The following is a 144,179-nucleotide window of genomic DNA, read 5'->3' as shown; positions in this document are numbered from 1 at the left end:
TTAAAAATTATTTCTATTAAATTTTTATTTATCATATGTAAAAGGAAAATGTATGATCAGAGAGCTCAAAGGCCAGGGTAACAGAAATAGAACTACACTGTTGTATACTATACTATACTATAGTATACTATACTATACCTTATCATACCATACCATGCCATACCATACCATACACAAAGTAGTACAATTCTACTGGAAGGCAAGCTGTAATAATTTAAATATGTACACTATAAACCCTAAAGTAACCATTAAAAGAACACAACAAAGGATTATGCTGGTAAATGAACATCAACAACAATAATAGCAAAATATTACAAAAGTGTGCCACTAAATCAAAGAAGGACAAAACGGAGTGCAAAGGGAATAACAAAGAGCGAATGACAAAGAGTGAATAACAAAGAGCAGGAAACTAGAGAGAGTAGATATAAGTTCAACCACATCAATAATTGTATGAAAAATAAATGGTTTGACTACCCCAACCAAGTTGCAGAATTTGTCAGATTGGATACGAAAACATGGCTTAACTACATGCTGTTGACAATAAACCCACTTTAATCATAAAGGAACAAATAGTTTAAAAGGAAAAGGATAGAAAAAAAAAAGAAACCACTAAATAAAATATATGTTAAAATAAAGCTGGAGTGGCTAGTTTAATAGTAGATAAAGTAGATTTCAGTGCAAAGGACATTACAAAAGATAAAGAGTCATTTAGTAATGATATAGAGATCAGTTTCTCAAGAGAAAATAATAAATCTAAACACATATGCATGTGATAACAAAACTTCAAAAACAATGAAGTAAAAACTAACAAATGTTAAGAGAAATAGACAAATCAGAGTAGATGATTTCATCTGACATCCCTCAAAAATTAATAGAATAAGAAGATTTCAGTAGCATATAAGGGACTTAATATTTTCAAACAACTTGCCAAATCAAGACTTATGAACTACTCCACTAATCACAACAGTATATATATTCTTTTCAAATGTACATTGATTGTTTACCAATGCAGTCCACATCCTGGGGCATAAGAAAAATCTCAAGTAATTTGAAGGAATTAAATCACACCAAGTATGTTGTCTGATCTCAACATAATTAAATTAAAAATCAATAACAGAAAAATTATTTGGAATGTATTCAACCATTTGAGAACTAAAAAACATACTTATACATGAACCATGGGCCTTAGAAGAACTCCAAAGAGGAATTAAAAAGTTTTATGAAATGAATGAAAATGAAAATCTAACATCTCAAAACTTCCTGAAGCAGCTAAAGCAACATTTAATGCAGATTTCATAGTATTTAACACATGCACTAGAAAGAAGAGAGGTCTTTCAACAAGGAACTCAGATTCTATATTAAGATACTACAAATGGAAGAGGAAGTGACACCTAAAGCAAGCGGAAGAAATGAAATAAAAAAGATCAGGGTGGAACAATGCAATAGAGAACAGAAAAATAGTAAAGGAAAGTCAATGAAACAAAAGCTAGTTCCATCAGAAGCTCTATAAAATTAATAACCCCATAATTAGAATGATCAGGAAAAATGTATGGACTAAACTATTGATACAACAACAGAAATGATCTTGAAAAAATTAACCTGGGTGAAAGAAGTCAGACCTAAAAGTGTGTGGATTGTTTGATTCTGTTTACAAAATTTTAGAATATGCAAACTAGTATGCAGTTAGAAAAACATGGATTGGGGAATATGAGCCAGTGGTGGAGATGCTTACAATGGGCCAAGAAAATATCGGGGGGGGGGGGGATGATGGATGCTGTTATCTTGTTTTTTATGATGACTCTATGTGAGGTAAACATGTGCAGTGTGTTGAATGCTAATTATATCTCAGTGAACCTGTTAATATGGAATATATCCCTCCAACTGCCTTGAATCATGATACAGTTTTCTATGGGGATGGGGAAGAGAAACAGAAGGCCACATCTGGATGCCAGGAATCTATGGATAGGCCCGTGTATCACTGCCACCACATTTCATTCCCCAGGTGGGATCTCCCTGCACAGAAGTGAATCTTAGCAGAAGGGCAACTTGGCTCACAGTCACTGATTTCAGGAAGGTGTGCTTACATTTCCTGTTCACCTGAAAGCCTTCTCTAACCACTGTGAAGCCTGTTATTATCAACCTAATCTCAGCTTCTCTAATTTCCACTGACACCAATTCCCCTTCTAGACAGTCATTTCTCCTTGTCCCACCTTGTGTTAGTTATGGAGCATAATTTATTGTTAGTATCTGCTATTTTTTTCTGCTGTTTCCCTGGCTTCTTTTTCTTCTAATTCTCTCTGGCTCCTTTCTTGACTTAAATTTCTCCTTTCCCTTTCCCATGCAATATCCCTATGTAGCCGATTATTTATCATAAATTGGCTATAGCTTTAGTTTTATTGCTAGGTCCTCAATAAGCTTCCCTCAAAAATAATATTTGGAAACACTGGCTTTTCATTCTTAGTGTGTGTTCTTGTCTGTATTTTTTCACATCAGTGCTCTCACCTTAATCTATGCCAATTAGTAGTACTTTTTTTAAAATTTTACACTCTGTTGAAAAAGAGGTGCCTGGGTGGCTCTGTGGGTTAAAGCCTCTGTCTTTGGCTCAGGTCATGATCCCAGGGTCCTGGGATCGAGCCCCACACTGGGCTCTCTGCTCAGCAGGGAGCCTGCTTCACTCTCTCTCTCTTTCAGCCTGCCTCTCTGCCCACTTGTGATCTCTGTCTGTCAAATAAATAAATAAAATCTTTAAAAAAATAAAAAGAAAAATATTATCTCTGCTTAAAAAATAGACTTTTAATCATGTTAATGGTACATACATAACTACTTGTCAAATAGAGACAAGTATGCCATCACCAGGTGTTTCCTTTTTTGGTCAAATATGCTGTGTTTTTGGACAGATGATTTATTTCGAAATCTCTCTGACATAATCATTTAAATTATAAGTGACATCACACCAAGCATCCTCTATCTTCTTTGTTGATGTATAGAATTGCAATACGTCTTTGGTCATCTCCAACCTCTTACTATATATGTGCATATATTAAATTTTGAGTTATTCCTGCAAGTTTAGCTAATACTACTGTTTATCCCAGATAATTTTTCTAAAATGAATAATAAACAAATTCGTTCTTACAGCTTGAATCATATTGTATTATGGTTATCCAGAGAAACAGAATGGATAGTTAAGAAGGAAATTTACTTTTAGGTATTGGATTGTGTGACTATGGAGGCTGAGGTCCCATGATCTGCCATCTGCAACTTGGAGGCCCAAGAAAAACACTAATGTAGTTCAAAGATCTAGGAGCTAGAAAGCCAATGTATAGATTTCAGTCTGAGTCTGAAGGCCTGAGGACAAGGAAAGGCACAGGCAGAAGACAGATGTCCCAGAGCAACAGTTGGACATATAACAAATTTAATCTGCCTCCCCATGTTTATTCTATGGAAGATCTCTACAGGCTGGGTGAGGACAATCCACTCTACCCAGTCTGCCAATTCAAATGCTTCTTTCTTTCAGAAACACTGTGAGAGACACAACCAGAAATACATTTAACCAACTGTCTCATCTAGGTATCTTGTGATCCAGTCTAGTTGACTAATAATTAACTATTACACATATCACTTATGCTTTGTGTACAGATTACTGCAAAAATGAATGCCTCCATGAGTTATCACTGCAAATTTTATCACTAATATTTTCAGAAAGGAAGTCCAGCATGAATTTTTGCTGCCTTAGTCTTTAAGTTGATCTTGGTGATGCATCAGTTTTGACTGGTCTGATGATCTGTTTGTTATTTTATTTCCTCACATATTATTTATATTCTCTTCCTTAAAATCAGAGGTCATTAATGGAACCAGTTATACAAAGCGTAAATCTTGAATATTTCATTAAACCATTGGTCCTCTGTGAACAAATTTTTTGATGGGTCCTCAGAAACTTATTTCCATTCTTGTGACTAGAGATATTTTCCATTATGTTTAAGAATGGTGACATCTCCAGATATTATTTTTATGAAATTTAGACACTCTAAATTTCCAGAATGGTGACATCTCCAGATATTATTTTTCTTGAAATTTAGACACTATGGTGATCTGGTATCTCTTCAGAAATGAGAAGGTCCATATTTATCCTCATTTTTTAAAATTTTTAATATTTTTTTAAATTTTTTATAAACATATATTTTTATCCCCCAGGGTACAGGTATGTGAATCACCAGGTTTACACACTTCACAGCACTCACCATAGCACATACCCTCCCCAATATCCATAACCCCACCCCCTTCCCCCAACCCCCCTCCCCCCAGCAACCTTCAGTTATCTTTGCAAAAGTTAAAATAGTCTCAGGAGGAAAGATTTACCCTGTAAATGGGAACCCCAAGCCAGGCACATTTGAAAATGTCTGGAAGAATAAAATGGAAGAAGAGATAATTTCTAGCCAATGTATATTAAAAAGAAAGAAACTGCAGATTTGAAAATCAGTTAAAATTCAGTGTCTACATTCATAAAATATCACCAAGATTCATCAGACACTGATTAGGTTGCCTCAGTAAAAGATGACTGTGAAGGTTCATTCTGTCTCTGCAGGAATGGAAGATACCAAGGTACTACTGGAAGAGCAGAGCTACAGTTATCAATCACGCCAGGCAGCAACATTTTTGGTCTTTGATAACTAAGAAACATTGCTCTATTGAAGATTTGGGTCAGAGGTGGGAGCAGATGTACAAATAGGCAACAAATTATTTAATTTGTAATCATCTCTTCTAATATAGAAACCTCTAAGCTGTGGGTGATGATAGCATGTTGCAAAGTCTCCTCTCTGCTTCCTGTGTGAGTTTGAGCAAGTATTTTAAAATTAATTCTCCTATCTACAAAATGGTGTGTGTGCCTGTGTGTGTGTGTGTGTGTGTGTGTGTGTGTTTCAATCAGATTACAGAAAACCACCATAGACTGAAAAAATTTGAACTCTTGTAGAAACGGAGATGTTCAAGAGGGTTTTAGCAGCTTAGTTTAAAATTTCTCTCCTTTGAATCTTTTTTTAGAGAACTCACTCACTTATTAAAAAAAAAAATCTTGAATTGCCTACAGTGGGCCTGGTCATTTGGACATTGCTGTAAACATCACTTTCTTCATGGATTTCACATGTACTTTCTTTGTTGTCCTTGCTGTAGGGCATGGGCTTGCAGATATGAAGACCTGGAACTATCCTCCTCATTTCTGGCATCCCTTTTCCTAGCATGATACAATACACTGAACAAGGTTATGTGAGTGCACTATTAATGAACAGCATTAGTAGTGCATAGTGAGAGCAACACAGCATCCCCCTTCCTCCACTTGTCTTAACTCCTAAAGACTTTCAACCAATGTGAGGCTCTCTTTGCCCTTCACTACATCTGCTCTTCCATTTTCTGTTAGGCTTTCTGAACAGGCATACTTATATGTATGTATATGTATGTATATGTTGTAGGAGTGTCTGTTGCTTTAAGAAATGGGAATAAAGATTTTTTCCCAATAGTTGTTGTGTAGCCCTTTAACTGTCAGTGATTCTTATTTCCCTAGTCACCAATAGTAATTTGGTCTTTCCATGGTTTTTAATATATTTTTCCATCTCCCTGGAGCACTATGAGAATTACCTTCTTTTATGTCCGATTCTGTAAAAGACACCTTCAAGGTCCAAGGAGGAAAGGTGCTATACATAATACAGGTAATCTCGTAACAATGCATCATAGGCATACTGCAAGGAATAATTGAATGCTATCTGTAAAATATGGTGAGCTCCTCAGAAGACAGGTGCAACTGCAATTTTCTTCTTTGTAACTAAACTTCTGGCTCATAAACAAGGAGTGTATATCTCCTTTTATACATCCTTTTTTTTTTTTTTTTTTTTTTTTTTTTTTTGCCGGTATTTTGTCTTTGGTCTTTTAAAAATGGCTGAAATAAGGATGAAAATATAGAAACTTTAATTTAAAGGGTAGTTAAATAAATGTTATTGTGAGTTGTATACAGAAAGTGCACCCAAGTGGACATTAGGAGGCATGGGCTTTAGTCTCCTTCCTGTTCCTGGATTACTGCATACCTTTAAGAAAAGGGCAGGTCTATATGAACTTGAAGAACCTCTGGTATGAAGCCAAAGATGGAGACAGTAAACTTCAGGGTCCCTTCCCATATTTTTTGATTATTATTTCCACCAGTTTAAGGTTCCTTGGGGGCAGAAACAATGCATTTTTTTCCATTTCTTTTTTTTTTTAAGATTTTATTTATTTATTTGACAGAGATCACAAGTAGGCAGAGAGGCAGACAGCGAGAGAGGAAGGTAAGCAGCTCCCCGCTGAGCGGAGAGCCCGATGTGGGGCTCAATCCCAGGACCCTGGGATCATGACCTGAGCTGAAGGCAGAGGCCTTAACCCACTGAGCCACCCAGGTGCCCCCATTTTTTCCATTTCTTTACCGCTATTCATAAACATGACATCAGGCAGATGGTAGACCCTTAATAAATATTTGTTGAATGAATGTCTTAGGAAATGTAATTGGTAATAGACACTGTGTAACACTATTCATATCCAGAAATTCCAAAGCTGAACTTTAGAGATGGCACTTATCTGTTCAAAAGACAACCAAGAAGTTGACATCATTAAGAGATTCTCTTGGAAAAGCAATAAAAAGCTGTCAGACTATGTCATATGGACCAGTTCTGAACAGATGCTGTGCTGAGGATCTGGGAAAGAGCCCCATGAATTACATTCTAAAATTAACTGTGTGAAATTGTATGCATTCCTGGCTGTCAAGTAGAAATGGGTTTGTATGGTTGGGTCCTGCTGCTGTGTTTGGCTGAACCCAGATGGAAGGTTTCAGAGTCATCAGCATGCAGGAGGTTGAAGGCTATGGTGAGCTTGCTACAATCCCATTCAGCAGTGAGTTAGACCAGAGTACCATTTAAAAATCATCTACAAAAGGTTGCTTCATCTTGAAAACAGAAAGAAGCATGTACCATTATGTTTTGAGATCCCTAAAGAGGAAAATGTCTGCATTCATTATGGTTAAATTTAGGGCCTAGAGTATGAAATATGTTTTAGTCTTCTGAGTACAAAATATGAGTAAGAAAGAGAAAACAACAGCAAGCAAAAATGTGGGCACATCTCACAGCTGAGAGTCTATTTGCCTTTATTTTCAATTATATCCTTTATTTCTAAATTTTCCTTATTTCTAAAGGTGTCTAAGGAAAATAAAAGTCACAATTGGAAGAAAGATTTATCTTGAGTTTATTTATAAGAATTCCAAAAGGACTTGGTTTTTAAGAAATCTAAGATAGACTATTCTATACATGGAGCAAAGCATTGATAACAAAATTTGTAGAATAAGATAAAGAATAGTATCTGCTTAACAAACTTTTTTTTTTTTTTTTTTTTTAAGGAAGGGTAAGTTTGGATATCCTCAAGGAAAGACTGATAGACTGATTTAGTATCACCTAGAGGAGTATGTTCTGAAGCATATATTCCTAGATTCCACTGTGGAAAGTTTTATATCAGAAAATCTGGATTTTGTTTGTTTGCTTCTCTATAGAAATTTTCCTATATAAGCAGCTACCATGCCCATGGAATGTTTGCTAAAAACCTGTGAGAAACCTCTCAGGTGTAGAAAAACATACTTGGTTTAAATACTACAAGCAGCTTGACCTAAGCCTACTACTGTCTGGATCGTTGCCTTGGTAAGAGGTGTGAATAAATAGAATGTATGCTGGTCACAGCTAATTTGTGTGCTTCAATTTAGCTTATTATTTCTGGTCCATTTCATAAATCCTGGCCTCCATTATAACTAATTTCTTTCTCTCTTTCTCAAATTCCCTAATTGTGAAGGTAGATTATTCTGAATATTCATTTTATTTTAAAATAGCCATGTCAGGGACGCCTGGGTGGCTCAGTTGGTTGAGCAGCTGCCTTCGGCTCAGGTCATGATCCCAGCATCCTGGGAGTGACGCATCGGGCTCCTTGCTCAGGAGGGAGTCTGCTTCTCCCTCTGCCTCTGCCTGCCATTCTATCTGCCTGTGCTCACGCTCTCTCTCTCCGACAAATAAATAAAAATGTTAAAAAAAAAAAGAAAAAGAAAATAGCCATGTCAGGTGATAATTTTAGAGTAAATCTTACTATAGTCTGAGAGATGATTTTTTTTCCTTTGTTAGACAGCATGCAGATACCTTAATTTGTTTATGAAGGTAGAATGATCTAAACCAGAAAACTTAGGAATCATAAACATGTATTCCATGCATGCTAAGTATTTTAATGCAGTTAAAATTTATTCACCAGATAAATGATTCTAATGAGTTAAGAGAGATGCATCAAAATATCAGTTTTTGATGTTGGGCAAATGAGTGCAGTTTCGGCGATAATCGCTGACTCTGGTTGATCTTGAGTGTTGCGAGAGAATGATGACTTCAGCCCCTGGTTTGTCTTTAACACACTTCAGAAGAGTGCCTGTACATCAGTGGAGGCTACAGTATAATACAGCTGCATAAAACTGAAGCTAGCGCCAAGATGCTAAAGAGAATCATTTGTTTTCCTAATAGCTCCCTTTCAGCAGTCCATGGCCTTACCAAGAAATGCCCCGTTAGCAAAGCTGTCATTCCTCGATGATCTCTGGATGAGGGAACGATGAGAGAGCGCAGACCTCTGCGTTTGTGGTAGAATAGCATTTTCCTTTATTTTTGAAAGAATTCATAATTTGTATTCCATTTTCTGTTGGCTATAATGGACTGAGGTTTGATTCAAGGTAAAAACTCATCCAAGGAGGGAATTATACACTAGAGAAATATTTACAAGATGCACTGTAATTTTTCCAGCTAGAGTACATTAGATTTTCTTCTCATATCCAGGCACTTGAAATTGATGCACTGAATATTTTCTTTTCCCCAGGTCACAGTATAGGAATAATATCATTTAGTTTACAAATTATACCTTGGGAGTCAAAGTGTATGTGTTATAAAACTAAAGATGAGTTGATACTGTTTTGGCAATTTACAGATCAAACATCTTCAACCTCCTTGGACCTGCAGGAATAACAAGGAGGGTATGGTTAAGCAGCAGTCCCCTGCTTGAAACTCATCCATGTCTTCCCATCATCTTGGATTGAATTCAAATCCTCACCACATCCTACATGGCCTTACTGGATCCCCGCCTAAACTTTCTCCTGGATTTCGTCTTATATCAGGTTTCCTTATCATTACTGTCCAGGTACACTTGCCTTCTTCATGTCCTTCACACACATTAACCTCATTCCTCCTTCAGTGAATTTGCCCTCCTATGTCTCCCGCTGAAATGTTTTTTGCACAGTGTATGTATTTGGTTTGACTTTTTTTTTTTTTTATAGGTAGGCATCAGTTTAAACAACTTCTCCTTTAAGAGGCTGTAGGATCACCCACTCCGAGGTGGTTTCTGAGATACTCAATTATCTTGGCCAGCTTTTTTAAAAGAATAAAAATTTTAACTAATTTTATATTTGTGGATTGTTTCTCACCTCTTCACTAGAATGTAAGTTCCATGAGATCAGGTTCCCTTCCGTTGCATTGCTAGACCTGAGGCAGTACCTGGTGATAACTGGCACTTACTTTTTGTTGAATGAAGCAAAGAATGAATAAATTAAGTGGAATTTCAACCTACGGACAAAAAAAAAAAAAAAAAAAAAAAAAGAAGAAGAAGAAGAAGAAGCAGCAGTAGCAAGCAGAAGGCAGTCCTAGGTCTTTTTCTCTGGCTCTCTCTCTTTCTCTTAATGCACTCATGCTTTAACTTCACATTTAAATTTCATGAAAGGCAATATCAAAGGGTAGATTCAATTTGATTCACATAAAAATTTAAGATAAAGAAGCAGAATGTGTTTTGTTGTTGTCATCATTGTTGTTTATCTCCCCAGAGCCAACACTTAAGGACTTGGGCCTCTTTGCAGCAAGGATTGATTAAGTTTCCAAAAGTTTGGCATTTAACAGGAGCTTCCAGTTTGGTTCTATAAATCTCTTGTCCTAGAGAGGTCTTTCAAATTTCTAATGGACGCTTCTGGACTAGTGTGATGTCAAAGAGTTGAAATAAATATAAGTTATCCAAGGATCCTGATGCAATATGGTGTCAAAGGAAGTTGATGTCATAACGTTTTTGTTCTTAACTTTTTCCTGGTTTCTTTGAGATCCAAACTTTTTCAAATTCTTCCAGTTTGTATGGCTGCTCTAACTGGTAACCGATGGCAACCAGACCCTATCATAGAATAGTTCATTAGGGGGAAATAGAACAATAAGAATAATCAAAGATGCTGATGGAAAAGATCTTTCAATATACTAGGGTATGCTATTTCTACTCTACAGTTTTCTCTCTGGCCATACTTAGTTGCTGTTTCAGTATTAGATTTATAGTTAGGAGATTTTATTCTACTTTTGATGAAAACTGGGACATTTGCGTGTGGTTAAAACACAGACACACACACACACACACACACACACACACACACACACACACATATCCCTCCAGCACATCTGTCTCACCTGAAAGACTTTCCTATATCTGTCATAATCACTTATGATTAACACTTTCCAGTCTTCTGAGATGATGCATAATGACAGAACTGGAGGATATCAGGAACTCAGGATATAATTTTCCTGGGAGAAATGAAATATCTAAGATGTAGATTTGTATTTACCAAGAGGCTGATATTATGTTTGAAATGCATAATTTTTGTTTAAAACTTAGGGAAAGATAATACAGAGCTGGGATTTGGGAGAAACGGGTTGTAAGAAAAGCTCTGATACTCTAGAACCTTGCAAAAATTACATACTTCCTACCTGTATTGTTCCTCCTAAATGTAATATGAGGTATTGACCAAAAAATCTTGCTAAGATATATATATTCTTAAATCCAGGATTGCTATTATGGTATAATGACTTGTGCTGCATGTATTTTTACATATTTTCAGAATTTGCCATATTCTGGAAATATGGGTAGGAGAAAGACAGATTTTATATATAGAAACACATTTTAGAGACTTTATCTCCACCTACATGGTGGCCCAAATAGTCTTAAAAATTTTGACTAGAAACTCCAACAAATGCTAAATAAATTATTCAATAAATAAGCAAATAAAGAAAACCCATTCAAATTGGATTTATAGAATGGTTGAGTTTGGGAGAAAGTGAATTGTCAGGCTTACATACTTCACAGCACTCACCATAGCACATACCCTCCCCAATGTCCATAACCTAACCACCCTCACCCTCTCCCGCCCAGCAACCTCAGTTTGTTTTGTGACATTAATTAGTCTCTTATGGTTTGTCTCCCTCCTGATCCCATCTTGTTTCATTTTTTTCTTCCCTGCCCCCAAAGTCCCCCACTTTGTCTATCAAATTCCTCATATCAGGGAGATGATATGATAATTGTCTTTCTCTGATTGAGAAAGACAGCTCAGCATAATACCCTCTAGTTCCACCCATATCATTGCAAATGGCAAGATTTCATTTCTTTTGATGGCTGCATAGTATTCCATTGTATATATATACCACCTCTTCTTTGTTCATTCATCTGTTGATGGACATCTAGGTTCTTTTGATAGTTTGGCTATTGTGGACATTGCTGCTATAAACATTCTGGTGCATGTGCTCCTTCAGATCACTATATTTGTATCTTTAGGGTAAACACCCTGAAGTGCAATTCTGGGTCATAGGGGAGCTCTATTTTCCTTTTCAAGGAAGCTGCATGTGTTTTCCAGAATGGATGCACCAGCTTGCATTCCCATCAACAGTGTAGGAGGGTTCCCCTTTTTCCACATCCTCGCCAGAATCTGTCATTTCCTGGCTTTTTAATTTTAGCCATTCTGCCTGGTATGAGGTGGTATCTCATCGAAGTTTTGATTTGTATTTCCCTGATGCCGAGTGATGTGGAGCACTTTTCCATGTGTCTGTTGGCTATCTGGATGTCTTCTTTGCAGAAATGTCTGTTCATGTCCTCTGCCCATTTTTTGATTGGATTATTTGTTCTTTGGGTGTTGAGTTTGATAAGTTTTTTTATAGATTTTGGTTACTAGCCCTTTATCTGATATGTTGCCAGAAAACATATTATTTTAAAAAATCTCAAACCACAAGAAAATCAGATTTATGATTTAGAAACATCAATAACAAAAATCAGTAGGACAAAAACAACAAATGTGGATTTGGAATTACTGACTATGGAACATAGATTATGAAATAAGTTAATGTATACTTAAAGAATGAAAGCATGGGGGGTGCCTGGGTGGCTCAGTGGGTTAAAGCCTCTGCCTTCAGCTCAGGTCATGATCTCAGGGTCCTGGGATCAAGCCCCGCATTAGGCTCTCTGCTCAGTGGGGAGCCTGCTTCCTCCTCTCTCTCTCTGCCTGCCTCTCTGCCTACTTGTGATCTCTGTCTGTCAAATAAATAAAATAAAATCTTAAAAAAAAAAAGAATGAATGCATGGGCTAAATAAATATAAGAACAGGATGTCAGATAGTTAGAAAAAAAAAAAAGTACCAGGCAGATCTGAAACAAGCAAATCAACAAATATAACATCTAGGGTAAAATAAAACTTCCTTGGCAAATTAATCAGGAATAGCTGAACAAGGTACTAGTGAATTAAAAGATATTTTAAAATGACACAGTAAGAGGCATATGTAGAGAAATAGATGGAACACATACAAGGGAAGAGAAGACATGGAGGACTGAATGTAAACAACTGACATGCTTCTAGTTGAAGATCTATTAAGGGAAGATAGAAAGAATTAGAAATGATAATAGTTGAAGAGAAAATTGCTATTAAGGCCAGTGATACCTGTCCTCAACTTCAGGATTCACAATGAATCCCAAATAGCATAAATTAAAAAGGTATATTTATCTAGGTATATCAGATACATAATCAAGACCAAAAAAATATCTAAACGTTAGACAGAAAGAAAACACCAATTTCCTACAAAGTAATGGCAATTAGACAGATACCTAACTTCTCAATATCAAAAGCAGAAGTCAGAAGAGAGCATAAAGTTGTCTTCCAAGTGCTGAGATAACTATCCATCTAAAATTACATATCACATAACACTGTTTCCATTTGGGAATGAGATGAATACATTTTAGATAAACCATGGAGTAAACAAATTTACCCCTATGGATCCTTGCTAATGTTGCTTTTAAATGACGTGCTTTAGGAATATGATCCTCAATGAATAGTATTAGATGAAAGCCTGATAATTATTTAAAAGTCTAAAATCATACTCACAAATGAGCTGGTGGTATAAAAAAATAACTATGTCTAATATGTGAGGTTTCAAATAATGAGATTGAATTAAAATACATCATGATGGAAAAGTAATCCAAAATGATATAATTTGGATTTGAATTGTGTTAAGATTTTGATATTTTTTTGGAGGAGGATAAAATTACTTATTACCAATAACATTTACATTTCAACTGTATGTTAATACTAAACAGAATGTGTAGTCTTAACATCCACTAAAGAAGAAATCTAGTGCGTACCTTCTAAATTATTGAAGAGCAACAGCAACAAAAATAACAAAAAGTTGAGAAAAAATAAGCTACTTATAAAGAGGTAAGAAATAAAAATAGCAAATAGAAAAAAATGAAAAAAAAACTGCAAAGCATGAAATAAGATGGTAGAAATAAATCTAAACACAAAAGTAATCACAACAAATGTAAAAACACCAAATTTCTAGTTGAAAGACAAAGTTTTACTGATAGATCAAAACATCAACGTGATTATTAAAAATTACATTTATTGGCTGTTAATACATTATGGCCATTTGGAAAATATGGGTATACAAAAAAATCTGGAAACAAAACTGGAAAAGTATTTACTGGGTAAATATTACCCAAGAAGATGTTACTGTAGAAAATTAATATAAGACCGAAAAGCAAAACAGTGAAAATTATCCCTAGAGACCAAGACAGTTTAAGTTGAATAACCCCAAACTTGAATCAATAAGGACATTGCTTCATAATATAGAAAGCAGAAATAGAAGGAATTGCAAATAGAAATGTTTTAATCCATATCACAATGGGAGAGTTTATTTATTTATTTAATTTTTAAAAAGTGGCTCCACCCTTTTTTTTTAAGATTGTATCTATTTATTTGACAGACAGAGATCATAAGCAGGCAGAGCAGCAGGTAGGTGGTGGGGGGAGCAGGCTCCCCACTGAGCAGAGAGCCCACTGAGGGGCTTGATCTCAGTATTAGTCTCAGAACTAATACTTAGTAAGTATTAGTATTTTGAAAATGTGATTCAATAGACATATATAGAAATAAAATCTAACTGGAGTAGTGCAAGTTGAATTTTTTTTTTTAAATCGATCATTTGCAGGCTATATATCAAGTCCTAACAAATTTTAAATATTTGGTATAATACATACTATGTTCTGAGTAACATGCATTTAAGTTGGAAATCAGTATGCAAAAAAAAAAAAAAAACTATTCACTTGAAGATAACCATAAAACATGCATACTTCCAAATCACTTTGGTTCAGAGAAGAAACCAATAGGAAATACTAGGAAATGAATACATATTTTTATCAAAATTGTGGGATGCAGCTAAAGAAAAACCTATAGAAGATTTAGCTCATAGGAGAAAAGAAAATAGGTCAAAATGAAGACAATATGTGCCCAAGGTAAGAGTCAGAAAGTAGATAATCAAATTCATCCAAAGGAAATGAGATGAAATATTAAGGTTAGAAGATAAGTTAGTTAAACTGAAAGCAAACTTATTATATAAAAGCTGTGTTTTTTTAAAGCAATATTAATATAATTAGCATAACTTGGTAAGATTTCAAATAGAAAAAAATAGAAAGGCTCAAATAGAAAATATGGAAATAAAATTGGGCACCCATAAACACAGATATACTAGAACCAGAAAATAATTAGAAGACAAAATGTTTATGACAGCAAGTTTGAAAATTTGGGCAAAATAGAAAATTTTAAGAAAAACAAAAATGTTTTACCATGTTTTACTTAAAATGCTTCTGAGATCTCCTGCAGTACTGAAGTATTTAACTTAATTAGGAGCACTCCACTCAAAGTTCCTTCTTCTGAAAAACTGAGGTCTTTCTTCATATTACCTTGTTCACCTTCCAGAGGGGATTCAGGATGTGGTCCAGAGCATCGGCTATGTGATTTGTTTGGGGTGACTCACAAAGGGCCCTTTCCCCAGACATCAATGTGATATCACAAGAACTGAATTATCATTTACAAAATCCACTTATGGGAGTTTGTAAATCTATGAGAATGTAAACATCCAAATGAAAATGCCCTGGGCTTGAAGATTTTCTGTTAATGATGTATTGTAAGCTAGTGAAAAACTAACAAACAAAGTGAGACAGAGGGGCACCTGGGCCGCTCACTTGGTTAAGCATCCAACACTTGATTTCTGCTCAAGTCATGATCTCAGGGTTGTGGGACTGAGTCCTGCATCAGGCTCTGTGCTCTATGGGGAGTCTGCTTGGGATTCTATCTCTTCCTCTCCTTCTTCCCCTCCCCCTGCTCTCTCTCTCTCTCAAATAAATAAATAAGTCTTTAAAAAGGGAAGGGGCACCTGGGTGGCTCAGTCATTAAGCATCTGCCTTTAGCTCTGGTCATGATCTCAGGGTCCTGTGATGGAGCCCCACATCGGGCTCCTGGCTTGGCAGGAAGCCTACTTCTTCCTCTTCCACTCCCCCTCCCTCTGTTGCCTCTCTTGCTGTGTCTCTGTCAAATAAATAAATAAAATCTTAAAAAAGAAAAAAAGTGAGACAGAAATACAAACAGAATAGCAGAGAAAGACAGGTGATTTCCAGATTTTATCTAGGGTCAAATATGATAGAGTATGTTTTACTAGAAGAAGAATCAGAATAGAAGTTCAATAGATCTGAATGTTTTTGACTCACCATAGGATCTGCATAAGACACTTGGCCTCTCTGTAAAATAAAGATGTTGTTTATACAGGAAGCCCCAGGATCCCTTCTTGTTCTAACATTCTGTTTTTATGCATTTTAAAGTCACTCACCCAGCCATACATAAAGCTTCTGATTTCTAGTTATCTGTCTTCCAACACAAAGGCTGCTCATTTCCAGATATCTGTGTGTACTATTCCATTGGTTCAGAAGTTACACAAACCTCTATCCTTAAACCAGGGAGCTAAAGAATGTCAACTCATCACCATTTTTACTGCTAGGCTGCCTTTTTGAGTTCTTAGTTAGCATTTCTGTATTATCATAAGTGCTTTAAAGTCAACAATTAATCCTCAAAGCAGCTCTTTCATGAGGGCCCTCAAAAGATTTTACAAATACTAATGAAATTCATTGCATGCCTCCTTAGGAAAATATGCAAATGATTTCCCTGTTTTATGACTATGATTCTGTATCAAATTTCAACTTCATAAATCGAGAACAGTCAATAGCACAAGTACTAATTAGGCTTCTGTTCCTTAGGTTTATTGTGACGTGTAATTGTTTATTAACCCCAATAAGATGCATTGTCAGGATGAGAACTGTCAACTTTGTAAAATTTAGTGATGGAGGCTTAGACCTGGATGAGAACAGTGAGAGTAGACAAGAGCTGATGGCTATTTGTGAAATGCAAGCACAGGCTCACTCACTTTTATCCACTAATGGAGGTAGCACATTCACTAGAATTGTGTACACAGACAGGCCTATCACCTGATGGTAATGGTAAGACATGACCTGGATGGATGAAAAGGTCAATCCGCTGAAATTCCATCTTTTTTTTTTTCTTTATTTCATTTCACTTTTTTTTTCAGTGTTCCAAAATTCATTGTTTATGGAACAAACCCAGTGCTCCATCCAATCTGTACCCTCCTTAATACCCACCACCAGGCTCGCCCAACTCCCCATCTCTCTCCCCTGGAAAACCCTCAGTTTGTTTCTCAAAGTCCACAGTCTCTCATGGTTCATCTCCCCCTCCAATTTCCCCTAACTCACTACGCCCCATCTCCCAATGTCCTCAGTGCTATTCCTTATGCTTCACAACTAAATAAAACCAATGATAATTGACTCTCTCTGTTTGACTTATTTCACTCAGCATAATCTCCTCTAGTCCCCTCCCTGTTGATATGAAAGTTGGGTATTCATCCTTTCTGATGGAGGCATCATACTCCATTGTATATATGGAGCATATCTTCTTTATCCATTTGTCTGTTGAAGGACATCTTGGCTCTTTCCACAATTTGGCGACTGTGGCCATTGCTGCTATGGACATTGGGGTACAGATAGCCCTTCTTTTCACTACATCTGTACCTTTGGGGTAAATACCCTGTAGTGCAATTGCAGGGTCAGAGGGTAGCCCTGTTGTTAATTTCTTAGGGAATCTTTACACTGTTTTCTAAAGTGGTTGCACCAACCTGCATTCCCACCAACAGTATAAGATGCTTTCCCTTTCTCCACATCCTCTCCAACACTTGTTGTTTACTGTCTTGTTGATTTTGGTCATTCTAACTGGTGTAAGGTCATATCTCAGTATGGTTTTGATTTGAATCTCTCTGATGGCTAATGATGATGAACATTTCTTCATGTGTCTGTTAGTCATCTGTATGTCTTCTTTGGAGAAGTGTCTGTCCATGTCTTCTGTCCATTTTTTAATGTGATTGTGTGTGTTGTTGAGTCTGAGGAGTTCTTTATAGATCTTGGATATCAGCCTTTTCTCTGTAGTGTCATTTGCAAATATCTTCTCCCATACTGTGGGTTGCCTCTTTGTTTTGTTGACTGTTTCCTTTGCTGTACAGAAACTTTTTGGAACTTCATCCAGAAATTCAATCCTTCACATGGTGAGATATTACCTTAACCTAGATCCCAGTAAGCATTTGCACATTAGCTCACTTCCTAGAGACTTGTTAACCCACTCACACCACACTGTTTCTAGAGGTCTCCCACAAAGATATTGCAAAATTACAAATCATTTCTCATTAGAGATATTTTCTGTTAATGGACATCTATTTATTTATTTATTTATTTAGATCTTATTTACTTATTTATTTATTTTTAAGTAATCTCTACACCCAATGTGGGACTCAAACTTAGATCAACAGTCCCATGCTTTGGATGCCTGGATGGCTCACTCAGTTAAGTGGCCCACTCTTGATTTCTGCTCTGGTCATGATCTCAGGGTCCAGAGACTGAGCACTCAGCAGGGAATCTGCTTCAAGATTCTCCCTCTCCCCCCACTTGTCCCTCATCCTTCCATCTCTCTCTCCCTCTCTCTCAAATAAATAAATAAATCTTAAAAAAAAAAAATTACATGCTCTACAGACTGAGCCAGCCAGGCACCGGGCACACCTTTAAAATCTGATTTTACTCTGTCCCTCATACCGACATTTTTCTCTTAGAGGACCCTATAGAGCAGCAGAAATCTCTGGTTAGTGAGCTGTGAAGAAGCCATAGGTCAGGAAATGAAAAGAAGGAACAAAGACAAATTGTGTCCACTTCTCAATTTTCACTCTGGCTCTGTTAACACTGCAACATTGCTGTGGCCTAGATGAAGGTGCTTAGCTGTGTATGGCCTTCACCTTGAATTTTTTTCTTAGCCTGAGCTACTAACAAAAGTAAGAGTAGCTCTCTTCTGGGATGTCTTAGCCCACTTGGGCTGCTATAAGAAAACACTATAGTTTGAGCGGTCGATAAACAGCAGTAATTCAATTCTTACAGTTCTAGGGGCTGGAAGTCCAAGATCTAGGTACCAATAGGTTTGGTGTTTGATGAGAGCCCCTCCCGCACAGGAGGCCTTCTCACTCTAACTTTAAGCAGCAGAAGATGTGGGGAGCTCTGTGAGGTGCCCTCTTACAAGGGTACAAATTGCGTTCACAAAGGCTCCACCCTCTGACCTAACTTCTCTCAAAGACCTCACCTCCAAATGCCACCACATTTTGGATTAGGTTTCAACAGATTGTTTTCAGGGGGACAGTAACATTCAGTCTGTAACATTAGGTCAGTGTAAGAATCCAGGATAATGCACAGAGAGGTATATTATCAAACTGTAAGATGCTCCCTACAAAGTGTTTATTATGCCTTGTTGAAAATGACCACATCTCAAGAAGTGGTATTAACATTTACTGGAAATTCAGATATTGCTGAATTTGAACTGTATAGTCCAATTGTTAAGAAAATTTTGGGGTAGTTGAATAGTTTTTATACTTGCTACCTTTATTTATTTATGTATTTATTAAATTTGTTTTTTAAAAGATTTTATTTATTTGAGACAGAGAGAGTACATGCAAGTGCATAAGCATGGGAGATGGTAAGGAGAGGGAAAAGCAGAGTCCCTGCCAAGCAGGGATCCTGAAGTGGGGCTCGATTTTAGCACCCTGAGATCATGACCTGAGCCGAAGGCAGATGTTTAACCAACTGATCCACCCAGGAACCCTGATATTTGACCATACTTTATGACCATACCTGACTCTACACACATACTCACACACGTACAGACCTAACTCTCTCTAATATACTACAGTAGATTCCATGATCCACTACAAATGAAGTGGTCTATTGATAGATGTTGGGTGTCAAGGACAGGAGATAGAAGAAAATAAAGGTTTCTTAGATGGGCCAGCTGACACTGGCTGTGGCCTAAATGATTCAGACTTATGTGGATCATCATGGGCCTGGCTGTGTAATGTATTAAATTTCAGTGTTGGATCCCTAAACCTGGAGCACACCAAGAAGCCAGCATTTTGCTTTCCATCCTGAGAGCAGATCAGACAATACTAGGATAGGTAAAAGAAACCCGTTTGACTTAGAACTAAACACATCTTTATGCAGTCCCTTAATTGTTGATACTCTGGACCAAAAAATTACCCTTCCTTACCCCTCACCAGATGAACTGCCTAGCACTGAGATAATTATTATTTAAAAAAAAATAAAAAAGATTATTTAAAAGAACAGATTGTGCTCCTTAGGGCCTTCAGATAATGAAATCTCTCTTTTATGCACTTTAGTTCACCTCCTTCAGCGGGCGGTATTTTTTTCCCCAAATGAGTTCACAAAGAAATACATCATCAAGATTAGGATTTCATTCAAATCAACACGGAAATGATTAAAAGCAAAAGATAATTTCAAAAGTCTGCAGACATAGTAAGTATTACGGAATTCTGTGCCAGTAAGACACGTGGCATCCTAAATATCAGGGAAAACTCACATTGCAGAAGGAAGTTTGGATAAAGCGAGTCTAACTTCTTCAGGGGGTTATAATATAAGTCATATATTTCAATAGATGTCTGGAAGATTGTGTAACTATGTCCATAGAACTGTCTGTGACTCAAATTTAAGGAGAAGGACCCATGTTCATATGAATCTGTAGGTACTAGAAGATTTCATTCTGGGCAGTGAAAGTTCCTTTATGTCTTATATTGTCAACAAAAGTTCTTGTGGTTTATTATATATCATCACAGAAAAACATCTTTTTCCAGATTGTTTTGTGTTCAAATAGCAATATTTCTCACCCTCTAGGAATGACATGTTGTTTGGATTACTGAGCTCCAGAGAAGCCTCTGGACTTGGATAGAAGATTAAGATTTACTAGGCAATATATTTGCCAGCCTTTTTAAAAACTGAGATGTCATTTTTTGAACTTTATCAGAGAGTCTGTTGGATCCTTGAGATGGACCTCATAAAATTAATGAGCATACGGTTATACATCGTTTGTTTCTCACTAAACTAGAAGTCTAGTGAACCAAATTAAGAAAATACTACTGATTACAGATTTTTGTTTTGCTTAGTGGCATTATTCACATAGGTAATAATGTAATATTTACTAGGTAAAATATTTAACCTGCTGAATAGTCACATTAACTCCCTCACACACACACACACACGCACACTGGTTCTACTCTTCTGTCCAAGAATGAAAAATACAAGTACAGATACAGAATTTGATGTGCTTTTGTTACCATAGAAATGCTCATGCCTATCAAGAAACTTTACCTTGATTAAAGTTACTAGAGGCCCTAGACAATGAAAAGGAAGCTGGGTTTGATTTTGTAATTCAGGGGTCTTACATTTTATAGTGTGCATCTATCTCGTGATTATACAGTGTTTGAATCTGTTGTGTACAGACATTGGCTAGAGTGCTGCGTTAACAAAATCACTGATCTCTTTTCACGCGGAGCAATTAGCTTCATTCTGTTCAAAGGCCACAGACTGTACGTAGGGTCATCATCACTTATCTTGTAAATGCTTGTCATGTGTCACAGGAAGACGCTGGAGACAGGAGAAGGCTGGGTCAGCATGATTTGGCATGGGAAATATAACTCAAAGACTGGTAGTAGGTCAGAAGACTTAGGAGTGTGAAAGCCAGGGGGATCTTAGAGATTGTCTCCTCCAGCCCTCTCAGAGACATCATCTTTGAGAGAGAAGAATGGCCTGTAATGGGTAGAGCACGTAAAATGCAGAAGCAATGCTATGATACTTACATAATAGATCTGATGTCTGTAAGTCGATACACTACTCTCCATACAGATATGAACATTTGGTTCAGGGTGACAACCTCAAGTTAGCTTAACTGTAGGAAAATTGGGGATGCATGTCAAGTGTCCTATTTTAGAGGGAACAGTGAAACTTAAATATATTACTCTATTTGTGATTTGATGGGTCTATGAGCCTAATATAAATCTATTTCTTGTAAAGCCATAATAACACATAATCTGTGTGATTATTATGAATCATAATAGCTGCATAATATAAATCTTTTGAATATCAATGTTAAAATACAGATTCATAAAGTATTTGCAGCTTCTTATTTTCAGTGAAAAAATCATTAGTACCAAGTAGAGTAATAAAGTAAAACATCTTTAGAAAATACATACGTATTAAATGCTGCAAAATCTTATGATTTTATTTTTTTCTGAGTAGGCATCTCTGTATTTTGAACAATTTTTTATCACTTCTCTCATTTTCTCTGATAGCTATAGTGGTATCTTTCCTAGAATTATATAAAATAAATTCAGTTATGCCAAAGTGTTGCACATAGCAAGGCCTACTCCAAGCAAAGTAAGTGAAAGAACTTGCAAAAAGTGGCTTTGCAGATGTAATTAAAGATCTTGAGATGAGATCCTCCCACATTTCTTGGTGGGTCCTAAATCCAACAGCAAGCGTCCTCATAAGAGAGGGGAGAGAAGACAGACACCAAGGATCTTATGACCCTGAGATAATAAGGACCCGAGCCAAAACCAACAGTTGGATACTCAACTGACTGGACCACCTGGGAGCCCCATATTTTAATTTTAATTGAGCTTTTTGACAAGTAAAAGCCTTTAAGATTCAAAGGTGATGGACCATCTAGTAGTAAAGTTTCAGAGTTTACACTGTGGTTCTGTTTATGATCCCTAGACATGGATGTACCTGTTGTTTTCACCTGCTGGCACAATCCCCCTTGCTGATCGGTTGCACACTGAGAACCATCTCCTCTAGGGTCCTCCCTGATCCTGTGGATCATCACATGATCATGATAAAAGTAATGTATTATTACTTAGGGAACTCCTTGTACAAACTAGATATTATTCTTAAACCTCATAATAACCTTATGAAGTAGTAGCTATTATTTTTGAAGATGAGGAGACTGGGGGATAGAAAGGTTAAGTAATTTTCTCAGGGCCAATAACTAGAGCATGAAAGAGCCTTACTCATGGGGACCACTCTATGCTCCCTTGGATTACTTTTCTGAAGGAAAAAAAAATTCCTCTGGTGTGATTTTATCTTCTTCCTTTGTACTTGCTCACTCTTCTCTAAAAATGCTCAAATCTTTCTCTAAGACACAATAAAAAACAGCACCCCAGCCCCAAAACTCCCACTTGTTAACATCACCCTATGGTAACACTTTTTCAATAAATAATGTGTATCTAATAGATCCATAACTAATTGACTCCTTATTAAGTTGAATTGGAAGAAATTGCTGACCATTGGCCGATTTTGATACACAAAATGGCAATTGGTCCACTCTGGTGTTTTTCAACCACCAAAAGCCAGCATTCTATTCCCACTCCCAGTGTACCCTTGTAAGATGCACTGGTTAACACCCTAACTCCAACATGGGATAGTTTCCTCTCCGTCTTTATATATATACATAGTAGTTACAATTAATAATAGCAGGTAACTTTGGTGAGGGCTTTCTATGCAGTCAGCACAGGGTAGAGCGTTTCAGCCCTTGAGAAGAGACAAGTGCTTTTCCCCAATTAAAAGAAGACGGATTGGAATCTTAGAAAGTTTGTGTAAGTTGCTCTTCTACCCAACAAAGCTGGGATGATTAGTCAGGTTCATTTCACTATGAAACTTGAGATAGCCACGACAGAAATCTTCCAAGCCTTTGATACAATTAAGCACTCCCTTCCTGAACACTCTTTATCTCCTGACATCCCTGACATCTGTGGGACAACCTCCCCACCCCCCACAGCCTTCTTCAGGTCTCCTTTCCCTCTGGTCACTATTCACTTTCTCTTTCTGACTCATTTCTCTGCCTAACTTGTAAGGGTCACTTTTCCCCAAGATTTCATCCTTAGCTTCTGGTCTTGCTGCCTCTTCTCACCTTTTTTTTTTTTTTTTTTTAAACCATATTTACTTGTCCTTTGGATCCAATTATCACTCAGAAGGTGATGACTTTCAAACCTCCACCTCAAATTTCCTCCTGAGATTCAGATGTAATTCAGGGTGGGTACTGACCCTGGACCATAGACTCCTCCACTCATATACACATCTGTTCATGCCGCAAACTCCCCCACAACTTTGTTTCATTAGTTCCTACCTCAACTGAAATACTCCTGCTGAACAATCACGCACGCTGAGATTAATTCACAGAAATTACTTGAGTTTCTCCCCCTTCTGCCGCTTTTTCCTCTGTTTGATCAGAAACAGTAATCATGAAGCTGGATAACCGCTGGCTCTATAATAAAGCTCAACTCTATCCCCCTCTCCCTGTCTGCAGTTAAAGTGCTTTTGTATGGGCCCCAGCAGGTGCTGCATGGACCCCTGCAGTAGTCCTTCAGCTGCTCTTCCTGCTGCCACTGTGCCATTTGGGTGACCTCCCCTGACATATGTGGCCCTCCCCAGAGAGCTCCACTGTAGGTGGCTGTAGGTGGGACATCCTCTACCTCGTCCCAGGCTGTTGGTTCTACAATGTTTTATGGCTTCCAATATCGGTGCTGGCCAGTCATAGTTGTTGATCAAGAACATGAACCCACAGGTTCTTTGTCCATTGACAAAGCTCTTCTAATCATGTAAAACCTTTGGGTCATTATCACAATATTTGGAGGAGGTAGGCACATAAACAATCCATTTTCCACCTAGGGAAATAAAGGTTCAGGATGTCTAAGGGGTTTGACTGGTCATGCAGTGAATTGCAGAAAAGGGATGAAACCTGGGTTTTCCTGATCTATAGTCAGGGTCTCTCCCCCCTGTAGCTCCAGCTCCATGGAGAGAACCTGTGTGTTTCTGTGTTCTACATTCCTAGAAGCAACCTGTTCCCCACCTTAGCCAGTTGATGTCTATTAAGGAAGTAACAAAGGCCACCTCATGTGCTGCTGGTATTAATTTGGCATCACCTCAGAGAGTTTAGCTCCTCCCACTACTCCTATTAGGCTTCTAAAGCCCTGGGGCATTCCGTGCCCAGTCTCCCTATCCTAGAGTTTACTGTCCACAATGAGCTAGAATGTCAGTTTAGTCTCTAGAAGTATCCCCAATTAAGGCTCTTTGTTAATATTCACATTGATTTGTCAGTGACTGAATTACATATCCATTTGGCATTACTGCGGAAGAACTTCATAAATATTATCTATAATAATATATTTTTTAAAGATTTTATTTATTTATTTGACAGACAGGAATCACAAGCAGGCAGAGAGGCAGAGAGAGAGACAGGAAGGGAAAGCAGGCTCCCCATTGAGCAGAGAGCCTGATGTGGGGCTCGATCCCAGGACCTTGAGATCATGACCTGAGCCGAAGGCAGAGGCTTTAACCCACTGAGCCACCCCGGCGCCCCTATTTATAATAATATTAAACATTAAGTAAATCAAATAGAAAATGCAGAAAGTTAAAGTACATCATAGTGCGCACATTTCTGACTACTAAGAATGAGTAAGAAGTAATTTATATTAATATGAAGGCATCATAGACTTTGAGGCAGGACAGCATTGTGATTCTGTCCATTTAAAGAATTCATGACTCTGTACTTAAGTCTCCATGCCTTCCTTCCTTTATTATTAGAAGTAATCATGCTTTTGGTGAAAAATTACTTATTTTTTTCATTAGAACTATCTCACAGGACTGTGGTAAGTACAATTAATCAATTTAAAGCCCCTAGCTTAGTTCCTGGCAGATGCAAGACATAACTATTACTATGTTCACAGGAGAGTAATAGTAATGTGAAAAGTTCAGAAACTATGATAACTAAAATAACAGATATAAAGACATTGAAAATATGGCTACACTTCTAATTGGTAAAGTTGTCAGACAATGGAAGCGCTTTTCATAAAATAATGGGTAGCCAACTGCTGGAAGAGTTCAAGTAGGGGCTGTGTTGTGTTTGTAGGGAGGGGCAAGCTGGAAATAAAATTCTTTTAATTAGGTGAAAAAATGAGCAAGATGAACTTTGAAGGCCCTTTCAAATCTATTATTATTTGATAATAAAATTGAGATACCCATTACCTGGTGTAGTATTTAACTCTATTGGTCACTGACATCATTCTAAGATTTAATTTCATGCCTCTTAGAGTTGCAATGAAGAACAGGTTCGTCCAGGAGCTAATGGAGAGCTCAGTGGAGTTGGGGGAAGGACTCAGGAGAGTAACCAGAATGAAGGGCATAGGTCAGAAGGGAGTCCTTCGTTCCTTGGAGGGGTTTTAAGGCTAAAGTGGCTAAAGTGACTTTGTCCATTTTAAGTTGCTTGGATGATATATTAAGTATCTAATGACAGTTATATATTTATATTTAAGTATCTAGTTATATTTAAGTATCTAATTAATGATGGTCTTTGAGAAATCTCAGCTTTCATTTTGTTTATTTTATTTTATTTATTTCTTTTCAGTATTCCAAAATCTCATTGAATCTCAGCTTTTGAATACAATTGGCAGGTAAACATTGTCCCTAGGGCCTATTTCTTATCTCCCAGTAGACCTATATGTAATATGTTATATCATATATCATCATATGTATGTATGTGTGTGTGTGTATATAAAATTTATTCTGCTGGGGGATAATTTATTGCTTTAGCAGTTCGGTGATATCATAAAATTTGAGAATGTTCTAGAACCTCTGGCATCTGTCATTTAGATTTAGAGGGTGCAAGGGTATTAGAAGGCTAAGTTTTCTCACATTGAAAGTAAGTTCCCTTTGCACTTACTCTAAGATAAGACTTGTTTGTAGAGCCCTGATTAGACTTTGTTCAAAGAAAGCCACCCAATTCCATCAGGACTCCAGCGAAGGCTCTTCTTTAAGATCTGTGAAACTAGGATCCATCCAGAATATTCCCCACCTCATGAGAAGCAGGCTGTGAACAAGGTGACGTGATTCAAGACACCCCTGACCGCTCTACAAGTGATTACACTGAAAATGATTTATATATTGCCATAGCCTCTGAAGTCCTGCATATTAGAAAATTTTCTCTGCCTTTAAGACATCTTGTGCAAATTTAAAATGCATATAAAACCTTAGGAGTGTGTGGTTATTAGGCATTCACACATACAATATAAATTTGCTAATTCAAATTGCTTTCTTTCTCAACTAGCCTGACCCATAGATGGACATAAAGAACAGTTTATTTTATTTTATTTTATTTTTTTAGAAGAAGTAAGAAGGCAAGGGAAAGGAATATTTGTAAAATAGGAGGAAAACATCAGCTTGTCACATGGCCAGGGAAGGGAGGGTAAGAAAAGGCAGGTGTTCGGATTCCTCAGTGAATGGGGAGTCTGATTCGGGACTCGATCCCAGGACCCTGGGTTCATGACCTGAGCAGAAGGCAGACGCTTATGCAACTGAGCCCCCCAGGTACTCTACCATCTGAACCATTTTTAAGTGTACAGTTCAGTAGTGTTAAGTATGTTCACATTGCTGTACAGCAACATCCACAACTTTTGTTCATTTTCAAAATGAATATTCCATATGCATTAAACAGTAACACCCAACTTTCCACGCCCCCTCCACCCCTTGACCACCACTATTTTACATTCTGTCCTTATGAATTTGACTACTCTGTGTACCGCATATAAGTAGAATCATACAGTATTTGTCCCTTTGTATTTCACTTAGAGTAAGGTCCTTAAGGTTCATCCACATACGACAGGTGTCAGAATTTGTTTTGTTTTTAAAAGCTGAATAATATTTCATTATGTGTATCAATCAGATTTGGTTTGTTCATTCATTTATTGGTGAAGATTTAGGTTGCCTTCACACTTTGCTATTGTGAATAATGGTTCTGTGAACATGAGTGTGCAAACATCTCTTCACGACTCTGCTTTCAAATTCTTTTGGATATATACCCAGAAGGGGAATTGCTGGAGAAAATCCTGTCTTGTCACAAGATCTAAAATGAGTATGGGAGACGTGCTGGTGCTTCCAGAAGGTAGCAAGCGGGAGGGAGAAACGGGCTATGACTCAGGATGGTCTCAGGCTCAAGGTGGCATGAAAAAACCTCTTGTGCACGTTCATCAGAGGAGCTTACTAAAAATACCACGGGCAGGCAATCTCTGCAAGATGTCTCATTTAATTCAATCCCCACAGCAGCCCTAAGAGTTAGTGTATTAGAGTCTCATGAGAGGGAGGGGTGTGTGTGTGTGTGTGTGTGTGTGTGTGTGTGTGTGTAGAGAGAGAGATTAACTGGATCTTGAGTTACATTGCCTGGATTTCTATCTCCGACCTGTTACTTAGCATCTGCATGACCTTAGGAAAATTACTTAACTTCTGTGTCTCAGTGTTCTCATGAGGATAATTGTTTTCAGTTGTATTCAGCTAATACATGTAAAGATTTTAGAACAGTGCCTGTACCAAACAATCAATACTCATTATAGTTATGAACTTCCTTCTGTCTTGTCTCTCTCATCCTCTTTGCCTCCTTTTTCTTGCTCTCTCCCTCTCTCCTTTTCTCTCTCCCCCTCTCCTTGCTTTCTTCCTTCCCTCCTGCCAGCCTGCCTTCCCGCTTCCCTTTTCACTTCCAATATAAATAAATAACTTGAAGTTTGAATAAGTGACAGAACCAGGATTTGAAGCAAGCTGTTTAGGAGTCCAGAGAAAAAGCTCTTCCCAGAATTCCGTTGCTCCTTCTCCTTGTTAATAAATAGCGAATCTCACTTTGAAATCCAGATCATTGTGTGTGGACTTAATTAACTAACATTTGATTTGTAAATGTTTACTGAGTATCTATTGTGTGTCAAACAAAGACTCTGCTCAGACTAGAGGATGCTGTGGTAGCCTAAGGAAGACAAGGTACTCTATTAAATAATAGGATGTAGGAAAGAAAAGCAAATCAAATAAGAATCAACTTTAGAAACAAGAGACTGGGAAGAGAGCAGAGCACCCTATCACTGGGGGAGCCTGAGACTTTGAGGTTCCCACAGTTCTTAGAGCTGCTTTTCCCTGCATCACTAAGACATCGGCGTATTTTGATCTGGTTTCTATCCCTACCGCCTCCCCCCTTGATTCAACACCACTTCGATGTTTGGAAGAAAATAATTTGCACAATCATCGCTTCTGTTGCTCAGAGCGTTGTCTCATGGTGAGAGGTGATAAGTGGAGAACAGTGAGTAGGAAAACAGCTCCTTCCTCCACTTTGCTCCTTGCCTTAACCCTTCCAAGGCAAAACACTGCTTAATTAACCAACCAGCACTTACTACACTAACTCAGGCGTCCCAGGCACCCCCCCCAGAAGCCCCCCACTTTATTTGTATTTTCTTTACTAAGCAACCAGCTTGTCAGCCCGAGATGTCTGTGTGATATGTAAATGATGCCCTGACCGCTTTATATTCCGCTCACACGGGGAGAGCAGTTTCAGAGCTGTCATCTCTGCTGAAAGATATCAAACCTCAGATGTCAAGGAAGATTCTCAATTTAATTCAAAAAAGCTGGGTATTTTCTTCCTGGCTCTCCTGATTTACATCAGTTTGTTTTGTGTATCTTCCATGATGTAAAGGCAGTTGTTGTAATTTTCACCTCGTGGCACCTGAGGTGAATTAGTCACGAAGTTCAGGGGCATTGAAGATGTTGTTCAGACGGTAGATGCAGCTGTGGTGCTCAGACGCACAGGGTGCTCCCATAGGGGACGTGTGCAAAGAGGGCTGGTGGGGACACCCTGGGAAGAGGAGGGAGTTGTTGCTTCATCCCTCTTCCTTCTTGAGAGCAGAGCAGGACCTGCTGGGTTGGAAGGGGCCCCATCTTGTGAAGAATGAAATCCGAGTGTGACCCTAGACATCTCCTTGTACCGTGGCTCCTGTGGCTGCCTCGGGCTGGTTCGCACGCCCAGGCCCCACTCAGGCGGACTGCCCTCTATGACCATGGAGGCCTGCGTTCTTCTGGAAGGTGAGCTTGGGGAGGCGGGGCCCTCCAAACTGGACCCGCAGCAGGAAGGCCTGAAATGCCTTTCGCGTGACAGATGGCCTTGTGCAATGCTGAGACCTTAGTGTCTGTTTTACCGTCGCTTGTTAAAAAGATTTTATTTAGTTATTTACAGGAGAGAAAGAGCGGGCGGGGAGCAGAGAGAGAGAATTTCAAGCAGACTCTCCGCCGAGCGGGGAGCCAGATGCGGGGCTCAATCCCACCACCCCAACATCATCACCTGAGACGACTGAGGGCCGGCTGCTTACCCCATGGGGCCACCCAGGCATCCCTGTTATGCCATCACTTTTATATGCTTAGGTAATCTCTCCAGCCAGACATGAAATTCATAAGGAGAAACTGGGTTATGGAGTTGCTTTCCCAAAGTGTGGGCACAAGGTAGACCCCCAGTGAACTCTGGATCCCTGGGGAAGGAGACGCAGCCTATTGGTAACTTCTCCCTTCGGTCAGCATGTTCGCCTCTGCATTTGCACCAGCCTCTGAGGGCTTGCAAAGGTGGTCACCAAAACCATCCCAGGGTTCTTGAAAGGCTTCCTGAAGAGTTCCCTTGAGGCGGTGTGACAGGCTTTTCTATTTAAAGATTTTATTTATTGATTTGAGAGAGAGATAGAGAACATCAACAAGGGGTAGGGTAGAGGAAGAGAGAGAGAAGCAGACTCCCCGCGGAGCAGGAAGCCTGAAGCTGGGCTCGATCCCAGGACCTGGAGATCACGACCTGAGCTGAAGGCAGATGCTTCACAGAGAGCTAGCTGCCCAGGCATCCGGTGACAGTTCTTTTTAGCAACACAAATGTCTTATGGAGAATGCAGGTGCTGTCTGACTGCCATTCAGCCGTGAGAGGCCTAACAGGGAAAGAATCCGAACCTGCTAGAATTCACAGTGGTGTCCTTCTCTGGTGATGCTGAGAGCCTTGCATGGGGAAGGGAAAATGTGATGGTGTGCCATAAAGGAGACAAGATATCTGTGTGTTTTTCTCCCACAGAAAGGTCTCTAATAGCTGAAAGTTTAACACCTGGGAATCCGGGGTAGTCTCTGCTTCCCTCTAATTGTGTGAGGGCATGTGCTGAAATCTTCGCTCGGCGCTGTTGGCCATGTTGCAAACCTGCTTGGGGATAGTGCTACCATGCCTTTCACCAGGGCGACTGCTTCCAGCAGTGGGCTTGGACACGGACGAAGAGAGGCAGGAGATCTCAGGGAAAATATGCTCCACCAATTATCTCCAACAATTAGGATGGGTTATTTCCATCTCTACTGTGTGACTACAGGAGGACACTAGGCATGTGTCTGCACAATAATTAAATATACTGTCCCTTTTGAATTTCAGAATGTTCTTGTAATAAAAATGAGCAGGATTAATGTTATTTTTTTTTTTAAATCGATGCCTTTCAGAAATTTGGGCAATTGAACAATTCTTGGCCAAACATCTTCTACCTTCTTCACAACGGAGAGCAATGGTCCCGGTAACACTGTTGAGGGGTATTGGCAAGGGAAACATGCTTATTGTCCTGCTGGAGGGTCGGAAGTTAAGACTTAGATTTGTGGGTGGGATGTTTTGGGGGGAGTGTCTTAAAGTCAGGAGCAAATGGTAGATGCAAGTGTAGTTTAACTAAATTTTAATGTACGCAGACGTGTTATAGAATTCATTATGATCGCTGTGTACATTTGCATGGGTGCATCTGGACATACAAAAATGCAGTCCTTCTCGTCCACCTAGAAAAAAGGATGTTTGCGGCTGTAGTTGCTTCTGGAAGGCCTGGCTATTTGAGAGCTTAGCCCAAAATGCAGTCACTCGACAGAATGTTCGGCTGCATTGTGGTCTGTGGCACTTCCAGCCAGATGGTCCTGGTTGTTGCTTCCAATAACTCAGCAGCGATGCTGTTGTGCGACTGTACTTTTGGAAATCAGGAGTTACTTCTCTTCTCTTCCTGCTGATGCCTAGTGGGGCCTCTGGACAGTGGAGGCTGGTTGCACTGAAAACAGTGTCCTAGAACTCAATATGGCTGGGCTGGGTTTGGTCATCATAGTGACTTAGTGCCATGTGTAGGCAGCATCAGGGAATCCCAAAGTCGTCGTGGCCCTTACTTATAAAGGTTTATTGTCTGTTGTTTAATGAAATTTTATAGATAATATTTTCCTGTAGATATGTTTCAGTTTGAGCATGCCTATTATAAATTCTAAAGACCAGGTAGGATTATGGACAAGGGGGGGGGGTATGTGCTATGGTGAGTGCTGTGAAATGTGTAAGCCTGATGATTCACAGACCTGTACCCCTGGGGCAAATAATACATTATATGTTAATAAAAATAATTAAAAAAATTATCAAGACCAAAATCAGACTGGTAATTTTATCAGGTTTCTGGCCAATGACCAAAACTTCTTTTCATAGCAATACTTTGGATATTGCAGCCAGGTCTCATATTTGCCTTAAAATTAACTGTACCATTGGGATGCCTGGCTGGCTCAGTTGTTAAGCATCTGCTGTTGGGTCAGGTCATGATCCCAGGGTCCTGGGATACAGCCTTACGTCAGGCTCCCTGCTCACTGGGGAGTCTGCTTCTCCCTCTCCCTCTGCTGTACCTTTCCCCCCAACTCATGGTCTCTCTCTCAAATAAACAAAATCTTTAAAGTAAATAACTGTAGCCTATTACTGATTCATGTCAGCCTGGGATTCCTTATGACTCGTCTTACAAACTATACCTGCACTTTTACTTTATACCTGGGAATCTCTGAGATAGCTACTCGTTGCTCGATGAACACTTGAATAGGCCTTTTGGCTATGCCTAGTCTAGATGGGAAAGGTTGAGATAAAGTTTGCGTATCATTTGCAGGGAATGTTTTCATCCTTTCAAAATTACAAAATATACGAACATATAGAAAAACACACAAAATGTAAATAAATCTACAGCCAGGTCTAGGAACAGAGCACCATCCTGTTAATGCCAGAATTACCCACTATCTCTTGCACATAACCCTCTCCTTTCACTCAAGACTTTACCATTGTCCTACATTTTTCCTGCTGTAGAGTGAACCACCACAGGAATATACCTATATTTATCATTCTATTGAAAATCAACATTTGGGTAGTATTCACTTTTTATAGATTTTTTTCTTTTTATTAACATATAATGTGCTGTTTGTTTCAGGGGTACAGGTCTGTGAATCATCAGTCTTACACACTTCACAGCACTCACTGTAGCACATACCTTCCCCAATGTCCATCATGCAGCCATACTATCCCTCCGCTCCCAAATCCAGCAACCTGGGTAGAATTCCCCCTTTTTTTTTTTTTTGGCTTTTGCTTTTAGCTTTTATTCACAATATAGACACAAGCATACTGGTGTATGTACCCTGATACATAAGTGAATAAATTTCACTAGTGTATATTGGCTGGGACATTTTTGGGCCACAGGGTAAATTTATCTACTTTTGGTAGATAGTGCCAAATTTTGTTTCCAAAGTGGACATACCAGTTTATATCCCTTTTGTGTGGAGTAAGGGGTTCTAGTTATTCCCCACCCTTGTCTTGGTATTATCAGACATTTTAATTTTTTCCCTTTGGTTACATGTGCAATTAACTAAGATTGATAGATGAAATACAGGATACACAACTAAATTTTAATTTTCACTAGAAAAAGAATAATTATGTAGTATAACTATGTCCCACATATTTCATGACATGCCTGTATTAAAATTATCTATTGTTCATCTGAAATTCAAATTTAATAGGGCATCCTGTATTTTTCTTTGCTAACATGGCAACCCTATATGTAATTTTCTTATTGTGCTGGAAATTTGTATTTCTCTAGTTTCTATGAAGGTCGAGAGCCACTTCAAATATTTATTGGCTATTTAGATTTATTATCTGTGAAATCTTTCTAGGAGAATTACTTTCCCATTTTCCATTGTTGTTTTTGGTTTCCTATCAGAAGCACTCTAAAAAACTCCTATAATAATATATATTCTGTGTGTGTATGTGTGTATCAGCTTTGTGCTGTTTATATGAATTTCATGTGTCCATATATCCTCTTCCATTCTTTGGCTTATTTTTTCATCCTTCTTACATTGTTTTAATTAAATAATTTATTCATTTTAATGCTGTTGTATTTTATTAATCTTTTCCTCCACAATGAACATTTTTTATGCCTTTAATGTACCCTAAGGTCTTAAGTTCTCCTATGTAATTTCATAAAGCTTTATGTGTATATCACCTACCAGCAGTTGATTTTTATGTGTGCTGTGAGCTAAGAGTTCAGACTTTTGTATTTTTCATGAATAAACAATTACCTCTGTGCTATATATTGAAAAAATATATTTCTTTTCTCACCTCAGTTTTTCCAATGTTTAGACTTTCAGATTTCTACTGGAAAACTGAGAAGGAAGAAAACATTGACACAACAGTGGATTGGGTATATGCCTCTACCCTAGTGGCAAATTGCTATTGGAGGAGCCAAAGAGCAACAGGCCAGAGTCCACTTGTAAGCGGCTTCTCATCATTTCCATAATGTGACCCCAAAGCCAATAGCAAAAATTTGGTCAAGCACCATAGTTAAGTGTGAGATTCATGATACCTACTTCTCAAGGCAAGGAAAAGCATTTCTTAGAATAAAAAGGTATCAAAAGGAGCTAGAGAAACAGCTTATGCCAAAAAGGCTGGGGGTCATGAGAGGGAGCAGGAGTTTCGAGTGAGCAATGATAGAGAAGACCGGGGTCCTCAAAAAACCCGGCTCTGTTCAAGTCACCTTTGTGAATCTCCAGAAACTTTCTAAAAGTTTAGAACAGAATTTATTATGACCAAACTGGAATGTGGCTTGAATAATTGTATTTGAGCATTAAAGAGAAGCCTAGAACCAGAAATCTGGAGATTATGTTGTGGATATTTGGGTTACAAAAATCAGAGGCAATGTGTCTGGGATGGGATCCTGGCTGCTCACTAGCTTTCTCTTAAGATTATGGGGCCAGGGGCATGCGAGGGATGGGGTGGCTGGGTGATGGACACTGGGAAGGGTATATGCTTATGGTGAGAAAAATAGTAATAAATTAAAGAAAAACAAAACAAAATGAACCAAAAAAAAAAAAAAAGATTATTGGGCCAGGAATTGGAAGGAAAGAGAAGAAATACTTCATGGCATGGAAGGTGCTAGAAAACTCAAATGCCGACAGAGGGCAGTAGGTAATATAAGTGAATAAACTGAGTCCGGTATAAGAAAGGCAGAAAGGCGACAACAGAAGCTTGGTGACAAATGGCTGCTGGCTGCTGCTTTGGGGAAGGGTTGGGGGAGAGCTGAGGAATATGGTGGCTGCATCCGGCACTTGGAGCCCCCTCTCGAGGGGCAACTGATGCTTTTCTCACGCAGTGGTCCCATTGCGGAATGGAAGCCTGTGTGGCAGATAATGAACACGTTTCAAGAGGAACCAAAAATCTAGATTTTTATGTGAACTCTGTCAATTATTAGTTGTTGGTACCTGGTTCGATTCTAAAATACACACAAAACTGAGCAAAAAAAGAAAGAATTCTAAGAAAACACCCCAGGGGCGGAAGAAACACTTCTCTATACTGGACGACTGACTCTTCGATGACTTGGGTTTGTGTGCTCTGGTCCAGAGCAGCCCACTTTGTAATCACACAGACCCAGGTAAGGTTGAGTGAGAGGGGCTAGAAAGCCAAAAATGGCAAGAGTGACTGGGGGTTGAAGGAGGATGGGTAGGCATTGACACCGAACGTCGTCCCTCCACAACTTTGCTTTAAACTTGCTGTTTCAGTCGAGCCTGAATGCTTACAGATTATTGTAGAAATAAACTAAATAGGCCAAGAAAGTAAATTATTTCTAACCACCTACAGAGCCACTTAGATAAATGCTCGGGGAGAAAACAAATACTGACCTGAAAGTAGGGTCAGTGATCACTTGCTGGATAGGAGCACCTTCGTAGAATTCCCTTTATCAGAGCAGGTGTCCAGCAATAAACAGACTGCTTCTCTAGCAAGAGTTCAACACAGTGTCAGGTTGGCTGTCCATTATCAATCAAATTATTTCTCCCTAAACAGCATCCAGGGATACCTTTAGGTTTCACTTGTCAACCTGTGTCTTATTTTTCTCTCCTGCTCTGGCTGCCCTCATATCAAACAGGAAATTTGAACTAGATCAGCCACACGCTTTATCAGCGGGAAGAAAACTCTTTCATTAGAGGCGAAAATCACTCTGCACAGAAACACACATGCACACACTCATGCTTACACAGATTCCTCCAAGCAAAGCTGCCTTATGTAATTAAAGGTAATGTGTATCGAGCGTTAATTACAAAATTACTGTGCTCTTCTGAGTAGTGAACAATTATCAGGCAAGCAGCACAAATATCGTCATGCCACAAGGCTGCCCTTCCTTTCCATGAGCTTTAACAATTTATTTGCAGACCTTCAGTTGTCTATTAATTATGCACGCCTCTCTATACATTCACCACATGCCTGAATGAGTAGGGACGCGCCATATCGTGGAGGATATGTAAGCAAGGACGGGAAAGTCAAAGATACCCGGTCCCAAGCTTTCCTCAGAGCCATCCCCTTGCTCATTGCACCTGTACTGGTAAAGACAACATTGCAGCAAAAGGCCTGGGCTCCAGTCAAGAACAAATAACTCTACTTCTCTATGTGTTTTTATCCTGGGTGGTAAAGAACGGTCTATGGCACATGGGTTTTATAATTTTAGATTCTGAAACAAATCAGACCACTGGGAAGAAAAAACAAGTATATAATTAAAATTACAAAGAAAAAAAAAACATGATTCTTTGAACCAATTTTTTATTTTCCTTTATTTATTTATTTATTTATTTATTTATTTATTTATTTTTACTGTCACATGCTTTGGCACTGTCAATTTCAGGTGTTAGAATGGGTGACATTCTGACAGCCTGAAAAAAATATTGGTAAGCTGAGAGGCATTCGGAGTCCTTCTCCACTGAGGAGGGACCTGAAGCTGCAGTTTCAAGCCCAGACAGCTGTATCTTCCTGGCCTATCCCTACCCTTTCAGGGATGCTTCAAAATGCATAATTAGTAAATGAGTAATATGTTTAGCATAACTGATTAAGTGACTTCAAAGAAAACTATTATTTTAGTATTTAGGAAAGAATAATAGCAGAAATTGACAAATACTACTTTAAAAACATTTTTTAAAAAGATTTTATGTATTTATTTGACAGAGAAAGAGATCACAAGTAGGCAGAGAGGAAGGCAGAGAGAGAGGGAGAAGCAGGCTCCCTGAAGAGCAGAGAGCCCGATTCGGGGCTCGATCCCAGGACCCTGGGATCATGACCCGAGCTGAAGGCAGAGGCTTGACTCACTGAGGGGTCCCCAGAACTACTACTTATTAAAAAAAAAAACACAATAATATTTGAATTTTTAAATAGTTCTCCGAGATTTATCATATGACAAAAGCTTATACATAATTATTGATTTTTAGGGGTTTGCTGCAACCCACTTGCTGCATCAGATTTTGTATGTGCAAAACATCTGTGTAGGAAGGTATAAGGGGGTAAAGCCCAAGGCTCTTGTACAGATATATCCCTTCAGTAGCTTTCAAACTTTAGGATGCATTAGAATCAACTGGGAGGCTTGTTAAGTCACAGCAGATCTTGATGCTTCACGTGGACAGTTTCTGATTCCCTAGTTCTGGGGTGGAGACAGAAATTTACATTTTTTAAAGATTTTATTTATTTATTTGAGAGACAGAGCAAGAGGGAGAGCAGGAGCGGGGAGGGGCAGAGGGAGAGGGAGAAGCAGGCTCCCCACTAAGCAGGGAGCCCATAGTGGGGCTGGATCCCAGGACTTGAGCTGAAGGCAGGTGCTTAACTGACTGAGCCACCCAGGCACCCAGGAATCTATATTTTTCACTTGGTCCTTGGTGCTGCTGATGCTGCTGGTCCAGAGACCACACTTGGGAGAATCAGATAAGCTCCATCTAATCAGGAGTAAAATCTGTTGTTTCTATCAGTATCATTGTTGGTGCTCAAGAAGCAGGTAATAAATGAGCAGCACTGCTGAAAGCCGTCAAAATCCTGCACACTTGTATTATGAAGAAATTTTAACAGATCACTTTAAAGAGAAAATCATCTATACTGTTGGGTACAAAAAGTATTCCAATAACTCAGAGGCTTCCATTAAAGCAAAATACTGGTTCTCCTTGGTTAACAAAATGTATTGCCACTAGATCTTTTTATTATTATAATTTCAGCATTTTTATGAATTTTGCCACATTTGACTTTAGCTCTTCATTTAACGTATATTTCAGAGAATCTACTTTTCCTGTTCCAACCGGGGGAGGGACATTCAGATTCATTGCAGAAATAACTGAAGCTCAGGTTCTTACTATTTCTTTCTTCTTTTCTTCTCATTAGAACCTCTGACTCCTCTTGCAGGACTGTCCCTGGCCACCACAAACAGCTTATTTCTGGTAGCATGTGAAATACAAACGACTTTATATCCCTAGAATAAGTTTCATGTGTGATTGGCAGAGGCTGGTGTAATTCTATAAATCTCCATTTATTTCTTACAATGAACTTTTTGAAAAATTTTTTCTATTTTTTAAAAATTTTATTCATTTATTTGAAAAAGAGAGGGAATGAGAGAGAGCGCAAGCATGGCGGGGAGGGAGATCAGAGAAGAAGCAGACCCCTTGCTGAGCAGGGAGCTGGATGCGGGACTCTATCCTGGGACTCCAGGATCAGGACCTGAGCCAAAGGCAGCCACTCAACCAATTGAGCCACCCCGGCGCCCCTCTTACAATCAACTTTTAATGAGAACTGTTAGTTCAAAGTTGCTTTCTGTCTAATAAGAAACTTTGCCATCCAGCCGTTTATGGACAGAGGGAAAAGTAGATACAGGAGTGCTAGATCTACTCTCTTAGTCTGGTAATTTTACAGATGAGAACACTGAAGTTATTTTGTTTTCTCTGATCATAAACGTGGGTGCCTGGGGTGTTGGGGGAAGCCAGACATGATGGATGGGCATTAGAAGAAGAACTGGTAAAAGTCAGTGAGTTGAGTTGGATTTAGAATCTGCAACTTCTTCCTAACACAGAACTTGGTTATATTCCCTCAGCTGCCTCATCTAATCTGTTCAAAGTTGTGGTTTTTATTCATTCCCTACAGACGAAAGCCACACTCTTGATAGTAAAGTCAGGTAATTCTGTAAAGATCCTGGTGGAAGTAGAGAAATGGGAGTGGGACCAAGCCCACAGTGATGATATGTCCTCAGCCCTGCTGCCCCAGGCCAGAGCACAGCAGAGGCTGGAGCTCTCCGAACCAGGTGTGAAACCTGCACATCAGTTCAAGACATGCTTTCCAGGCAAATCACTGGATAGACTTGGCTTGACCTCTCTTCCTCTACCTCCCCCGCCCTCTGGCCAGGCTGTGCTATTGCAGAGGCTATCACAAGCCTCGGGCTAAACTGTGGGGTTGAGAAGGATTTAAAAAACAACGCCTTGGGAGGTCTATGTGAGGAAGGGCTTTTTTTTTTTTTTTTTTTTTCTAGCAAGGGGAGGTGCGCTAGGCAAAATACTACCGGTGACCTCCTAAAATTGTCATCCCTCCTTCTTCCACCAGATGCTAATCTAGGCACCACTGGGAAGAAACTTTAAAGGTGGCATGAAGGTTTTAGAACAAACACTTAGGTATGCGTGTATCTATTCATGTTAGATTAAACCTGCTTTAGATTCAAAACGAGCAGATTCATGTGACCCTGAAAACCAGAAAACTGTGGCTCGCTGAAGGGAGATGAAAAGGACAGAGAGAGTGGGGCCCCCTGGGTGGCTCAGCTGGCTAAGCATCGGACTCTTGATTTTGGCGCAGGTCACGATCTCAGGGTTGCAAGATCAAGCTGGGTGTTGGGGTCACACTCAGCGTGGAGTCTGCTGGAGATTCTCTCTCTCCCTCTCCCTCAGCCCCTCCTTCCATTGGCTCTCGCTGGCTCTCTCTCTCCAATAATAAATTAATAAATCTTTAACAAAAGAAATAAAAGAGGAAGGACAGATGTGGCAGAAGGGGAAATCGCTGGAGAAGCAAGAGGGCCACAAGTCAAGGAATGCAGTGGTTCTAGAAACTGAGAGCGACACCAGCCAACACGCAGCAAACAGACAGGAACCTCGTCCCTTTAACTGCTGGGAATTGAACTGGGTCAGTAACTTGGAGTTTGAATGCACAGTCTTCACGCACCTCTCAGAAAGAACCCAAGCAGCTGGCAACTTGACTTTGATCTTGTGAATCTGAGACCAGAGAAACCAGCTGAGCCAAGCGGAACTTCCAACCAACAGAAATAGGAGCTGATCCACGAGTTACTCCGTGTGGGACGATCGGTCTGCAGCGTCGACGGCTAAGACAGGAGGAACGAGTGTGACCGGGGACAGCGTCAGGCCTGTCTTCTCCCACTGCTCACACAGATCCTGCAAACCCCTTCTGTCTGAGCACAGTCAGGACAGGGGAAGAATCACATTTTGTCCATCTGTGTATCTCTGGTGCCTGGTTCCGCCTTTGGCACAGGGTACTGACATGCTAGATTCATCTTAATGCAAATTAAGACAGCATTTAATTTTTGCTACTGAATATATACTAACCCTGGATGTTACTATAAACATAGATTCGCAGTCTGGATTTCACAGCATCCTCTTTGTGATAGGCATTATTACCCACAGGAGAGAACTGAGGCCAGGGCAGTTACTCACGCTTTCAGTGTCCATCGCTAGTAAGTGGCAGAAGCAAGGTTCGAGCTCAGGCAGGCCAGCTGCGCCGCCCATGGTCAAAGCCCTGTGCTCTGTCGCTATTTGCGAAGTGACTACACGGACCCTGGTGAGCATTGGAATTTTTGGCATGGGCCGCTGCTGAAGCTTCCCCCCACCGTTTTGCAGAGTTACTCTCAGTGGCCAGCCATGGGATACCTCCAAAATGTGGCTCTAGAATCCGCTACAAATGTTCAGCAAACACTGTATACCGTCACTGGGCAGACGCATCTTTGCAATGTGAACTGCGCAATTATGTTAAGTCTCTCCGATGTGTTCCAGAGCCATCTTTTCCTATCTTCCCCGTGATCTGCCTCACAGAGAGGGTTTCAGAAGAGTCAGCTGGCACAGGCGGGTGTGGGGAGACCTGCACTTACTTCATAGAGCACCGATGACAGGGGCCGATGCCTTCAGGGAGGGGAATGACTTCCCTCACCGATAATCGATAATCGGGAAATTAATGTTGCTTGCGACTGGGTAGCACTTGCGGTATATTTTCTTGCCCCAAAGTGTTTTTCTTTCTGCCATCGGAGCCACTTTTCTGCCATCACTTCTTAGGAGGGAGTATTCGCAAAGGGAAGAAAACAAACAAACAAAAAACAGCAAGGGGTGGGGCTGGGGGGGGGAGGTTTCCTGGGAAAAGTTACTGATACTGTTATTCCAAGGCCTTATGCGCTATCAGGAAGAATTTAAGACAGAGGAAACAAGAGGATAAGCCTATGTTTGTTTTCTTTCTCTACTTGAGTATTTGTAGACTTTTTTCATACTTTTAATTAAAAAAAAAAATATCAAGCCTGATCAGGAGAAGGCATTGCTTTTTACTGATTTTGTCTCACGTAGGGTTTCAAATATGTTCTGCTTAGTTGGTCCTTTTCCAAATTGAGGAAATTTCCAGTTATGGCTTTGATGATGGCTTCATTTAATTATTTTCTTTTGTTTTAGGAAGAATTTTTCTAAACGTGAGGTTCAACCTGTTTTCCTTCTTACTTTTATCTGAAGGGATATTCATATTTTACTAAATAATCTATGTGAGTTTTTGTGTAATGTCTGTGTGGTTGTAGATACTTGTGGTGAATCAAACTGGATTAGTGATTTTTATTTCTAATCCGTGGATAGTAGTAGCATGTCAAGTCTGTATCTCCAGGTCTGTGTGCTTGACCTTTCCAAAACAGACTTCACGGTTTCTCTTATTTCCCAACATTTCTTTGCCTGGTCTGTTCACTTGATTTCTCAAAAATGAAATTTATCCTTGATTCCTGTCTTCCCTTTATATCTCACATCAAACCCTCAGAAGATCCTTGTTTTATTAGAAAAACATGCCCCCAGAATCCACTCACTTTTCTTGTCCTGACCAAAGAGGCTTCCTGCTACAGGACCCACACTGTGGACGGGGATGAAAAGGCGAGCGGGATGCAGAGACTTTTATACTGAGATCACCATGTTGCCAACATTGTCCTTGGGAGCTGGAGGCCAAACCAAAGGGAGCTGGACCAAAAGTGGGGCACTTGCCCATCTTGCCTGTCTCCTTCATTCCTTTTTTTTTTCTTTTGGTTCTATTCTCCCTCTTTTCTCTTTCCAACTTTCCCATTTTCTCTAATCGCTTCAAATTAGCCCCCACCTTTACATTGTCTTTTAGTTTATTCCTTGCAATTTTATAAAACACTATCTAAATCACAGAATTCTACATTTTTCTGACTCTCAGAACCAACATTCAGAGTCTAAATGACTACATTATCCTGTGCGTGGTCTGAGAAGCCTGTATCTGGCAAGTAGATTGCTCCCCCTTTACATTCATTGCTTCCAAAAATATTTTCCCCAAACTTAGGTAAAAAGAGTGAAAAAGGACCCCCTCAGGAAGCAGTAGACTGTCAAATACAGACTCCCCTACTGACATTTTCTTTTCCTTTTCTTGGGGTAGGATATAACACAGGTATGAAAAGTTACCATTGCCAAAGTGAACTAATGAGTATATTAATATTTATAAGGTGATCATTAAAGCATTAACTCTAATTTGAATGATAATGCTGTGGGCAGACTTGCCAGGGTACTCATTTCCATGCTCAGACTGGATCCCTGTGAAAAACATTGCCCAAACCAACTCCCTCTTCAACTGAACATGATGAACAAAGAAGGTTGCTAATCACTGCTAGAGCATGATCTTGAATTGATTGCACTGTGGGAAGACAGTCTTGCTTTTAGATATTGCCATTGTTTGCTTAATACCTAGGACATTAAAGAGAGAGAGCCAGAAAGAAAGAGAGAGAAATATACACTGCACTTTCACTACAACATGTTTATTGGAAATCCCCATCTTGGAAAATGGTTCAAATAATGAAAAAAAGTGAGGCTTTGATGACATAAACCAATTCATTGTAGAAATACATGACAGAACTGTTAAAATAACTTGAAGTGTTATTTAATTATTGGTTCACTTAAGTTATGTATTACAATAATAGCTGTTGCATGTGGCATCGTTATTTTAAATTACTAGTGGTATAAACACATTTTTATGGGCCCATAAAAAAGTAAATTCCTTGTACCAGGGGTTATTAAAACTAGTACTATTCTGTACTTCTTATATATTTTTGAACTGCATTGGAAAACAATTGCAATTGAGTGTATTTATTCAAAGTAATATTTCCAGTTTTTGTGGTATTTGATAATAAACTCTTGCTCAGCCAGTTATTTTTATAAGAATACTGTGCATGTGAGATCCAAGTTTACTGTCCTCAGTGCAATTGCTCATCATTAAAATCAAGATGGTGATTTCTCACTTGCTGTTGTGAAAATTAAATGCCTACAAATACATAAAGTGTCTAACAGTGCTTGGAACATAAATGTTACTAGCCAATCTTGCCCATCACCATCATGATCATTATTATAACTGTTAGTTGTCATTCTATATTAATTCCATATTGATGTTTATTTCAGACCTCAACTTTTAATGTCTTCTTTATCTTGGCTGCAACTACATTTCAACTCAAAGCTACTTGAAAGCAGAAATCATCTCTTCTGCCATCGTCCGTGGCACTCAGGACTCTGTCGAGCACACCAAACATGGTCAATTTAATTTAGCTCATCAGACATTCATATTAGATTTGACCATGGTATGTTAAAAAGAAAGCCTAAGCTTCCTATGGGAGCCCCACACTACACAGTGACCTCCCTTCTGTTTTGCTGATGTGATCTGCAGAGGAAGGCGGGCACAGTTAGAAGCACGGATAAAGCCACTTTGGTCGTGACCCTGCTCTCATCTTTTACTCCCTCCGACTTAACGTTTCTTTCGCTTTGACTATCTCACAGCCCCGTGCTCTGTTCCGGACCCTTTCTTTTCTCCGTTCCTCTTCCCAGGCTGCAATAAATTTCTGAAAATATGCTGATATTCATACTTTCTAAGTTAAATTGAGTTTTACTCTATCTCAGTGGCTGTAATAATAACAAAATGGCAGAAAGAGTTTCTTCTCATCACCCTTTCCCTTCGGGGTCTAGGAAATGATGAGGTATCAGAGAAATACAGATAGAGAGCCACAAGAATATTAATGTAAGCTATGTGAATGTTGTGCAGTGTGGGTGTTACAATGATGGCGATAATAATGTCTATTAATTATTGATCATTTGCCAGGCATTTTGAGATATAAAATGCGTATTAGCTAGTTCATTTTCATAATAACACCTTGTAAGATGGATATTATTATTCAGTTCAGAAAGGTTAAATCACTTGGCCAAAGTCATATGACTAATTAGAAGACAAGGTTGGGAGTTAGAGTACAAGCCATTTTAATTTCAAAGCTCAATTTCCTCCTACTCTACCGTCTTGCCCATCTGTTTGGGGTTGTTATTTGTTTTGATACTTTTACACTTTTGTATGTCTTTAATTGTATAACTTCAATTGTATTTCCAATCACATACTTGGCTGATTCTAACTTTTTATTTTGTTTTATTTTAAATTAAGACTTTATATTTTTAGATCAGTTTAAGTAAGGTTCACTGCAAAATTGAAGAGAAGGTACAGAGATTTCTTGAATACCTCCCACCCCCACACATACGCAGCCTGTCCCACCATCAACCTCCCCCACGAGCGGCAGGCATGTCTGTGACCACTGAGGAATCAACAGTGACACACAAAGTCCATCATTCATATGAACTTCCATTTCTTTTGAAATTCAGAAGACTGAATTGTGACATTCTTCTCTTACTGTCTACCTCTTCCATTTACAATCATCATCTATCATCACACATCTATAATTTCCTTTATGTTGTCTTGGAAAAATGAACACCCTCCCTCATTTCTTTAATGACTCTTTCTCACACCTCCACCCTGAGTATGGAGGTGTGAATGGCCCCACCCGAGTGCTGTCCTCGATTTTTTCACCTAGGTTTGGTCAATCTTTTGAAATTCAATGGTATCTGAAAAATCCTCCATCCACATCTTAGGCTCCAAACTCTGTTTCTTATTTTCTGGAAGGCATCTCCAGCCAACTGTCTCTGATTCAATGCATGTTATTTCCTTCCTTTCCTAAATCAGGTAAAACCACTCTTCCCCGGAACTTTTGAGTCCTCTTGCCCAGTCTTTCTTCCCCAGAAGCACTATTTGATCTGCCAACAAACCTGGATAATTTAGCTTTTATTTGTTATTTTTTTAAGGATTTATTTATCTATTTGAGAGAGAGAGATTGAGAGAGAGAGAGAGAGAATGCAGGGGGCAAAGGCAGAGGGAGAGAGAGAGAGAAACCCAAGCCATCTCCAAGCAGATCATAGAGCCTGTCTCTATCTTCCTCTTAATTTCCATGATAATTTACCCAATTCAGGATTTTATCATAACTTTGTAAAATCCTTTTAACAATCTTCCAGCTGATATCTCTTCTTTCTGTGCCACAGACAAGATTTACTCCTTCTCTGCTGACCTCTAGCTCTAACTTCTTGTTCTCATTTTATCCCCTGACTTTCTCCAGATCCCCCACCTACCTTACACTTTCTATTCTGTATTTTGCTTAGAAGATATTTGGTCCCTTTAAACTCAAATTTTTCTTTTCTGTGTGATGTTCATCTTTCTTCTATGTCTGTGGAAACTATCAGCCCTTCTTCAACATTTGTGTCAAATATTGCCTCAGTAAATTATTTACTGATCTGCCAAGCAGAACTCAAATTTCTCTCCACCGTGATTCTGCAGTAATTTGCACACAGATTCCAATATCACAGCAACATTTTGTTACATTTTGATTTGCAAACTTAGAATGTAAGTCTAAAAATAAGAAAAGTCTTCTCATTTTCTTTGCCAAGAAGATAAACACAGGTTGAATCATCTACTTGATACTTAATAATTGTCAGTAATTTCAACTACTGGCCCTGGGAATCAATCATCTTGTACATAATATTTTACAGTACAAAACATCTCTATAGTGACATTTACTCACTGCCCACTCTTGCTCCCTTTTTACTCCAGGGTACACATAGTAGAAATCACAGGCTTTATGTGCATTTCAATTCCACTTGCATAATTTAACAGCTGGTGATATTGGGTGAAATTATTCAATTCCCTGGAGTGATGATGTCTTCACCCAATAGCTGGAAATTTGGTTGTTCTCGGGATTAATGAGATGACATATGTGACCTGTCTTAAAAGACATGACATGTCTGTCATATTACAGAATCATACCTTTCCTTCCTTTTGGCCTCGCCTATTCATTCAGTTCCATATCACTATTAAATACTGAAGCTTTCCTAACTTCCTCCCAGTCAGAAATTCTGATTTTCTGTCTTTATTTTCTAGTGTTTTATATTTGGCAGTTTGATTCTTGTTCCCTAGAAGCATACTCCATGAATTACTCTTAAATTTTCTTTTTTTTAATATAAAAGGTTTATTTATTTATTTACTTATTTGAGAAAGAGAGAAAGAAAGTGAGAACAAGTGGGGGGAGGGGAAGAGGGAGAGAGAGGATCTCAAGCAGACTCCCTGCTGAGCATGGGGCCTGACATGGGGCTCAGTCTCGTAACACTGAGATCATGACTTGAGCCGAAATCAAGAGTCGGATGCTTAATCAACCGAGCTATCCAGGCATCCCACCATTTTCATGCTTGATCAGCATTACTGGATGATGACCATGTGTTGGCTTCCTCTGGGCAGAGTAGAAGCAAGTCCATCATACAAGGCCTGAGTCTCTATTTTTTTTTTTTTTTTGCAATGTATACACTACCCTAATCCCCAAAGTTTGTACTTTGATACTAGAGCTCAGTTTAGAGAAATAGTGAAGGAAGCAATAGACCTAGGAAAATAACATATACTTAAATATTTTATCCCATTAACAACATATAGTGAGCACATATTTTTAGAAAATTAATTGAAAAGAGATATTTTCTCTTTATTTTTAAAAAGATATTTATTTCATTCTGAAATATGTATATCATTCCTAAATTCAAACAGAAAATCAGGCTTGTATTATCAAGTATCCTTAATGAGAATAAGTGAATACACCCTCAAAATAATAGTAACAATCAATTTTTGTTTTTCTACTTACATTGGTTGAAGAAATAAACTTCCACTTATAAGAGGAATATGTTCTGAGGATCTACATACAGCATGTTAACTATACTTAATAATACTGTACTATATACTTGAAAGTTGCTAAAAGAGTAGATTTTAAATATTCTTACCAAATCAATAGTAACAAAATGTAATTAAATGAGGTGATGGATGTGTCAACCTTATTTGTAATCATTTTGCAAAGTATACATGTATCAAATCATCACACTGCAAACTTTAAACTTATACAATATTGTACGTCAATTATGTCTCAAGCTGAAAAACTTTAAAAAAAAGCACAAATAAGAAAAAAAAGGAGCAAATCTGAGACAAGTATCATAGTAAGTCACTTGTATTAAAAATGTGTAAGTTTGAAGGTAAAACCAAAATGATAGACCACTGTGACCACTGTGATTTCTGACTTAACTAGAAGACAGATTCCTAAGTTTTATCTTTCGAGATGATAACTATAGTTTATTAAGTAAAAGTACTCAGGGGGTATTTTAATTCACTTCCTCATTTCATCCTAATAAAAACCTAATAAAAATCCTATCAGGTGGGTGGTGTCATTATCTCCTTTTATGGAGAAGGCACAGTCAGTGTAAATAACTTGCCCAAGGTCACAGAGATATTAAGTTATGATGCAGGATCTTGAGCTTGGGTTGACCTCAATGCCATGCACATGCCAGCACTATGCTCTTCTCACTCTGACTTACATTTGAGTCTCCCCAAGAGGGCTTAGCAGCCTTCTGACCTTCCTCTCCATACCTCACTCACCCTACTTTAACATCATAAGAGGCAACTTAAGAAACAGATGGTAGTAAGTACCAAATGTCTAAACTGGCTCCATCATCAAAGTGAAGTCAACTAGAGTTTCACAGAATGAATCTTGAAACAAACAGGTTGGAGATGATGGTTATGCTCTCGGTTTACTCCATCATCTGATTCATAATGCAGTAGAAGTGTCGCCACAGACCGTTGAGGCTGAAAGGGCTGTGGATATCATATAGCTCAGCCCCTTAATTTTATAGAAGAGGAAATTGAGGCCCACAAAGGTTAAATGACTTGCCTAAATGACTTTCAATGAACAATAGTAAGAAAAATTACGATTGCAAACATGTAGTATTTCAGGTTTATGATGGGTTTTTGTGGGCTTGCCTGGGAATATGGCTATTGTTTATATCACTGCTTTTGCAGGGAAGCATGTGGTAAGAAGTTCAAAATACCCACTACAACCTCATGCACTAAGGGAATGAAATAAATGCTGAGGGGTTGAGGCAGGATGAGAAGTCTATACAAAAAAGAAACAGGCAGGTTCAGAGATGGATGTTTACAATGAATGACTAATATGCTATATCTAGTCATAAGCACACTGTTTTTTTCAGTCACTAAGTGAAGTCTAGAAAAAAAAAAAAAGGTCTGAACTCGACAAAGTTCTTGAGGAAACAATAGACCAAAACAAAAAATACATTTTTCAAAGATGGAGTTCCTATGAACATCCTAGACTTCTTGAAACAGGACAGACTATAAATCTAATTAGTTTATTTACTCATATTTAAAATTAACTTACAGTGAGTATTTATTACTGGGTACAAGGTATACATGTATTTGGATGTACGTCATGTCACATACTCCATTTTTTATCTGTTTCATACATAACTTATTGATATAAAAACCCATTTGTAATTTCATATATATTTCCCCTTAAATAAGTCTATTTTTAGCTAAGGAACAAGGAGATTAATTGTTCAAGCACTTGCTACTCTTGGCACTTACAGCATTAATGGGAGGAAGGAAAGAACCACAGAAGAACAAAACCACCAGAGCACATCCAGGATGGTATGTTGATGTGGTGAGTGCTCCTAGTCCCGAAAAGGATGTGAATGGCCCAAAGGAGACTGCGCCCTGACCTCTCCTCCTACAAAGCCTTAAGCCGGAAATGGTCTGTTACTTCCTCTGTGGGATTGGTAATGGTTCCTTTGTCTGCCTCCTCTGCTGCAGGTAATGGCTCACCCGGGCAATTACCTTCTTTTGTCTTCTCTGAGTTCAAGATAAATTATTTCCACCTCTTTGCAGGGGGTGTTTGAAGCTGAAGTTACTTTTAGGGAGAAATAAATTTTTTTCACGTAAGATGCAGAAGTTGTTGCTCCTCAGGCAGCTGAGAGAAAATGAAAGGCACTTCAAGTCTTTTTAAAAGGCAGATTCTGATGTTTAGCTTGAGATCAAAGAGGAACTCCAGAAAGGAGGGGAAATAGAGGGTAGACCAGAATATACGGCACTGAAGCCTTTGAAGGCACTGCCATTACATTCCTGATCTTTGAACTTGGCAACTTATGTCAGGAAGATGAGTTGAATCCTTTGCAATTGTGGAGCTAATAACCAGGGAGCTGGAGTGCTGTGTACGAACATTCAGAACAAGAAGGCTATGTGCTTGAACATGATTAATGCAGACACACTTTTGCTTATGCCTACAAACACACTGAAACCAATAAAACACTATCTGGTATTGATGGAGTCAAAAGTCATGACTCTTGAGGGGTAGTATTTTGTAGTTCTTCCTGTCCTCACCATGACTTCTTGGTATAGGATTATATTAAACACTCAACTTTGGACTCCATTTACTTAGATTTGACTTCTGGTATCTCTCCTTCTTAACTGTGAAAGCTTAGGCAACTTATTTAACTTCTCTTTCCTGAAATTTACTCATGGATTTAAAAAAAAAAAAAAAGGTTAATAGGATTAGGGTTGGTTTTGAAAGGTGGTTGTGAGGATAAATGAGATAAGTGGCTGCCATGTTGTAAGTTCTCAATAAATATCAGGTATTATAATTCATTATATTCTGCAGCAAGATGATTTTCTTTCTGAATGCCTTTATTTTTCAATAGTGTTACAGATAAAGCTGTTCAGCACATTTCATTACCCAAACATACTCCGCTGAATGTAGAGTTTAAACTATAATTCCATACCACATTAACTTACAAGTGGTGGTTTATGTCTAACAGAGATCCTGGTTTCTAAGAGTGTTGACACCATGGATGCCTCTTGTTACTGAGAGGAAATTGATTCCTCCCCTCTCTGTGCTTCTCTAATCTGAAGTGCAGAGGAAAAAAACAGAGAAGCTTTGGCATAGAGGCAGGTTCCTTGTGGGCTCTTCCTTATTCGCCATCAGTCAGTGAGATCACTGTAGTTTCTCAGCACCTGGTATTGATCTCAATTACATCCCGATTGTTTCCTAAATTTATCCTACCTGAAGCGACAGAGACTGGAAATCCATCACATTTTATTGCCTTGACTATGGAGACACCCACAAGATACAATTTCAAAGCAATGTGCACGATGTCAGATATTCCATAGTGCAATTTTATTCCATGGGAAAAGAAATGACTGAGAACAGCACATATTTTAATCCCTCCCATCTCCGGTTTCACCTCTGTTTGGTCCAGACGTATTTATCATCTGCTAGTATGTTAATGTGTCATTTTTTTCTTCTGTATTTTCTCTTTAAGTGGCTCTGTCAGTACAACTGATAACTGATGAGATTCTTAAAATTCATAGTAAATATTTTTTTAAGAAAAGGAAGGATTTGGGACTCTGATATTAACCAAGGGCTTAGAAGAAAAAAATGATTTTTTTTCGTTGTGTTTTTAAGTACTCAAAACAATTTTGATTGAAACCTATAATTTTGGGGTGATGGTATGATTTGTCCAGTTTGTGTGTAATCTGTTAAACATGGACTCTAGGACTCTGATTTGGATACAAGTTTAAACTTGATGTATCATTATAGTATTGTGCTTTGAAAAGTCTCAAAATATATCAATTCAAATAATATTGTCTATAAAATAATCCTCATAGATATTCTATGATAAATTTTGACCTATGCCTTTTAAGTTTTATACTAGATAAATGTTTTTATGAGCTATGTGAAAATTATTATTTTCAAGCAAATTTTAATTTGACTAAAATTTATTCTATTCCTTTAGATCCTTTATTTCTGCAGCTTACCTTTGACTTTGGTTATTTATAATCACATTCAGTCTCAGTGGATGAAGATTTTCTACCATTGTCAATACACAAAATAATGTGCTGTAGAGTCTGAAAGCAATTCCAAGAGAGTCAGTCCAGTAATTTTTTGGTCAATGGTGACATTACTGAAATAACGGAATTGCTTTTGAAGGTGACTATTGTGTTAAAGGGGGGAAAAGTCACTCGAGCATATACATTCAGGAAGAGTTGTTAAAAATATCAGTGTCAGTGCACCTAGACCTCTCAAGCTCCCTTTAAAACATAATAATCTGTTTCTAAAATGGGATAGACCTCTGAGTTCCAACAAAAAATAAAATTATTATTCTTCAGGCACTAAATTGCTACTGAAAACAGTACTTCCACTAATAGTCCAAGATGTTAAATTTTTTTTTTTAGTTTTTAGTGACAAACAGAAAAAATATTTGCTGAGTGACAAAAATATCAAGGACACTATTTTAGGCACTATTTCAGGGCAGAAGAGACATTAATTCTTTTGGGAAAACAACTTTGATTTTCCAAATATATATATATATATATATATATATATATATATATTTTCTCCCACCTTCAATCCTAATTGCAGCCTGTACAAACTTCTGCTTTGTCACTTTTCTCAAAGTATTTATTTGTTTAGATTTCTGCCTATCCCACTTGACTTGGGGTCTTCCAGAACATGGATGATACTGTGGTATTGGCAGGATATTGCACAATGTCAAGCCTATAGTAGATCCTTCATAGATATTTGATAAATGAATGAATAAATGGTTCACTGAAAGCAAACTATTTGAGCCAATCTGTGTTTACTTTCAAAGAATGTAATAAAAATCTATCACAGAAGAAATATGGAAAATAGAATTCTAATACTTTCTTTGTTGTAAATTCATAGTCACTACGTTCTTCGAAATTAAATGATCCACATTTGTGATAAGAAGTGGCCTGTCCTTGAGGTGAATTTGCCCTCTAGCCCACAGGAACTTTGAGAGAGAAAATGAACTAAAATATATGAACATCTTGAGGGCTTTCTGATCCCAGTTTTGACACATTAAGAGTTTGGCAGTCATCACTCTTATCCTTAAAATGAGTAAAATTAAATAAAATGAAAAGAAATGGCTTCTCTTATTCTTTCAGAGAACTGAGTTCCCAGGCAAGACAGCACCTTACAATCTGGAGAGAGAAGTGAAAGCAGAAAGTCAAAGTCCAGATCTGCCTCCCTGATGCAGAAGTTGCTGGAGCCATGAACTGGTGGGAAGACCGAAACAGCAATTTTGACAAAAGCTGCTGGAAGCTGAGTGTAGGCCTCAAGCAGGGAACTGACGTCGGGGTGCTCACCAGTTTCATGGATTTGCCTCTTGGACCTCCCCTAGGTTCTAATGGTGATGATCACAGTCAACTCCCCTCCTTGACCTGGTGGAGGAGTGGAAAGGAAACCGTTGTAAAATGCATGAAAGGCCTGCTTTCTGGAAGCCTTATCCCAGCTGGGAAGGATATTGTTCCCACTCTGAGCTCCTCTAGATCTCCTGCCTCACAGGAGAAAGAGCTCTACCACTGGAGAATCACGTGTGACAAGTCTGAGGCAGAGGCCTACTGAAAACTGAAATTAAATCCTAACATAACAGAAATCCTCTGTTCTCTCACACATAGCTGTCAAACAAACGAGGCTCAAGTTTGGTAAGTGTGCACTACAGCAAGATGCAGACCGTCTCAGAGGAGGGGTGCCAAGGGAAACCCAGAGTCAAGGAGGAGAGAAAGAAGATGACACTAGAGGAATCTGAGACTTCTGACCCTTACAGGTACAGCTGACATTCAACACTGCCCAGTTCTTAGCCAGACCGATGTAGATCCTTACCCCAAAGATCTATTTACTCAGTTCTTATTACTCAATATAAAATGACCAACTTTCAATGAAAATATTACAAATTATGCTGGAAGGCAAGGAAAAAATACATACTCTCAAGAGAGAAAATAAATCTCAGAACCAGACTCAGGACATAGGTATCAGAATTATCAAAAAATTTAAAATAACTCTGATTGGTATGTTAAGGGCTGTACTGGGAAAAGTATGTAACAAGAAGAGATGTATAATATAAGCAGAGGGATGGAAACTCTCAGAGTCAAGAAGAAATGCTACAAATAAAACATACTGCAACACAGAATGCCTTCAGTGGGTACACCAGTAAACTCAGTATAACCGAGGAAAAGAATCAGCGAGCTTAAAAGTATATAAATAGAAATGTCCCACTTGAAATACAAAGAGAAAAGTAAGTAAAGAAAAACAGAATAGAATATCCAGAAACTGTGGGGCACATTTCAAAAGGTGTAACATATGTTTAGTTAAAATACCAGTAAAATGAGAAAAAAATAGAATAGAGAAGAAAAAATATTTAAAGTAATAATGGCTGAGATTATTCTGAAATTAATGACAGACATCAAGCAAGATATTCAGGAAGTTCAGAGAACACCAAGCAAATGAATACCAACAATTATACCTAGGAATCATATCCAAGCTGCATAAAACCAAAGACAAAGAGAGTCTCTTGAAAGAAGCCAGTAAAGAAAGAGTAATAAACACCAATATATAATTATATATAGTGAGATTATCTGTCCAAAGTCAAAGAAAAATAAAGACTTGTCCATAAAACAATCTGAGGGAATTCATCATCAGCAGACCTGTTGTACAAAAAGTGTTAAAAGAAATTTTTCAGGGACAAGGAACATGATAGAGGCAGAAACTCAGATGTATATATATAAAAAAAAGACAAAAACAAAGAAGGGATAAATGAGAGTGTAAATTAAAACTGACATATTTTATTTTTATTCTTAATTGATGTAAAGAATAACCATTTGAACTAATAAAAACAACAACATATTGGGTGATAAAAGCATCTGGATAAGTGAAATGAATGACAGAGATATCTTAAGGAATAGGAGGGAAATATCAGGAACACCTTGTTATAGGGACCTGCACTGTGCTCGAAGTGGCATAGCATTACTTGAAAGTAGAGATATATTAGTTAATGTATATTGGAAATTCCAACGTGACAACTACAACATTTTTTAAGTATAGGTGATATGCCAAAAGGGCTGTTAAAATAAAAGCAGATACACTCAGAAGTAATGATAGGAATCATGTTTTATCACCTATCTGGGCATCCTTTACCTGGTCAGGTTGACACATACGATTAACCATCACGATCCACAGCTCCTGGAGGCCTGGACATCAGGAGCAGAGACCTGATCAGGAGCAGAGGAACCCAGGAACTAAGCAAAAAAATACAAAGCGAAGTCCGTCTTTTCTAGGAGTTGAAATGGTAGTCCTAGACCTGTTGTCCCTGCATCTTTGTGAAAACTATGAATGAACATTTTGTACAATATGTGAGTAGAATATTTCACACATCTATGTATTTTTCTCAGTGTGTAGAGGGGGCTGAAATGAATTCAGCCCACACTCATGCAGAAGAGTTACTGAATTTACCTTATCATCACATATTTTCTCAACATGTATTAAAACTGTGATTACCAACATGATGGAGATCCCCCAAAGTTTAGCCATTCTCAAAAATACTAGGTCCAGAGCATAACGCATAGAATGAGAAATATATAAACATCATAAAGCCAATAGGCTATATCATCAGTCACTATAATAACACCAACATGTTTGAGAAGAAGTAAAGAAGTACGAGGTATTGTGTTATGCAGTGGGTTTTGAATTTTTTTTTTTAACTGTACAACCATTTATCCAATAACAATAAAATAATTTGAAATGTTTGGGCTGAAAACCTTTTCTGGATGCCCATACCTTGGTTTACTAGCCTTATATACTAGGTGAACCCTTAATCCATCCTATCAGTGTCCCCCTTAGTTAGATGGGATAATATCACTTTCCTTACATTAATTACTATCATATAGATATTAGGAGTTATATAGATACTAGGGGTGTCATACATTCATATGAATTTTTGGCTAACTTGTTTTAACTGATATAATTTTAATTCTTTTTTGCTTTTAAAGATTATTTTTATTTATCTGAGAGAGACATTGAGAGATAGAGAGAGAGAGAGCACAACAAGGCAGAGAGGCAGGTAGAGGGAGAGGGAGAAGCAGAATCCCTGCTGAGCAGAGAGCCCCATGCGGAGCTTGATCCCAGGACCTGTGATCATGACCTGAGCTGAAGGAAGGCAGTTGCTTAACCAACTGAGCCACCCAGGTGACCCACTTTTTATCCTTCTATTATAAACATTTTAAAAATGATTTTTGGATGTGTATTATAATAAAATATAATTCAGGCACGATGTAGCTAAAAAAAACATCACAATTAACAGGAAAAGAGAGAAGATAAAGAATGAGGAAGATGAGGAAAACCTGAATTGGGTTAGGCATCATTTGCTATCTCAATTTTCATTCTCCAGGTCTCCAAGGTTCATGCCACTCCACCTAGAAAAGGATTTTCTTTTTTCTTCATGGCTTGGGGAATGTAGTAAGAATAAACTACAAGGATTGCTTACTTAGAATCTAGGGGCTAATAAAATTGAATTATGCCCACCAGTTTAATAAAAGCTTCTATTCTATTCCTCAACAATTCTTTATTAAATCCATACTATGTATCAAGCTTTGGAGACACCAGTGGACTAAATAGGTAGATAGTTGCCTACATGGAGGTTACATTTTACTAGGAGAAGAGAGACAATAAAGAAGTAAACTAAAAAGTGTGTAGCCAAATGATGCCGTAAAGGAAAATTAAGTGGGATAATGAATAGAAAATAATGGGGTAGGGGAGAGACAGTATTTAAAATAGGATAGTCAGAAAGGCATTTTCTAGGTGTTCTCCACTTGAAAGGAGACCAGAGGGCGAGGGAAGTGGCCTCATCTAGGGAGAAGTAATCAGGTAGCTGAAACAAGGAGTTCAGAGGTCCTTGGTGAACACTAGCTTTTGCGTCTGAGGAACAGCAAGAAGGCCCGTGAGGCTGGAGAAGATTGAACAGCACGGCAGATTTATTTCAAGTGAAATAAATGGAGTTTCCAGGGACAGGATCATGTATGCATGCATCTTTAAAATCATAGTAGCCATTTATTCCTGCTGAGATGGGAAGTCATCAGGGATGTGAGCAAAAGTGTAGTGTAATCTTTTAATTCTGGTTGCTGTGTGGAGTGTAGGCTGTGGGGAGGAGGGCTAGCAAGAGTGAAAAAAGGGAAACTCATTAGAAAGTTATTGCAACTTGGGCAGGACATGATGGCTATTTGGGCTACACTGTTTGTAGTGGAGGCAGTAGCAAGTGGTTCTGTCCTGATGTATTCTGAAGGTGAGGGTAGCAATGTTTGCTGATGGATAAGAAACAGGAGATATATATATATATATATATATATATATATATATATATATATATATATATATTTTTTTTTTTTTTTAAGAGGTCAAGAATCACTTGGGGATTTTGCATATGTTTTGATGTGAATTTGAATATATATGACTTTTTATACATATCAGTAAATCTGAACATTTAATCTAATACAGCAGTGATAAATACACAGAAGAGTGTACATCCTGGAAGGTTGTAGATCACTTGATGCTTCGGGAAGTGGGAATGAATCTGTGGTGTCCACCACTGCAACCCCACGTCTTAGAACACTGCCCAGGATATAGTCAGGGTTAGAGAAACTGGTTAAAAAATTAATGGGAATCAGTGATAAGAATATTAATGTCTGGGTTGAACAACACATAACTTCCAAATTAAAAGAGGCTGATTTGAAGTTTGTAGACATTCTGTGAGAAACAATTTACTAATGAGAAGCACTCCCAATCTCTGAATAATTACCCTGCATTTATGAAGGTGGGCAACAGTGTAGCTGGCTCACTTTTCAACTGCTAGTGACTTTAACAAATGTGATACCAGAACATGCTGTATGTGTGAAACAAGCATGAGTTAATTTTAGTTTACAACTTTAGTTTTGGAGACTTGCTTTCTTCAGCGGGCTTCAACCAGCATAATTAATATGACATTAACTTTTCATCAGCAGAGAATTCAGTTTTATATTATTCTGACCCTAGCCTTCAAATCCCACTACATGTTCCATCTGCCTTTTTTTTTTTTTTTTTTAAGCAATGACCTTTTGGGGCTGTCTGTTATCTATCTACCCATCTTCTCTCACTTCATTCATTCAGTTTCCCATTTACATTTCCTATGTGTTTTTCACTCCCCTTAATATATATGTCTAAATATCAAGTATTGTTTTACAGTTGCCTTTTTTGTTCCTCAAATTGTTATCCACCTGTCATTTTCCCTACATTAAGTGCTGAAACCCTTACTTGGCTCACTTGTTAGGACTCTCCAATTTCATCCTACAAATAACTTCAGATGGTAATAGATGGGATATATATGTATTTTCTAATTTTTTCTTCTCCCTCAATCCATGCATTATTGCTTTTATGTTGATGTTTCATATGAAACTGAGTTACTAATCCCAAGAACATAAAGAGAAAGATTCATTCTGTCTGTATAGCTCAGGGTAGTAGAGGCACGATGACCATGAGGATGAGCTGGCCAGAGTTCTGACTGCAGGGAGTGTAAGAGACAGAGCTGTGGCATTGGTAAGTTGCATGAAGGCTTTCCTCTAAAGACCAGGGTCCACAGTAAGACAGGCAGTTACTGGGTTTGACACTCTCCCCACCCAAGTAAATGAGAACAGGTGGAAGCACTTAACTACCGGAAGCCAGGAGGCCATAGCTGCCTGGCAAACAGGAGGGAAGCCAGGGAGTTTGACCTGCATGGAGTTGTAGAGGGATTTCATTGATCATGATGGCATCTTCAGGAATAAGAGAGACAGACAGGGAATCATGGAGAGTGTTGCTTCTTATTTATAAAACAAACAAACAAAAATCAAGAGTGGAATGGCAGCAGAGTAAGTCTAATCACCCCAATTTAAAAAATTAAAATTCTTTTTCATCCTTAGATCCAAATCAATATTCAGATTCAGAATCCATGGCCAGAGGAAGTAACTGAGTCTCTAGGAGAAAGAACTTTCATGACCATAGCAAGTGAGGATTCTCCCACTTGCTACAAAGTCCCCACAACCATTTACTCAGTGGAGAAAGGGTATATCTGGGGAATTTTGTTGACTACTGGTTACAAAATCTGGTAATAAGATTTGGGACCTGGAGTCCCAAAGTATCATCTTGAACCCCCTTCTATTAAAATGGGGTCCTATGAATACATGACTAAAGTCCATTGAGAGTTGGTCCCAGTATGTCCACACATTAATTATCCTTTTCTCCAGTCTCTGACAATATAAATGGAATTGGTATGCTTGGCATTTGGTGAATCCACCGTATTGGTTCTCTTTCCTGTCAGATAAGCATTATTAGAATGGACAGGACAAGTGGAGCATAACCCCCTCACTTCCAAACTCTCACCCAGCCAAAATAATAAATTAAAACAAGCAAAAACAAACTACATTGTATCCATGGAGGATAGCCACCACACACACATAAATGATGCTAGGGTGTTAGTTCCTATTATATTTTCATTTGGTAGCCACAGAAACTGAATGAATCCTGAAGAATAACTATAAGCTACTGCAGACTTAACCAAGCATAAGGCCTGTTCAAGCTGCTTTGCCAGATGCAGTATCATTACTAGAGAAGATTAAAGAGGCCTCAGATACAGTATGTGGCCATTGATTTGGTGAACATCCAAAGGCACCGAGTCTCATAGAGCGCTAAAATGGCCTTATAATGGCTCAGCTAAAACACTAACTCAAAAGCAACACTTTGATAGAATAGGTGTCAGCCTTCAGGATGCAGTTTATATATCAAATTCAAGATTTCAACATGGGACAATGTTCTCAACAGAATCCAGGGACCATGAGGTGGATGGAAGCAGAAGTAGCCAACCAACCATGACTCTACATTATGCTCTGAGGGATTTTTTGCAACTTGGAATTCTGCAGGATTGTGGGTCCTGGCCTCTGAAAGCGGTACACTCTTACTATGTTAGTTTTCTTGGGCTGCCATAACAAAATACCAGGTACTGGGCAGCTTAAACAAGAGAAATCTATTTTCTCTCAGCTCTGGAGCATAGACGTCTAAGATCAAAGTGCCATCAGGATTGCTTTCTGTTGAAAATTATCTTCTTGGTTATAGGCATCTGTCTTCTGTGTCTTGACATGGTCCCTCCTTGTATGATAGAGGGAGACACAGCTCACTCTCTGGTGTTTCTTTCTCTTCTTAAAAAGATATTCGTCCTATTAGATCAAGGTCCTATCTTAAGACCTCATTTAGCCTTCGTTACCTCCTTAGAGTCCCTCTCTCCAAATACAGTCACATTGAAGGTTAAAGCTTCAACCTATGGGTTTGGGGGGAGCACAATTCTGTCCATAACACCTGCCATAGGAGACATCAAAGTTCTCCCCCGCCCCAAGGATTTTATTTAACACACACACACACACACACACACACACACACACACAGAGAGAGAGAGAGAGAGAGAGAGAGAGAGAGAACAAGCAGGAGCAGCAGCAAGCAGAGGGAAAGAGAGAAGCAGACTCCCTGCTGATCAGGGAACACGATGTGGGACTCGATCCCAGGACCCTGGGACCATGACCTGAGCTGAAGGCAGGTGCATCACCAACTGAACCATCCAGATGCCTGGAGACATCTAAGTTCTAACTGAACTATAAATTATGGTTGTTCCCAGAGCTCTTTAGACTCACTGTATCTAGATGCCCACAGGCAAGAAGGAGTCACCCAACTGATTTGAGTAATTGATCCCAATCATCAAGAGGAGAAAAGACTTTTAATCAATGTTAGAGTTGAAAACACAAGTTAAATCCTGGTGATTCATTCCTTGGGTCCTACAATATGCCTTGCCTCATGATGACTACAAATAGACCCCAGATGAAAAAAGGAGTGCTTATGAGGACTCTCCCTTGAGAAGAAAAATATCAGTTGTTACACCTGTGCGTACAAAGTAGCATCCTCAAATGTACAAGAATGTGCACTGCAGCATGATTTTTGGAGATAAGGAGTTGGAAACGACTTGGGATTACATCCTTGCTAAGAGAAGAGAGGGAAACATGTGTTAAATGTACACCAGCGATCAGTATGCAGCACCTAGATTCAGCAGAGGATTATGTGAACACAAGAAAATTGGACAGACCTTAAAAATGTAATGTTTATTGAAAAAAGTAAAGAAACAAATAAGATAGTCAATGTAACAATAATAATTTAATAGTGAAGAGTAATAGTAATAGTAAAAACCAAAGACATTTGCCCTCCAAAGATAATGCACATTTTGGAAGAACACAAATACACAGACACACAGACACACACAAGAAATTAGCATGGTGGCCTGTATTTTGTGTGTTTGGGAGGGGAACAAGGTTGTGCTTAGGAATAAAAGGAAGAAAGAAAGAAGTTGAGGGACAGGAAAACTGAAACATTCATGCCTATTGACTACATTCCAGCAATCGCATCTTTATGTATCCAACACCTCCATCTACTCCAATAAGTGCTGCTACTAAAGCATCCTTTATTCCAATACTTGCAACATTTAAGTTCATGGTGGATTGAGCTGCCTGGCAGTGCTAGACATCTCAACACATTTTCCAGATGAATAACTGGATTTAGGCAATGACTCTCTACATCCTGCTTCACCAACTGCTTATCACCCACTTCACACACTTTTGTACAGACTGTTGACCTGTCACTTGACTTTGGTTTTGTACTCACAACTCTTTCACTCCCTATAATTCTTTCCCTATAAGTTTTCCAATCTTGTCTATTGTATAGAATATATAATTTGTATGTGAGGCTAAAAGAAACATGCCATTTTTTAAAAAAGAGCTTTCTGATAGCTTTCACCGGTCACTTGTTGCCAGAGAATTTGTAACAAGGATTTAAGCTATAAGTGCTGAAAAGAAAAATAATTTTAAACTCATATTGTTATTCTGCAAAAAATATCACATGAGCATTGTCACCAAATTATGAACTTCATCAAAATATGTACATCCTAGACTCCATGGTAAACACTCCAGAGGACCCAGGAATTTTGCACTAGGATTCTATCATAAGGCAATGAGAGTTTTGTCACCGTGACCTACGGATACCATTTAAGCATTGGTCAATTAAACAAAATAGGACCTCACGAGAATGCATCCTTAAGGATAAGCCATCAAGTTCAATTCTCAGTTGTTGTTGTTTTAAGATTTTATTTATTTGACAGAGACACAGTGTGAGAGGGAACACAAGCAGGAGATGTGGAAGAGGGAAAAGCGGGCTTCCTGCAGAGTGGGGAGCTTGATGTGGGACTCGATCCCAGGACCCTGGTATCATGACCTGAACTGAAGGCAGACACTTAACAACTGAGCCACCCAGGCACCCCAATTCTCAGTTGTTAACTAATTTACAATGCTCCAAGAGGTTTAACTAGACCACATTTTCCCTCTTTTTTTTCAATGAACATAAGACTTATTATTCTGCTCTGAATCAAAGGTCTGCATTTGATACATTTAATAATAAAGAGACTCAAGGAATCACATAATTTGGATCAGCTTAGAAGAAGAAAAAGAGTCCAAGTGAATAAAGCAAAGGGCTGTACTAGCAGGAAAAATAAAAATGGGAAAAATTAATAACCTGACAGGAAATACTACCTCAAAATTAAATATATTAACCAGGAGAGTCAAATAGTTCTTTTCCCTAAACTCAAGCAACTTTTTTTCAGTAAGGTGAATTTAGCTGTGCTCAGTGTTTTCTAACAAAAACAAAAAGTTTATTTGGACTTGGTGATATAAAAAGTCAGGGTTATGTGAAAATCTCAAAGGAACTGACCCCCTTTTCTCCTGAGATTATTTTTTTTTAACTAGGTTTTTATTGGACCCCACTCTCTCAAAGTTGCCCATTTTTTACAGGGTATTTATTATTTTCAGTCTATAATGAAGTTAATTCAAGAGTTAGAAAATAATGAAAAAGAATTTTTCCTCATCTTCATTTGAAACGGCTTCACAGCAGACAGAACAGCAGGGATGATGAACAATGGATTAGCCATCAGGGGCTTTTCCTTGTGAACTCAACTTTGCCCGAAATTAACAATATGTGAACTTGGGCAAGCTCCAGCTCCCTGAGCCTCAGTTCCCACATCTAGGTAATCATGTTGGACTTGGTAAGAGATTCTTAAGTGGGAGCCACAGACCCCAAGTTACCTGCCTGTGAACAGGCGTTGGAGGTTGGCAAGAGAATGTGGTCTCAGGCAGAAAACTGGAACCACTGGATTTTAATGAACTTCCAGCTGAAATTGAGCATTTCTTTTAGTATTGAATATAGACACTAAACCAAAGAGGTATTAGCAGTACCTGCAATTTGAGTAACAATAGAAATCACAGATTTTTTCACATCAAGATAGTTTAGATCTTTTAAAAACATCAGGTTAAGTTCATCCCTATTTCAAAAGGTCCAATGGTTATCAGACTTACTGATATACCTTGTCATTTATGCATTATTACAGATAAATTACAATTTATTTCAACATATTTTTTAAATAATTCCACATATTTTGTTATGCATTTATAAACATTATTCTGTAAAGACGTTCATAGACTTCATACTGCAAAAAGAGATCCATGGTAGAAATAGCTGGAAATCCCTGCCAGCTGGTGAAAACGGTCCCTTTGACCTCTAGCATCACATGGCCTTTTAAGTTCCATAAAAGGATACTTTGTTTCTCCAAAGATTGAGAGGAAAACAACTAGAAATAATTACTGTTCTATATTTTACAGATTTTTTATGTGACGTCTACAGGGTCAGGTGACTAATTCTTTTGAACCAGTCCTCCTTTCTGCTCTTTTTACCAATAGAGTATACATAAAAATTGGCAGTTAAATGAAAATCAAATTGTTGTCATTAGGTGAATGCCTCAGTTAAAGACACATCTACATCCAAAACAAGTCTCTCCTATAAACCTTTAATCAAAGACAGTGTCTTCCCACCATACTGATCATTCAAAGAACAGAGATGGTGGCATCTTTGTGCTTACCATACCAGAGTCAGCAGAACTCTTCCCTTGAGCTCAGGAAGTAAAAAATAAGATCAGGTACCTGTTTGTACCTTAATAGAGTCAAATGTTATTTTTGCCCCAATGGTTAACATTGAAGCACAATGACCATGCCCACTGGTAATACAGCCAAATAGCAATCATTAAGTGTTCTCCTATTGAGTATTTGCTATGGGCTTGGAAGTTCCAAGTAGTTTGCCTCTATTGACTCATGAAATTCTCACAACGGACCTATGAGGGGAGTACAAGGCTGAACCTTCTCTGCTGTAAAGAAAACTGAGCTAAAAAGAGATGTTAGATGAATTATTCAAGTTCACAAAAGAGTGAGAAGCAGAATTGGAGGTTGAACTTAGGTCTGCTCTGGGCCTGTGAATCTAACTCATGTACCCCATGACCTCACCAATCAGACTCCCTGCTCCTACTCCCCTAGAGTGAAGACAAAGGGGTCAGAAAAGTGGAAATGCACTTCCCCAAATTCATCCAAGTTATTTTAAATGCTTCTACCATTGTCTTTGGTGGGGATGGCTAAAGTGTGGGCTGAAGGTTTTTCACTTCAAATGAACAAAAAAGATGACCCTCACTGATCACATACCTTAATATAAAACACAAACATAAAACTCCTAGAATAGATACAGCAAACAATGTAGATGACACTGAGTGTGGTGATGCCTTTTTAGATATAACACCAAAGCACGATCAGTAAAACAAATAGTTGACAAGGTAGACTTCAATAATACCTCTCTTTTGCAAAAGACAATGTCAAGAGAATTAAGAGATAAGCCAACAGACTGGGAGAAAATAACCGCAAAAGACATCTGATAAAGGCCTGTTATCCAAAATATATAAAGAACTCCAAAACTCAACAATAAGAAAGAAAACAATCCAATAAAATTGGGTCAAAGACTTAATAGATATTTTTCCCAAAGAAGATTTATAGATGGCAAATAAGCATATGAAATGATGTTCTACACCATATGTCCTCGGGGAAATGCAAATTAAAACAATTAGATACTACTACACACTTATTAGAATGGCCCAAATTCAGAACTTTGGCAACATCAAATGTTATCGAGGATGTAGAGCCACAGGAATTCTCATTCATTGCTGGTGGGAATGCAAAATGGTACAACCACTTTGGAAGGCAGTTTGGCAGTTTCTGGCAAAATTAAACGTACTCATACCAAGTGATCCAGCAATAATGCTCCTTGGCAGGAATTTACATAAAGAAGTTGAAAACTCGTGACCACACAAAAACCTGCACAGAGATATTAAGCAGCTTTATTCATAATTGCCAAACCTTGGAAGCAACCAAGATGTCCTTTAGTAGGTGAATAGATAAACTACAGTATGTCCAGACAATGGTATATTATCCAGTGTAAAAAGAAATGAATCACAAAAGAGATAGAGGAATCTCACATGCCGTATTACTAAGTGAGAGAAGCCAAAGTGAAAAGTCTACTTACTGTATGATTCCAGCTCTATGACATTCCAAAAAAGGCAAAACTAAGGAGAGAGTAAAAAGATCAGTTACTGGCAGGTGTATGTATGGGGAGAGATTAATATGAGCAGCACAAAGGAATTTTAGGGTAGGTAAAATACTCTGTATGATTCTACAATGATGGGTATATGTCATTATACATTTGTCCAAGCCCACAGAATGTGCAACACCAAGAGTAAACCCTAAGGTAGAAGTATGGACTTTGGTGATAATGATGTATCAGTGTAGGTTCATTCCTGGTATGTGGGGCGGGGTGGGGGAATAGAGCATTAGTCTGGTGATGATGTTGTTAATTGGGGAGGCTCTGCATTTGTGAAGGCAAGAGTATATGGGAAATCTGTACCTTCCTCTCTCAGTTTTGTTGTAAACTGAAAGCTGCCAAACTAAAAAAATAAAACAGACAGAAATGTTAACTCTTCCTTCTCACCCCACACAATTAGGGAAAAAATTTTATAGCAGGATACCCAAGGAATTCTATTACTAAGTACTTTCCATACAAAGCAGACATGTGAAAGCATTATGATATTTTAGACAATGATACTTATTTTGCCAATATTTGCATTATCTGTATTATTAGTTTAAAAAATAAGTATAGAGTTGTCATTAAGCACGTATTTGTTGGGGTCGGATGAATCCCCACTTTAGCAATATCTCTGAGTCTCAGTGTCTTTACTTGTTAAAGGGGTATATTGATGCCTAGTTCAGGGCATTTTTTACAATGATTAAGCCAATTAAAGAATATTTAGTGATTAGCAGACTGGATGTTAACAAAACTGTGATGCTGGCATTATTATCATCCTTAGATTTCATAACAATCTTAGTGAGAGAATTAGTTGGGAGTTTTTATTTTTGTTTTTTACTTTTGCCTTTCCTTTTTTGAAGATATGAGAAGCACACAATTTTAAGTCATTTCTGCTTATTTATATGAGCCAAAAACCAAGAAACAGACTTTGCTGCATCAACCTAATCCATGGAATCCTAATTTAACTCAAGTAACGGTTAGAATGGATACTATAATTTCTAGTGAAATGGTACTATGTCCTGAGGAAGGTGGAAGACAAAATATCCAATATCTAAGGGGGACAGTTAGAATAGTAACATACATTTTTGTAATATGACTTGTCGGGTAGAGAAGATGGATGGCCAATTGTCAGCTCCTTTCCTAACACCTAAGCCTGCTCCTTCTTTAGCCGGAATCCATCACCAGTGAATAGTCTCATCATTTTCAACTAATGGGGTAAAAATGAAAAGGAGCATATTTTCAAGGTTTTCTAACTGTTAAGACACAAACACTGAGATCACAGGGATTAAAATGGCTACATTTGCAAGAATGGCTCATCTGATGGATTAAACCAACCGGGAGATATGGGTCTAGAAAACCGAGCTACTGATTCTTGCAGAAGAGGCTCTTGGCAATCTGCCTTCACTCTGTTTGGCTCTGAGTTCCTAATGCTTTCTGCTTACTCTCCACTCTCTGCTGACTATCTAAGAAAAACCCAGCCTCTCCTCTAAACCCAGAGCACAGTTCTGACCTTCCAAGTTGAAAACACTTTTTTAAAAAGTAGCAAATAACACGGAACAACCCACTCTCTCATTTGGACCAGTTGAAGTAGTTTTAAAATGCTCTGATCATTTTCACCACAGCCAAAGCAGATTTTAAAAAACAGATATAAATTAAGCAACATATTTAGGTAGTAGCAGCAAGAGACTTCAGGGGATGTAAGACCTCTAGATTTTACGTAAGAAGATTGTATGTAAACAAGATTATATGTAAGAAATGTGGAATATTGCTGAAGAGTAAGAAAAGAAAGAAACACGTATTCCAAAACAAAATCAGGTCACATTTCTAGGATCTATGTAGGCATACTGATCCTCCTGCCATAAATATGATTTTGAATAAATCCATCCAAACATTTCAAAATAGAGATCATTCTGGAAAAACAAACAAACAAAAAAACAAAACCAAAAGAAAACCCTAGAGCATCTGATGAAGGGACCTGTGAGCGGCTCTCCTGCTGTGCCTGCTGTGGGGCCATGTGCGGCTGGAAAGTGTGTGGCTTCATGTTTGCTGCAGACAGACTGTGACAGTCTGACTCTGAGGGCGCTCACATCAGGGCCATCATTTCTGATGTAGATTGGTAATTGCCCAGCATGCTGTCTTGAATTCTGTCTCAAGCTGTTTATATTCCTTTTTACTAATTCCACCCAATGTTTTCATATCTTCAATCGCATTAACAGTGGAGAGGCAGTTAGAATACCAAAGTATATTTTGAGTTATTAAATTGATTAATATCTTCATTATTTCCTAACTATTAAGACTAGACAGACCACACTCCATAAATTACAGATCGGAACATGTTCTCATGCCCCGCATGGAAGGTTCACGGTTGATGTCATCCTCAGATAAGTTTTGTGTTTATGGCAATTCTATTTTAAGATTACCTCACTTATGCATTCAATGATTCAATAAACAAACATTTGTTAATATGTTCTGTCAAGAAGGTATTGGGGATTAGAGGCACAAAAATGCAAAAGGCGTGACCTCTCTTCTCAAAACTTTCCATATTCTGGGGAAACTGCCCAAGCAGAACAGCAAGTAGGATTTGCTATGACAAGCTCTGTAGAAAGATACATAAGAATGACTCTGGAACAAAGCATTTTATCTGATACAGTGTTCATCAGTCACTGACTATCTTGTAATCTTTGGTCAAAACTACCGGAGCCTGATATGTTATCAACAGTATAACCTGAGGGTTTTATCACTGCAGCTTTGGAAAGGACATGGGAATTTCTGCTACTTGCAAGGACTTCCTTACCCCTTCCCCTCCATTCCTCTGTTTCTTCACTTGGTCACTCCATATTCTGTAGAAATGTCCCCTCTTTTGTGACTCTTTTCCTGATTTCACCTTAAGGACTTGGTAGCTCTCCTTTGTTACCTATTTCAACCCATGAATGCCCCTCATAAGGATTACCCTAGGGTAGTGGTTCTCATGAAGTGTCCTTAGGCCAACTCTAATGTCAGTTACCATGTGAGGACTTGCAAGAAATTTAAATCACTGAGCCCTCCCTAGATTTACTGAATTAGAATCTCTGGGGACTAATTTCAGCAGTCTATGGTTTTATAAACCCTAAGGTTATTCTGATTCAAATTAGAGTTTGAAAAACACATTTCATGTTTCTATGTGTGTCTTGCCATTAAATTGTAAAGTATTTGAAAACAGAAATGATGTCTTTCCACCTTGAAAAATGTAGCACTGAACACAATGCCTATCACCTACTAGGTGACAAATGAATAATTAGGGGAAAATAAATTATTTAAAAAACCAATAGGGAGGCTTCATTTTTTTTTAAGGTCAGTATTCTGTTTTGCCAGGATCCTCATTTGATATGCATATGTCCCAAGGAGATTTTACTTGAAGGAAAAAAATATATAACCCATCAGCAAGCATGAACACCTAACAGGGTATGAGTCACCAGGTTTACTGAACTGTTGTTGAGTCAATTAGGAATCAGACCCTGGTTCTGTTACTTTGCTAAGAGAAAAGTAAATAACCTCTTGAGTATTTTTCTTATCTGTAAACCAATGGGAATAACAAGATGGTCACAGGATATCCATGAACATAAGATTGATGTGTGTAAGTCAGTCCAATATTATTATATATTAGGTATCACAGAGTTCTGGTTACTCTGGGTAGCCTGGGTTCTCTATTGGAGAATAGAAGTGAATCTCTTATTTCCCATTTTCAGCTTCTTTTCCCAGGATTTCAGGATATATAAACTTACCCGCTGCTTTGAATGTGGAAACTGGATAGGATAAATTTCTGAAATAAGACAGTGTAGTTGACCTTACATAGAAGGGATCGGAGTGCAGTTCTGGGAAAACAGAATGAGGGAGTGCAACAGATCCTGCACCTTCTAGAATTGTAGATAATGTGACTGAATGTGTTCAGAAAAATGGAAAATACAAAACTGTGTTTGGTGTAAGACCCTGAATACTGCACACTCAGAGAGATGGAACCCAAATTCTTTTAAAGGGAGGGCAAGATTTGAGTGTGTGTGTGTGTGTGTGTGTGTGTGTGTGAGAAATCTGTGTTTCTACCTCTCTATTTTAAAGCTGGTTAAAGCCTTTCTACCAATTAGAGAATTAACGTAAAATTTGCAATAAAATAAAAGCTGCACTGGCTTGTCATTATTGTATATATTGCATATTAGCCAAGGTACTACGTATTACACATACTTCATTTCAGGTCTGCCTACAGTTATGGGGCTCCATGCAAAATGAAAATGAGGTCCACTTTGTTCAAAAAGTAAGGAAAAATGAACATGAAAAGATGTAAAAAAAATTCTCTTTCCTTCACAGCCTCTCTCTCAATTCATCATGGTGCTTTGTTTTTTAATTTGCTACTTAATGGAACATTAGTCCTCATTTCTCAAACTAAATGGTTGCTGTTCCCAAATATGCAAGAATAACTTTTTATACTTTTCCCCTCCAACACTTTGATTAGCTGTGTAGAAATGAAATTTTAAAATTAAAAAAATAGTGAAAAGAGTAAGTAAAATGGAATAAAAAATAAATAGTAAAGGAAACTTAAACTTTGAAGTCATTAGTGTGAATTTTGCCACTCATCTTTGTATATTGCCAGTTTTAGTGCAAATATAAGAACATGAGACTTGTATGCAAAAAATCACTGAAATTCCACAATTTGCGTTCTGTAGCTTGTGTATGCGTATGTCCTTTGCTCAAATCCTAATAGAAACGTGGCAGAATACTAACTCCACTGTTACATTTCACTTGTTGATACCTGTGGATTTTACCAACCCTTCACATTTAGCTTACTGATGACTAATGGAATATTGAAAGAACAAGAATTATGTGTTGCCCTATCTTTCCCTCTCCTTCTATAGCATTGATTTCAGTGGGAGTGGTCCTAGTAAAAGAAGCTATGATAGAGTTCTTTGATTCATTGGGTATTTTAGAGCATGTTGACTTCTTTGTTTTATAATTAAGTTAGATTCTAATAGAAGTGTAGCTTTGGGGGGTTGTTCAGTACTCACACACTTACTTGGATAAAACACACTTACCTTGCTCTCACTTTGAGTCTTGCTAGACTCCCATGCATCATAATTTTGCCAGAATTCCATCTTCATAGGGCCTTGGAAATGCTCTATATGGGTGGGGTGGCAAGGAACAGCACACACAGATACTATGTTTGTTTTCTCTGTCCACATGCATGCTCCATCGCCCCCCTGGCTTCATTTACAAAACACAAGTTCAGAAATGAAAGGGACAAGAATTTCAATATGGCAGCAACAGAACATTAAACCAAGTGTGGGACCTTTTGGAGAACTGTGCCCTGAGCCTCCGGTCCCATGCCAATGAAGCCATCCTTGTCTCATGTTATCATGAGGTTGTAGAGCTATACCAGCTTACGAGGTAAGTGCAGCTACCAACCCCACTTCATGGATTGGGACACTGAGGCACAGTGGGCGTAAGTCATGGTGTGTAGCTTCAATTTCAGACAGCCTAGCCCCAAAGCCCATGTTTTTATCCACTATTTGCCATAACAGGGGGCACATTTTTGAACATTTACTATAGTACGTATCAGGTATTGTTCTAAAGGCTTTATGGGCACTAACTCATTAAATCTTCACAACAATCCTATTAGATGTTAAGCTTATCCCCAACTTACAAATTAATAACCTGAAGTTCAAACAGCATAGATGAATTGTCAAAAGTTGTCCAGCTTGTAAGCAGTGGAGCTAGATTCAAATCCACACAGTCAGATTCAAATCTGTTTTTCATCAGTGAGTCGATACTGCTTCTACGAGATTGTTTACTACAGGCCGATATGTGGGCATTCAATAAAATTATTGTTTTACTCAATACAATAGGTGATCAATAAAATTGTCTTTTCCTACTCATTAAATTTATTTGCTGAAAATACATACTTTTTTCTCCAAGTTTGCTAAGACAAGTTTAGATTGAGAAATGTCAGGGCACGTCTTACATATTAGATACTGCCAGGGGACAGCTGGATCATTGATGCAGATCTGTCATTAGCTCTTGGCTAGAGTTATAAAGTAGTCTATGCGTCCTGGTAGAAAATAGCAACCACAAGCTTCCACTAGTAACTTATTTTGTATAGAACAATTCCTGCTTCTGCACCTACTTGAAGCCCTATCTTTTTAAGTGGTCTCTCACATTGTAGAAGTTGAAGTCTGAATCTGCTTGTGTTGCTCTGAGAGATTACCATCGACTGGGTGGCTAAAACAACAGAAATCTATTTTTATGGTTCTGGAGGCTAAGAAGTCTCAGATCAGGAGGCCAGCACAGTCAAGTTCTGGTGAGGACCCTCTTCCTGGCTTGCACATGTCTGTCTTCTTGTTGTTTCATCACGTAGCAACATGGAGGAGTAGGAAGGAGAAGGAGAGAGACATAGAGCAAGGGAGGGACAGCAACTTATTTCCTTATAAGGAAAATAATTCCAATATTAAGGCCCACCCACGTGTCCTAATTACTTCTCAAAGTCTCTATGACCAAATAGTACCACATGGGGGATTGCAGTTTCAATATATGAATTTTGGGGGGAGATAAAAAATGCAGTTCAGAGTTCTTTTATAAGAAAAAAAACAAAAACAAAAACAAAACTATGCAACTCTCCTTAGTATGGTCTGGCAAGTTCCATTATACCCTGGGGTCTGTTAAAAATCTCTTTGTACACAACTATTCTCAGAAGGGCTACCAGTAAATTACAGTTTTTCACTTTCAAACACTAATAAGCATGATTGTATCTAATTGCAGACTAGCAGAAACATCCAGTAATTTTCTCCAGCAATATTGTGCTAGATGGCCAACCTGGAAATAATCAATTGCATTATTCTAAATTATATTTATAAGAATTGACATCCACTGCAAGCCTCCTAGTGTTACATTTTTCCTTCCCACTTTGCTCATTAAACTACAGAACTGAAGTCTAATTATTGTTAACTTAACTTCTGTATATTTAAAATGACAGTAATTCCATTTGGGAGGTTAAGTCTTAATATTCCAGGAATCTTAGTATTTTTATGATTTAAATATGTCTTTATAAAATGGTAATTGGGAATGAATATATTGGCTTTCATTTTTGCTGATGAGCTCAATTCATGCTACCTAGATACAAAAATGTGATTTGCTTTACATCACAGATGAGCTGAGCTGCTCAATTAAGTTAAAATAAAAGGATGTACAATTGGTATTTTGGTAAATGTATAAATAAATCAACTCACTGGCTAGTATCAGTATTATAATTTGTGATTTTTTAAACAATATTTATCTTTAAGAAAGTTTCTTTCATAATGCTGTGGTTTGAATGTTTATGTCCTCCCAAATTCGTATGTTCAAACCCTAACCCCCAAAAATGATACTGGGGTGGGGACTTCGAGAAGTGCGTAAGTCACCAATGAGATTAGGGCCTTATAAAAAGGGGTCCACTGACCACTAGCCCCTTCGGCGAGGTGAGAACATGTGAGAAGACCCTAGGCACTGGCAGTGGACCAGGGAGAGGACCTTTACCACACTGGTCTTGGATTTTCCAGTTCCCAGAACTGGGAGAAACAAATTACTGTTGTATACAGTTTCTATTGTTGTACAGTCTGTGATCTTTGGTTATAGTAGCCTAAATGGACAGAGACACATGTAAAGTTAGTCAACTTCTGTCCATTAATTTTCAGCAGTAAGACAATTAATGTGATAATGTTCAATGTGTGGCTGAGTTGATTCCTCTTTTCTATTCTTTACCTGCTTTAGAAACAATCAGATTGAATTAGCTGCATAATATCAATGTTCCTTTCTCCTCTATAACTACTGACCACAAATTTAGCTTTATTAGGATATTATTTAACTTTATTTATTTATTTATTTATATATTATTTTGTTTTATTTTTTTTGGGTGCAAGGCAAGATTTATTAAAAACACTCTCTGGGCGAAGTTTCAGGGCTCAGGAAAGGGGGAGCCGGGAAAGTTGCGCCGGGAGGAGGTGGGCACCCTTGGGCGAGGTTCCGTGACTCTGGAAAGCAGAGTGGCGGAAGTCCTAACTTTATTATTTTAATTTAATAGATACTATTTTGATTTAAACGTCTCGTGACCTCAAATTTATTATATTGGAAATAACACAAAACTAATCTTTTTTTTTTTTTTTTTAAATTCTCATCTTTCCAAATTACCAATGTCCAAGTTTCTAAGTGCAGCTACCCTTTATGGTATGTGTGTGTATATGTCTGTATTGACAGATATAGATAAGTTTACACTGTTCTTTTGTATTTCTAATTTACATTGGGGTGAGGTTGTGGAGTTTTCTCCTTTCTTTCCTAAGCCCTTGTAAAAGCAAAAAGAATAGGATAGTGTGTTGAAGACATCAGTGCACAAAAGATTTTGACTTACAGGGGCACCTGGGTGGCTCAGTTGGTTAAGTGACTGCCTTCGGCTCAGGTCATGATCCTGGAGTCCTGGGATCAAGTCCCATATCAGGCTCCCTGCTTGGCATCTGCTTCTCTTTCTGACCCTCCCCCTTCTCATGCTCTCTCACACTCTCATTCTCTCTCTCAAATAAATAAAATCTTAAAAAAAAAAAAAAGATTTTGACTTACATCTAATGGAAAGTGAACACCTGCCAAAGAATAATAAAAAATAGAGGCACCAACTCAGAATAAATAGAAAGAGCCAGAAGAACCTCTCAGGGGCTCTCAGACCATGTCAATGGTTTCCCAAGGGCAGAAGTAAGAACCAGGAGTCAAATAGGAGCAACAATTAAAATAGTCTTTAGAGAACCACTGTGTTGGTTGGTTTCCACACCTTGTTACCTCTTGATAAGCCCCCACCTTTATCCCTACATGCATTAAATGCATAGCAGTGTAAAAAAAAAAAAAATTGTTACCCAGGGACACTGACTTCCAAATACTGTTCTGCTCCAAAGAAAATGAGGACTGTTTCGTGATATGGTTGATATCAGTGACAGGGAGGGTAACAACAAGTTGTGCCAGAGAGAAAGTGTTCGAAGAAAAAAAGAGATGAAGGTATTTCCAACGATGAAGAAACCAGTGAGCACAAAGTACTTCTAACTGACCATGTTTGTGGAAAAAATAATAGTAATATATTATAACTCAATTAACAAAATAAAATCCTATAATTACAGACTGACAACAAAGAATCAAGTAAGTAAGCAAACAAATCAATAAACAGATGCAAGAGATATGACAGATTCAGACATTTATCATTTTACAATATCATGAAAGTAATTACTTCAAGCAAAGTCATCAATGGGTGCTAAAATTATTGAATTCAATTTTATGAGGAACAAAATATTTATATAATTCCATAGTGTCTCTCCACATGCTCTTCAATACTTGCAAGTCAAAGACACTTTATTGACAAATTTTTATTCAAAGGATTGAAGGTAGTGTCCTCAATAATGGGGCAAAGTTGTGCCTTCTGATGTAGGTGCATTAAGAAGGAAAACATGGCACCCATACATGTTCCTATAGCCTATGCACGATCTGAAGCTAATCAGACAAATTCAATGTGAGAGATGGTCTCAAGAACATCTTCCATGTAGTCTTCAAAACTGATAAATTTTCAAAACTTCAAAACTGATAACTTGTCCAAATTAAGGGAGAATTTGATCTTGAAACAGGCAGATGGTAGGGATATCTTAGTGGAAATGTTGTCAAAAAGTAAAAAAACAGTATATGAATGTATAAATAAATTAATCAAAATATTAATATTTATTAATTAATAGTAATTAAACAATTATTTAATTATTAACTTTAATTATTTTATAGCAAGAATGTTCCTTTCTAGAAAACGACAAGAACACTGAATTATTTAGAGGATAAAGGAGCATGACATCTGCAACTACTTGTTAATGGTTTTATGTATGTATATATTTATGATTGTGTCTAAATGTATTTCATGATATAGAATACAAAATAAGATTTATTTATAATTATTTATATATTATATATATATTATATATATATATATATATACACATATTCATGTGTATGTGAATGAGAGCATGAAAGCAAGAAAGAGAGAAAGCAAATGTGTCAAAATGTTCTTAATTGGTGAACTGGGGTGAAGGATACATGGAGATTTTTTTGTTGTAGCCTTGCAACTCTTCCATAAGTTTCCTTAAAAGTCTGAATGTCAGATGAAGTAATTACATCAAACATGACAAAAAAAGGAAAGAAAGGGAAACTGGCAGTGGGCTGGGTATACAAAATTATCTTCTGTAACAGCAGCATCTCCAATTGATAACCCCACATAGGTATCTATTACTGGTTGTAGTCAGTAATCAGTGGAATAACTCCACACAATAGTCTCTGAGAAATGAGACTTTCAGTGGGAAGTATTGGAGGAGGGACTGTGGCTTTTCTTTTACATTTTTCTGTGCCATATTTTGTTTAGTAGTATTTAAGTTTTTTAAAAAACATGATTTATCCATTCATTAAAAATCTTGCATGTTACTATAAAAAAATTTTATGCTAATAGCTATGTTTTCCAAAACAAAAGGATTCAGTGAAAAGAGTGGTATTATATTACATTTTGCAAATTTTGTTTGTTTGTTTGTTTTTGGTTTTGTTTCAAGTTTGTATTTAAATTCCAGTTAGTTAACTTACAGTGTAATATTAGTTTGTTCAGTAGTATTAAAATACATACATGTAATACTTCAATAAAAACAAAATAGCCTTCAAATAACTATTATTTGCACTGGTATAAGGTAATAAAAACTTTCATCCATATATTTCAATTTTGAAAATTTTGATATAGACTCAAGGATCATTTTCATTTCTTTACATTCAGTTTTCAAGTGTTGGGAATGGAATAACTTAATTCTAAGGTGAATAATTCTTGAGAAGAGTTATAAAATAATCTCTGATAGCCGAATCAATAGTTTCGGTGTCTCCATAATTTCTCAAGTTAAATCATGGATGTATGAGAGGAAATTCAGAAGCCTTTGGGGATCTGTGATGACCAGGTAATGTCTTGGGGTCAGAAGAGTACTACAGAGGCTTTCCTTATTTTTCTAAATAAAGTTAATTACTGTAGCAATCATACAGAATTGTATTTCTTCTTCCCCGCCTATAAATGTGCTGTTTTCATGCAGTCAATAAGCAACTGGAGCACTCTTCTCGGATGCAGTAATACAGTGGGTGGGACAGGGATAGCTCAGCAATCTCCTCAGCCTCCCATCATTGAAAAGGGAGTTGATAAATTTAAGTGCCAAGACAACAAGTCACTTCCATCAGAAAGTTCGTCTGTGGTTGTGGAAATTCAGTCAAATAGTCAATCTGGTGTCATAGGGTCTTGCTGCTTTGGAGATCCTGTGGTTCCATCAGTCAGAGAGAATTCTGGGCAAAACTGTGAAATTAGTACGATTCATTTCTTTATCTTGTCATTATTCTTTCCCTTCCCTTTTAAACTATCTTCCCCAAGCAAAGCTTCTCTCTGTCAACCCCCTCCCCCCTCTTAGTTTATTCAAGTCACCTACCTCTGCTCAATCCTATTATTCTTCTTGTGTGTTTGTTCAACATGGCAATCATTGATTTGCTTGCAATTCTGCAATTTGGGCTGGCATCAGTTGGGTGGTATGTTTGTTGGGTCTTCTCTGGAGTCATTCATGTGACTGTTGGCATCTGGAGCCTTGCCAGCCAGATTCTGGAAGGTCGTCTCACATGTTTGTTGGTTAGCTGGGGCTCTTGGCTGAGGAGCTTTCATGTGGTCCCATGAGCAGCACAGGCTCCATTGCTAACATGGTGGTAGGAATACTCCAGAGGGCAAGCTACCATAACAGAGGACTTAGTCCTCTGCTTGTGTCTTATTTACACGAAATTCCCAGTGGTCAAAAAATCACGTACTGAGCCCACAGTTAATAGGCAAGGACTAAACGACGTTGAGGGCATGGTCATTGATGGCCATAATTTCACAGCCACCCATGCTGCCCCAGTACAGAACCACAGCCTGCAACTGCACATTTTTGATGCTGGTTCCATATACTTTCAACAGCTCACACGAGTTCCTGACTATTAAAAAAAAAAAAAAGCCCAATTCCTGCAAAGTTGAATGTTGAGAAGATGTACATGGCCATGTATGCCCCTCATGCAGTAGTAATGCTTCACTGGTTTATAGCTTTATCTTAGAAAATAACTTTATCTTAGAAAAACCTCTCCCTTCCTGTTTATTCCCACCTCTGCTGCCCAATGCTTTGATTTACAGAATAAGTGCTCTATGTGCGAGATCCTAGAGGTAAGTCTCTAAACAGTGAAGTCAGAGATCTGCCTCCAAGTGAGAAGTTGCATCCAAGCATTAATCCAAATGTGATGCTTCAGATGAAAGGATGAGTATGACAAAGAAAGTCAGGGCAGGGGTATCCATGCTGACCTGCTGGATAAGAGAATGGAAGTCTGGAGTAGGAGCGGAAATGTGCCAAGCCAAGAAGAGTTAGAGTGGTTGGGGGATCCCATTCTAGGTACAACAAAAGCTCTGTAGTGAAGGAAATAAAAGGGCGCCAGTGTGCTTGTGATATCCAAGGTAAGTATATGTGGAGAGGCTTAAGAGAGGAGAGCAGGAGCAAAGCTGTGGAAGGCCGTGTATACCACATGAGGTTCTGACAGAAGTGTCCTGTGCCCCTGGGCTCTCATACCCTCTGTCCATCCAGAGTACTTTATCTCAGCTCTCTCTTCTCCTACCTGCCTCCAAATGCTTAAAGAATGTTCTTACCTCTCATATGCTTCCTTCCGTGTAGTTCTGCAGGGGTTTCCTTTAAATAATATATTCCTCACTAGTATTTTTCCCCGGGGGAGAAACAAACACAGAAAAGCAAGAAAATAGGAAGTAGTTGCATTTGTTACTCATGGATGCTAAGGGAGAGACAGATGGGATGCTAGAGGACAGGAAGCCCAAGGAAAGTTTTGATTCGAAGTTATGTACTTGTTCAAAGCACAGACCTACAGCCTGGAGGGGTCCTGGTCTAGGGCTAACTGTGTGCACTCAGAGTGAGGAAGATGTGCGAGGAGCATGAGCCCTACTCGAGACAGTGCCAAGGAAAACGCCCTGTGATGAACTCTGATTAGAGAAAAAAATAATAAGAAAACATTACCAAATGTGTACACACTTCCTTACACTGAGTAAAAATGATCATTATCAAGCATACATGGAAATGTTTTTCTATTCTTAATTTTTTGCATAATAAAAATACAAAGCATGGAAATAGGTTATCTTTTTGGAAGTGAACTAGTAAAATCCATTCCTAAGTGAAGAGTTTAGTTGATGATAGAAATAAATAATGATATTGTGAGTATATAACTGGACTATGATATCAACCAAGTACGGTAGGCAATTTGACTAAGGTTTTTTATAACAACAACAGAAAAATATCTCAGACATTGTATGTCTGACTGAAAGACTACTGAAAGAGGAAAGTACACAAGACAGCAACAGGGGCTGAGAGAGAAAATGTGTCAATATACACATATAGTAGCTAGCTGGAAAACAGCTATGACCCTAAACTTGGTAAATGTGAATATTTTGTTCCCCAAGGAGGATTTGGTTATTTTTTAAAATGGACGAAATATTGCTTGTTTTCTCTCTCTCATTTATTGAAAGACTATTTGTACTGTAAGTTTTATTTGGTTAAGTTATTGTGAGTGTTTATACACTGCTTCTTAATGTTTACTTTCTATTTTGATTTTCAAAAATTAAGAGGACTCATTAGTTCTGAAGTAATCCAGGTCTTTAAAGTACTCTCACTAGCAATAATAAGGCAAAATCCATTTTGACATATAAACACTGAATAAATACTTTAGTTTAGGAATGGTTGCTTGGATGTTGCCATTTTCTCACTTGGAATTAATTTTTAACATAAAAGCATCTTAGAAGTTGGCTTCTACAGTGTTCCCTTCCCTGCTATTTTAGGTGGGATCATAAAACAACCTTTTTCCAAATTCTACTACTGAGTGAGTCTATTTGGCTGAAATACAGGACAAAAAAGGTTTCTATTTAGACATGGCCTTTGACTTAGCAACCTTTTGCTATCTACCGTACATAGATTTTTACAGGTTTTCTTGTTAAAATCACTAATGTGTTGGAAAAAGAAGATTTAATAGTAGAAAAAAGAAAGCGTAACAGTATTTTAAAATGTTTGTATTGGAGTTTAACACACTAATAGAAAAGTACATAAATCATAACTATATTGATCAAATAATTTTCAAAAACATATTCATGTAACCAGTAACTACATCAAAAAATGGAAACCCCCACCTGCCCAGTTATTATATACTCCCCAATGCATCCTACCCTGAACTCTAACACCATAAAATATCCTACCCTGAGCACTAACACCATAAAATAGTTTCATCTGTGTTTGAACTTTATGGAAATGTAGTGATATGATATTTATTTATCAGGTTTATATTTATATTTTAGCACATATATTTATGCTTCTTCCGAGAGTAACCATTATTTCAACTATTAACACCGTAGATTAATTTTGTGTGTTTTTGGACTTTATTGAAATAGAACCATATAGTACATATTCATGTGTGCCTGGTTTCTTTCATATTATGAGTCTAGATTTACTTTTATGAAAAAAATATAATGTTTATAAAACCAGGTTATTTTGTACATTCATCCTCTACAAAGTACCCCTTGTATGAATATACTATAATATGTATGTCCGATTTTATGGCTAATGGATAGATTAGATATAGATATAGATATAGATACAGATATCTATTTTTAGTTTTGGATCATTATTTAGGAATGGTTTAGGAAAATGCAAATTAAAAGTACCATGAGATACCACCTCTTACTCATTAGGATGGCTACTATCAAACACACACACACACACACACACACTCTCCAAAACAGAAAATAACATGGAAAGAATGTGGAGAATTGAAATCTTTGTGCATTAGTGATTACTGGTGGGATTGTAAAATGGTGTAGCCACTATGAAAAAGAGCATATCAGTTTCTTAAAAAATTAAAAATAGAATTACCACATGATCCAGCAATATAACTGAAAGCAGGATGTTGAAGAAATATTTGTACATCCATGTTTACAGTAGTATTATTCACAATAACTAAAATGTGGAAACAACCAAGTGCCCATTGATGAATGAATGGATAAACAAACTGTGATATATATATAGATAGATACACACACACACACACACACACACACAGGCACACACAAATATATATAATGGATATTATTCAATATGGAAAAAAGGAAGAAAATTCTGGCATATGGTACAGCATGAGTGAACCTTGAGGATATTATGCTAACTGAAATAAACCAATCATGAAAAGACAACTACTTATGATTCCACCTATCTGAAGAACTTAGAGTTGTCAAAATCATAAAAAGAAAATAGAAGGGGGGATAAAGGAATAGGGGATTATTGCTTAATAGGCATAGACCTTCAGTTTTAAAAATTACATCTGACCCAAAGTCAATAGAAACTACTTCAGTTATCATCTCCTTTTATGTGGGAAGAAACAATTTCAATGCCAAAATTCAACTTTTTTTTAGCCATGGAGATAAATATTAGGTGATATGCAATAATAACCAATGTTGTCTGGCTGGAAACTTCAGAGAAACATCCATTAATATTTTCAAGAAAAACAAAAGAAAGGAAGAAAGGATGGAAAGAAAGAATGGGAGGAAGGAAGGGGTTAAAATTTGAAGTTATTAAAGTACCATAGATCACTAATTAGAAAACCCACAGTTTTTCATCTTTTAACATTTCTTCATTAAAATAAATCTTATAACTAGTGGCATCTTACTAATCACTCTTGTTCAGGTGGCATGGTTTACATTGACTAGGTGGGTGAAAAAATTACCTATTTTTTCTCTGTGATGTGAATAGATAATGGCAACTCCTTGATATTTTGATTAAGAAACCATTATAGAACAAAGGAGAAACTCATATATGACCCTAGAAGTTCTCTTGAGCTCTTCCTAACAGATCTTTTTATAAGAGCAAGAAGGTACAAACATCAGAATTTGCCAAATGTGTGTCACTCGTTTGGAAGAGAATACCAGAAACAATAACAGAACATTCTTTTAAGGAATTCCACATCACCAGAGTTTTTGATAGTGAAGCATGGTATTTTAGGGTTAAGAACAAACTTCAATGACTGTGTCAAAAAGTGATTCTGAAGGGTTTGACTTGGAGTGAGGAGTATTTTAGAAAAACTATAATAAATTTATTTTACTTATATTCTCCTGTATATAAATTTTGGCATGATAAATAATAAAATGCCTAAATATGTCTTGAAGTATGCTTCAAAAGTATAAAATAAAATAGTGATAAGATGGTATCTTGTAATAGTTTTTGTACAGTAACTAATAGTAACAGTAATATTGTTACTAATAGTAACAATTTTGTTTCATAATGGCATACAGGATAAGGATGAGCCTTAAGATTGAGGACAACATAGATTCAATGAAATATGACATAATAAAATATACTTCTGCTTAGAATTACTCATGAGGAGATATGCGCAAAAAGGGGAAATATGACAAAATATTAATATATGTGTATATGCATATGCTTATAAGGAAAATGGTAACTTCCTATTTTCAGAAAAATTATAGAGTCACATTCATTTACCACTAAGTAAATAGTTTATTATTTTAGAAAACGAGGGCCATAAAAAAGCTTGGATTGGTCTTGTTTTATAAGTTGGTGTTCGAATATGCTATATTTAAAAAAAATATATTTTATCGTCTTCAAATTGGTTTTGGTACATATTAGAAGAGAATTCTATCTGGAGAAAAACATAAATCTTGTAACTATGTCATTTTATGTAAACATGTTAAATATTTTATTCTGTTTTGTATCTTCTGGCGATAGATACAAGTTATATTAGCAAAAGAAGATTTAAATAAATCTTTCTGTCATTAGGTTAAGCCCCAGAAAACTGAAAGAAAATATCTCCATGTTTTTCATGTTTTTTATGACCCTTGTGTGCAATAAGATGCCTGTTTCTAAGCAGCACTGTTAAACAGAATAAGAGTAATTATTATTGACACATAATGTAATTACCAATAATGTATTGGGTTCAAATGAAGAGGAGCATTTTAATCTTCACATGAAGCGATTGATGTGTTTAGCTCCCATTTGTGTTAATGGCAAGTATTCCCATGAATCTCAGTGTCAGCAGAAGACAAATATACTCTAAAGAATCCTCATCAGAAATTCAAGCTGTTTTATTCAGCAGAAAGAAGAACTGAGCTCCCCGAGAAAGATCTATTTTTTTAAATGAAAAGAGATTTCTACTCCATAGAGCATAACCAAAGACTCCCTGCCCTTCCAAACATGTCCAGTGCACTGTTTTTTCCTAGAGAGAGTCCTTTCAGGCTTCCTGTTATATGAAGTGAAACCTCCCTCTGAAAAAATAAATCATTTGAGCAGAATTATTGCCAAATACGTGCTTTTTGAAGATTCCAGAAAAATGGAAACTTCTGTGTATAAAACTGGAGATAGGAAAAGATAATTATCTCTAGACCATGAAAATCCTCTATTTTTTCCTCTACGTTCTCTGCTGGAAATGAAAGAATAATTATTTTCCTAATATTCATACAACAATGTGAGAACTTAAGCGTTAGAATAAAAATGTAGCTTTCTAGATATCCTCCTTAGTGTAATTTTTATAAACCAAAATTTTCTATCTTTAGAGCAATGAAACGCGGTGCCTGGGTGGCTCAGTGGGTTAAAGCCTCTGCCTTCAGCTCCTGTCATGGTCTCAGGGTCCTGGGATCGAGCCCCACATCAGGCTTTCTGCTCAGCGGGGAGCCTGCCTCCCCTTCTCTCTCTGCCTGCCTCTCTGCCTACTTGTTACCTCTCTCTGTCAAAATAAATAAATAAATAAATCTTTAAAAAAAAAAGAGCAAAAAAAACCCAATAATTTTAAGCCATATCCAAACTGACTTAATGACTAACTCAAGCAAATATTTAAAATAAAAGAGCTTGATTCAATTTAATTAATTACTATAGCTTGAATGATCTTCAAAATAAAAATACAACCACAACCACCACCACCAACAACAACATCCCTTCTTACTTTAAGATGCTTCAGGGAACCATTTTATGAATAGATTAAAATTATGTGTAATGAGTATGTTGTTTCCCTGTGAGTAAAACAATGCTTCTAAAGTATCCCCAAAGATTGGTAAAATAAGTTGTGGCATATTTAAATAACAAAATACTGAAGAACATCTTATAAGAGAATATTTAAATATCTTGGGAAAACATCTATCCCTTTATTAAAGACTGGAAAAACACAAATTAATATGAAAAAATGAGATTTGTTTCAATGTGTAACATCAAGTATAACAGTGTATATAATTATCTCTAAATTTGGAAAAAATTTGGGAGAAATTTGAAGTACACTAAACTATTAAAAGAGCCTGTGGTGTTGGGAGCTTCCTTCCATCTGCTGGGTGGGATGCTGCCCAAGCCATTAATGGCTGGATAAAAAATAAAGCTAATCAGATTAAAAAAAAAAAAAAGCCTATGTTGAACTGGTGGGATTACAGGGGATTTCCTTTTTTGTCGGTGTGCCTTTCCATATTGCACGAACCTCATACATTTAAGAAGCTCCTACTGTAATCATCAAAAGAATGCCTTAAAATAATCTAGTGTAGGTGAAATATGTGTTTGCGGTACATATTTACACATGTAATACAGTTTATTAACATAGTTTTGTTGGATACAGTACAAAAATGGATTTTATATGCAGTAATCCCCAACTAAACGATCATATTTCAATGAACAATCCTCAATGTTGCAGTATCACTGCTTCCCTTTTGAATTAAAAATTTCCCAGCTAATATCAGGTAACATAATTATCTTATGTAACACTAGATATAAGAATGTCCAAATATTTTGAAAGAAGTATAAACATAACCTTTCAAACTATAGGAAGTAGGCTATGCTGCTCACTTGTTTATTAAGCAGTGCAAATGAAAGGACAGAGAATTAACTGATTTCCTCTAAGATTAGATAAAGTGAATTTTACTTGCAAACATATCTAGCTTGCCTTCCATTTGAGAGATGTTTCAAGTTGATTAGTGAAACTACAATATCAATATAACAGCCTCTATTGCAAAGCTCTCTGAATCCTATTTTTAAAGACTTAAGCTATGTATCTTTATTAACTTGGCCAGTCTGTTCTGAGACTATGATACTAGAGACCACATAAAAATGTAATAATTAGAAAATACTTTCTAAGTTTGAGCTGGCCAGAAAATTTCCTTATTTAAAATAGGGAATATTAGGGGCACCAGGGTGTCTCAGTGGGTTAAAGCCTCTGCCTTCAGCTCTGGTCATGATCCCAGGGTCCTGGGATCAAGCCCCACATCAGGCTCTCTGATCAGCAGAGAGCCTGCTTCCTCCTCTCTCTCTCTGCCTGCCTCTCAGCCTACTTGTGATCTTTATCTGTCAAATAAATAAATAACATCTTTAAAAAAATAGGGAATATTATACTTTTGCAATAATTTGTTAAATGTTTCTCTGGAAGACAAAGGGAGGCAAAATATAAACTTACACTTATAATGTCTATCCACTAGTGGCAAATCTTCTCACCTAAGGAAAAAAAAAGATTGAGGGTTGAGAGGGTAAACTTATATCTCAATGCAATTACATGGTGTCAAAGAAATGTGGGAGCATAAAATTTTTAAATGGCTCTACTAATGCTATCTGAACAATAACATGCAAGTGAAATCAGTAATTCTTCCAAAGAAACAACTATGGTTCTCGCTCATGTGAAGGTGTGGTAAGAAGAAAAATTTTACACAAAGCCAATGTTGGGAGAAGGACAGAGTTGCGCAGGAAATTTCATAAAATTATGGAACAACTTATCTAAAAGACCTTCAGATGAATTGTAGATATAATGTGATATTGTGGAAAAAACACTGGACTAAAATTGGAAGATGGACTCTTTCAGCTATTAATTAGCTAGATAGATCTGCCCTCTCTTTGGACCTCTTACCTGTGAGATATGATTTAGAAATTCTATTTTCCATTGGAAAATATTGCCACCATGTGAAATAATTATTGTCCTTTGGTGTCCTACATACAGCTGGGAAGTATTTTTGCCCATACTGAAAACTCTATTTGGGATATATTTTAGATTTTTCTTCCCTTGAAGATCCGTTGTGACATGCAATATAAAGTAAAACTGTTCTTCAGCTCAATATAAAAATGTAAGCTAAGACTATTTTCCATTCGTAGTGCTGTGGGATAGGGGGAGACCATGCAGTGAACCAACAAATTTCCTGCAAGATAGATGTGGTGTCATATCACTTACTAAAAACAATTATTCTTTGATGCCACAATTTCAAAAGGCTAGGAAATTACTGAACAATTAAAATAAGAAGAGGGCACAGTTATAATATCCATGGCAATAGGGAGCAATATTTTTTCATTAAAAAAATCCATTAACTTTATCAAAACCACCATGAGTTCTGTTCATTTCAGGTCATGTAATGGCTGCCTTTTACATGCCACACAACGTGCTAGGCTTTGGAAACACAATAGTGATTTCATAGTCAAATAAAGAGGAACACATCTAGTTACCCAAGGTGCATTGACTGTGCGTATTTATATTTTCTCTCCATCAAAGCATTCTAAAATGGACAAAGAAAATGATTACCTGATTGAAGGTAATAATGGATGACAAATTTGAATACATTTTACAGGAAGAAGTCAGATGGAGGAGGAGCACCTGTGTGACTCAGTTGAGCATCTAACACTTGGTTTCAGCTCAGGTCATTGTCTCAGGGTCATGAGATCCATCCCCAGGTCAGGCTTGTACTCAGTGGGGAGTCTGCTTGAGATCCTCCCTCCCTCCCCCCTTACCCCTCTTCCCTCTAAAATAAATAAATTAAATATATATATATATATATATATATATTTTAAAGAAGGTGGATAGGGGAGGTGTAACTAACTGCACACAGAAGACATGCTATAGGGTGCAAAGGGCACACTGGTGAGAAGCGGCAAAGTTCCACATTGAGGACGCCCAACGTAGTGGAAGTCAGGGATGAATGCCAAGGATAAAAACAGGAAGATGCAGGTCAAGTCCACACAGTAGTGAGCCAAACTTCTCTAAACCAGGAACGTGCTGAAATCCAGCGATCATACCATGCACATGTACAACTGTACCACAGGGAGTGAAAGTATTACCCTTTGATTTCTCTAAGAAAGCCTTCCTATATGGGCAGCACACATCTGATCACCTTAAGGTGAAGTGACCAGTCTACAAGGTTGATCCCTATACTGAGTTTCAACCAGCTTTCCGGAAGTCTTTTTCTTATGTAGGCATAGATAGCCTCAGATCATCAGGATTTGGAAGAAGCTTCTATAATAAAAGAGAGGAGGGAGACCAGACAAATGAAAAAATCAAACAAGTTTGTGAAGGAAAAAAAAGAAAAAAAGAAAAAAATAGTTAAGGAAACAGACCAAAATCTTTAAAAATAATTCATTAGTACTTCAGATAAGCAAAGATATTATATTCCTGAAATCAGAGTAAAAGGGAATAATTAGAGAACAAAAAGAGAAATATTAAACTTTATTAAAACTTTAAAGGATACAAAATTTAAAAGAAGAATTCAAGAGGTTTAAAACGTTGGAAAGATAGAACTCAGGGAAGTGTATGGAAGTAATATTTAACAGAGATAAATCCTCAACTATAAGGAAAGAAATTCAGGAGAAACTATCTGAATTTTGTAAATGAAGAAATGTCAGGCTACGCATATTACTTAGAACAAGCAAAAGACATGAATATGCTGCCTCTGTGTGTCAGACCTCAAGACTAGGAAGAATGGGGAAGGGAACCATTATTAATATTTTTATATGAAACATTTAGTGTTTTAAAAATACACTTGCGGTGCAGCTGGGTGGCTCAGTGGATTAAAGCCTCTGCCTTCGGCTTAGGTCATGATCTCAGGGTCCTGGGATCGAGCCCCACATCGGGCTCTCTGCTCAGTGGGGAGTCTGCTTCCCCTTACCCCAGTCTCTCTGCCTACTTGTGATCTCTGTCTGTTAAATAAATAAATAAAATCTTTATAAAAATATAAATAAATAAAAATACACTTGCATTATTTCACAAACGTGAACTTTCAATAAAATTAGCAAACTTTTTTTTGGAATGTATTAATATAATTAGACAAATTGGTGATTCAAAAATTGAACATACATTGAAAAAAAAAAGAAAAGAACATTCTAAGGATCTGGAAATTTCTGTAGTGGTCGAAGAGCAATTACTGAGAAAAGACAGTAACAGAACAATTTATGTTCTAGTTCCTGTACTCCTCTGTTAGGAGGGCAGTGGGCATTCCTTCCACTTGCGCCAACATTTCACTCTGATGTGAAATGTTCTCCACCCAGCTTCATCGTTAATGTCTCTAATAAAAATGACATAACCTGTTCAGATTTCTTCCAGCTTCTGCACTTTTACAGCTGACTGTCTACTGGACATCTTTTCTTGGATGTCACCAAGGCACCTCAGAATCATCATGTCCAAAACGGAACTCATGATATTCATTGTCTCCCCCCCCATCCCCCTGCCACGACTTCCTCAAACATTTTTCTTCCTGGTGGATGGATTCTCCAACCACACTGCAGAGCCAGCCAGAAACTGGGGGACTCTCTTGGTCAACTCTTCTCCGTTTCTCCCCACAACCTGTCACCAAGACCAGTTGATTTTTCAACAGATCTATAATCTCCTCAACAGATCTATCATTCCCATGTATGCTAGCCCTGCCTTATTTCAAGCATGGCCAAATGCAAAAACTAAGTCTTTTATTTAATGGAAAAACATTGACTAGAACAAGGATAATAGAGAAGGAGGGTGATTACTTCATCTGGAAGTCAGAAGAAACTTGGACTCCCCATCGACGAGAGGATACCACATTTTATACTAAGTCAGAAGGAACTATGAGTTTTGGAAGCATTTCTTACATATATTCTTCAAATTGTTTCCAGGACCTTCTGGCATGTGTTTCATCAGCTATTGTTTCATTTTATTGAAATGCTTATAATATACTGGAAGTTATATATTGTAAGAAAACTAGGGAGTCATATAGTCAGATAATATATTTTGGTTGGTGATGGTGATGATGGAAAATAGAATAAATACCAATTTCTGAAATGCTGTAATACATTTATTTAGTGCCTGACTCTGTAGGTAGAAGAAAATTAGCTTTCAAAAATAAATCTTGTCATTCCCCAATTTTTTTTAAGGTGGGAGACTCTTTCTCTGCAGTAGAGAAATTCAATGCTCCTAGGCTGAATCGGCAGAATATCTCATTTTCGTGGAAATTTCTAAGTCTCCAAAGAAAGGTTTCTAACATCGTCCAATCAGTACACTCTCAAGTGGTTCTACTTGCCCGAGATTAAAATATGGAGAACATTAGGACAGAAGTTCTTGGGAAGCTTGTCACTTTCACTGACTATCTTTTCTTGCATGCTATCTACTCCCCAAGAACTGAAAAGCAGAATTCATAGTAGTGGCAGGATGAAAAGACAGCTCAAAGAAGGGGGAAAAAAAAAATCAATGGGAAAAAAATCAATGTGAAAGTTGTAAAAGCTATACCAATTAGCTCTCTAATATATGGCCTTTTGAAGTGCCAAAGAGCATTTCTAAGTGCTACTTTTTATTTTTATTTGAATAGACTCACTGCTAATGGTACGGAAGCAATCATGTGAAACCAAAAAGACTAAACCCTAAAAAGAGCCTTCAGAAGCTAAAGGAGTATTTATAGTCTATACGATGGGTCCTTTATATTCACACCCAGTTTTTCTTGCTTCCTGTGAATTACCTTTCAATATATGTTGACATATGACTCTCAGAGCGTGTTTTAATCTCTTGAATAGGGCAAAAGAACAAAATAGATACCATAATTTGTAACTTTTCCTGATATGTTAGAATACATTCATATTCTCTTACTCAAACATTATCACTAAGGTGTTTAAATTCCCAGAAAGAGTACTTTGGGTACATAGAAATAATAAGAATGGATACTTTATGATTACCATTATTTAATCCCTTTGGGTTCTCTAATTTCTGATGAAGACTACAGTGAAAATATTGGAGGAATTTCTGATGAAGACCATAATGAAAATATTGAAGGAGATCATGCTCCTTACCCATGGTCAGTTTTTAAGTAACAGCAGCATTTATTTAGACAATTTTTATCAGACCCCATTGCTGTTCTAAATGTTTGTTAGCTCTTCAGTTCCCCTAACCCTCACAACTACCCTGTAAAGCAGGAGTATCATTATGACCCTCATTTACCGATGAGAAAACGGGGCACAGGGAGAGTAAATGATTTGCCCAGAGTCATAGGAGTAAGTGACACAGTGGTGATTCCTCCCGGGTTGCTTGGTAACATGCTCTTCAACACTCTGCCCCTTTTCAGTAAAACATCCTTTGGTGGCTAAGTGTTGTAGGACATCATTTAGGGGGGAAGCATTAAAGCAGCATGCTGACAGCAACTTTGTTCAAAAGTCTTTGGATTCTAGATCACTAAATTGGAAATAATAGAGATGATCAAAATCCAAAATCCTCTTTTTGCTATTTATCCCTGTATCACAGAAGTGACAGGCAGAGAGCAGGCATTAACTATCTGTTGCAGAATTAATTAAATAGGGAAGCCCAGCTAGTCTATCATAAATATAATAAAGGATATCTTATCCCTCTCCAACTCTCTTCTGCTGTGTCTTGAGACTGAGTAGAGTTACAGCTTAAGTGGGAGGAAATATGTATATATGTTATATAAACATATTTAAATAAATAAATATTATATAAATATATATAAAATTATATATTTCATACAGTGATTAGACTTAGAGAAGATGGTTAACTGACAGCCATGATTACAGATGGTAGCCTTGTCTTTTTTTTTTTTTTTCTTAAAAGGGGATGTTCACTGTTTTGGAGGTATACTTTATAGTGTTAAGAAAGAAGATACATTTCTCTTGTTTATTAAAGAATTTCATTATGAAAGGATGATTCATGTTATCATGACCTTTCAGTATCTATTGAAATAAATCACTTGACTCTAAATTTATCCTTGTTATGATAATAACAAAAAATTAATAGTAATGTATTTCTGGATGTTAAGTAATCCTTGCATTCTTAATAAACTCTCCTGTGTAAGGCTATATTAGTCTGATGGATTCCATGTGCTAGTATTTTATTTAGGACATCTGCATCTATGGTAATGTTTTCTTTTGCTGGGTAACAATATGGATAGCACCAGAATAATGTTTCTTTGATGATAGAATTTTTATCTATGACAACTCTTGATTAGTGTGCTTTGGAAGTCATTGTTTGACCATCCGACATAGTTATGGCTCTATTTCATTTCTTAATGTCCTTGAAAAATAGTAATTTGTATTTTCATAGAAAATTTTTAATTTTTTTCTGCATTTTGAAATATATGTGTTTTACAGCACTGTTCCCTCCATTTAAAAAATCTTCCTCCTATTCCTTGAATATTATGCATTTTCTTTGACTTTACTTAAGAATTTCTTATCATGCACTTCCCTTTTTTAGATATATTAGGGTTTTGGATTTTTTTTAAGACTTTATTTATTTATCATTTTAGAGAGAGAGATACAGAGAAGGTGTGCATGGGGAGGGGTAGAGAGAAAGAGAGAATCCCAAGCAGGCTCTACAATGAATGTGGAGCCTGACACGGGTCTGGAGCTCACAATCCTGAGATCAGGATCTGAGCTGAAATCAGTTCAGACACTGAACTGAATGAGCCACCCTTGTGCTCTTAGGGTTTTAGATATTTTAATGTCCATTTGAAGGCACCAGGGCTTGCTTCATTTATAAATGCTATTTCTTTATTTTCCTTCTAATTGTTGCTCATCATTTTCCATATCTTCTGTTTTCCTTTTTTTTAATTTAAATGTTCTTAATTCTTAAATTCATTATTTAGTTTCATAAATCATCTCAATGATAGAAGCTTTTAAAGATTTAAATTTCCCTTTGAGGACAGCTAGATTATATCACAACTTCTGACATTTTATTATATTACATTTCACATGTTCTTAGTTTATGGCTTATTTTGACATAATAATCTTTAAAAGAGCATATTAATTTTCTCAAGTGTTTGGATTTTAGAAATGATCCTTTGCTTTTAATTTCTATGATTGCTGAATGGTAGTTAGAGAACATGTCTTTTTAAATTTCTCTGTTAGAGAATGAGTTGAAATCATACTCTGCCTGTGTATTTCTATGTACTTAGTACATAGTACATCATCATAGATTGTTTTTTTTATCATAGATTTTTATAGGTTACCCACACACAGTTCATGTACTTCATTTTCTTTTTAGGGTAAAGTGGTTATATATATTATATAATCATATATCATCTTGATGACATTATCTAGATCATTTATACCAGTTAACAGTTTCTGAATCTCAGAGTCGGTGGTGGGTACTCTTTTGTAAAAGATACATAAAATGTACTCATAAAATATTACATACAAATTCAAATATCTCCTGGCTCTTCTGAAAGAAAATCATAGATTCCTTTATGTCCACTGGCCATTATGAAGAACCTCTGCTCTGTAATTTAATTATTTATATGATATCTGTTTTAAGCAGTAAAAGCCAGAAAAAAATACATTAAAATTTCCAATTATGGTACAGAGTTATCAGACCCATTTTGTACTTCTACTAATTTGGGCTTATATACATGGATACTACATGGGCGTTGCATAAAGACTGGTATATTGTGACTTCTCTGGCACTAGCACCTGATATCAATAAACAGTACCCCTTTCCTTCTTTTTAGGATTCTCTTACATTCATTTATTTGTATTAATTTTATGTTGCTCATTTTCTCTAACTTAATGAATTTGAATAGTGTTTTACTTGAGTTTGTTGTAAATTTTATGTATAATCATAGTGTGCAAATTTATCTGCTCATTTCCAATATGTAAGTCTGATCTCTATATTTTTAATCTCATTGCACTGAATTGTTTATGTAATATTAAATAATGATGACAGGGGCGCCTGGGTGGCTCAGTGGGTTAAGCCGCTGCCTTCGGCTCAGGTCATGATCTCAGGGTCCTGCGATCGAGTCCCACATCGGGCTCTCTGCTCGGCGGGGGCCTGCTTCCCTTCCTCTCTCTCTGTGATCTCTTCCCTTCCTCTCTCCTACTGTGATCTCTCTCTGTCAAATAAATAAATAAAATCTTTAAAAAAAAAAAAAGAAAGAAAAAAATAAATAATGATGACAAAACTAGGTATCTCTTTAATTGTGCCGATTTTAATGGATTCATCTTATTATTTACTATAAATTTAACGGTAACTTTCACTTTGAAATAAGCATTCTTTATTCTGCCAAAATTATTAGTATACAGTCAGAGTAGTTAATTAGCCTCTCCTACCAATTTTTCTTGACTTCTCTCCCTCTTTTTTGTTTCTCAACTCTGACTGAATGCATTACTGTAGTTTCACTTTTTGATTTATAGATAAAGGAGCACTTGTCTTTCTGCTCCTCTGCCCCCTTTCCTCAAATATCCAATCACCACTGCTACGAACTAGAAACAAAAGCAATTCAGTGTACTTCCATTATCAGCAATTTCTGCTTCCCTCAATTCTACGTGAATCATGGTATATCGATACATTACTCAAAGACAACACTGCAGTTGACATTATTGACATTACATATGAATGAGGGAGTGATTCGATTGAGAGCATGGGGTTATGTTTGATAACCCACAAAACTCTTCCTGATGCAGCACATGAGAAAACAATAGAGTGTCTGGATAGTTCCCAAAGATGCTGAATAATTTTCCCTGCCTAGCAAAATAGCCTTTTGTTTACCCTGCTCTTAATAAACTCCTCTGTACGAAAGGCACATCGAATTGGGAGAACGCACAAAGCAGATAATGAAATCTCCAGGTGTTTGAGTTTGAAGGCTGTTCTTTATGCTATTGCTTGTTGTGCAGGTAGTCGTCTAAGTTTTAAATGTTCAAGATAAAATTATCACTTAGAAGACCTAATTTTAAGAAAAACTAATTTCTTCAGGCATATAGTGAGGTTGTCCTTATGTTAATAATGTGAAACGTGACCAGTGTCACTTTTAAAAGTATGGCTTATGTCCTTTTCAGATAAAGGAATAACACCCAATATGGCATTTTTTGTAAAAGGGTAATTATTAGATTATAAGCTTTTTGCTGGTAAAGACTTAAGGAGTATAATTTTTTTTTATCATAATGCTTTTCATTTTGTAGAAAATCAATGTGTAGTTATTAAATTATTTCTCCTTCTTTTGCTTAATACTAATGTATTCTAGAGTCAATAAATGATTTTTAACCACTCTTTGGCTTATCTTTGGTGTCCTAGAATTTTTTGGTGCCCTTATATAGATCAACAAAAAAAATATGAAGGAATATTGCCTTGTAGTTTGAAAGACTTAGAGTTAATGTTGAGTTCATTGTTATTTAGTTATTTGAAAACATGTGGTATATAATAACACTTTTTAATTTTTTGAATGACTGGCGTATTTGTCTCAGAGAACAAAATATCCTGAGAAGATTCCTGCCCCCCCCCCACCCCTCATTGATTCCTTCTGAGATGGAAAGCCAAGGTTGCTTCCAGAGTAGGCAAGAGAGCAGCCAACCCACTGAGCACTGAGGGTTTTAAAAGCAGGATGCAAACAGGTATTTGAGCTGCATTACTCTAAAATTTATAAGCTATGGGAAAGAATCAATGAGAATTTAGGGTTTCATTTTAAATTTTTTCCAGCTTAGGTTGTAATGGACTCTGAACAGATCCTGTAATAGCTTGTCCTGCTGTTCCACAAGGTGTCTGAGCATTAATATTATGGGTAAAAGGAATTTTTATAGTAATATCACGACATGTGAAGGCAGTCTATCAAGTGCATACAATAGGTCCAAGTTTTAACAGTTAACAATTGAGGACCACACTTCCCAGGATTGTCTAATTGTCCATCATCCTCATAAACTCTGTCCCCTTTTGTGTTTTTCAGTTCAGTGCCTTGCCATATGTAAACGAAGGGAAGCAGGAATTGCAGAGATGAAGGTTTTTTTTTTTTTTTTTAACAATTTTTTTTTTAAGTAAGCTCTACATCAAACATGGGGCTCAAACTCATGACCCCAAGATCAAGAGTCACACACTCTACCAACTAAGCCAGCCAGGTGTCCCCAGAGATGAAATTTAAATCCAGGCCTGTTTGATGCTAAGTCTGTGACTTCTCTAGTGCCTCATGCTGTGCAGAGAAACTATAACTGTATGCCGTTTATTAATCTGAACAACTTTTTTTTTCTCCAGGAATTTTTATTTTTACTAGTTTTTATTCTAGTTTTTTTTTAAACTAGAATTGATAAAAATACTTTCCCTCTCTTTTCTTTCTGCCACTGTCTAGACTCTGATGAACACAGGAATTAACATAAAGTTATCCACCAAGTGTCAGAAAAGAGTGTAAATAACACACAGCTTTGAGTGCCTGCCAGTCAGCTCTCAGGAGGCAGCTCTCCATTTGGCCATATTCCAGGTTATCTCTGGTGATTGTTTCTTCCATCCTCCGGCAGTAACAGGTGATGAATGAACGAGTTTACCCCATTACTCTCTGGACAAGTATTGAAATGATTAAATTTAAAGTCTTCATCAAAACTATTTTTCATAAAAATTAATCCTTGCGATTATTATTACAACTATTATGCACTGAGTGCCTGCTGGATTGCCAACAGTTTATAACACCCATAAAAATACAACCAGAAGATATTGTTAAAGATTGTTAAAAAACGCAACATTTTTTTTTTTTTTTTTTAATACCCGGTTTACAGACGGGGGACCTGAAGCTCAGAGAGGTCAAACCTCTGTGCCATTGCACATCACTAGTTCATGTTTCAACACGAATTCAAGTCCAGATCTGCCTATTGTGAAACATATGCACTTTTCACTTTACTCTGTTGCCTGTCAACCAAATAAATAAAATGTAGGCATGAGCCATCAGGGGTGGGAGTTAAGTCAGGCAGCTCTCTACTCATATAGATACTTTCCAGCTGCACTTCACTACGTCTCATATGTATAATCTCATTTAACTCACAGATTCTACCAAAGCTGAGGCCAAGACGGTAAGGAGGGAGAATGCAGAAAGACAGAGTGAAAGGAAAGTGCCTGCTTGTGTGGAAGCACCGAGGGAAAGAAAGGTCACATTGCCAGCTGGTGCTATGCTGTCTGTCATCAGGTTTTATAATATGGTGTAAACACTGGGGTCTGTGACACTGAACAAGGAGGGAATAGCTTATTACCTCCCAAAATAGCACAAATGCCAAGCAAGTTTAAGTGGCTTAGCCTCGGGAAATTTCTCCATTCTCCAACAATGTAAGGTCACATTAAATTATTTAGAGACGTAAGGCTTGACTGTATCAAAAAGCTAAACCTCGGTGCATTATTTTGATGATTGTTGATTGAGGACTTGCTGTGCTCTTGAGTTCAGATTTCCTAAAGAGGCCTAATATTAAATCAGTTGTTGAATTACGAAAAAATAAACACAACATCTTATTAAAGGAAAACTGAACTATACATGTATTAGTGAAAAACCTACTTGGCATAATCCTCTGAATTTAAAATAAAGAAGCTGTCTCCCAGGCAAAGGTTGTCATTCCGTAGGGAAGACTTGAAATGAAATTATAAATCCCCAAACAGAGATTTTATTAGAGTGGAAAACCTGACAGAATCATAACCACAGAAGCAGAATAGCAAAGGCTATGATGAGCACTGGCTCTCTTAGATTTTTAAACAATTAGGACAATAGAGAGAAGAAAACATTAATTAATAATTTTATGTGTACTCATGGATTTCTCACTAAAGTGGTTATATTTTCTCTTTGTAAAATTAATTTTGATAATTCTGCTTGAAAAGCTATTTGTTAAAAAAGAAAAAGAAAAGAAAGAAAACTCTGAATTAAGTTTCTAACTTGAGAAAACTTTTCTATCTAACCAAAATGCCCATTTTTCAGAATATTTAAAAAAAACCCAAAACTTCCAAACTCAGTCTTCAAAAACCTGTGATATTTCCTTCAAAAAAAGGGAAGAGGTTGTTTATGCAATATCCATGTCTTCACTTCTATTATCCATCCGCTACCTACCTATCCCTCTTACCTAAGGGCAGTGCTGCTCAAACCGTGAGCAGTGGGATCCCATGTTTGAATACAATTGTGTCAGAGACCAGATACATAAATCAAGGGCAAGGTCAGCCAGAGAGTTGAAGACTGGAAGCTGTGAATAGGGAACAAAGCCCACTTCAAATTGGTTTCTTCTCCCCACTCAGGAGTCCCTAACTCTCCACGGAAACCATGAGAAAAATGCCCCCAACCATACTCTTAACCAGATTTGACTTGTTCAGGTTCCATTCCACTCCGTTCTCTGTGGTTAAATGCCTGGTCATGTTTCTAAACTCCTGCCACATGTTGATCTTCAGGAAAAATAACAGATGATCACAATGATAAGCGATAAGTCATTTTTTTTTTCTATTATAGAGTTAACGAGCAATTTTGAAGTTTTTTGGATAAAAAAATGGAAGCATAATAGCAGGTATTAATATTATATACAAATACTGTAGTAAGAGGTTATTTTTCAATACTGTATCAGTGAGGGTTCTCCCGAGGAGGGGGGGGAAATCAATGGTGTGTGTGTGTGTGTGTGTGTGTGTGTGTGTGTGTGTGTTGAGACATTTATTTCAAGGAATCGACTTGTGATTGATAGGGCTGGCAAATCTGAAATCTGTCCAGGAGGACTGCAGGCAGGAAGGCCTAAGGTCCTAATCTTGAGGCACAACTTCTTCTTTTTGGACAAATTTCAGTTTTTGCCCTTAAAGCATTCTACTGATTGGATGGGATCTACCCACGTAATCGAGGGCAATCTTTCTTGAAGTCAAATTATTGTAGATTTCAATGACATCTTCAAAATACCTTTGCAGTAACACCTAGATTAGCTTTGATGAAATAATTGGGTATTGTAGCCAATACATAAAACTAACCATCAAAAATGAAATGTATAATTTTCCTTGATATATACACACAAAATAAATGCTAAATAATGTATTTATTTAAAGGAAGTATTTAAAATTTACTGCACTTAACTTTTAAAGTGTTTTAAAACAGAAGTTTTAAAACAGAAAAATACTATGCCCTGATAGTTGATCTCTGTTTCATGAAAAATATTACAGGTGAGGAAAAATGTTTTTCATTTTAGAATTTTATTAATGGAATTGTTAAGGTGAGTTCAAAAGCATCTTTTAATTGGTGTCATACAAGCTCATTTCCGTTTTTAAGAATGAAAAGATTTGTGTGCTTGTTCTAATTTGGTTTTACTAGTAAAATCAATATTACTTTTGCTAAATTAGATTTTATATCCTTTTATGTGTTCAGAGTATTACACAACAGTCACATCTCCTATTTGAGACTCCTCTGTTAAAGTATTTACAAAGAACTCTAGCTTTTAGTGATGAGTCCAACACTTAAAAACTCCAGGAAACATCACTGGATAATATTCAAATAATTTAATATTTGGTCCTTTTCGAAGGGCTTAGGACATATATCAAATTTCCATGTTTAAAGACTTCTTTTATTTCTGACATGGATTATTTCTTAGAACACATCTTATAGGAGTTATATACTTATGCAATTATTCATATTTATTTTATCTGCAAAAATGCCAAACTATTCGCAACAAGGTCACAGCACACACGGGAGGAGCCACTGACAACACTAATTGACGAGACTGAGACCACTTCTCCGTGTTCCTAGTTCAGTTTCCAGATATGTCAGCGTCAGCCTTCAGCTTTCCATGTCCCTATGTCCTTCTGCTTTCGACATAAGCGGAACTGGGAACGTATTGATTGCTAAGATTTCATTCTCGAGAAAATTAAAATATATTTTCTCTTTTACCTGATTTGTCAACTTAAAAAAAAAATATGTATTTTTTGGTTCACTTAGTTTTTGTTTTGGTACCTCTTTTTTAAAAAAAAGTATTTTATTTATTTATTTGAGAGACAAAGCAAGAGAGAAAGCACACACACACACACACACACGGTGGGGAGGGGCAGAGGGAGAGGAAGAAGCAGACTCACTGCTGAGCAAGGAAGCCTGGGGACAAGGGCTAGATCAAGGACCCCTGCGATCATGGACCTGACCTGAAGGCAGAACCGCTTAACTCACTGAGTCACCCAGGTGGCCCCTGAAACCTCTTAAAAAAAAAAAAATCTTGAGGCAATTTTAGGATTCCCCACTCCCTTCTCTGGGGTGAGGAGATCAGTATTTGTTCAAATAAATAAGTCAACACATTCCCTATAATAACCAAACAATCCTAATTTTTCCCTCCTGTCCCTATATTATTGTCATTTGTTTTACTTGTATGTAAGTCAATCTACAAAAAGGCACAAACTTTGAGTTATAAGAGATATAATTTCTGGGAATTTAATGTATAGCACGGTGACTATAAAAAATAAGAAAAATAAAAGTTTTTATTTTACCTTCACTTATTTCTTCTTTGATGTTCTTCCTCTCTTTATGTAGCTCCAAGTTTCTAATCTATATTACTTTTCTTCTCTCTAAAGAACTTCTTTTCACATTTCAGGCAAAGCAGGTCTGCTAGCTACAAATGTTGGTTCACGGGAGTTGCTTGGGTAAAACCTAAGACTGGCTTCCTACACGGAAGGCAGGAGAGACCTAAGAAAGAGGCTGCCTCTCCAGACCCTTAGGTGGCAGGTTTCACGAGCAAGGGAACTTACTTAATGAGGCTTGTTCCTCGTAAGGTGGCAAGACCCATGTATCTCGACACCTACTCCCCAGAATCTGACACGTTTATAGAGAGGTTCCATAATGGGGTTCCACCACGTATACTGCTCAGATGGCCTCAGCATTTGCTCACTCAAGGCTGCATCGTTGAAGACAGCCAGCTGTGTGAATGGGACGCTATTTGCTCACTTCAAAGACTGAGAGGGCACCGGAGCCTCCAATAGCCCCGGGCAAACTGGAGTGTCCCATTCAGGGTCACCAAAGAACACCTGAGGAGGAGTGATGGGTCGTTGCCAAACCACCTGCTATCCTTTAATCTCTGGGTCCCATTCAGGGTCACCAAACAACACCTGAGGAGGAGTGATGGGTCATTGCCAAACCACCTGCTATCCTTTAATCTGACAGGATGACTACATGGTTCGAGTGATCTCAATCCTATATTCCTAATACAGTTGGGTTGTTTCTGTTTAAAGCGATTTTTCTGTTCCCAGCACAGGAAAGCCCTGGTACTCAAATGACCATAACCTTTTGGTGAGCCACAAGAACTTATCCCAAGGCTAAGTGCACCACCCATGGTTCTGATGGTGGTAGTTTTAGGTTCTTCCTAATCAGCAATGGGATGGGCTGCCTGTGTGGTTTTCCAGAAAAGGATTACCCATGCCCAATGTTCCCGATCGTGTGTGTCACAGGCCAGTTTTCTGGATCAGAACCGGTAATATCAGTTGAATTAGGAGTACAGATTCTAGGTTGTTTCCCTTAATGTACTGTTCTAAACTTTCCAGTCTCCTCCCTGACATGGTGATATCCACCATGGCAATCTGACAAACTTAGAGAGGGGCAGCTGCCAACATACCATAACCTTTGGGCTTACTGTAGAAAAGTATTTTCATCAAGTGCCCACCCTGGGATCAGACACTACAGAAGGAGCAAAAGTCCAAAGGTGAAAAGAGAGATATTTAGTAGGAACTTGTGTGGGAAGGTCCTCTTCTTCTATAGTAATTGTATCTGTGGCGTGATCCTTAGACATTAACATGTCCACAGCATTAGAAACTTCACCTAGTTGTGCATCCATACATGTTAGCTGGGGAAGGCAGATCTCAGGCATGAGGAGAGATGGTGGGGTGGGATATGTCTGACTGGCCCTCCTGCATTCTCCCCTCTTGCAATGGTGTATGTTCTATTCTAGGTATAGGGTGTTTCTAGAGGTCCAGCTTGCAGCAGGACAGTGGGATCCTAGTGGAGACTGAATAGTTGCCCTCTTACCCAGGAGTTTAGAAATAACTCATCCATCCCAGTGGGGCATCCCATTGCAAATTCCAGTAGATTCTCCTTTCCCAGGAGTGATGGACCTGGTATTCTCAGCAGCATAGCATGTTGATCTGATCAGTAGTGAGAGTCTGGCCAATTTCTGTCTTCTGTGACTGCCATACCTTTAAGGTGTTGGGTGAGTTGACAGTGTTCCCAGTCTGGCATAAGGGGCAACAGACTGTACCGGGTAATCATTCAAATGTAGTGGAGCCTGGACAGTAGTTGAGTCCACTTAGCCAAGTTGGTTTTACCTGTTAGAAATTTAACCTGCTGCTTTAATACTTCATTTTTCCTTTCTACCAACTCTGATGCTTATAGGTTACAGGAGACACGGAATCTCCATTCAATGGCATGTTTTTTTCCCAGTCGTGGACATCATGACCTGTGAAATGGGACCTCCAATGACTGACTATTTGATGAGGGTATCCATTCACAGTACTCAGTTTCTCTAATCCCTTTGCGGTGAGAGCCTGATTTTCACTGTGACAGGGGGAAATCTTGGGTGAGACCAGAAACATGTCTACATAAACAAAGGTATACTTAGAACCGTCATTTGAAGGCAGGGGACACGATAATCAATTCGCCAATCTGTCACCAATTGAAAACTCCCGTGGATGGCCCAAGACTCCTTTGGCATTTGCCTTGGATGTTGTTTAGAACACAGAGGACATGCTGTTACTGCACTACCCAAACCCTGTATTTCAAGGGTAATCTAGGGTCCTGGGCAACACACTGTCCTAAGTGGGCACAACAGTGGTCACTTTTCCTACACAGCTAATCTGATTTTTCTCCTGAAGGGTCAGTTGCTAGGGTTCCTACCTGAGCGAGGGCATTAACTTCTTGAATGCCAGGAACATTTGATCTGTTCCACGGTCGATTCCCGCAACATCTTTTTCTCCATTATCCTCACTTTCGTGACGATTCCAAACCTTGGTGTCCCAATCAGGCTTTGTCACAGCACCTGGACCTTAATCCCCTCAGCCTGCACCCTCTTAGCTTTACTGAAGTGCATGCTAGGGTCTCCAACTGCTTCTCCTGCTCTGCCACCTTGCCTGTCATCCCTGAAGCCAGCAGAACTGTGGATACCACCCTTCTTCCTTTCACTTCTCTAACTCAAGCTTCAGCCTACCCAGTCCTGGGGCAGCCGTTTGCCCTGTGTTCACCTCTCTCTTATGCACAAAGAAGAATTGTTGATTTTTCAATCTGTTCCTGTTTCACTTGTTGTTAGGATGGAGAGACAACTTCCACAATCTTCACCTATGACTTCTTCACTCTTTCTTTATTAGCATTCTAGTTACCTGTTGCCATGTAACAAAGTGGCCAAAAAAGGTGTCAGGTAACACAGTGCCAGGTTGCCCAAAAACAATGCAGGAATTTGGGGGCAGTCAAATTGGTTGGTTCTGTCTCTAGGTCTTTCACAGGGTTGTGGTTGCATTGCGAGTCAAGGCTGGAGCCGTCTGAGGCTTCACTGGAGAAAAGTCCACCTTTAAGCACGCTCATGTGATTTTTTTTGTCAGTCACATTGTAAGCAGAGAGTTATGGGAAGAGGACGCCATGACAGGTAATGATTCTGGGGAAAGGTGAATGCAAGGCAGACCAGGTTGGATAAGTATGACAGATCTCACGAAGGAGTTTGGTCACTTTCTTTCAGTGGAGAACACTTGCAGGCTTTGAAGCAGGGAGGGCATGGGAAGCACTTAGTAAAAACTGTTTGGAGAAATGGAATATTAGTAGCTTCATTGCTTTATAGTGTGAGATCAAAAGGTGTTAATTAGGGTGGCTGGGTGGCTCAGCCAGTTAAGAATCCAACTCTTGATTTTAGCTCAGGTCTTGATCCCAGAATTCAGGAGACTGAGCCCCATGCTGGGCTCCATGCTCAGTGTGGAGTCTGCTTGGGAGTCTCTCCTTCTTCTTTCTTGGCCTTTACCATGTTTCTCTCTCTTGCTCTCACTCTTCCAAAAAATTAAATCAAAAAAAAAATTTTTAAAGATGTTAAATAGCAGGTATAGCAGAAAGACCCATTGGTAAAGATTTACGTCAAGAGAGACAGAAGGCTCAACAGAACTCAGCTGCCCCTCTGCCTGCAGATCTCAGTAAGCTCTGAGCCTCCACAAGTTTTGGGGCACTCTCTGGTCAGAATTAGTCTCTGACCTAGCTTCAGAAACTAGAGAATGTGTCCCTGGGCTGGGCTACGCTATATATCAAATATCCAAGCATACCAGCCATTGTACCCTTCCGCTTTGGATGTTTTGTGTAGCTCAGGCAATAGGAAAGTTAATATGTATCAAACACTTATCAGTGGCAATGCCTGCTTTAAGTGCTTTATGTGAATTAATACCTTTAATCCTCATAAGAGTTGCTTGATAAGTTACTATTATTACTCACATTTTACAGATACGATAACTGAGACTCAGAGTGGTTAAGTGGTTCACGGTTACAGAGATAATAAAGGGTGATGTTGAAATTCAAGCCTAGGAGTTAAACCAAAGACTTGATCTCAGCCTTCTCATTGATGCTACTTTCAGGGAAATTGCATAAATACTCAAGTTTGGAATTGTGCTTAGATGAATTAAATCTCTGCTGCAGACAGCTCAGGGGAAGTAAGCATAAACAGTCTAATCTAGCAGCCAAGATAAACCATGGTCTATTTTTTTACTGTTTCTAAAGGACATTTTTCCTTGAGTTCCACTGATGCCAATAGGATAAGAGAAATGGATTGTCAAAGTCCCATGTAAAGGCAGAGCATTATTGGTAAACACTAGTGTAATTCTTCATGTTAAGCAGCCTGTTTTGTTCTTTCCACCTCCAGAATCCCTGAACCCCTGAATGTGTCCCTTTTCCAATTCTCTGTCAGATGATTTGCCTCTTCCTCCTCAAAGTCAAACCACACCATAACACATGTAATTAGTCCACTACTTATCGAGACAGAATCTGTACATCAAAGCAAATCAGTTACACTGCTACCTGGGTGCGGCTTAAACGGGGAATAAACCAATGTAACTGACACTGACAATCACCTTTCTTTTTTGTAACACATGTATTCTAGACCAAAGGATTACGAAATATGTATCCAAATGTAAGTCTGTGTTTATTCTTCTCAAAATGGGGAATCACATAATTCATATTATATACATATCGTCAATTTGTTAGTCTCTAAATCTGTAGCTGTTACATGGCTACTTCTGACCTACACCTATTTCTACTTAACGAGGGCCTTAGGTGTTAATTTTGGTAATTCTCAGCTTGTCGTATGAAGAATGAACTTTGTCTCTAATTGGACTTGTACAGAGTATGCATCATAAAAAAGAAAAACTAAATATTTTTTCACTTACTAAATTAGGTGTATGAACCCTTTCAAGCATATTATCTTATATTTATACCAGTTTTAATAAGTTTGGAAGATTAAGGGCATTACTTCTTGAACAAAGTTGGAGAGAATCGAATGCTTTTTTTTTTTTTTTTAGAACGAGTTACAAACAGTATCTTCATAGCTGCCAGGTATGTCATAAATTACATTTTTCCACACTGTTTGTTTGTAAATAAAAGGATTACATACATTGCCAATCTGCTGTAATCTCACTAAATTGCATTTTAACCAAACTCTACAGAATATAATTAAGAAGGGCCTCTTAAGATGATGTAGGCGCACACACAATGACCAGCCATGGTTTCCAGTTCCTGCTTGTACCCACCAGGGAAGAAGCAGATGGTGCCTTCTTTGACACTAATGGACCTTACTCTTTTATTTATTTAATTTTTTTTAAGATTTTTTTAAATTTATTTGACAGACCAAGATCACAAGTAGGCAGAGAGGCAGGCAGAGAGAGAGGAGGAAGCAGGCTCCCCGCTGAGCGGAGATCCCAATGTGGGACTGGATCCCAGGATCCTGAGATCATGACCTGAGCTGAAGGCAGAGGCTTAACCCACTGAGCCACACAGGAGCCCTGGACCTTACTCTTAATGGTGACTCCTGTAGCCGGAACACAGAGGCCCTGGGAGTACCCAGTGCACCATAGGAATTCTTCCTGCAACAGCCTGACAGTGCTCATCCAGTCTTCCTGACTCAGAGCCTCTGCTCTTGTGTTTCTCTCTGCTTAGAATAAAAGCAGAAGATCTACTTAGACCTTCGCAGGGGTAGAGCCTCAACTTTAAGCTGACTCAGATAATACTTCCTCAGACACTTACCCTGATAAATGAAAGAAAGAAAAAAAAAAATTCCAGCAGCTCCAGTGACAATGGCTTCTTATGCCATGGGTTAGGCATTCCATCGTTCGGAGCTCTAACTGTTGAAACATCTGTATTAATTTGCGAGGGCTGCTGTAGCAAAATGCCACAGACTGGGTAGCTTAAACAAAAGACATTGATTTTCTCACAGTTTTAGAGTCTGAAACTCTGAGACCAAGGTGTTGGCAGGTCTGGGTTCTCCTGAGGCATCTCTGCCTGACTTACAGATGGCCGCCTTCTGGCTGTGTCCTCACAGTTCTTCCTCTGTGTGGAAACATCCCCGGTGTCTCTCTCTGTGTCCACAACTCCTCTCCTTACAAGGACACCAGTCAGATTGGATCACAGCCTGCCCTGGAGGCCTCATTTTAACTTAATCACCTCTTTAAAGGCCCTATCTCCAAATACAATCACCTCGTACAGTAATGTGGGTTAAGCCTTCACCCAATGAATGTGGACGGGGCACAAATTCACCTCAACACCATTCTTTGCTCAATGGATTCTTTCCGATTTCAGGATGCCCTCTTTTATGTCAATACTTGTCTTCGCAACATTATCTCATGCCCTTCATGCACAATACTTCACTGAACTTATTTGGAAAATGTCCACTCATTTACTGTAGCAGAGGAGAGAGTGTGCCTCTTCTGTTTCCTACTGCAGTCGCCACGAGTGACTGAAGTCCTCATTGGGGTCCTCTGAATCCCTTGCTGCAGGATTCAGCAGATCCTGCTGAATCCTTTGCACCACACTGAGGTGGACATTCCTGTTGATTGCTCCCAACCAATGACACAATGCAGCAATGACACTAAGGCCGATTCTTTCCTATGAGACACATAGCTCCTCTGGCTAGAGACTTTGGTTTGAGGATTCTCATAAGTCTCGGGAGAATGTCTTCAAACTGTTCTGCAGGCTCCAACTTTCCTTCTATCCCTCTCCATCACGGCGGGGGAGAGCTGCACTAGGCTGATAGCTTCCCATCCTCCTCTGGCCGCCTTCTCATTTTCCCTCACAGGCATTTCTCCCAATAATCTCTTGCACATCTAATCATCTTGACATCTTATTGGAGGACCTGGACAATTTGCCTCCACTGAGTAAATGATAGAGGTCTTCTCTTTTCTGAGAACGTGACTTAAATTGAGAGAATGGATTCAAGAGTGGAAATTCTAGCAGGCAAGGGGAAATATATATATTTTAGACAGCCGAAATACCCTTGAAATAATTCAGCACTTATAACAAGTACATGAATTTAATTAAAGTGTTTCTTAGACTTCTAAATAAATCATTAGACATTTTAAAGTATAAATTTATTTTATATGAAATTTTTATCCTGAACACAAGAATATTTTATTCCTCTTTATACTTAAACAAAATACACATTTTTTTCCTCCCCAAATTATCAACAAGTCCATAGGGATCTGCAGGGATTAAGACCACACATTCAGGATAAAACCTTCCCATTTGAGCCTTCAGAACATTATCCTCAAACCTAGCCCGAGTCCCACAGCCCCACTAACCCTGCCTAGTCTGGGACCAGCTAGAACTAATGTCATTAAGCCCATTACCTGTTTGTGTCAATCACCACAGGGAGTCCCAGGCTTCCAGGTTTCCCTCACTGCACACATTTTAATCACTGTATGTCTTTGCATACCCTTTATTATGTCTCTTTCTTCCATCTTCCATAACTCCTAAAACCTCTCTAGTGAGCCCTCTGGAATTTATGGTCCATCATAAATAAAACTCCCTACTCTCTTCTCTAAAAATTACCTTCCATCCACTCTCAATGAAACTTAAATCTCCCGTAAGGATGTGGCTTCCTCCACTGGTACTCACGCGGAAGCTGTTTTGTCTCCATCAGCCCTCATCCCAGTGGGCTTGAATCTGGCTAAGTGTTCTCTTTGTCCTCACTGCCAATTATAGGATGCAAGCCCTCTATTGTCCTAAAACTCTGAAACATTGATTATAAGGCCATTTGCCTTGGCCACGTATCTCCAGTCCCTCACTAAATCTGCTCTAACCATAATTGTCTCCGGAATTTTCCTCAATTTCACTGGAAAATGCCATTCTTGGGATCATAGTACTTCTTACTCCCTTTCCTATAACATATTCTCAAATATTTGTTTAAGTTGGCTTGTCTCTTCATTATCTTATTTAGAATTTTTTTTGTCAAATGTCAAAGAAAGGTATTCTCTCTGCAATGTTTAACATGGCAACTGCTTTCTACAACTTTTCTTATAATCCATTGCTTATATTTTCTCCATGACACCTGTTTTTATTTGTATCCTCTATCAAGACCTTAAACTTCAAAAACATAGATTATGCCCTTCCCCAATGAATAACCAGACTCTACTATAGGATAGGTACTCAACCAACATTTACTAGATGAATACAGTAAATTGAATTTATGGAGATTATAATCTTTCTCCCCTCCGAAGGATAAATTAAATACTCTTTTAAGAAAAATCACATTGCTATCTGTCCTTCAACATATTCCTGTTGCTTTTTCTTTCTGTTATGTGTCTGATATTCTGCTAATAATGCAAACATGAATAAAGCCCGATTTCTTACCTTGACATGTATGTTTTCTAGCTATAAGACAGAAATATATACAGATTATCATAATAATAGGGATAAATATCTATGCATATTTAGGCTTTACTTTTCTCTGGCAACTGTATATAGGATAGATTTGAGGGGGACAAAAGCAGAGACCAGGAAACTAATTAGAAATGCACACTATAGCCAAATGATAGACAATGGTATCCTATGTTAAACTTCTTAGTTAGAATGGGAAGGGGCAGAAACATAAAACATATTTAATAGGAAAAATTCAGGAAAAATAATTTTGATTATATTTAAAAAGTGAGAAAATACAAAAGACTGTGTGATAAAGAGACATTAGAGGAAATCAGTGGAGAAAGATCAGAAATTAACATTTCATCTGATAAATGTTGGTGTCTATGTGAGATACCTAGAAGAATATATCCTGGATATTGGTCTCAGTATAAAGCTTGCTGGCGAAGTGTATGAAGGAAAAATACATTTGGGAGTTCTCAGTGTGTCTGAGCCTTAGAAATAAATTTAAGCCTTAGAAATAAATGAGATAGCCCAGGATAACATATAAAGCCAAAATAACCAAGGCACAATGACTAACACTGACAACAAGAACTTGGAACACTTATAGAAAGTGGGATGATTTTATAGAGAGAATAAAATGTCAGAGAGATCACTCTCCAAAAAAGCATAGTACGGTATGACACAAACCAAGAGATTAGAGAGTGTGAAGAATGAGAAAGTAAACAGAATTCCCAAAAGCAGCAGAGAAGCTCAGCAAACTCAGAAAGGACCATTTTCATTGGATTCAAAATTAGGAGACCACCAATGACTACCAAACCAGTTCCAGGGCACTGGAGAGAGAAGCAGGCAGGATGCAGGGTCCTGGAGCGCTGAATGGGTTTGAAATTGTGGTCAAGTGTGGCAACAACACTGTCATTAACTGCAGAGGACAGCGAGTCATACAGGGGGCAGCAGCTGGCTGGGAGATGCCAGAGGAGGCTTAGGTACATGTAGAGGCTAAGAGGAAGAAGCAGAAAGGAGAATGGTGAAGGTGTAGTAGAGAGAGCAACGACGGTAGGAAAAACACTCTGGACAACATCGTTCAGGGGTGGAATAAAGAGCTGAACTGGAGGGGCCAAGAGAGGCCAGAGGACTATGATGGTCTTAGGTGTGGATGTAGATTGGCTTGTAGGAAGGGCACAGCATACCCGATGTAAATTGGTACTAGTAGTCTCTCTCTCTTTTTTTTTTTTTTAATTTAATAAGAGAATACCCAACTTTTGTAGCAATATGGACAGGACTGGAAGAGATTATGCTGAGTGAAATAAGTCAAGCAGAGAGAATCAATTATCATATGGTTTCACTTATTTGTGGAGCATAACAAATAGCATGGAGGACATGGGGAGATAGAGAGGAGAAGGGAGTTGGGGGAAATTGGAAGGGGAGGTGAATCATGAGAGACTATGGACTCTGAAAAACAATCTGAGGGTTTTGAAGGGGTGGGGGGTGGGAGGTCGGGGTACAAGGTGGTGGGTATTATAGAGGGCATGGATTGCATGAAGCACTGGGTGTGGTGCAAAAATAATGAATACTGTTATGCTGAAAATAAATAAAAAATAAATGTTAAAAAAAAGAAACCCTAAAAAAAAAAAAAAAGTAAGTTTCTTGCTGATAATCGTAGGCAAGGGGTTCCAGCATTAAGTAAGACATCTGTGAGAGCTTGGAATATTCATAGAAGGGAATGGAAGAGAGAACGATAGTGTTTACAAGTCATTGGAATGAAGACACAAACGTCTTGGGGAGACAACCTGCATGGTTGGGTAATATCCTCCAATAATCCTTACCCATCCCCAACTGCGAATGTTAAGGCAGGCGTTGACTGATCCTGATTTAGAGTTTTACTACGAAAGTGCTGTAAAACAAGGTAACTGAGAGACCAGAGGGGAAAGAAGTAGAATTGATGTTTGCTCCTGCTTTCTAGATGGGAAGGGAGGGAAGAAAGGCCAGCAGGAGTTGATAGAAAAGGAAGAAAGAAAAGGAAGAAAGGGATCAAGAATCTTTAAATTTCTTGCAACCAGAGTAGAAATGATAGGTATAAAATCATGGGAGATTTGGGAGGACAGGAATTCAGATTAGAGACGGTTCTTGGAGAAGAATCTTTCAGGAACATTTGTTCCAGATGATTTCACATTCAAGAAATTGTCTGATAAGAAAAGGGGTAAATTTTATTAGATTTAAGGATGCCCATAAATTTGAGAGTAGGTAGGGTTTGGGAATCCAAAGAAAATATGGAACTATTATAGTTTAATGTCTAGACAAGGGATCTGAGAGAGAAATAATGTGTTTGAGGGCACACAGATACTTTGTGGAAGAATCTGGATCGGAGCAAAAGCCTCCTGATGGAGACAGTAGATTTTTTTAGATTTTTTTATTTGTTTATTTTAATGTTGCTTCTTGTTATCTAATACTGGGGAGCATGGCAATGCCTTCTGATTCTTCCCTGGAGTTTAGGAATCAAGTGCTTGAGGTACTTGGTGGGCTCTTTGTGAAAAATAAACATTAGGAAAAGTAAGCAATGATAAGAAATGAAGATTTGCTTTTCTTTTGCTCATGAATTCATTCTACATTTTTTATTAATAAAAATCCTCTCTCTCCCTTTTTGCATATACATCTTATAGAAGAGGAAAGTTCTAAGGCTGGTTAGAGATTTCAAAGGAATTTATTATTGTCTTTTATTACTTTCAAATATTAGTCCAAGAGGAAATCTAATAAGCGTATTATTAAAAAAGGAAAACAACTTACATTTGCATATTGAGTTGTATGTGTGTTTGTGGCATTGCTGTAAACATTTTCTCCAAATTTCCCATGTTGACTCAAAGTTATTCTAGCATTCTAGAGTTGGGGCGCTGACATGCTGATTACCTGTCTCCCGTGAAAAGAAAAGTCTACTTTGAAGGTGGTTTAAGGAGCGGCACCATGCAAAATTTGCACACATTATTAGCTCTTTGGCAACAGGTGTCTTGAGAACATAGGACAGGTAACACAACTCACTGAGCTGACTCCCACAATGGATTTTTAGTTAGCTTTCAAAAGATAAATAAAATTGCCTTCTCATCACTTGAGGAAGATAATGCATAAGCACATGCCAAAGGACTGTGACTAATTCTACAAAGTCACCTGCCACAAGGAGCAGTTAAGCATACTTGGACTCTTTGTAAGGAGGGAGGTACTCTTTTATAGTAATAGTGTGAGTAAGGTAATTTACTGAGTCAGTAATAAATTTTGGCAGATACAGTTAACTCTAATCCCCTTAGATAATTGGTATATATTATTAGTTAAGTAGCTTTAAGGCCTAGTGTAAACTTAGGTTTTACATATACCTAGATACACCTAGATAAACTTATATCATGAAACTAATGATAATACCTTATACTAGCAAGTTGAAACCACAAATACATTGAAAAACTCATTCACCATGCTCATTGGGATTTATTCCTGGGATGCAAGAGTGGTTCAATATTTGCAAATGAATCAAAAGGACATATATCAAAAGAGAAAGAATAACAACCATATCAATAGAGGCCGAAGAACCATTTGACAGAATTTGTATTAAAAGTGTTAAGGAAATACATTTATTTATCGGGTATTTGAGGCATATGAGTTTAGAAAAGCATTCAAGGTAGGTGATGCTCAACTTGATATAAGACTTAGAATTTGGGACATGTATGTCAGGTAGAGGAGCATGGAGATATGAAAGAGAGAAGTAGGTTTGGGGAATAATAGCTACTTTTTAATTAATGGAACATAGGATGTGTGTGAAGTAGGGATAGAGGCAAAGCTAAGGCTATGCTGGAGGTAGGCAGGGTCACAGTCCTAAAGCAATAATTGATTAGGTATAGGTCGAGATCAAAATCAATCAAGGAGTATAGGAATTGGAAATATTATTATGCACAACAACTGAAGTAAAACTTAGAATTCACCAAAACTATTCTCTGTAAATATCATGGAAACTGCAGTGGAAGTATTATCTTATATAATATGGTTAAGTTATCATCATTTTCCAATGAATAAAAATGCACAATTTATCTCAAGAGACATGCTTCTTTAAATGACATTGTGTGGCTTATTCTCAGTCCTTAACCTATTTGATTATTTTTCAGTATTTTATACTATGAAATATTATCATCATTGAAAATCTTTCTGATTGGCCTACATAAAACTACACTATCTAATCATTTCTCCAGTGCCTTCTTCAAGCCTGTGCTTCTAGCTTTAGCTAACATTTCTCTTGCCCTTCCAGTAAGTAAATGTGTTAACTTTCCAATAACCTCAGTCTGGGCCACCATGATTGTCCCTACACAGCACACTTACCTTCACAGGGACAATCACCTCCCCTCTCGCACTTGTCAAAACCTATTCGGGCAAGCTCCAGGAAAAATGCTACTCTTTACTCGAAGTTCTAATTAACCATTAAGAGGTCTTCCCTCTTGATCCCACAGGTGTATAACTCTTTAATCTTGGATTAAAACAAGGTCTTGTAACCTTCTCTCTTGAATTATCTATCTGCCACAGAAACCTCCAACACGAGATGTTAAGTTATTGAGGGTTCAGGCCCTGACCATCGTCATGTTCCCTAAGATATCTTCTTTGTTCAGTTGCCGATTTCTGCATCCCTCCTTCCCACATATCTCAGGTGGTGGACCTCCGCTAGATATGCAATCTAACCCCAGTGCCCAGCACTAGTTCTGAATAAACCAACTTTCAGGTATCATGTATTTAAGGCATATACCCATGGATGCATTCAGTTTTGTTCTAAGACGCGGAACGGTCTACCAGTTACTCAGACTCAGCTACTCAGCCGATCCTTCCCCTATTCCTTTACCCTTGACTGTTCTGTTCATCTTTATGGTAAGGAATAACATCTTCAAGTCCTTTGGTCTCAAATTAGTGAGACCCAGGTCACTGATTGTTCAAGTTCATAGACAGTAGCTGTTCAATAAATGCCTGTTGGATGAGTAAATGAGTGTGTGCATGAATCAGTGAATGAATGATAAAGACTCGGTAGATACACACATTGATTGCCACTGTCCTGTGAAGGACACTCAGCATATACGCCACCCCTCAGGTATAAACTTTTTTCCACTATGGGGTTTTCCTTCTGATCAGAAGGGTGTGTTATTTGAGGAATGATCTGCCAGAGTAAATCCTGCCCTCTCTGTGTGATAAACAGGAGGGGAGACTCCTACTATAAATGAACTATCTGGTATTCAATAATGTCACTACACGCATAAGCGTGGCAATATAAACCTTTTAAAGCAGTAAGGGAACCTCATGATTATTTACAATTTATCCTTTACACAAATGAATCTCCTGAGAATAAATAAAGGTCAAGCTACTTGCCTAAGTTTCAAGGAAAACTGCAGTAGAACTGAGACAAAAGTCATGGTTTCCTAACTTATTATCCAATGTTCCTTTCATTATAAGTACATTTACTTTATGACATTAGGAATGAAGTAATTGAATATAACTTCATTTTTATGTTTCCCAAATAGTGATTAAATTTTTAGTATGTTATTACTATGCCACGAAATTACCAAGAATCTTGATAAGGATGTATTGTTTAAAGGGTGATTATTTTTTTAATACATCACTCTTTTCTTGACATGAATGAGGGCTTCATGTGATGTTTTTGCCACAAACTGTCGGAGCTGCCCAATAGCTTCTTTAAAAAAGCAGTAAATGTAGAGTTAAAAATTCAGAGTAAATACTTTCTCAATTCCCAAGGCAACAACTTACAAAGGGAAAACAACAGAGGCCAGTGGAGGAGCCCCTAAGATGCCTGTTTTGTGGCCCTAGTGGAACTTTGCACTTCCTGAAATCTCTGGAGGAAGGGAAGCCATTTGTGTTAGCACCGCTGGGGTGAGATGGTCCCTGAGAGTAAGTCAGGGGACTGCTTTGGATGTTGCTCTTTGCTCTTTCCAGCCCCTGTGAGACTTCTCAGCACACTTGAAGCAATAAAGGAAGGAATCAATCGAACTTTTGTGCTTGTAGAGCAGATTCAGAGATATTCTTGTGTGAAAACATTTTGCTTTCACATTGCTAGAATTTATGGTTGTACTCAGTGCTGTTGTACTAGTTGTCGGGACTGCTGTAAAAAAGTGCCACGGATGGGGTGGTTTAAACCACAGTTTGTTTCTTCAGACAGGGGCACATGGACTGGCCAGGCTGGCAGCAAGGATCAGGGGAATGTCGGACTTCAGAGAGCTCAGCCTCATGTCTACCCACAGCCATCCACCCCAAGGCTCATAAACCCATCCTTTCCACTAGTACCCTTGCCTTCCCAGAGGAAGGGAGTCAAGGCAAGGATGGTTAAGGAGGCTGCAGGGTCGCTAAAACACAGCAGGGTTGCATTTGGTGGGTTTGTGGTGTTGGCCAAAGACTGGATCGAAAAATGGCTCCTCTTCCTCATCTTTGCACCCCAGCAATCTCAGGACCAGAGGAACTACCTTCTCCTGTCCTCAGAAGTCACCCATTTTCCTACCTCAGGATAAACAGAAGTTCCTTTTTTTCAGGAAAGAATTTGTTATACTCTGTTATGTCCTGCACCCAGGAAAATCCATTTCTCTTAAAAATGTTGACACAATCCTTGGGGAATCCTTTACTGGGAATCAAAGTCAAGCACAGCTGGCAGAGTGTGTGACCAGAGCACTCCTGGACAAAATCAAGAGGGAAGGGGACAACTGTAGAACCATGCCTGTCTGTGGGGAGTTTGCCTCAGGCACCACAGAATTGGGGTGAAAAACTGTGTATTCAGAAAAATCCATTTTGTTAATTTTTGAGAATAAAATAAAATGATACAAACAGTGTTCATGCAATGGGACAAAATCATTCTGATTTGCCATCAGAGTACCTAAACCTGAACCTACTTAAAAATAGATGAGTCAATCTGCCAGTGAGTCTGGGAGCGCCTGGCAATGGCAGGATTTGTGCTTGGATTATTCTTTTAGTAGCTCTGACCAAATGGCATTAAAGTGATTTGAACTCTGAAGTTCCAGCCAGAACCTAAAAAGTCTTTTGCTTGGTTCCCAGTTCCCCCGCTACCTGGAAATCACCGAGTTGAAAACGCCTCCAGTTCGAATCCATTAAAGTTAACAACTTTCAGAGCCATTAGAGATAACAACTTCCTCTGTCACAGTTTCTCATAAGAGCCCCCTGTGAAGGATTTATGCAAAAAGTGGATCCAAGGAAAACAAACAAATTCAAATGCTGTGACACACTGACAGGAGAGATGAGAGGAAAGTGCAGGGTCCAGACTTCTGCGTATATTCTGCTCTGACATGAGTCTGACTGTGTCGTCTTTTACTTCAGGATGGAAATCCGAGCCTGAGAGTGGTGATCCAGGCTTTACGATACATGTCTGTCTTCCCTCGGTGTCCACACACAATGGCAAGATGGGAAGAGAGCCCGTCATGGCGGAGGCTGCAGTCCTTTGCTGGAAACTCATTCCTTCAGAGCGGTGATGTCCCCTGGACTCTCCCAATCAGGCCTGCCTCTTGGGGGCATGGAGCTCCCACAGCTCCTCCTTCAGAGGTTCTGAAGGAGTGAAGCTGTCTCTTGCTGGAATTTGAAATTTGCTTGTTCTAAGGCTTAAGTGTATTATTTGTATTCTTTTCCATTTTTCAGTGGTTAAAGAGCACAGCTTCTGCCTCAGAGAATGTGCCCTCCTCTCTTCCTACCACATCCACTCCTTTCTTAGGCTTGACCCAATTCTCTATCTTTCAACAAGAAACAAAATCCACAATATTATGAAAAAGAGGGCCTTCCTCAGGTGCTCCGTTAAACCTACAAACATTCAACATGTTTTTCTTTATACTGTTGTAGACTTTTTAAACAATTCAATAGGAAAATGTCATGTTTAGAGTACAGGAGCTTATGCTTCCATTCTACTTCAGAAACAGTATACAACTATGGACAACAGAAACTGAGTAGCTCATGGACACAAAGTCAGACTCAGGACTGAGCTCAAATCATAGAGAATCTAGGACTGGATAGCTCTGTGACTTGGGAGAAATCGTCAACATGTCTGCGCCCCAGCATCCCTGTCTCTAGGGTGAGGGCGGGGATATTACCTACCTCACAGGTAGCAAGTGTGAAGCTCTTAGACTGACAAAAGTTAAAACATTTGCTATTTCTGTTCTGACCCTTTAAGTATTAATCAACCTGCAGATTCCGAGCTAAATTGTATTCATGTTGCTGAGACTAAAGAAAGAATGCTTGTGTCTCTCAGTTGGCTCACAGAGCCATTATAGACGTACTAGTGACAGCGGCAGTCCGCCCAGTGATGATATTCACAGCCTGTCTGAGATAGTCTGAGAGTCACTTTGGAATGGCAGAAACCAGAGTAAAGGGGATAATAATGGTGAAAGGAAGAGACTTGAACATGTGAGATTTAGGAGGGTCAGTCAGAAAAAAAAAAAAAAAAAAAAAAGTCATGTTTTCTGAGTAAAGAGGAACAGGAGAAGAGAACAAGGGAACCAGATCTGGCCAGTCTTTCCAAATAGAAAGCAGAGCATAAAGAACAGATGAGAAAAGGTTGTTTCTCTGACAAAACAAACAAACAAAATCAATCAATAATAAAAAAAATATATAAGTTAGCTTGCCTGCCAAAGCCATGCCTCCCCGCATTCTAACCTGGTGGCTTTGGGTGCTGGCTCAGGGAACAGCACCTGTTACGTCACTGGAGATGTCCCTCTCACCTGTTTCCCTCTAGACAGGCACACGGGCTATGCTGTTTTCATGCTTCTAACATATGAGTAACTGCATGAGTAATTTTGTGTGTGTAACACTCATTTTAACAGTTTATTTTTAAATATTTTGGGCTTACTAGAGAGTTGCCATTTTTATAGATCATTCATCCAGCTTCTCCTAATCTGAGCATCTTATGTTACCACGGTACAATTACTGATACCAGGAAACCAATCCTAATGCAATGCTATTTGCCAGTTTTCCCACAATCAGTACAGCAAACTCCAGGAAAATCTAGCTCCTACCATCACATTGTGGGTTAAGATTCAACATATGCATTTCAGGGGAATGCAAACATTCCATCTGTAACACTAAGTAACCTCTACATCAAGGAATACTCAGATGAAAATTTGTTTGACTAGTAAGTAATGAAAAATCCAAGAGAAAATTTCACTTGTTAAAATGATTACAACTTTGCAGTTCTGACAATGAATAAGATTCTTTTTTTTTCTTTCCCTATAATTTAACAAAAACAAAGTTAATCCTTATGTTTCATTAACAATTAACTTTCAACCGTGACATGCTGCTTACTATGTTTGCCCACATTTTTAAATATCATCCTGAAATTACTGAACCTACATGATGAAAAAAATGTAATAAGTTTCCATGTGGCATGAGATTTTTGAGAATGTGGCAGGATCCTTTGTAAGCCTTATCGCTAACAGAATCTTCTTTCCTTAAATTCACATCATGTAACACCTGTAGGAGGCAAATATTCCCTGATGATAGGAGACTAGACCATGGGACCCTTCGGAATACTGTCCTGTGTCTTTATCCATAAAAAAACAAAACAACATACAGGGCCATTTGGGGCCATTTGGGGGACATCAGGTCCTAAGGGTAGAGCCCTCATGAATGAGATTAGTGCCCTTATAAAAGAGACCCCAGAGAGCTCTCTTCTCCTTTCCTCCATGAAAGGCTATAAGAAGTCAGCAGTCTGCAGACTGGAGGAAGCCCTCACCAAAACCTTGTCCTCAGGTTTCTACCCTCCAGAATTATGAGAAATCAATTTCTGTTGCTTTTGAGCCACCCAGTAATTTGTTATAGCAGCCTGCACTAAGACACTTAGCTTGTTACACATTGTAAAATAGAGTTAAAAGTTGAAGTTTCAAGGTCTTTGTTCCTATATACCACACATCTACAATTTTTTGTCAGATTATTTTTAACGTTAGCCAGAGTGGCCAACAAGATTTACGATCTCACTTTTTTTGGTAATAGTTCAAGTAGCATGTTAGGGGAACTCATTCGTAAGTGGACTGTATACAACCCCTAACTGTGGTTGATTTTGATCATCAGCTCAGTTGGTGGTATGGCTGATCTGTACTTTGGCACCATTAATTTTCAAATCATGTCTATTGCACCATAAGGAAGATAAAAGCCTAAGGAACTTGAAGTCAGACCGCATATGACTTCAGGGTCATAAACATGTCATGTTGACGACACTACAGTCTGTCAAGCATTCTCATGCTAGCAGAGATCTTAAATCTTTCATTGCCCACTACTTCACATGACACAGGATGGAAAAGATCCCAAGGTCTTACATTAAGCCCACTCTTAAACATCTTGATCTTAACCACTTTGCAGATGTCTTTTTTTGTTCCTAGCATTACCAACTTTGTCTTTTCAAATAAAATATTCTCCATTTATGTGCTCCATATGACTTTAACTCTCCCCTTTTAAACCACTGGAAAGAGGTTCTCAGTAAATCACCACTTCTCTTTCAAGTTATATCAATATTTAAAGAAGCAAATTTCTTTTAGCTCTTTCGACTGGAAATGGAATTATATCAATTGTTGACCTGTGAACCATTCCCTTATATATTTAGGGAGTTTTGATGTGAGAAGGAAATGAAGGTCCAGAATTTTAAAAGTTCTCTTTATGATTTAGCTTCTATCCTCCAGATCCTTGATTCCGTGTTTTATACGATAATGTTTTTGGTGGTTTGCTTTAGTCTACTCATCACTGTGGCTCCCTTCTTAATCTTGGATTCACATTTTCAGTTTTATGTTTCCAATCTTAAGCCCTACTGATTCTTCAGCTTGTTTCTTGTTATTGCTTTGCCAGACTCCACATCCTTGTTTTAAGTTGACGTTTTAACCAAAAGTTCTGTATGGTCTAGAAAACAGTACTGACTCTTTTTAATTTTTTTTCATTTATTATGACAACTTTATTACTCAAACATAATGTACATCCACTTTGATAGAAAAGTAGACTGCAGTCTTGCCTGCCCTGAAGACATTCAATCTGGTGAAGTAGATAAAAGAACTAGGATACACTATGGAGAGTGTTAGGACTGAGGTTTGGACAAAGTGATATGCCACCGCAGAGAAGGCACAGCAAAAGGAGAAGACCCTCCATTAGCTGGGGGTAGAGTTGGGAGCCATCAGAAAAATTGACAAAGGGGCTGGCTTTTGATCTGAGTCAGGAAAAATTAATAGGAGTTTAATAAACTCTTTCTTCCCTGTCTACTAACTCTTAACTTTTGACAAAAGCTTTGATTTTAAAACATCATTTTTTATCCTTTATGTCTTTCTTCTGTTGCCATCCTATTTCACTTTTTTTCTCATCAGGGCTCACCTTCTTAAAAAAATAGTCTGCTCTATTTTCCTAACAACCAAGCACTCATCCATCACAGCTATCCAGACTCTTTCCAGCCATGAACAAAAGCTATCTGTCAATTCTCATAGATGACGTCCTAATTGCCAAATTCAATACCAACATTTCTTTCCTATCTTATTTGACCTTTCTGTATCACCTGGCACAAGTTACCACCTCCTTCTTGAAACTGTCATCTACTTACTTTCTTGCCACCAGTTTCTCTAACTTTCTTCATCTCTGGGTGGTTTTCCTTAGGTAATTTCTCTTCCAATTTGTACTACTTAAAGAATCTTACAGAGCTCTAGGGTTCCCTCGATTAATTAGATACTTTATTTAATAACAGCTAAGTGTATGATCCAGAACTATCTAGAGCTGAGGGCTGGACTTGCATTTGTCTGGAGCAGATGCCCTATCTGCAGGGATATCACTATTCTCATATCAGTGGATACACATTCAGTGTTTGTACAGGGTCTATTCTGTGTAGAGTCTAAGGACAAAGGAGATGTGTACACAACTAGTTAACACATTATATGTGAATATCAGTGGGGTTATATTTGTTTTCCTTCTTCTTCTGTTAATTTTCTTGGCTGTCTTTTTTATTTGTTTGGCAGAGATAATTTTGGCTTATAAACTTACACTTGCTTTTATTAAATCCATTGGGCTTATGGTTCTTTTCTGTTTGCAATATTTCCAGCAGCAACTGACTCAACTCTTATGCAGTCCTCCGTCATGTATTAGTTACTCCTTCTATGTCATTAAGAATAATGCTGAATTGGAAAAGGATGATGATCTATCCTAATAGTACCTCATTAGACACTCCTCTCCAACTGTATGGTGAGCTATTTATTCAGTCCCCGTGACCAGCATCCACTTACCTACAATTCATCAATAACAACTTTAACCAGGCTGTCATTATTTACCAATTTCCCAAATTTCTTTTCTTCATTTTTCTCTTTAAAAAATAGAGCCATATAAAACCCATTATCAATGGCTCATTGATTTTTATGTCCCTCCTTATTTGTTAGCAGGCTTTTATTTTCTCTGCCCTCTTTTTTTTTTTTTTTCACTTTCAATTTTTAAAAACTCTACTCACTAGTTCAGTCTGCGTGTTTTCCTCTGTCAGTCTTCCCCACTGGAAATTTCCTTTTTCAGATTCTGTTCTTTGGTTCTTAACAGATTTTTGTTTGTTCATATATCTTATAAGTGCCATACTAGACATTAAACTATTGGAGAGAAAGGAAAAGACGATGTGCATGATTTTAAAGTGAGTGTTTCACGAATGATGTCTTTTCAAGGTGATAATGAGTGAGAATCACAAACATGTTTTATGAAATTATTTCTTCATGTTCAGCTTTTGGCAGTGCTTATTTTCAGAGATAGTAGTGAACTCCTAAGACACGGAAGGGGTTGGAGGAGCTAAGAATCTTGAGCTGTAGGAGCCACATTTCAAGGACTTTGCTTTGGCTTTGCATCTTGCTGTTGCAACAAAGACCGTTGTCATGGATCAACACCTCCCTAAGTGCTGGAGAAAATGTTCTCCACAAAAGAAGCGCCATCTGCTGAGTTTCATATCTTTTATAATTTTCATATTGTGTTTCATATTGTGTATTTAAATATTTTAATTGCTCGTACCTTTTAGTTTTCTTGTGCTTAAGAATTTTTAAAGCAAAGGGCACTACTACAACACATTAAATAAAACAACAGTTACAGGGAGTTATGTGGAAGGATGTGGCAGAAGTTACCTGGATTCTCCAACAAGTTATTGCATGCCCCTTCCCCTACATAGAAAACAATCTAATTAAACTGAATCTTATAGCTCTATAAAGATTACACTCAGAAATTTTGATTTTCAATTACATTTGATTTGTGTCTCCTAAATCAAAGATACTTTCAAATTTCTTTTCTTCTTATACTTCCAACCATTATATAGACCTTATTCATTATAATTTTACCTGCTTTTTCTATATTAAAAAGCCAAAAATAATTGCGGTATTATGTTATTACATTTCCTTTTCCTTTGAGCATTTCCTTTATGGTTCTCAGTATTTGCTGGTTCCATTTACTTTGTTATTCTTCAGTGGCACATGAGAACTTACCATCTTACAGCCTCATTAACAAAGGTTTTCTTAAGACGGAAATGTGACTACATACAGGAAATTTAAGAAAGTGAAATTCAGCCTCAATAATATTATTCCTATATACCTCATCCTTATCACCTCCAATATTGACTTTTCTTTTCTTTCTTTTTTTTTTTTTTTTCCATTTTGGAAATGGATTTCTTCTGAAATTATCTTCCAACTTTTTTGAGTCTCATCACTTTCAAAACCTAATGAGGAGTAATGGATGCCGGAATCTCTATCCCACAGTAACAACTAGAAAACAGAATGAAATATATAAATAATTGCTTTCAGATACTGAATAACAGAACCAGGCTCTGACTCTGAGTGGAGGGAAACAAAGTGAGTCTTCTGATTGGCCTTGGCTTTCACTGTGAATTTGCTTTCTGGGCTCTAGTATAGGAAGGGAGAACTCAAGGAGATCACAGAAATTTGTTGCCTTGAAAAGCTAGAGATCAGACACTGGGGAGACCAAAGTGGCAAGTAACTGTGAGGCACAGTGGCACAGAGAATGGAGCTCTGCATGTAGAGAAGGAGATCAATGAATATTTACTGGGATCACCTGGAGTCTTGCTGAATACTAAGCTATGCAAACACTGGTCCTAGAAGATTCTATTCAACCTGGCTCTATTCTAGAAGCAAGCTAGTTCTAGGAAAACTAGCATAGAGCAATAATCAGGAAGCTGTAAGATAAACTGTTCCCAGCTCTCAAAAGTGCTTAGAGACATTCAAGTGCCAACAAAGCAATAATGGAGACACTTTGTTAAACACTGGCAATAATTAGAGAGACCAGAGCGGACATACTTTACTGTAAAGGGTAAAACAGCCCTGGAATAAAGACTATGTAGATAAATTCTGACAAAGTCTAAAATTAATAAGCCTACCAACAAATAAACTCCACTGCCTAATAAAAGACAGCTCTATTTTACCTTTTTAAAGTAAGAATGCAAAACTTAGACTCTTGATAATGTAATTATCACAATGTTCAACATCCTATAAAAAAATCAAGATATGTGAGGAAACAGTGAAATCTCAGTGTAATTTAGAGAAAAATTATAAAGAAATGCAGATCAGGGGAGCAAAGGCTCCTAGGGAGATGGCAGAGTAGGAGGACCCCGGGCTCAGCTCTTGCCACGTGGTCGCCTAGAAAGCGACCACTGGGGTCGCTTCAAACAAATCTGGGGTTTATTTATGCCCCACTGGCATAAATAACTTGGAGAGCAACCAGATAGCTGGGAGAATGGACTTTCGGCAGCCTGACATAGACAAGAGGCCACTGCGAAGCAGATCCACCCTCTCCGATTGCTCTCAGCAAGATCCTTCAAAGCACTGCCCCAAGCCTGACAGTTTGTGAGCAGCCCAGACGAGGGCCAGCACCACTCCAGAGAGTCCTACCCCGGGAGAGTGGAAGACAACCACACACCAGCCTGCCTGCAGGCCCTGCCCACCACCAAAAGCTTCTTAGGGGACAACACAGGAAAAGTTCCTGCAGTTTGGGACTACTTCGTCTCTGGTAGATGCCTGGTCTGACTCAACTCAAGCCCAGGGCAGCCCCCGACTGGCCCACTAACACCACAGTGACCAGACTCTGCCCACAGCAGGTAGAGAGCCATTGCAGGCAGGAGTGAAGGCAAATGCAGCTCTACCACAATGGTAGGGACACCCCTGGGGTAACAACATGTAGGAGACACCCCTGAAGTGGCAGGTTTTAGGGAACGGGACATTGAAGTGTGGGACCTTTTTGTCATAAATGCACTTCTTCCAAGTGTGGGAGACGTCGCTGATTTTCCTAACACAGAAAAACAGACACAGCAATAGACAGAATGAGGATACAGAGGAATATGTCCCAGATGAAAGAACAGAAACAAATCACAGCAACATACCTAAGTGAAATGGAGATAAGAAATATGTCTGATACTGAATTTAAAATGACATTCATAAAGATCCTCACTGGAATTGAGAAAGGAATGCAAAACTTCCATGAGACCCTCCACCAAGAGAGAGCAGCCTTAAAGAATGAATTAGAGCTAATGGACTTACCAAATGGAAATAAAAATAGACCACCTGGAATAAATAGCAAACAAGAGGAAGTGGAAGAACAGATCAGCCACCTGGAGGACAGGGTCTTGGAAAGTAATCAAGCTGAGCAGATGAGTGAGGGAAAAAAATACACAAAATGAGAATAGATCTAGGGAACTCCGGAACACTGTCAAGCATAACAGTTGCATGACAGGGATCCCAGAAGGAAAGAGCAAGAAAATGGGGCAGATTTGCTTGAAGGAAAAATAGCTAAGAACTTCTTGAATCTGGGGAAAGAATGAGAAATCCAGATCCAGGAGGCACAGAGAGCCCCCAACAAAACCAATCCAAAGAGGTCTGCACCAAGACACAAAGTCAGTAAGATGGCCAAAAGTAGTGATAAATGGAGAATTTTAAAAGCCTCAAGAGAAAGGAAAGCAGTGACATACATGAGAAACCCCATACGGTTGTCAGTAGCTTTTTCAGCAGAAACTCTGCAGACCAAGAGAAAGCGGCATGATAAATTCCAACAACTAAAAGGAAAAAAGTCTAGAGCCAAGAATACTCTATCCAGCAAGGCTTTCATTTAGAATAGAAAAGAGAGGTAGAGTTTCTCAGAAAAACAAAAGTTAAAAGCAAAACCAGCCACGTCCCTATCACCCATCAGCCTTTGGGTCCCAAATTCACAAACCAGCTGCCCTCCTGCCCGAGTGAGCCTGCCACAGCCTGCCACCTACTCGGTGCCAAGTCAACATTGCCTTCACCACAGATTGATGAAGACTCAAACTGACACTCTTCCCCTCAAATTTTAGCCCCTGTGCTCAAGTTTGTGCAGAAAAGTGGGCATAATTATAACAGCAGAAAGAAGCCTCCCAGACAGTGACACGAATTCTGTGGAATATATAATAGATTAAGGAGTGTGCTAGGCTGCTCACATCTCCAACACGTACATCAAAGAACAATACACACAGCATGAGGCTAATTACTAAAAGAAACAAACCCAGGAAATATAAAACAGGATGAAATCAGAGAGGGAGACAAACCATCAGAGACTCTTAATCATAGAAAACAAACGGGGGGGTTGCTGGAGGGGAGGTGGGTAGGAGGATGGTTCACCTGGGGGGTGTACATTGAGGGGGGGCACTTGATGGAATGAGCACTGGGTACTATATGCAACTGATGAATCACGGAACTCTACCTCTGAAACTAACAATACACTATATGTTAATAAATTGAATATAAATGAAAAGGAAACCCACCAAAAAGGAAAAAAAAAAAAGAGAGAGAGAAAGAAAAAGAGAGAGATTCAGAATTGACAGTGTAGTGGAATTGGTGAAGACAAAACTTTATTTTTATTTTATTTTTTTAAAAGATTTTATTTATTTATTGATACAGAGAGAGACATCATACGTGGGCAGAGAGGCAGGCAGAGAGAGAGGGGGAAGCAGGCTCCCTGCTGAGCAGAGAGCCCCAGGCGGGGCTCGATCCCAGGATCCTGAGATCATGACCTGAGTCGAAGACAGAGGCTTAACCCACTGAGCCACCCAGGCGCCCCAAAGACAAAACTTTAAAACAGTGTAAAAGATCACTGAAAATGAATATATTGACAAAGAAACTATCCAAATTGAGAGGAAAAAAAAAAGGCTAAAATGTATAAACAGAAATTTTGAGACAGATCTGATGATATCAAGGGAGATGGAATGTGAGTCCCAGAAAGTAGGGTGCCCAGAAATAAAATGAAATAAATAAGGGTCATATTTTTCAAAATCTGGTGAAAATTTTTAACTATTAGATCTAAGTTATTTAATAAATCCCATGCATAACGTCAATGTTACATTATAAGAAGAGCACGCAGGATGGGACCTCTATTTGTACGACCATTCTTGGAAAATACCATTTATAAGCACAAGGTCAACGTACAAAAATCAACTGTACTTCTCTTTATACCAGCAATGAGGATTTGGAAAATAGATGATCAAAAAGTAGCACTTATAATAGCTTAAAAATAACATGAAATGATTAGAGGTAAGTCAAAACTACATGTGGGAAACCTGTACAATGAAAACTACACAATATTGTTGAGATAAATAAAAGAGGACCTACGTAAATGAAGAGATATACCCTATTCTTGGATTAAAAGTGTCAGGGTTTTTAAGATGACAGTTTTCTTCAAACAGATCAGCTGACCCAAGGGGATTCCATTCAAAATGCTAGCAGGCTTTCAAAGTTAAATTTATTTACTTAGGGGGTGCCTGGGTGGCTCAGTGGGTTAAGCCTCTGCTTTCAGCTCAGGTCATGATCTCAGGGTCTTGGAATTGAGCCCCACATCGGGATCTCTGCTCAGCAGGGAGCCTGCTTCTCCCTCTCTCTGCCTGTCTCTCTGTCTACTTGTGATCTCTCTGTCAAATAAACAAATAAAATCTTTAAAAAATTTTATTTATTTAGGAAGGAGTAGAAAATGACAAGCTGATTCTAAAATTTATACAGTATTGCAAAATATCTGTAATAGTCAAAAGTAGGTTACAGAAATACAAGTTATCCACTAGAAGAATTAGTGGAGGAAAGGTCAGCATTGGTATATTAAAATATTTAATTTACATTTTTAGAAACCTGAAGAAAGAATGGTAATAAAACTTTCTACATGCTTACAGCTTATTTTTGCATTTTTTACTATTGGAGAATGTTTTCGGCATTAATAATTCCCTTTGTATAATTTTTGAGTATAAACATCTGTAACAAACATTTTGTATGCAGATATACAATATGTAAGTGGGAATATAAACTCTTAATATTCCCAGTTTGCCCATTTTAAGTATTACAGATGGCGCTACACATAAAGCTATTTACTTTATGCCTAACAAATATGAAATTAATATTTTTGTTTTAATAAAAAATAAATTGCATCTAGGCATATTATTCCTTCACTTCTTATAGAAACTAAAGTCTCAGGACCAAATATTATTTACAAGGAATCATAAACTAAGCTACCACCACTTTACAATTGGATATTGGTCTAGAAATGTCTTTTGCTGCCTTACTTTTGATTCATAAGAAAGACCTGCATTTGCAGTATTAAATGCTTGAAGGAGACAGAAACTTAAATATTTGCCAAAAATGTTAGAGGATAATGACCAGAAATTTTTCAAAAATGTTTCTAGGAAATTATGGATACATAGTGAACAATGATACATAGACATCACTTCATAGCCTTCAAACCAGCAGAGTAGGAATATAAATCCCATGACACTACCTGCCTCCCTACCCTTGACCAAGTAACATTGTTTTTTTGTACTTGAATTTATAAAACCATTTTGGGTTTCTGTGTCTTCTGTATTTGACCTATATGCTTTAATGTTTTCCCCAGTAGCAGGTTTTCCCTTTGTTTGGAAACAAAATGAGTTAATCATTTGACATGTCCTGCTATAAAAATCTGTATTTATTTCTGGTAATGAGGAGTAGAGAAAATATTTCAAGTCTGGATTTCTTTGAACTGATATTTAATAATTAAGAAAAGTCTTTGAATTAGCTCAGACATATTCTTTACTGTGGGGATCTACTGTATTATTTCATAGGCTTAAACATATTTTAGGGTATATCAACCTTTAAAACTTATATGTACTATTTTATTGCATGTTCAGAATTGGCCTTGTTTCTTAGATTTTAGCTTTTGAATTTTCTAAATTTATGAGTTTAATTTTAACTCCTATCATTCATAATTATACATATTTCCATTGAATTTATTAAATATTTATAATTGAAGAGATGAAATACAATTGAGATGAAACATTTGAAAATTTGTCTTCTTTTAAGGTAGTGCTTTCAACAACCATTCCATTAACATTATAGATGACATTAACAAATAAAGCCTGCTTATAGGAACAATAATTTGCTTTCCTCTGTGATGGAATAGAATCAAAGTTCTACCAAATTTCATTATATGGATCAAACAGTATCTATTAAACACTATTCTACATTTTGTGAAATTATTTTTCTCATATTATGAAGTTTACTAGCATCATGCTTTAAAAACAAAGAAAAAAGCAGAATAGCTGTTTAGAGGTATTAAATTGTTTCTTAAACTTTCCCTTACCCTAATAGTGTTCAATAAAATTCTACCAGATTCAATTTGACCTGATAACTCTAAGAAGAAGCAAGCAAGGCAACCATCAAGTAATGGTAACATAAAAATATGGTGGGTGTGTGAGTGGTGTGTGTGTGTGTATGTGTCTGTGTATATATATTTATATAAAATAAAACTTTTTTAAGATCATCTACTAAATATTTGCTGAATACCTATGTACCAGGAATTTATAAAATATAATACATATTTTAAAAATGATTTACTATTAATATGTAAATCATATTTTAACTACATATTATTTTCAAAAAATTAAAAGGATATAAAATATTTTAGTATCCTTTCTCTTCCTGTGTCTTTTGAAGCCACGCTCCAAAGGAACCGGTCATAAATATTTGGTATATATTCTGTGATTTTACTATCACATAAACAACATTTGTGTTCATTCACATTTATACCAGATTTTATATACATCTGCATATATAAACAAAATCATTAAATAAATTATGTTTTATTTGGTTTAGTTTTCCCAGGAGTTGTTTTTTTTTTCCTACTTAAAATATACCCTTAAAACATAAATATTTAAAAGTATTTCCATGTTAGTACATAGAGTCTCAGTATTTTTAACTTCTTTTTTTTTAACATCTCCTTTGTAACCCTTAGTGTGAGAATATCCGAATTTTTCACTATCAGGTACAATACTGAAATGCATGTACTCATGATTTGGTTACTACAATTTTCCCTCCACTGATTCCTGGGGTTTGAGCAATGTGACTGGCAGGAAACACAAACTCCTCTGGAGGAAAACTCTCAAGAGAACACAACACATTTCCTGCAAATAGAGTCTGAGTACTGCAAACCCACATGAGATCAAGCAAGCTAGTTCTAAAGCCATCATTCACCAGAATGCAGGTAACAGTGAGTACTGCTTACTTTGGTTCTAATTTACCCAGGGAATTTGACCCAGATCATCATCTAAAGTAAGTTAATTTCTGCAACCTTGTTCCTCTATATTTTCTATGTGGTTTTCATGTTGTACTTATAACAGTATTTCCTCCTCTTTTTCTAAGACAATTCTTTTCTTCTTTCACCTAAACTATTGCATTGTTGCGGGGGTGGGGGGCTATGTCTCCTCTATCATAGTTTCCCAAACACTGAGAACAGTGCCTGTGAGCAGGGATCTTCCAGAAGGGTTCCTAATAACTATATATTACATATACTCATTGTTTAATTTATTTCTGTGGAAGGGAAGGTAGTACAACTTCAATGTCATGCAAAGCCATGATACTTTGGTTTATCAACACAAGAGCTATCCTATCATTCATTTAGAAAGTTGGTTTCAGTTCATTGCTTTACTTTTTCACAGGAAAATAAAAGGCGATTTATTTTTTTTGTGAAACAAATTGTCTTAGGAAGAGAAAGGAGAAGGCATTTTGTAATTTTGTTGATGTTGGTGGATTTAGATATTTAGATACTTTTGATCTAGTAAGACTCTGAGATCCTGCATCCAGCTACACTTTCTGAGCCAGCTCAATTCCTTGGAGGCTCAGTTTTCTCCTCTTTAAAATGAATATAAATGTGGTTTTCCCATAGCGAGTATTATGTGGATTAAATGAGATGCAGCCTGAGTCGTATGTCAAGTGCCACAGTCTCTGACAATAAAGAGGGCACTATTAATACTGGGATTCCATTAATTATAACATCATATGGAGTGATGAATAATAACAATGAGTAAGAATAAGAATAGGCATAATAACACTTACTAAGTATTTATTGCATGCCAGGAACTGTTTTCGGTTCTTCACATACATTAACTCATTCTGTCTTCATTACAGCATTTCAAGATGGGCACTGCTGTGTCCCTATTGGATAGATGAGAGAACTAGGGCTCAAGATTATGTGGTTAAATAGAGGCTTCAAATTCAGGACTTCAAATTCAGGACTTCAAATCCAGGCTTCAAATTCAGGACTCACCTGCTGGTGATCCTGGAGATTACAGAGAAAGAAAGATTGACTGCTATCTCTGTGTGAGTACTTCCAACTGTTGTCCTTGTGTTAAAGGCAAGTGAGTTAGAATGATTCTAGCTTTAAGAATTATGCTAAATGTAGGGGCTCCTGGGTGGCTCAGTGGGTTAAGCCTCTCTCTGCCTTTGGCTCAGGTGATGATCTCAGGGTTCTGGGATCAAGCTCCGCAGTGGGTTTTCTGCTCAGAAGGGAGCCTGCTTCCCCCCCCCCTTTCTCTCTCTTGTGATGTCTCTCTCTGTCTAATAAATAAATACAATCTTTAAAAAAAGAATTATGCTAATTGTAATAAGTTCATAATTCTCAGAAGAAATAAAGTTACTGATCTTTTATTTGCTTCTGCTAGTTGCTAAATTTTCATCTTGCTGTTAGATTAAGCTATGTCATAATGAAACACATAAATCTACTTGAGTAAATTAAATGTATTAATTGACTCTGTAAGACCATGTCAGTAACCTACATCCCTTTAGTAATGCAGTAAAACTTCCTTCCATCAAATTTCCATTTTTTCCCTTTTCTTGTCCTTTATGTTTGTTATCTGGATATTGATACAAACAAAAACACTGAATTTCTACTTACAGTATCATGCATTTGGTTAATTATTCCTCACACTGCTTAACATAGTGTCAGATTAGCTCTAAATTTTTTTATTTTATTTCTAAAGATTTTATTTATTTATTTGACAGAGATCACAAGTAGGCAGAGAGGCAGGCAGAGAGAGAGGGGGAAGCAGGCTCCCTGCTGAGCAGAGAGCCCGATGTGGGGCTCAATCCCAGAATACTGGGATCATGACCTCAGCAGAAAGCAGAGGCTTTAACCAACTAAGCCACCCAGGCACCCCAGCTCTAAATTTTAAAAAATTAAGGAGAAAATAAAAACAGGATTTTACAATTAGTATTTTTCCTTTATATGTCTTGATCTGATAAAAAGCTCTTTCATAGATGGTCAAGGAAATAAGGAAGAACATAATAAGAAATGCATTTTTGTATTTAAATATAATTTTTTAACCTTAAAAGAAAGAAAAGAATATAACTAATTAATTGTCTCCTTAAAAATATTAGAAGTTAGGTTAAGCTGATGATTATCTTAAAGAAATTAGATAACTCTGCTCCACCCACATCCACACTATTGAGAGTGTTTGTAGCCATATCCATGAACATAGAGCTCAAACTAACATGGTTACTTTCATTATTTACTGGGAAATTCAACATTTTCTGTGTGGAATGTGGGATATTCAGTAGATGGTTTTATGGGGGGGATTATAATATTCAGTTTTCAATTTGTAAGTAAGCAAAGGGAAAGATTATTGTTATCCTTATGGAATTAAACTTATCTGGGAAGAAAAAATTTATACCTGTGGATGGCTTGAAAAACATTTAAAGGAACATAAAATGTATGGACATATGATTGTAGAAAAAGTAGGCATTCTGAGTATGGGGAAGATATAAATTAAAGACGTGGTTTGACCTGCACAGAGGGAGTAAAGAGGAGAGGTTTGTGGAAAAGTTTCTTCCAAGCCATGCTTTGAAACAGTTGATGTTATCATCAGAAGTTTAAAGAAAGATCATTTAAATTCCATTCTCCACAAATCTACCACTTCTTTTGATGTCCATATAAGAAAGCTGCCTTTACCCACTCCTTTGCAGGAAAAATAAGATCAAAGCTGATAAATAAAAAGATCCCTGAATTTTCTCTCCACATCCCTATAAACTTAAATGTATGCACAATGATTCCCATATTCCCCTTTGAGGAAGGAACTGATGCTTAAGCTGCTGGGTGTGCTGTTCCCAGACATTCTGCAGCTGAAATCTCATCAGGGTCGGTCGCAGCTGCAGAGACCCTCTCTGCCAAGTTCCCACCTTTACCAAGACACCAAGCCCAGGGACTGATCATAGTAGGACTATACAGACCCTGGACAATCTGATGGGGCATTCTAGCTCCAGGGCTCCCTATGGGATGACTCAAGGCTGTCATTAAACCTGCTACTTAGTTTTCCTTCTTTTTCTTTCTAATAATGGTCCCTTCCCCTCTTTTCCAAAGTTAGATTCCATTAGTTTCCCTTAATGAGCACCCTGCATAAAACATTTAACATTGTCAGCCATAATTTTGAAACAGTCTGTCCCCTTGTCTTTGAAGCCAATACATCCCCTGATTGTCTTCACAGTCTCTTCTCTTTCACCTAGCTTTTTCTTTTCTTTCTTTTCTTTTTGCTTTTTTCTTCTCTTCTCTTCTTTTCTTGTCTCTTCTTTCTTTCTTTCTTTGAAAAAGAGGGCGGGGAAAAAGTGATTCAGGAGGGCAAAGGGAGAGAGAGAGACTCCTAACAGGCTTCACATCCAGCACAGAGCCCAATGTGGGGCTGGATCTCACCACCCTGAGATTATGATATTAGCCAAAATCAAGAATTGGAAGCTTAACCAACTGCATCACCCAGGTGTCCCTTCCTTCACCTAACTTTTAATTGTTTTCTATATTAGGATTCATCCTAGATCCTCATGTACACACGATCTCCCCAGACATGAATGAACAAATCACATTCATTTCCATGGTTTCAATTATCATCTATATACATCACAAAACGATATCTTCAAGCCAATGTTTTTCTCCTGTAATCAACATCTACAAATGGAACCCCTTATTGGCTTTATAACTGGAATGCCCACCATGGTCTACAGCTCTTATTTATGCCGCCTTGATTCAGTGAATCACTAAGTCTTGTTGCATCTACTTCAAAAACACTTTTGTATTCTAACATCTTTCTTTTTCTTTTTCCTTTTCTTTTTTTGGTTGGGGGGTGGTTGTTGAAGATCTTCATCCTTATTAGTTCTAGTTCAGGCTTTCAGCATTTACCTTTCCATATTCTCTTCATTTTCATTTATCTCTACACCTTCCCATTGATTTAGAGCTGGGTCCAGAAAACTTTCTTTGTAAAGGACCAGACAGTAACTATTTTAGGTTTTGTTTGACTCACACGGTCACTGTTGCAAATTCTCAGTTCTGCCATGGTAGCATGAAAGCACTCACGGGCAAAATGAAAATGAATGGTCATGCATGTATCTCAATAAAAGCTTGTTTAAAGAAGTAAAACAGAGTAAAGGGCCAGATTTCCTTTATAGCCTGAATCATTATTCTTCCCAGAAGATTTCCCTAACTTCTTTTTCTTTAGATATCAACTTAGATATTACTTGCCTTTGTTTCTTTGCATGTGTTTCCAAAACTTTATTTTTCCTTTACATTTTATTTCAGTTATGTATTTAATTGACTGTTAACCCATTAACTTACAAACTGCAATAGAGTAGCAACCACACCTATCTTGATAATCTTTGTATCCCCAGGACTTGTACAGTGTTTGGCCCAAGGCAGGCACTAATAAGTATATCTGGATGAATGAAAGCAGACTCAAAAGTATGGATTTGGGAATAAGCTAGGTGTATTTAGGGGAAACCAGAATTGCCTAAAGGCAAAACAGGCTATGAGTATGGGTAACAATTTGATGTGAGATATGATTATACTTTCCTAGAAGATGCATAGAGTCAGTAAATTATCTTGAAAACATTCTAGGGTTTGAAATAGCCTTAGGAATTATTGCAGCAGTGAAATGGACTCAAATTTTATTTTTCTTCCACATGATTCAAATGCACTTCCATCAATACAGCACACCTAATGAATTTTCAGTGTAGTTTGGAGGGGTTTTGGTGAGCGTAAAGGAAATTGGTCCCAGGACCTGAATGCCTGCCCAATTTGGACTCAATCTAATTGTTCTTTCTCATGAATATTTTCTCAAAGCCAAATGCCTCATTTCAATTACTTTCACAGGCATTTTCCCCCCTGCCTCTGAATCTTTTCTTCTGCTCTTACTTCTGCCTTAAGCAACCATCTCTCTGTTCTTCATTTCGCTCTTCCTTCTCAGTCTTCAGAGTTCACAGGGGATTCTTTGGGTTAACTAACTACATATATACCAAACATCCTAACCCTGTAGTTCCTTTTCAGTGTATCAGATTCCTTTTTAGAATCAATCATCAGCTATTGGAAATTGGCAGTGTTACTTGAATTGCACTGTGCCCCACATTCTCTGTGAGGAGAAGGTAATGATGGTATTTACCACACTGGTTTATGTGAGAATTGAATAAAGCCTTGAAACTTCTCTGGAAAATACTACAGACTGAATATGTAAAGTAAAGATGATTAATTTAAATATTAATTATAGGATTATTAATAGTGATTGTATTACTACTTGCTAATTAACACATATTAGCTATTGTTTATTAATGATTGCCCTCACTAGACTGTATAATCAATTAGAAAAGGGCCATACATGATTTTGCTCTAAATTATATACCCAGTGCCTATGATTGTGACTGGCACGACAATTACTGATGAATGAGACAGTCCTGATAGCCTTCTCTCCACTGCCCTGTGTGAAACTCCTTGAGCTAACCAGTATCTGGGGCTACACCAGGAAGCAGAGGCTTACAGAGGGCTCTATCTTGCTCAGGTCACCTAATGAGCAGGTGTGAAGTGAGGTAGTAAGCTGGAGAAATTTATCTTCTCTTGGTCTGCCTATGTCAGGTTTTATCTCACCAACTATTAAATATTTACAAGGTTTTCAATGCCACCCAAAGCTTCCTGTTTCTATGTCAGTTTCCATTTGTAAAGCATTGTATATAGAAAGTTTTCATTTCAAATATTGTCTAATATATGTCTAATAAGTTTGTTCCTACATTCAAGTTCATGAGCACAAGGGGGCACTAGATAAGCCAGTTATTTGCTTTTGCCAGAGGTTGGTTGTTACTAGTTCCCTCTGGTGTACATGTTTGTATATCTATGAAATTTCGCAAATAGAAAATTTCGTACTTAAAATAAAATTAAAAGTGGGAAAGAAACAAATGGCAGCCAGTCAGGAAGGATGGGAACTGCATGGTTCACATAAAACGAATAAAAGCATTTCTAGTACTAGAGGGTGAATATTCCAAGCTACATAGCTTACACTTGAATGATAAATATAAATTTAAAATACTTGACTGATGCTAAAACAGGTACTTAATTACTAGGAAACTGTTTTGAAACTATTGTATAGATACCAGAGGAAAAGCAGCTTATCTATTTTGGAAAATAAGACTGTTAAATTTACTTTCAAGTATACTGGTAAACAAACATTCAAGGTTACAACTTACAATGTACTTTTAAGGTAACAATATTTCCCATTAAGCACAACACAATAAATCTTTTTAAGGCTTTTTTGGATGTATTTTTCTCTGAGCCTTATTTAGCCTTGAACAAGGCATCCTGATGAAAAAATTTCCTAGAAACCGATGTTGAAAAACAAGAACTTATGAAATCCCATTTTATCTACAAAGAGACAGCAATGAAAAGAAAAAAAAAAAGAAAAACTTATTACAACAAATGGAAAATTGTAACTCCTTTGCTACTAAAAATTCCTTTTATTGTATTAACACACTGTCAGAACACATAAACCTATTTTGTATAGCAATCAATTCTAAAACAATTACATAGCTTGCACCACAGCTCTGGGAAAGATCTTTTGAGTTGTCCTGGCTGAAAAAATTCTCTGAAAATAATAGACTATAATTTTGAAGGAAAGGACCAAGGAATTGTTTTACTGAGGGAAAAATATTTAAAAAAATAAATATTTTTTAGTCAAACTAGAAAACACTGATACACATAAAAGTAGATATCATCTTTAATATTTGGTATCTATAAGTCATTTTTGTGGGCATTTGGGTATATAACCATTTGTTCTTTTTATTCGTATATATATATATTTTTTCTCATCTGAAAGGGTTGTCACTAACTCTAAAGGGATACTATTTTGAGGAGGTTTGAGTGTTTTTCTTTCCTTCCCTACCACAGAGCTAGGTGAATGTTATCCTCATAGAGAAACTCTTTTGCCAGTATGGTACTTAAAAAAGTAGAGTAGCAATAACTGAAAGACAGGTAAAACCCCTTGTTTCTCAGTTCTACACATACTCTGTAATGGGTAAAAAGTTTACCATGAATATCTCTAGAAGTGCTTGAGGTTAAATTTGCATATCTAGATAAACCCGGGATTAGGAACAGAAGTGTGTTCTGTAGGATTAGAAGCCCTGTTGGGAGCCATCAGTAGAACTAAGTGAAAAACAAAAAGCAGAAGCAATGAGCTACCTACCAGAATGGAGGACAGCAATCAGACCAGATGACCCTCCCTAAAGGGACCCAGACACTTAAGCTCTTGTGGAAATTCAGATTAATCCTAGGGAGAAAAGGAGGTGAAGAAACTTAAAATGACAATAATAATCACAAAGAGACTGAGATTGCATGGGTGGGGCAGGGCTCTGTTTCCAAGAATTAGAAAGCTTAACTTTTTTGGTAACAGTTAACAGAGGGGTCCTGACCTGACTTGAGTGTACTGGCTAAAGAGACCTCACTGCATATCCAATATGCATATTTTAACCTGTTGTGTATACCTTCATAAAGGTAACACTGTTTCTGAAATGCTAATATATTTTATTTTAAAATTTATTTGTTATTATTATTATTATTATCATTATCATTATTATTTAATAATCTCTACCCCAATGTGGGGCTAGAACTCAGGACCCCAAGATCAAGAGTAGTATATTCTACCCACTGAGCCAACCACACACCCCTCAAATGTCAACATATTTTAAACATTTTTCCATAGCAGTATCTCAACCAAATAATTCAAATGCAATGCCCATATAATTTTTCACTGTATGAATTTATTGTCATGTATTTAACAAATTCCTTGTTTTTGGATATGCCTTGTTTCTCACATCTTTATATAGATGTACATAAACTATTTTAATCATTTCCTTTAAATTAAAAGTCTAACTCTTTACTTGCTAGATCACATGATAGCTACCTTTTAAGTTTTTATGTGGAATATCAAATACTCCTCTAGAAATATTGTACCAATATATATGGCTGAACAGTATCTACAACAGATCTCTTCACCTTTATCTGGGGAGCAATGAATAGGAAAATATTTGGAAATTTGATAAACATTTAACATTATCTCAGGTTTTTAAAGTCACTTTTATTACAAGTGGATTTAAATGTTTGTCTTCAGGTAATTGATTATTTTTCATTTACCTATTTTTCAAATTACATTTATCTGTTTTTATATATAATATTAATATTGATTTTGCCTATACCATATTAAAATATTTCCAATTATCTCTTGCTTTATTTTTAAGTAACTTTTTAGAATAACTGATTTTAGAATAACTGATTTCTTGTAACATTACATACATAGTAAACAGCGCTCTTGTATACCCTCTAATTTTCCCTAATGTTAACATCCTTTTTCTTTTTTTTAAAGATGTTATTTATTTATTTGACAGATAGAGATCACAAGTAGGCCGAGAGGCAGGCAGAGAGAGAGAGGAGGAAGCAGGCTCCCTGCTGATCAGAGAGCCTGATGTGGGGCTTGATCCCAGGACCCTGGGATCATGACCTGAGCAGAAGGCAGAGGCTTTAACCCACTGAGCCACCCAGGCACCCCCCCGCCAATGTTAACATCTTAAATAACTATGGTACATCTGAAAAAAACAAGAATTTCCCTCCAGTACAATATATTACCTAAATTATAGACTTCATTTAGACTTCACTGGTTTTCCCAATAATGTCCTTTTTCTGTTCCAGAATCTAATGCTGGATACCCCATTCCGTTTGTTATTCTGACTTTTTAGTCCACTTCAGCCTATGATAATTCCTCTGTTGTGCTTTTCATGACGGAAACTTTCAAAGACTACCAGTCAGATGTGTTGTAGAAAGGTCTTCAGTTTGTGTTTGCTGGATGTTTTCTCATGATTACACTAAGATTATCATGGGTGTGGGGGAAAAAGACCACAAAAGTGAGGTATACTTCTACTATGGTTAGCCTTATAAGTCAACTTGGCTGGGCTATAATTCCCAGTTTGTTTGTTTTTTTAATTTTTTTTTATTTATTTAACAGACAGAGATCACAAGTAGGCGGAGAGGCAGCAGAGAGAGGGGGAAGCAGGCTTCCTGCTCAGCAGAGAGCCCGATGTGGGGCTCGATCCTTGGACCCTGGGACCATGACCTGAGCCAAAGGCAGATGCTTAACCCACTGAGCCACCCAGGTGCCCCTGTTTGTTTGTTTCTATAAGATTTTATTTATTTATTTGAGAGAGAGACAGTGAGAGAGAGCATAAGCGAGGAGAAGGTCAGCGGGTGAAGCAGACTCCCCACAGAGCCAGGAGCCTGAGGTGGGACTCGATTTCGGGACTCCAGGATCATGACCTGAGCCTAAGGCAGTTGCTTAACCAACTGAGCCACCCAGGTGTCCCTCCCAGGTTTTTTTTTTTTTAATGATTTTATTTATTTATTTGACAGAGAGAGATCACAAGTAGGCAGAGGCAGGGAGAGAGAGAGAGAGAGAGAGAGAGAGAGAGAGGAGAAAGCAGGCTCCCCGCTGAGCAGAAAGCCCGATGCGGGGCTCGATCCCAGGACCCTGAGATCATAACCTGAACAGAAGGCAGAGGCTTTAACCCACTGAGCCACCCAGGTGCCCCTCCCAGTTTTTTTTTTTAATCAAATACTAATTTAGGTGTTGTTGTGAAGCCATTTTGTACATGTGATTAATATTTATAATCAACTGACATTAAGGAGATTATTCTAAAAATATGGGTGGATGTCATCCAACATTTTAAAACTTTAAGAGCAACAACAGATTTCTTGGAAGAGAAGGAATTCTGCCTTAAAGGTACAGAATCAAACCCTGCCTGAGTTTCCATTGCCCTACAAGTTTTAGACTGCCAGTTCCAACAATCATCTGAGCCAATTACTTTAAAAAATATCTGTATCTTTGTAGCACCATATCTATCTACTGTCTACTGTCCATGTATCTACTTTCCAACCCATCTATCTATCTATTAATGTTACTATTTTCTGGAGAATACTGACTGACACATTCTTCCCCATTTATTCATTTAACCTTTTCTTTATATCAATATTGATGAATATAGACTTATTTTGTATTCTGGGTTGTAATACCGTATTATCATTTATTTTTTTGCTCAAATTTTTCTAGGTGTGGCCATTGGGAATTCTTTTAATGGGCTCCTGTGCCCTTTTTACACACCCCCAGCTTTGCTTTGCTTTCATTAAACTTCCTTTCTGGCACTTTAGGGTCTCCCAAATACTCTTGTCATATTTTCTAAGCCCCAAGAATCAGTCATTTTTCCAAAGACCTTCGTTAAACTTACTGGGGAATTGTCTTTGGGAAGCAAGAGCTGAGTTCTTGGTGAGCTCACTTCTACAGATATGTCATTGTTTGTAGGTCCTGTCAGTGGACAGTGCTAAGAAATATGTGTGTGTACACAAAGCTATGCATATGCGCACATGTGAAGTGTTTCCAGTGCTAATCCAGTACCACAGGACATTCTACACTTCCTTTCTAGACTCCCTCTCTTGTTTATTTTTAACTTTTTTATTTGACAGTGAGGAAACTGGTTATCATTAACTATAATTTATTTACTTGCTGCTTTCACTGTGGCATACATGTAAAGTAGTTTCAGACTTGGTAACCCATACTCATGGGAAATCAATTTAATAAATAGACTACAATCTTTATATATGGTTCTTTTTGTCTGCAGCCTTAGAAATATTCAGTAGAAACATTGTTTCCCAGCTACTCAGCTCAGTTCCTTTTTACCTTCACTTTCTTCACTGAAGTCAGACTGTATATTTGTAATACATTTAGATTTGTATGTCACCTTCTGTACTCCAGGTTAGGATCCCTTGACATTATGGTTGTTATTTTAAATTTTGTATTCCATGAAGTTAACTCTCTATGGGTTTTGACAAATATTAACACTATATGCCACACTAAGTTTTGTACAGAACAATTCCATAACCTTAGAAATTCCTCTGTGTAGCTTCTTTTTCATTAATCAATTTCTTCTGTACCAATCCCTCTGATGGTTTAGAAAAAACCATCAGCAGTTTCTTCTACTCAATGCAGGGACAATGCTTCTTGTAATTCAGCACATCATTAGTCTGGAATTGTTGATAAAGGCTTTAAGGAATTCAATGGGAAATACTTTTTTTTTTTTTTAAGATTTTATTTATTTATTTGACAGAGATAACAAGTAGGCAGAGATGCAGACAGAGAGAGAGGAGGAAGCAGGCTCCCCGTGAGCAGAGAGCCCAATGTGGGGCTCAATCCCAGCACCCTGGGATCATGACCTGAGCCGAAGGCAGAGGCTTTAACCCACCAAGCCACCCAGAAGCCCCAATGGGAAATACTTTTAAAAAAATTCTATGAGATCAACTGGTTGTCATATACTTTTTAAAGTTGACTATTAATTCATACCATACTCAAATATTAAAATATTTAAATGGCCAAATTAAAATCTTAATGGGCTCAAATATTAAAATGGATTATAGATGTAAAGGTTTAATCAGAAATCATAAATTTCTTAGAATAAATTCATTAAAAATTTGGGGTAGGTAATGTTTTCTCAGAACACAAATAATGGAAATGCTAATATATATCTTTAGAACTAGGTCAGAATCACATATCTACATCTGTATCTATAAACTTGACTTCATGAAAATGAAACGTTTTCTTTCTGAAAGACATTTATGAAAATAAAAAGGCAATAATTAGATTGGGAGAAAAGTACTGATATGACATTTATCAGACAGGCTACATGCAGAATATATAGAGATCTCTTACAATTCAATATTAATACATTGATAAAATCTACGCACCTGCGTGGCGCAGTTGTTGGGTGGCTTATTTGGTTAAGAGTCTGACTGGCACTTTGGGCTCAGGTCATGATCTCATGGGTCCAGAGACCCAGCCACACCCTCATACACCACCCCCCTGCTCTCAGACAGTGAGTTTGCTTGGGAATCTTTCCCTCTGTCCTTCCCCCACTAGTGTGTGCCTGCACTCTCTTTTTCTCTAAAATAAATAGGTAAATCTTTAAGAAAAACACTGATAAAACCTCAGGCACTTCATAAAATATGCAAGTGTTCAATAAACACATGAAAAAAAAAAAGCACGATATTATTACGTATGAAGGAAACGGCCAAATTAAAATCTTAATGACATAGAACCACAAACCAATTATAGTTACTAAAAATTAACTTGAAAAACTCTTACCATGATTTTTGTTCTCAAGGATGTGGAGCCACTTGAACTCTCATAGACTATGGGTGGAAATGTTCAAGTGGGGCAACCATGTTGGAAAATACCTCCTATCATTTTACAAAGGGAAGCATACACATACTGTGACTCTTTGGTACTTACTCAAGAGAAATTAAGAAAAAAAAAGTGTATAAAGATGTTTACAGCGACGTTATACCACCTTCATTTCCAGAAGCCCCAAACTGGAAAGCGTTCGCCCTCAGATGAATCAATGCACTGTGGTACACTTAACAGTAAACGCCAAAAAGGCAAGGGGGGAGGGTGCGAGTGGCAAACTCGGGGTAAATACAGACGCATCTCAAAATGGTTATTCTGATTGAAAGACGGGGTGGGGGAGCCTACAGTAACTGATTCATCTGCAGATAATTCCTGGAAATGAAGACTAATCTGTGGTGACAGAAAGCCTATCCGGGGATCTATCAGCGGAAGGGATACGAAGGGAGACACATTTTGAAGGTGACAGAAATGTTTCGTGTCTTGGATGTGGGGATCGTTTTATACAGGATGCATATACGTTCTGAAAACTTTAATACTACACACATACTTGATTATAACCGTATTGTGAACGTACCAGGTCGCGTAGGAGGCCGGCTCTGAGCGGTCTGGGGGGCGACGACTCGGTCCCGGCGTTCCTTCTGTGCTGCCACCAAGATGGCGGCGCCCCCGTCACTGCTCTTCCGGGCAGGCCGGAGCTCTGGCACCCCAGGGCCCGCAGAGGTCTTGCCCTTGGGGCTGTGTGGTGCCACTCGGGCGCTCACGGTTGCTGGGGGCGCAGAAGACTCAAGAGTTCAAGGAGTCCTAGCCCGAGACGGGAATGAAGATGGCGCTCCCGGAGCTCCCCCGACGGTGGCGGGGCGGGCGTCTCCTCAGACGGTCCGCAGAGGCTTCAGAACGTCGGCCGGGCTTCAGGTGCGGCCTCTGGAGGCGCCGCTCGGCCTGGTTCACTACCCGGGAGCCTGCCACGAAGCGAGCGCCCTGGTGGGGAGGCGCCACTTGCTCCTGGACCTGAGCGGCAAACCAAGGAGCCGAGATGCGAGCCGCGCGCCTGGTGTCGTCGGCGGCTGAAAACCCGGGGGCGGCTAATGACCAGCGGCTCTTCCCAGAGGGGCCGACTTGAGGCTGCCTCGTGGTGCTGGACGACACGGCCCGGGCCCAGAACCACCGGCGGGTGGCCTCCCGGCGACAGTGGGCAACCACTGTGGCGCGGGCATAGTGCGGCGTGGGCCCTGCCTGCAGACCGGCTGGTGCCTCTGATGAGCTGGGCGACGTCGTGCAAGCGCGTCCACACGTGACAGGAATCTGTGTCCCACGAATACCACTGGAGCAAGTCTGGTGGAGTATGCGGGCAGTTTGGCTGCGTAGACCGAAGACATTCCATTTGAGTACTGGGCGGCAAGATGAGTCGGTGGAAGGGTCCCCGAAGCTCCTCACTTTTCTGTCCCTTCCAGAGACGGAGCACATGATGCAGCTGCGGGTCAGGAGAGACAGAAGCGGGCTTCTCAAGCACGACTTGCAGTTCTGTCAACAGAACTGGTTCGTGGACAAGAACGACTGGGTTTTGCTAAAAGGCATAGAAGCCCTTTGCCTTTGTAGCCTAGATGCACTGGAGGTCATGTGTGACCAGGAGTTGGAATGACTCTTTCAAGATTTATTTTCTTTATTAGTTCTTGACCCTGGAACAAGCATCCCGGATCCAGGCCTCAGAGCAAATGCCATTCTAGGGTATTGAATGACAACCGGGCCGGAGTCAGAGTGAATCACAGACAAGTAACAAATCCTGAGAGGTTTTATCTGTGGGACAACGTATTCTTAAGAATGACTTTCATCAGTTAAAATGGGGAAAAGGAGCTACACTATATAAAATGGCTTCTGCTGTGATTGAAATCCTTCTGACTGCTCGAAGTTCTCCATTATTCATTCTTAAGATGTGCAGAAGTTTGGCTCCTAACACCGTCGAACTTCACTGTGTCGCTCGCCTGCATCAGAGCAACAGGGAATGGAGCTCGCTCGAGGCTTACAGTGTGAGTAATTTCATTATTGATGTAGATTGGTTAATAAGGAAGGTGTTTGTGTCATGAGGGCTATTTTATTTTCTGATCTGCAACCACAGAAAACCATGAATTCCTGGGTTAATCTCTTTTAAAAATAGTACTTCATGAAAAAACTAAATGCCACCTTTCATACCCTACCTTTCTTGCTCTCATTTTGGAGATGAGGAAGAGCAATGAAAAAGACGTGTGTAAGGGATAATGGGTACTTATACTGGGGACTACACATAGTTCACTGGTCTTACTAGTATACCGTTCTAAAAGCAGCAGCGCCTCTAGTGTCCGTGTCACATCAGGAATTCAAAATGTGGGGGTGCCTAGGTAGCTCAGTTGGTTGTGTCCGCCTTCAACTCAGGTCATGATCCTGGGCTCCTGATACGGAGCCCCACGTTGTGCTCCCTGCTCAGCGAGAAGTCTGTTTGTCCCACTGCCACTCTACCCGGTTGTGCTTTCTCTCTGAAATAAATTAAAAAAAAAAAAATCTTAAAAAAATAGAAATGTGAAACCTGGTGTTGGATACTTGTAAATCTCCAATTTTTGTGTTCATAGTTCTCCTTCAAAAGAGGAAAAGTATTAGATAAAGCCAAGTTGACATTAGAAATTATACCAGACAATGTATTCTTTCAAAGAAAATAACAAAAACATCAATACTTGACTTTTCAGAAAGTTTCTAATTCTGTTTTCTAGTCCTTTGCCTATGTTCTGCTATATTTAGATATTTTACGGTCTTAAAAGAATGTACCAAATGGACATTACTGAACTGTAGAATCCATCTGATGAAATTAAACAGCAACTTGGATATAACAGGTTAAAGAATCCAAGAAATGAAAGCAAATATAGATAGGTTATTCAAATTAAAGCATGTAAAGAAAACCTAAAAAGACAATAGTTTCAGCTGTGGGACAGTATCAAGCTAGGTAATGTGTATGTCTTTGGACTGGTATTAGAACTAATAATGTTGCCTGCTTAGAGTAGTTTACTACCACATCTAATTTCTCGCTCAATATACAGCTTCAGGGCTTAAATACCTCCAGTGGATTTTTTTACCCCCACTCCTCCCATATCTATCAATGCCTACTCATTCTTTTGCATTTCTTAAGTTTACAGTATTATACTTTTATTTTTGTATCTTTAACAATTCACAGAATGTTTTATTTACATTTGCTCTGCCACTATAAAACTGAGACAGGGACAGTGTCTTATTTATATTTATTTACCTAGTATCTAGTACTGTGATGACACATTGTTATTTTAAATTATTATTCATCATGTGAGGGAAAGGATACCAAAAAAAAAGAAATTTGAAAAGATAAAACACAAGGAAGAAAAATACCTGAAACTCATTACTATGAAACCTAAATGGATATGAGAAACTACTCTATGAAAGAAAAATAGGGCAAATTATTATGCTTGAAAAATAATTGATAAATAAATAAATATAAATAATTCCAATTCCCTTAAAATTGATGTAGGGTAGCACGGAAAACAGACCACATTTTGAACTGATAGAGAGCACGGCTTGTGAACCAAAACAAATGAGTTGCTTCGTGTTTGTGCAACACATGTTTTTCATTGACGTCCACCTCCTTTTTCCTGTCTGATAACACATTAAATTGGTTAGCATAGGTCTTTCATTTACTCTGTTAACTTTAATCTACTTTGGGGTTAAAGTGTTTCTTCTCATTTTAAAATAATTTAAAAGAAATTGTCTCTAGCATGCAGTGAGATAGCTTTCTCACACTGGTTCTTTGCTGACCTGCTGAGGACCCCTCTCCCAAGGGCTCTTCACGGGGATATGGAGGTCTCATGTATGTGAAATGATCTTCTTGGGAGTTTCCTTTTTTGGTGAGAGACATGGCTTAAAACACTTTTCTCGACTTGGGGAATTTCCATATCACATTCTTATCAAAAGTGTCATTACAAACGTGAGAATTTTTTTTTTTTTTAAACGCTCCCATTTCTTTATTTTGACCATTGCTTCCTGAGTCAGGTAAATCCTTACCTTATACTTTGGTCATACATGAGTATCATGCATGCCCTATACAATTAAGAACAGAGGAGACAATAAAGTCCCGTTAGTAGGGATACTAGGTATCAGGTGGAGTGGACTACATGCCATTATATGTCTTTCCATTTCTAGGACTGTAGGATGCTCAGGAATCAGCAGGATCTCAATGAAACAACAGGCAATGTCATCAAATAATAATGCTGATGGAACAATCAAATATTTAGAGAGTACTACTATTTAGCATAGCGTGGCTGGGATCTTTAATTTTTTTTTTTTTTAATTTTAGCAAAAAGTATGCCTGTAACACTTTTTTTCTCAGCATGATTGTGGCATACATGCTCACTCTCCGGAGTTTCCATGGAGACTTGGCACTACGGTTTGTTTTCGCTTTGTTTCCCTACTTACATTTTTCCTTTTAGTAATTTTAGTTTTCCCAGTGAACAAATTTTGTTAATGATCTTCAAAAGTGTAACTCTTGGATTTGGAGAGGTTGTCTCCTTTCTTGTCATTATCTATTTGTCCAAGTACTTTGAATGTATCAGTCCCCTTGTTTATTACATGGACATTGCATGAAAGAATATATTTTATTAAATATTAAAGAGTTTTGGGTGTTTATTTATACTATGTTGCTTAGAATTGTAAAGTCTAAAGCTGGGATGATTTATTTAATGTTCTAATGTTATGTATTGGGGAACTGAGCTGTAGAGAACTGAAACGACGTGTGTTAACCAGTTTGCAGAAGTCCCAGGAGTAGCTAATTTCCTTGTCGGGTCTCTTCTGCCATGTCAGATATATTTGGTTTGTCCCTGTCGCCTTTTGGATTGGAAAAGACACTTCTCTGTTTCCCCACTCATAGAATTGTTCAAATGAAATAGATTGCTTCTTGGCGGTGGGTGAACTCAGGCGTCTCTGCTGCTGAGAAATTTACTTTTGCAAACTGTGACTCACTATGCAGCAGCTGCTTGGAGGAA

The 144,179-nt window shown here is 37.9% G+C and overlaps 1 long non-coding RNA gene across 3 annotated transcripts; it reads right to left on the bottom strand.

The window, feature by feature from the left end:
* Positions 1-34,599: 34,599 nt before the first annotated feature.
* On the bottom strand, positions 34,600-140,409 carry LOC116572364. Of its 3 annotated transcripts, XR_004278277.1 has the most exons (7): positions 139,724-140,409; positions 127,694-127,792; positions 119,459-119,494; positions 109,116-109,235; positions 97,967-98,140; positions 83,987-84,024; positions 34,600-34,926 (listed from the first exon to the last, which is right to left on the bottom strand). It is a non-coding gene; the product is annotated as an uncharacterized LOC116572364 (long non-coding RNA). The 3 variants fall into 3 exon arrangements; XR_004278276.1 differs by lacking the exon at positions 119,459-119,494 and having other exon boundaries at positions 109,116-109,239; XR_004278275.1 differs by lacking the exon at positions 119,459-119,494.
* Positions 140,410-144,179: the final 3,770 nt, after the last annotated feature.

The sequence above is a fragment of the Mustela erminea genome, chromosome 13 (genome assembly GCF_009829155.1).
Source record: "Mustela erminea isolate mMusErm1 chromosome 13, mMusErm1.Pri, whole genome shotgun sequence".
NCBI classification, from domain to species: domain Eukaryota; kingdom Metazoa; phylum Chordata; class Mammalia; order Carnivora; family Mustelidae; genus Mustela; species Mustela erminea.
Note: the sequence above shows the minus strand (reverse complement) of the source record. Positions and strands in the feature narration are given on the sequence as shown.